The sequence below is a fragment of the Juglans microcarpa x Juglans regia genome, chromosome 3D, assembly GCF_004785595.1.
Source record: "Juglans microcarpa x Juglans regia isolate MS1-56 chromosome 3D, Jm3101_v1.0, whole genome shotgun sequence".
Taxonomy (NCBI): Eukaryota; Viridiplantae; Streptophyta; class Magnoliopsida; order Fagales; family Juglandaceae; genus Juglans; species Juglans microcarpa x Juglans regia.
In genome coordinates this window covers 37032261-37148175 of record NC_054598.1, presented here as the reverse complement: position 1 = coordinate 37148175, position 115915 = coordinate 37032261, and the positions used below count along the sequence as shown (strand labels likewise).

Sequence of the window (115915 nt, the reverse complement as noted above, 5' to 3'; positions counted from 1 at the left end):
ATTTTTTTATAGGAATCAAATCGACGAAAATGCCCGAAATTTGTTATATAGAGAATTTCCTGAAAAATTTGTTTGGAATCCAGAATACAAAATTTGGACCCCAAGAAAGAAAAAAATTGTTATAGGTCGAATTATTACAGCTAATCCATTTGAAGGTGAAAGATATTATTTGCGAATGCTATTAAATCATATTAGAGGACCAACATCGTTTGAGAAATTAAGAACAGTTAATGGCATTGTCCTACCAACATATCGCGAAGCAGCTACTTCACATGGTTTATTAGATAAAGATAGCAGTCTAGAAGATTGTTTAGAAGAAGCCTGTCTGTATCAAATACCAAATAGTTTAAGACGTCTTTTCTCAACAATTTTAGCATATTGCAATCCTACAAATCCAAAAGAACTCTGGGAACGATTTGAAAAAGAAATGTCTACAGATTTTATTGCAAGAAACATACCGTTAGGAACAGTTAGAAGAATGGTTTTGCAAAATATTGCTTCCACACTTGAATCTATGGGAAAGAATATAAACATGTATCATTTCGCTCCTACTGATACATTTTACGACATCGAAGAATTTATCAATAGAGAAATTGATGACGAGCGAGCTGTCACTATTCCGGAAGAAGACCTACTTGCATCAAATTCCTTAAATTCGGAACAAAAGAATGCATATAACTTGATACTACAAACCTTACTGTCAAATGAATCTGATGCATTTTTCATTGACGGTCCTGCTGGTACTGGTAAAACTTTTTTATACAAAGCGCTTCTAGCTACAATCAGATCAAAAAATATGATAGCACTTGCAGTTGCATCATCAGGCGTTGCTGCATCAATCTTAGCTGGAGGACGAACAACACACTCAAGATTTAAGATTCCATTAAATGCTGATAAAGATAGTACTTGTAATGTCGTCAAACAAGGAAGTCTTGCTAAATTGTTACGTCTTACAAAGTTGATTATATGGGATGAGGCACCTATGTCTACAAAATATTCCATAGAAGCTATGGATAAAATGTTACGAGACATAAACGATATAGATCTCCCTTTTGGTGGCAAAGTTATTGTTCTCGGTGGAGACTTTCGACAAATACTACCTGTGATTCGTAAGAGTACAAAAGAACAACAAATCGATGCAAGTTTGGCTTCTTCTTACATATGGTCAATCTTAAAAAAAATCAAATTAACCGAAAATATGAGAGCTAGATTAAATCTTGATTTCTCTCAATACCTGATTGAAGTTGGCAATGGTAGTGCTCCAATAACAATTGATGAAAATATCAAGATTCCACAACAAATGATTGTCCCTTATAACAACGAAGTTGAATCTCTAAATTCTTTGCTAAATGTTGTTTATGGGAATATGTCAAACTATTCAAACAATTTAACAGAGATGGCAAATCGGGCTGTGTTAACTCCCAAAAATCGATCAGTTGACGAAATAAATGCTATTCTCATTGACAGATTCCCTGGCGATATAATACGATATTATAGTTTTGACGAGACAATTGATGCATCTGAACAAGGAATTATGGAAGATTTCTTAAATACATTAACACCGAATGGATTACCACCACACGAATTATTACTTAAGAAAAACTGTCATATTATGTTAATTAGAAATATTAATCCTTCAGAGGGTTTATGCAATGGAACACGGTTGACATGTTGTAATTTTAGTCGGAATATGATCGATGCACAAATTTCGTCTGGCCACTACAGTGGTAAAAGAGTTTTTATACCTAGAATTCCATTCTTACCGGAAATAAATGAAACTAATGGCTTCCCATTTAAAAGAACACAATTTCCTATTAGATTGAGTTTTGCAATGACAATAAATAAATCACAAGGACAAACGTTAAATTTTGTTGGAATATATTTACCAGAACCTGTTTTCTCGCATGGACAATTGTATGTTGCACTATCGAGAGCTAGAACTTCTGATTCAGTAAAATTGCTTATAAGACCAACATCAAGTACTATTTGTGAAATAAATTATACAAAAAATATTGTATATAGAAATTTTTTGAAATTAACAAATTCATTGTGATATAATGTAAGTGTTTAGATTCTTTTAATGCCGTTATTATTTATAAACTTGCTAATTTAATTTATTAATATTATAGATTTTATGTAATGTATTAACATTTATCAATTTTCTCTACTTTATTTGCAGCAAACATGCGGACTATCTATAGATCTATTAAAGATATCACTCAAAACACCAGAAATTGGAAAATAAAAATGATTGTTGCAGAGAAGTCACCAAAACGTATGGCTCAAAATTCACCTACGAAGTATCAGAATTTGGTACTCATGGATGTTGAGGTATGAAAAAAATCTATTTCATTACTTATCGTTGTTTTATTTGTGATTTAAGATTAAACAAATAAATTTTTTTTTATATTTTTATAGGGAAATCGTGTGCAAGCAGTCATTTTTGGGAAAGACATTGACCTACGTGATGACACGTTCAATGTATATCAATCCTACTACATTGCTAATGCTTTTGTCAAACCATTAGATGCAAGACATAGAAGGGAGGCATATGAGTTTCAGTGGATAATTAATTCTCGAACCATTGTCGAAAATATTGAATACGACGAATCGCCGCTTAAACCGCCAGATTATAATATTATTCCTTTCAATCAACTTGATATCTACAAAAATACAGATGCAGAAGTAGGTACGTATTATATAAAGATGTCAATATGTTTATATGTTTTTCTTGTTACAAAATAATAATAATAAATTTATAAATTAGATATTCTGGCAATAGCAATGAGCACGAATGCACCAAGACAGGTTGTGAGTCGCCTTGTGGATGTGCTGACTACGGGCGATGTATGTGGAAGACTAAAGTCGAGCTTAACTTCAGTGTGTCTTCTAGCTTGAAGACGGGAGCGGTGAGCTGCAGAGATAATAGGACTTGGTTGGAAACAGTGGCTAGCATGTAGAGACCTAGTCTCCAAGTGGGAGATTGTTGGGATGTATGTGGAGCTGAAAAGTATTTGCTGAAAGTTGGCTCGACAGTTGGCTGGAGTCAAGTTTCGCTCAACACACCGCTCAAGTCAGAGAAGTTCGCTCAAGTCCTGCTCGACACTCCTGAGCGAGACAGAAACCCTAGTGTTCGCTCGACACTCCGCTTGAGCCAATGTTCATTTGGCTGTTCGCTCGAGTCGCGCTCGACATTCCGCTCGAGCGAAATACGCAGTTTTTGTCAAATTAGGGTTTCCAGCGCCACTAACTATAAATACATCATATTAGACTTGTGTTGGACGGCCTCAAGCATATTTTTGAGAGAGAACTCTCGTCTAGTGGGTGCATATTGTGTGAGAGAGCAAAAAGCCCTAGAGAGTGTGAGTTGAGATTGAGTGATTGTAATCTCATCTGGTTAATAAGATTTCTGCAGCTCTGTGGATATAGACAATTTGCCGAACCATGTATATTGTGTGTCGTGTTCTTGATTGTGATTGTTTTTACTTTATTTGCCATCGTTAGTGTGTGTGTTTTGCATAACATTTCACAACAGGAGTTTCCAAACTACTACCTGATAAAGAATCTTTGGCTTCTTGTGACATAGCAGTGTTTGTTCATGATTGGTAAATCTTTGGTTTGATAACTTGTATTGTTTTTTTTTTTTTTTTTTTTTTTTTTTTTTTTTTTTTTATTTCTTGAATTTATTAGGAAATTTCCCTTATTGATGATGCCGCACATTTGCACACGGGGTAGGTTTAACCAATGGATTTTTAACTTGTCTGCATGATAGACAAAGCGTGTGTATGGGTTTTGACTGTCTTTTCTTTTCTTTTTTTTCCTCGGGAGTTTTAACTATCTAGTATCTACTTTGGAAGCCACTAACTATATTAAAAGGTGAACTTACTTTTTCTCTAGAATACTATTTTTTTTATAGGTTCAATCTTCTTTTTAACTAATCGAAGTGACAAGAATACTATATTATTTGACTTGGTATGACTTGTGTGGAGATTAGGTTTCTCAAGATAGTTTATTGAAGAGTGTTGGTGGCGGACCTTTTTACTTCTATTTGATGACACTTACTCGTGGGATGTTGGTTTATCTGTGAGACACCTATTGGGAGGTGGGAATTCTTCGTTTTTTATTTGTTCTATTCCATGCCTTTGAGACGGGGCGGTAAGATAGGCTTCGTTGGGTCCCCCTAAACAAGTGGAGTTTGAAGTAAGATCGTTTTATGAAGTTTTATATCCGTTTATCCTCTCTTTGGAAACATATATGGCAAAACAAGGCTCCCTTGAGAGTGTTTTTTTTTTTTTTTTTTGATTGACTATTCTTGGAAAGATTCTCACCTTCTACACACTAAGGAAGAGGCACATGACAGTGATTCATTGGTCCTGCACTTATGAGTTGGTTTGTTGCTGATATTAATTGTTGTTCTCAAAGAAATGGTTTGTTAGTTTTATGCATTAAATGGTTCAAGTATTAAAGCAACATACATTTACATAGCTTTTAGTTAGTTAGATTAATGTTCAGTTAGCATTTTATTTTTAATTTGTTCGTACAGTTATAAATACCAATATTTTATATGATTTTTTCAAGCTGTTAATTAATGTTATGTTTAGTTATTTGAAGTTTGAATTGTTGGTACATGTATAAACCACATAATGGTCGTGCATTATGTGTATGTGTTTGTCAAATCAGATATGGGTGTGCAGAGATTTGATGCTTTCAACATACAAAAAGGAAGATTGAGCGCGCATTATGTGTATATGTGTTTGTGAAATTAGCTAACTTGGTGTTTCTGTGACTTGTGTTTGTTTTTTTTAAGTAATTTCAGCATTCGGTTTGTAAAGGGGATAAACGAGAATGGATGTGCAATATTTTCTTCAAGTGCAATACATTCAAGTGTAATATGATATGTAAAGGGGTTAATATTTTCTTAAAGTGTAAAGGGGGTAAACCATATATGTAATATGATATGTAAAGTGTAATATGATATGTAAAAAGCCAACGCATTCAGAATTTAAACTTGTGGGTTTTATAACATGAGGAGTTGATCATTTTATTAACATAGATGAATAATCCATCTAATTACAACATGCACCATAATTGCATTAAACACAGAGAGATAAAATTTGTTTGTAGTTTAAAAACTAAATGAAGAGAGAACAATTTATATTGATTAAAATAAGTAATGCAAGTTAAAAAAGAGGGTCACCTTTTTTAATATCTTGGGTAAGCTGTCATTATTATAGTCATAGACCATATAGCATACAGTAACAGTCCACACAATCTACAGCCAATTTAAAACTAACTCGTTACAACTATAGTCCAAACCAACCAAAACTATTACAATCGATACAATCCAATACAATAGATACCAACCAAAACTCTGGTAGAACAAAAGGGATACAAAACAACAGATGATCTTATTTCTATCCATCCCAAGCAACTAGACAAGGCATCTACTTATGAACTTCGAATCCATATTTCTCTTCCACCATGCTTTAGAGCTTGACGAAATCTGTAAAAATAGACAAAACTGAAGTGTAGACAACCAAAACAGAGGAAGTTGAACAAAAGCAACGAACCAGAGAAAATATAAAAATATTTCAGTTCAAGTAAAGATCCTAGCTCCAAATAAACAAAAACCAGAAGTGTGTGCATTGCTTGCAAAAAAGATACCAATGCACCTCTAGGACTTTAAGGTTTCAAACCTCCAAATAGATTTTTTTTTTGCATGTTACTAGGAAATAATTCACGAGTCATAAAGAAAAAACCCAAGTACATGTTTGTGCATATACTGATATAGAAGTCAAACATCTAATAAATCAAAATATCAGCCAATTCAATACTCAATGTATTTGTTCTCATTGATAATTGGGGATCAAGGCTCAACAATAGAAAAACACATGGTGGGAAAACACCCTAGTATAAGCAATAAGCATCATTTTTCTATTATTAGATGTTTATAAACAATAAGCATCCAAGAAGAGTCACAAATGGAGATACATTGACACATCATTTTTCTCTAATTAGAAGACAAAGATAGGGCGAGTCAACATTAACTGCATATTTTCTATTATTTTTGGCGTCCAAAGCAATAGTTCAAGATATATATGAAGTATGTGGAAAATGATAGATATTTACCTCATTAAGGTAATTGGCAAATGCATGCAGTTTATAAGGTATTATATCTGTAACGACCCGGCACAATAATTCTATATTTTTTATTGAGCCTAAATTTTTATTTATTTATTTGTTTTATTGGGTCAAAAAGCCCAAACCGTGAGATACAAGTTGTATCAGACTCTACGTTTCGCACGATAAGCTTTTCGTTCCCACTGCATGCACGCATCTTTCTCTTTTTCCCTAGGGTTTTTTCCCATCACTTATTTATACATGTATAATGCACGTAGAAATTATCCCCTATATTTCTCTCAAGCACAAACATTCTGCCGCCTTCATGACTCGGAAACTGCCATGCACCAAGCAAGCTACGCAGCAAGGATCACGACAAATCCACCATAGCACCAGCGTAGCTCCTCCCCTTGCAGTAACTCCACGCTGACGCCACCACCACTTTTAGATCACGCCGATGCCAGCTCATGGACTGCCACTGCCTAAGAAACTAACTCAACCACGCTGCAGCCTCTTTGACAAGCACCTTGACGCAGCCAGTCCAAGTGGTTTCGCCAACCACCTTAAGGACATCGCAGCACCTCCTCGGACAACATAGTAAACCCCTCCGTGAGCCACAGTCATGCACAAAACGCAGCTCTATTTTGAACTCACTGAAACAGAGCACCATCAGCAACAACTGAAAAGGGGTCGCGATTCGACGATGGAACCACCGTAGTGATTCCACTGCCCAGACCATGCATGACCGTGAAGACCTCCAAGCACTGTCACACGTACGCCACACGGTGGCTTCTTGCCGAGCACCTCGACGCTGCCAATCCAGGTTGTTCCGCCACCACCCTTCGCCGGGGATAGCTTAGGCGTCACAGAAACCGCCGGCCGATTATTTACCCTCGAACTCACATCTTCCCGGTCAGCCCACGACCGCCTCCAGCCTCCTCTCTCTCTCTCTCTCTCGGTTGTTTTCGGCTTAACAGAACTCTCCCTCTCTAACTCTCGCTTCCTCTCTAGGCGTCGCACCTCCCTGCTCTGAGGACCACCCAGTCGCGCCGCTTGACCCCTGCCAGCCACCTAGAGCCGTCGCATGTCAGCTTTTTCTTTCAGTGAGTCCTCTGCCTCACACGCCTCTAGCCGTTGCTTTGCGTTTCTCTTCATGATATTAGCTGCTTTAGGTTTTGTTTTAGTTTGTTTCATACACCTGTTGTGAGTTTTTACACAAATACCCTTTAGGCTTTAATACCTTGCCTTGTAGCTTTTCTATGCATTTCACTGAAGATTATTTTTAGTGATGTTACGTTGCTGCCCTTTGGTTATAAGCCATGCCAGATTACTTGGACTTTATTTTATCATACTTATATTTTGAGTTAAATTTACTTTGAAAGGATACTGACTATATTAATTTGAGCTTAGTTTACGTTTGTTTAGCCATAAACTCTATGTTACGGAAATCTTACTTTCCTATAGAAAACAATTAAGAAATTTTAAACTATATTATTTATTATTAATTTTACAATTAAATATCAGTAGTAAATAGTAAGTGTTTAAATATTTTATTTTAAATACTTTAAATCTATGGTATGAAATGAATCTTTAATGTTATTATAATAGATTTTGATATAGTTATGCTATTAGAGTTGTAAATTTAAGACAAAACATATGTTAAGAATATTTAAACAATATTAATATTTATTAGGCTTCTTATAAGATTTAATAATTTTGTTAAGAAACGAAACTTATTTTAAGAATTGAGATTTTTATTACTTATTTTAATAGAATTGATTATATCTCAAAGTATTATACTAAGTTATATTTTGAAAATAAGATTATGCTATTAGTATTGTAAATAATTTAAGATATTAGTATTCATTGATTTTTGTGATAAATATAATATTTATTTGATTATGTTCTACGATGTGAATTTAATTAAGTAGGATGTTAGTACATGTTATTCCTAGACAAATTTAGTGATAGTTAATATTGTGTATATGTGACGAGTTACGAAGTGAGATTCAAGAAGAAGCGCAGCGAGATAAGTAATTTGATCACAAATTAAGATCATCATAGTTCAGCTTATATATAAGTATTATTCAAGTCAGTTCATTTCCAGCCATTATTTATGCACCACTCATACCATATGCAAACATGTCATCCAGCATAGCATACGATTATGTCATTCTGCATCATGTTCAAATTTAAAAATTATAATTATGTATGTAATATGTCATACATATCGTGTATAAGACATATAAATTATCTTAAGTTCAAGTACAAGATAAGATAAGATTAGTTAATTAGATAGCTATTCAGATGTATGGTATCATTGCAGTTCAGTTTCAGGATGAATGTGCAAACTACAGGCTCAAGCGTGGTCTATCATAGTATACTAGAATACTATCAGTGACTCCTCTCGTGACCGCAAGATATAGGACCAGTGCACAACCTCACATCTAGAATTAAGTATGTTAACCAGTCAAATAAATCAATTAAATCAAATAAATCAATCAATTAATTCAGTTACGCACGAAACCGTGACGTGCAAAACCGTGACGTCGCTTTCAAATCAGATTTCTCATGTGAGGTGTGTGTCGTGCGATTTGAAAACCAGAGGCTGAGTAGAGTTTTTCTTCTTTTTTTCCCTTCGTTGAATCGAGGACGACAACCACCAAGTCTTCCAAGGGACCACTCATTCGAAGTTTGAAGGCTGAAGGTAAGTCAAAGTTTTAAAATTGCATCGAATTTTCATCGGTGCAAGGCACGAGGCAGATGTCGGCAATCCCGACGTTGGCGTCTTCTACTCCATATTTTCGAGGCAAAATGACCTCCTTAGAAAGTCAAACGCTTCCCACTCCAATCCATTTATTTCACCTGACACCTCGATGATCTATATCTTCCTATCATGATTCACTTCTGCAGTTCTGCATATCTCTACCACCACCCACTTTCTTGATCCCCAAATGAAACCCAAAAACCTCTTTCCCACCATTTTTCCTCTGTTGAATCTATGCATATTCCTCATCCTCTCTTCTCCTCTACCAGGAAAATCCCAAGGTGTAGTCGACCCTTACTTCCAAGTCTGCAGTGCTGAGCCTGAAAACTGTGGTGATGGGCAACCCATCAAGTACCCATTCCACATCCAAGGCAAGCAAAACAGGTCTTGTGGGTATCCTGGATTCGAGCTCTCTTGCAATAACAATGGCCAACCCACCATCGACTTCCAAAGTAACGACTATATCATCCACAACATTTCCTATGAAACCGAAATCCTTCGCGTCTCAAACTCTGACTTTTGGAATTCAACCACCGGCTGTATTCCTTTAACTCAAAACATATCCCTTCCTGGTGCCCCGTTCGGGCTAGCACCGTTCCAAACCCATGTGAATCTGCTTTATGGTTGCTACGCTTCGACACTTGAGAGTGCGTTAAGGTTTTCATATCCTGGTTGTGATCATGGGGAAAACAAAAACAGTTCGGTTCTGGTCCTGCCCGAAAACGACCCAAAGCTAAGGAACGTATCGGAGGCGTGCACAACTCTGGTGGTAGCACCCGTTCAACCTTATGAGCTTGAGAATGGTGATGGAATTGAAGGGGGCCTGAGAAATGGATTTTGGGTGAAATGGAAGGCCAGCGAGTGCAGCATTTGCCAGGAAAGCGGAGGGCGGTGTGGATTCAATTACAGTGAGTGGCATTTCAAGTGCCTCTGCCCTGATCGACCTCATGCTTGGCACTGCATTTCTGGTCAGTTTTCTCTCTCTAAAAGACTTCTTCTTCTCTTCGACTGTTTAGAAAGTAAGTATCACTCAGCATTCATTCATCTGACAATCGTATCAGTAATTATAAATTTTTTTAATGTTTTTCAATATTTTACATTTTCATTAAATGAAAACAACTTGTTATTGATGTGAAGAAAAATAAAAAATATTTTTTTTGTTGATGGTTGTCAAATATAATTTTCAAATGGGATGTTAAATAAAAAATCCAGTCTTAACATTCTTTAGGGCATTGGCTAGGTAATTGTCAAGTCTAAATTTAACTAGAATCTTAATTTTTAATTATAATATTAATTTTTAACTAAATAAATTTATATTAGACTAGTTATCTTAAAGTTAAAATAATAATATAATATTTTATTTTTTATTTTTTTTATAAATACAATTTATATATTTCTTAAATCTTCATACTTTGTAAAAATAATGTATCCACTCTATCAATATTTGCAATCGATAAAATAAATAAAAAATTTTATCAGTGCATGCCATGCATGTTTTACCATTCAAAGAGAGAGAAGTGATGAAATAATGAAATATTGCTTTCCATTCTGAATAGTAGCTAGCTATATTTGAAAAAGACTTAGGTTTTGTTTGGATGATTAATTCATCTCAATTCCTTTCAATTTATCATTACAATTTTTTCAAATTTTAACATAAAATATAATAAACAATTCAACTTTTTCAAATCTCAAAATAATAATAATATTAAAAAATAATATTCTAATAATATTTTATTATCTCAATTCAACTCAACATCTAAACGCAACCTCAAAATTTATTATAGCTCAAGTCTTAAATTTTAGACCATTGGCTAGTCCAATGTGGAGGTTTTTTCTTACATCTAAATAAAGTTTAGACTTGTATTGATATTTGACTAGTCTATTGCCAATACTCTTAGAAAAACAACTATCAAAGTCTACCCTTGTACATATTAACCAGACAGAAAGATTTTATTCATAAATCTATCATGTATTGACATACAAAATACGTTGTTAATGTTAAATCATCACATCAATTAGTATTGTAAAAAATCATGTTTACAAGTCGGTGTCAAGAAAATAGGAGAAATTTTATTTACAATTTCTACTTGAAAATTATATGTGCAGACCTTTTATTAAATGAGAAAAAATATCATTTTAGATGAGATATTTTTGTAATTTTAAAAAATTTTAAAGATAAAATTTTTTAGGTTTGCATAGCAGTTCTCAAATAGGAACTGTACGTAGTATTGCTCCAGAAATATTATATGAGTAATTCTACATATAATCGTGAAATGTGTCAATGCAGCGTAATGGTTTTGAAAAAGAGTGAAGTTCACTATTAAAAAATTAATTTGTTTCATATGAATTCTATGTTTTATTATTTTTTTTAAAGTGATTACGTGATGGTTATATAATTCACGATTCTAAATATCATTTCTCATATTATATTGTCATCACCTGATCTAATTTATTTAATTAAGAATTTTGTGATTTTTTTAAAAATAATTACCAGGATGAGTCCCTTGTTCCCACGACACACGACTTGTAAAGATCAGAACACAAGAAAAACTACAGTAACCTTTGAATTGAAAGATTGATGTATAAGTTTCATGGAAAGTCATTATTTGGTGACGATACACTTACAACACTTTTACTATCACTTTAAATCACTTTATTTATTTTTTTAAATATTTTTTTAATATCTTTAATCATTAAAAAAAATTAAAAAATATACAATTTTATTAATAGTCACTTTCATAACTATTAAATAAAAGAAAATTTTAAAAAAAATTAAAAAATTAAAAAGAATAGTAGAAGAGTAATAAGACTATCATTATTCTTTCACGAATATTTGAATAGAGAAAATGATTTACATACAATATTTTTTACAATACTTTATACAATTATACTTTAAATGAGGAATATTTATATAAAACATCTTATAAAAATAATGTCATTTTATAAAATATTCTTATTTTATAACATTGTTATGCAATATGTTATACAATATATTGTGTGTATTTCATTAATCTTTGAAAAGGAATCACAATCCCCTAATGCACACGCCAAATCATGAAGTGGAAATGACTTCACCGATGAGTTTTTTGCCTGGATACACGCGTTCTCCATGTTTCGGCTGGTCAATACGCTCTCGTATCCCACTTTCCATCTGTGTGTGGTCCACATGATAGATAATAACACTTTATTTTATGAATCTGAAAATCACAGTTTAAAAAAGTTGGTTAATGACAATTTATCATAGCAATCAAACAAAGAAATCAATATACAGCAGAACACTTTCTAAACTATTGTCTCCATTGCAATTTTCCCTTTGCGTAAACATAGCAAACCGACACTTTACGCAACAATCAGTTGATTGGCAAGGAAACGAAAAACCATATGAAAGGGGTGTTTTTTTTATATGCAATAAGCAGTACTGATAGGCTTGGAGAGCTCAGTGACCACGACAATATCCACCACTTTTTCTTCGCCCTTTCTTATCTCTAGGTTAACACCCTGAGCTTTCGCTCTCACTACCAACACGCAACTCAGCTTGGCACTACCCACATGCAGGGGTGGGGAGGACGGGGGCAGGGCCCCGCTGCCCGCCCCTAGTTGAAATTGGCATTTCACGGTTTCGACTCAAAAATTAGTTTAACCCACATTTATCGGCCGGGTCAAATCATTTAGACGGACTGGGCTGGAATTTTTCTACATAAGCCTACCACATGATCATAAAGCTGAATACCGATCAGCATAGAAAGTTAAAACTGCGTGCATTATATATAGGCATTAAAACTGTGTGCATGACTAACATACAAATGCTTAATTTTTTTCTTTTTCTTTTTTTCTTTCTTTCTTTCTTTCCATAATTTAGCAGCCAAAGTCTCAAAAGTTGTCTCAAAGGACAAAGGATTTACCTTAGGAGACACTTTATTCAAAATTCTGTATTTTTACACATCAAGCAAAGAAGGCATTCCTCTGACCTTGGCATTGCTTTTTAACTTATACTAAGCTAATGCCTAAATTTTCATAATAGACTGGAACGGACGAAAGAATTCTCTTAGCCCACAATGGTGATTAGGGTTTCGATTCGGTATTTTTCACGTTCATCCATAAAATAAAAATAAATAAACAAATAGAAATAAATAAATAAAGACAGAGATTTACATGGTTAACTATGTGTTTGGGTGAGGTGAGTGTAGCGGGAGGATGCCTCGACTGTGTAACTCTGGCAATGCGAGTGTAGCGAGCCTGTGGAGAGTCCCCTCCTTTGTAGAGATCTCTTCATTTTATAGAGATTTATTTTCTTCATTGGATCAGTGATTGAGTCCAACTTATCTTGTAAAATCCTTTTATTTTAGGATTCAGTGCTAACTGCTTTTAGTTTATCTCTTCTTTGCCTTTTCTCTTCCTTATCTTATCTCTTGGCTTTATCTATTTTCTTATTATTAGTGATAAATTTTCAATAGGTTGGACCTAGTCAATTTAGTTTATAACAAAGGCTATATTTGATAAGTAAAGTAGTGAAAATGATTTTTGAATAGTAATAAATAAATAATAAATAATAGTGAACTAATTTGAGAATAGTTGTATTCTTAAACAGACCCAAATCCATCTCAGGTCAACCAAAGTGTTAAATTAAGAACATAAATATTATATCTCAGCATGCTTTTGAAATTTTCAAATAACATGAACTGGGTAAGAGAGAAATATCCAAACCCCCTGTTATGATTTTAGAGTAATCTCGGGTCTTAATTTTCTTCTTTTGTTGGCTGTTGCTGGTAGATTGGGAATTTTGGGATGGCTTTCGTCTCCAAGTTTGTTTTATTTCTCCTCTCGTACCTTGTGCTGCTTTGCTCGCTCAAGAATACAAAGGATGTATAAATGAGTTTGATTGTGGAAGATTGGGCAAGCTCGGCTTCCCATTATTCTCCAATACCCAAAACCCAGATTGCCGCTTAAAGGCCTAGCCAAAGACTACCAATCTTGACCCAAGACACTAACCGGATCAGATTGGACCGATAGTCTTATTAGTTGATTTTGAGATGTGATTTTTTTGGATTGGACTGGACTGAGACAGACAGAATGTGTATATATATATATATATATGTTAAATATTTTTTTATATGTAATATATTATTTTATATAATAGTTGTGCAAGTTAATTATGTAATTTTCTTCTAAGGGATCATCATTAACCATATATATAATAAAATAATTTAATATTCGTTAACCATATATAAAATGTTAAAAAAATTATTTTATTTTGAGTTTGCTTCTAATTGGTTCGTGTATGATCATATGAAAAACTATTCTAACGATTGTTGGATGAAGAAATTATATTTTCATATGCAAAAATAGAAAGCCTAGGATAATTTTTTACAATTTGTATTGTTTTTTCATTTAAATTTATTTTATATTCATGTGCCCTTACTATTTCGGTTACTTCAATGCCCTCACCCACTCCTTTACAAGAACTAGCTTGTGATAATTCTGATAAGTTGAAGGTTAAGTTAGGGAAATAGTTGTGACGACATTTAGATATTAAAAAAATTTCGAAATTAAGCATGCCATTAATTTTGCCTCTCATTTATCTTCGTTTTGTAAACTAACACCACCACCTTGTTGTATATTTTATCGCAGGGGAAAATAAACAAAAATGGGTGATACCATTAGGTAACATGCCTTCTCAATCACGTGATTTCTTTTTCATGCGGAAATCAAATTATGCATCACATGATAATTAGCACGTACTCTTTATTCTTTGAATGCAGTAGTTTTATCTATTGGAATTGGGGCTGTGATTGTGGTTATTATAATCTACTGCTTGAGGAGAAAGTTCCCTTATTTATGGAAGAAGGAAAGTGTATCACACCAAAATATGGAGGACTTTCTAAGGAGAGTTGGACCTCTTGTTATAAGAAGATATATTTATTCAGATATCAAGAAAATGACCAACATTTTCAAAGAAAAATTAGGGCAAGGAGGCTATGGTAGTGTTTACAAGGGTAAGCTACAAGATGGTTGTCTTGTGGCGGTGAAGGTTTTGAAAGAATCAAGAGAAAATGGAGAGGGATTCATTAATGAGGTTGCAAGCATTAGTAAGACTTCTCATGTCAACATTGTCACTCTTATGGGCTTTTGTTTTGAGGGTTCTAAACGAGCACTCGTTTATGAGTTTATGCCTAATGGATCACTTGAGAAGTTTATATATAAAGAATATCCTTCAAAGGCTGATCATCAGTTGGAGTGGAAAACATTATACAAGATTTCAGTTGGGATAGCTCGAGGACTAGAGTACTTGCATAAAGGTTGCAATGCGCGAATCTTGCATTTTGATATAAAGCCTCACAATATTCTTTTAGACATGAACTATCATCCAAAGATTTCTGATTTTGGCCTTGCAAAGATATGTTCAAGAGACGAGAGTATTATATCAATGTTGGGCACCAGAGGGACTGTAGGATATATAGCTCCAGAAGTATTTAGTAGAAATTTTGGAGGGATCTCTCACAAGTCTGATGTTTATAGTTACGGAATGATGGTTTTAGAAATTGTTGGGGTAGAAAGAATATAGATATCGAGGGTGATCGTACTAGTGAAACATACTTTCCTCATTGGATTTACAAGCGCCTTGAACTAGATGAAGAACTAAGCCTGCAGAGCCTCATGATGAATGAAGATGATCGTGAAAGTGCAAAGAAGATGATAATTGTGGGTTTGTGGTGCATACAAATCGACCCTTCAAACCGGCCAACAATGGGCAGAGTTGTGGATATGTTGGAAGGGAGTTCGGAGTACTTGGAAATCCCACCAAAGCCTTTCTTGTCCTTCCCGTCAAGATCACCTTAAATAAAATTGCCATTTGATTCTTCCACAACAATGGATGTCTTACGGTCTGAATCTATAGGATGTTCCTAGAGAATAATACTTTCCTTGAAATTGAATTCTCAATTTAGGGCAGTCGTCCATTCCATGATGAGATTTTGAATGTTTTCTACTTACATGATCATAATCCTTGGATCCTTTTCACAGCTTATAGAATGATGTTGGTAATCTACTAGCAATTAACATATCATTTCTTTGTTTCTTTCGAGTGTAAAATTAAGCTAAGACAATAAAAACCACGAAACATTTGCATATAGTCCATCACAGTTCCCTTTTTACCTCTATACATATTAACGAGGCACCTCTATCAAGATTGCCTCATTCAAGATCGCCAGTTGATTCTTCGACTATAATGAGTCTCATATAGACTGAATCTATAAGATATTCGTAGAGAAGGATAATACTTTACTTAAAAATGAAATCTTAATGTAGGACAATCATCATATCCTTGCATGGATCCTTTTCACAGCTTATAGAATGATATGTTGGTAGTCTACGAATACGAAATTAGCAATTAACATAACATTTCTTTGTTTCTTCCGAGTGTAAAATCAAGCAAGACAAAAGACCATGAAACATTATCTGTGGATAGATCCACTAACAATGGCAATTAAGTAAACTAAATACTTTTCATCTGTCTAGAGTAAAGGTGAATAGAAGAGTCGACCAGAGTTGACTCGTTTATTAGAAAAAAACATATATAAGTGGTAGGGCATATGTGCCAGAATATTGTTCTAAGTGTCAATGGGAAGCCAGGTATAATTTTCTGTTAAGTAGCATATATAATCCTCAACACTCTTTAGTAAAATAACTTACAATGTCTACCTCTATACATATTAACAAGAAGTGTAGAAAGATTTTATTCGTAAATCTATTTATTGACATGAATAATGTCACATACAGTCGTGGAGTGTACAAACGTTGTGCAATCATTTTGAAAAAAATTAATTTTTTTATGTGAATCTCGTATTTACTCAATTTTTTCAAAAGCATTGCATGACGCTTGCATATTCCACGACTGTATATAACATTACTCTATTGACATACTAAAGATGCTATTAGTATTAAATTTTTCACATTAATTAGTAAAGTAAAAAATCATGTTTACAAGTTGGTATCAAGAATACATATTCTACGCCACTGACATCACATGATCTAATTCATTTAAGAATTTTGTGATTTTTAAAAAAAATAATTATCACGATGAGTCCCTTGTTCCCACCACACACATGACTAACTCGTAAAGACCAGAACCCAAGCAAACTACAGTAACCTTTGAATTGAAAGATAAAAAGACGACAATGAATGATGTATAAGTTTCCTGAGAAGTCATTATTTCACGAATATTTGAATAGGAATCACAATCCCCTAATGGATGCGTGAAGGGTAGACGATAGACCTTAATTTAAAGCCAATTGCTGGATGCCAATAGATTACCTTCCATCATCAAATTTCATTTACTCTGTTACTCTTTTATTGGTATACATTAACAGCTCCAACCCACTGAGAATTAATCCCCCCCGACGGATACGCCAAATCATGTGGAAATGGCCAGTACGTTCTCCATGCACGTTTTAACTGGTCAATTGCTGGAGTCTTTGGCTGTGGTGTTATGAATGGATTTTCCACTGCACAGACCATGTTTCACATACTTGGGAACCCATTCATCCTTGCTTTAAATCTCGGCCTGCTTTTATTAGTGTTCTTCTTCCATTTCCAATTTCAATGTCAACCACCGTGTTAAACTGAGAATTTAGCAGTATATATGTAGGGAAGGTTGAAGAAAAGTATCCAAACCCATTGTTATGATTTTAGAGCAATCTCGATCGGCTCTTTCTTTTTACCTGCTGTTGCTGGCGAATTGGGAATTTTGGGGATGGCTTCTGTCTCCTGTCTGTTTTCTTTATTCTCTCGTACCAAAGTCATACCAAAACTTTATCTGGCTTCTACTCCCTTTTTTTTAACCCGCAATCCCCCATGAACTTTTCTAAAGCTTGTGGACCATATGATGTATCACGTTGTTTGTTTCATTATGAGAAAGACGCGTTATACAATTATTGCTGCTATGCTGTGATCTTCTTCTTCTCCCACCCTTACTAGACGTTTACACGAAAAGTAGAGAGCCAATTAAGACGTGGCTCGTGAGATTTCTTTAATTTGGTTGGTTTTCATCAATAGCATGAGTGGAAGATTGAAACTAGCCGCAAAGACTCGCACAAAAGCGGGTCAATGGGGGAAGATGTATAGGAAATTCTAGCACCTCCGTGGAGTCTTTGGATGAGGACCTGTGGTGGTATGAATGAATTTTCCAATGCACAGACCATGTTTGGGGTACCCATGCATGTATCCTTGCTTTAAATCTCGGCCTGCTTTTACTAGTGTTCTTCTTCCATTTCCAATTTGAAGGTTAACCACCGTGCTAAAGCAATTTTGGGAATTTTGGGATGGCTTCTGTCTCCAAGTCGTCTGTTTTCTTTCTGCTCTCGTACCTCGTGCTGCTTTGCTCGGCTAAAGATGACAATAAAGAATGTACGAAGGAGTTTGATTGTGGAAGACTGGGCAAGCTCCACTTCCCATTATTCTCCAATACCTCAAACCCAGATTGCGGCTTATTCATAAAAGATTGCGACACAAATACTCCGAAGATCCAACTTGGAGTTGGGGGCAGTGAAAGATCATATGAATTTGTACGCTTCTCGCCGCCAAATGTCATATTTAAACTGCTTCCCGGCAAATGCGATTCCCTAACCAATTTGAGTCTTCCCAGCTTTCCATCCTTCCCTCTTGAGATCCCCACACAAAATCGGACCCTGTATAAATGCAAACAAAACCACAATATTTCTCGCCTACCAGAAAGTTTTAAAAGTCTTGGCTGCAATAATAATGAGTAGGAAATCTGGCATAGTCCTTCACGGGAGAGGCTTCCGGATGCTTCTAAATGTTCAATTATTCAGCTCCCAATAGGCGATGAAGGCTTGTTAAAACCCTTTGAGTTCGTACTTCAAGTGCGTTGGTCTAAGGATTGTTTGGAGTGCCATAGAGGAGGTGGTCATTGTTGGCCTCGCAACGGTACTGTTCATTGTGACAAAGGTCCTACTGTGAAAGGTACGACTGTCGAAGTAATAAAGAGAAACTATTTGGGATACACACAACACAAGTATGGAAAATGAATGTAGATTTCTTTAATTTTTGGAAGTTTTAGTTATACCAAATTCATGTACAGCAAGATTAATTTGCTGTATCTTATTTCAAGTTTAGGTTAAGGAGGAATGAATAGCTGTAATTTTGTTCCTATGAAACGATTTACATGAGATACACGAGCTGCTTCTGACATTGCTTTGTAAAAAGAATTTCAAAGGATGCCAATTCAATTCTGCGTCAGTACGTTTATTTTCATTTTGTAAACTAACATAATGACTGCTTTGTTGTTGTATCTTCTTTGCAGAGAAGAAAAGGAAATGGGTGATACCATTAATAGGTAAGATGCCTCTTCAATCTTATTTCTTTTATAAATTTAGAGCACTAACTTTATTATTTTTCACGCAACAGCAAATAAATAATGGCCCCTGCTTTTCTCCAAGGCATGCTGTCTGCTATAATCCCAGAAAGATGGACATATATGAACACGATGCATAAGAAACTTTAGTAATAAAGAGAAACTAATTGGGATGCACACAACACAAGTGTGGAAAATTTGAGGTTATTACCTTTTTGAGTTATTTAAGTTTTAGTGGTCGTCGTTTTTTAAAAAAATTATTTATGTAGATAAGAAATTTCTCTTTCTATTTTTTCATTTTTCTATTTCTAATTCTTGTCAGTTTCTTAAATACTTTTCAAAACTCTTTTACATTCTTGTCATTTTCTTTCTAATTTTAAGAAACATAGTTGATTTGTTTAAATATTGTTTTGTCATTTAAAGTTATTTTATTTTCTTGTGCCTTTACTATTTCGGTTAATTCCATGCCATCACCCACTCTTTTATAATAAGAGAAATGATTTGTACGAATTCTAAATACACAAATTTCTTGCAAGCCTATGTAAAAAAGTGAATCCCATGTTAAGAAATTATAAAAAAAAAAAAAATTATTTTTTATTAGTGAGACCCATTTTTTTTTTTTATAAAGAGCTTGCATAGAACTTAAACTTGTGTTCTTTATTATTAGGCCGTAACATGCCTTCTAAATCACTTAATTTCTTTTTTCATGCGGAAATCAAATTATGCATCACACGATAAGCTTGTGTTCTTTATTATTTGAATGCAGCCATTTTATCTATTGGAATTGGGGTTCTGACCATGGTTATAATCTACTGCTTGAGGAGAAAGTTTCCTTATTTTTGGAAGAAGGAAAGTGTGTCTCATCAAAATATCGAGGACTTTCTAAGGAGCTTTGGACCTCTTGCTATAAGAAGATATAGTTATTCAGATACAAGAAAATAACCAACTTTTTCAAAGAAAAATTAGGCCAAGGAGGCTATGGCGGTGTCTACAAGGGTAAGCTACAAGATGGTTGTCTTGTGGCAGTGAAGGTTTTGAAAGAATCAAGAGAAAATGGAGAGGAATTCATTAATGAGGTTGCAAGCATTAGTAGGACCTCCCATGTCAACATTGTCACTCTTATGGGCTTTTGTTTTGAGGGTTCCAAACGAGCACTCATTTATGAGTTTATGCCTAATGGATCACTTGAAAAGTTTATATACAAGAAATATCCTTCAAAGGTTGATCATCAATTGGAGTGGAAAACATTATACAAGATTGCAGTTGGGATAGCTCGAGGACTAGAGTACTTGCATAAAGGTTGCAATGCACGAATCTTGCATTTTGATATAAAGCCTCACAACATTCTTTTAGACAAGAACTACCATCCAAAAATATCTAACTTTGGTCTTGCAAAGATATGTTCAAGAGACGAGAGTATTATATCTATGTTGGGCACCAGAGGGACTGTAGGATATATTGCTCCAGAAGTATTTAGTAGAAATTTTGGAGGGATCTCTCACAAGTCTGATGTTTATAGTTATGGAATGATGGTTTTAGAAATGGTTGGGGGTAGAAAGAATATAGATATCGAGGGTGATCGTACTAGTGAAATATACTTTCCTCATTGGGTTTACAAGCGTCTTGAACTAGATGAAGAACTAAGCCTGCAGAACCTCGTGATGAATGAAGAGGATCGTGAAAGTGCAAAGAAGATGATAATTGTGGGTTTGTGGTGCATACAAATCGACCCTTCAAACCGGCCAACAATGGGCAGAGTTGTGGATATGTTGGAAGGGAGTTCTGAGTACTTGCAAATCCCACCCAAGCCTTTCTTGTCCTCCCCATCAAGATCACCTCAGACAGAATCGTCATTTGATTCTTCCACGACAATGGATTTCTTACAGGTTGAATCTATAGGATGTTCCTAGAGAATGATATTTTCTTTGAAACTGAAATCTCAATGTAGGTCAATCATCCATTACATAATGAGATTTTGAATGTCTTGACTTACATGATCATAATCCTTGGATCCTTTTCACAGCTTATAAAATGATGTGTTGGTAGTCTACTGATACGAAACTGATTTGGTTTTGATTTTTATTATGACGAAGATATTTATGTTATTATCTTATCTATATGCAATTTTATTTTATATAAATAGAAACTAATGCTTTGTATTTAATCAGACTTGAGAATAACAAAAATGTAACTCCCATGCATTAGGCTCGTTTTGCTGGGCAACTCCAATGAGTTTGTTTCCTGTAGATGCGAGCCAAATCACACCAAATCAACGTGTTTATGGGCAACGCAATGTCAATATAACACCCCTTACCACACTATCCATGGTTTGGTTTGGTTTGGTTTTTGTCATTTTCAAGAGTGGAAGACTGGAACCGTCCTCAAATACGACTGCATCAATAAATAAATGTGGAAGTTCGGAGTCAAGGACTGAAAGTCTTTCTCGTGCATGCTAGTAAATGGCGAAGATGATGCATAGGAAACTCTCTCTTTATCTCCGTAGAGTCTTTGGCATTGGTAGTATGAAGCGATTTTCCAATGCACAAATCATGTTTCAGAAACCATGAGAGGGAAACTCTCTTGGCCTGCTTTTACAGGTCTTCCACATCCAAGTTCTGGGTCATCTACCGTATTAAAATGGAAATGGTGAAGGCAAAAAAGAAAAGTAATCAAACACGTCGTCACGATTTTAATTGAAGTATTTTTTTGGTGAATTGAGAATTTTTGGATGGCTTCTGTCTCCCTATCTCCTCTTTCTTCTCTCATACCTCGTGTTGATTTACTCAACTATAGAAGACAGTAAAAGATGTTTGAATATGTTTTCTTGTGGCAAACAGGGCCCATTTGGCTTTCTAGTTTTCTCCAGTAGCCCAAACCTACAATTTGTGGGCAGTGAAAAATTATACGAAGATGTGAATATCTCTGTGGCTCGTGACGTCATACGTATAGAGGTCCAATTAAACTGATTCCGAACAAATGCGAATCCTTAACCAATATGAGTATTCCCAGCTATCCATTCATCTCTCTTGAAATCCTCACGCCCAATCGGAATCGGACACTGTTTAAAATGCAACCAAACTCTCGATATTTCTCTCCCAAAATGGTTTTAAAAATCTTTGATGTAGTAATGAATATGAAAATTATGATGGTCCTCCACACTATAATATTTTTAAAAAAGTGGTATGTGAAAATGGGCTTTGAGACCAACATCAAGGAGAGTAGCCCCTAAAGCCCAAAAAGCCCCTCTTTCCTCTCTCATTCGATTTTCCTCATGTTGCCTTGTCGTTTAACTTGACAGTCGGATTGCTCATAAAAGGAAAGAAAATAACATCAAACAAAAGCAATGATACATGAGAGAGACTTCTTCGACTTCCTTCTTCCATTATTGGAATATAGAAATGATAGTTGCAGTCGTGAGTATGCAAGTACCGTGCAATTACTTTGAAAAAAAATGAATAAATACGAGATCCACATAAAAAAATTTAATTTTTTAATAGTGAACCTTACTTTTTTTCAAAATAACTACACGATACTTACACATTTCATAATTATACGTAACATTACTCTATTGAATATTCTCCTTCAAATTCTGCCAATGTAATAATCAATGCATAACCACATAAATCCATGTATTATTTACAATTTTTAGCCCGTATTATTTACTTACTTTTAATGTCTTACATTTTAGTCATCATCAACTGACTACTCAGTATAATACACTGACTTATTCGATCATTATCTCCGACTATAATCGAGAACCATCGTCCGTAATGACATGGCCAACAAATTAATCAATATATCGAAAAAATGCTCTAAGATGGACTCTATCCTTTATAAAAATGTGAGCATATGATTCAAGTGTGATTGGTGTTTTAGATGAAGGGATTTTTTATACATCAATTACTATTTATTTTCATATCATATATTTGTAATTTTCTTCTAAAATATAAAAGTGATAAATTATATGAAAGCCAATAATTCTAACGCCAAAGTAGTACGAAAATATATGACCCCTACTCCCCAAATATGTACATCTCCAAAATAAAGCTAAAGAAGCGAAAGCTATAACTGATTTGGAACCTCGAGAAACGAACACAGAAAGACGCACTTTATTCCTGCACCTTCACCAATGACCATCACACTCCTTTTGCTTCCTAATTACCAATAACCCCCCATTCCCACTTTCCCCAACTTTCTCTACACGGACCCACCACCGCGGCAATTTAGTCAATTTACTTTCATCTAATCCAAAGCAAATTATACTGTTTAAGAGAAGAGACGACCAGACTTTGAGTCGTTTTATATTTGGCAAAACAAAAAAAATGACATGGTAGGGCACGCGTGTCAGGACATCGTTCTATGTGTACGGAACCAATCTTCTACCATCAGACAAATCAGCCCTTTGTCGTGACGGAGGAGCGCTTTTGTCTTCATTCTCCACTCATTAAAATTTCACTTCCAACCCCACTGATTGATGGTCAACATATTGGACAGTCCTGATTTAATTGTTCTAGTAGAAAACAGTTGATCTAACAGCTCCTAACTCAGGGGCATCATGGTCATTCAGCTTACATCACCAGTTAACAGTAAATATGGGATAGTACCACACGTTACCTGTCTTTCCAGTTCCTCCGTTCGATCAATCTCGGTCAGTCAACAGTATTATAGCAACCTCTTTTATTAACATTAAGGCCCTCAACTTCCCATTAATTACTCATTTAACACTCGAGCTCCCTCGCTCCGCTTACAACTTTCTATCCCCACTCGTTCTCTCACTCTCACCCCAGCTAGCCAACCTTTCGCAGCAGTTCATACCTCTGTCTCTGTCTCTCGAGTTGCGGACGACAATGGCGAAACCCGCCCTCTTTGTTCTACATTTCACTGCCTACCTCCTCATCCTTCTTTTCTTTCACTCGCAAGCTTACATGGATTCAGATAGGAAAGCTCTAATGGCATTCAAAGGCGCCTCTGACACTGCCAACAAGCTCGCCACCTGGAACTCCACCTCTAGCCTATGCGACTGGTACGGCGTTTCCTGCCTACACGACCGTGTCTCGAGGCTTGTTCTCGAGAACCTAGATCTCCGTGGTTCCTTTCATCCCCTAACCGCCCTAACTCGGCTCCGGGTTCTAAGCCTCAAGCGAAACCGCCTGTCGGGTCCCATTCCCGACCTCTCCAACATCACGGGTCTCAAGCTTCTCTTCCTTTCCTACAATAACTTTTCCGGCGGCTTCCCGCAGTCCGTTCCGTCGCTTTTCCGGCTTTACCGCCTCGATCTATCGTACAATAACTTGTCCGGCGACGTTCCGTTGGAGGTCAACGGTTTGACCCACCTTCTCACTCTCCGGCTCGAGGAGAACCAGTTTTCAGGTTCCATTTCCCGTCTGAGCCTCCCTAATCTACAGGACTTAAACGTCTCAGGTAATCACCTCTCCGGTGAAATACCGAAATCCTTCTCGGGTTTCCCAGAATCAGCTTTTTCTCGAAACCACGCTCTCTGTGGGTCACCATTGCTAAACTGCAAGAGCGTCACTACCAACCCGAAGATACCCGGATCCAACGGAGCCATAGCCTCGCCTTTAATGCCGGGTACTAAACCCACCACTGTAGTGGCATCATCGCCGAGTTCACTCCCTTCAAGCGCCACACCGACCAGATCGGTTAGCATTCACCACTCTGGAACCTCCAAATTAAGCACGGTGGCTCTAATCGCCATAATCCTCGGCGATGTGTTTGTCCTGGCTGTGGTCTCTCTCATCCTCTACTGCTACTTTTGGCGAAGCTACGCGACCAAAATGCGGGAGGGCAAGAGGTCGAAGCTCCTGCAGAGCGAGAAGATCGTTTACTCATCGAGCCCGTACCCGGTACAGAACGGGTTCGACAGGGGTCGAATGGTGTTCTTCGAGGGTGTGAAGCGGTTCGAGCTGGAGGACCTTCTTCGTGCCTCGGCGGAGATGTTGGGGAAAGGTGGGTTCGGGACAGCGTACAAGGCGGTGCTGGATGATGGAAATGTGGTGGCGGTGAAGAGGCTGAAGGATGCAAGCGTGGGAGGGAAGAGAGAGTTTGAGCAGCACATGGAGGTGCTGGGACGGCTGAGGCATCCCAATATTGTTAGTCTGAGGGCTTACTACTTTGCTAGAGAGGAGAAGTTGCTGGTCTATGATTACATGCCTAATGGGAGCTTGTTTTGGCTTCTTCATGGTATGTTTTACTATTTCGCAATGTCATTATTTTTGCTTTGATTTGTATTTATTTGTTAGTTCTGTTTGGTTGCCAAGAAAAAGTGAGGAAAATGATAATGGTTCAGAGCATTGTATCTCCCTAAAACAAAAAAAATTGGATAGTTGAGCATTGGTTCGATAGAGTTGAGGTATATGATGTGCCTATTCGGTTCGAGCATTTTTGCTCGACATCAGTTTTCCTGCGGTTCTGGGCAACCAAGCATCAGGCTAATTTAGTATACTGTCCATCAATAACATCTGATTTCATAGCAAGCATTAATTTGTCTAATCGTTGGTGATGGCGTGGTGGGTGAAGTTAGTTCGGGACCAGCAGATAATGCACATGTGGGGTGGCATGGGAATCAAGGAGATCGTAATTGTTGGTCCCGTCTGTGTTTTAAATGGCTCTAATGGTAGAAATGCAAGGTTGGTTTGTGTGTGTTAGCTTGGTTTGGTCTCAAATGTGGGATCCACTCACTCTTTTCACAAAGGGAAAGTTATGCACCACCGCAAAAATTACAAAAGCTTAATTGCGATTTGGGAATTGGGATTACTGTACCAGCACATTCCGTGCTCTGCTCCCTGCCCTTGAATGGTCGTGTCTATATTTCACTTTTCTCGGCACTCGTGTCTTTATCTGCTTTTGCTTTTTGTTCTTATCTTGCCTGGGTTCTGTCATATTTATATGATAAAAGTGGTGTTATTATATATTTTTGCATCTAAATTATTGGCGACAGGTAACAGAGGACCTGGGCGAACCCCACTGGACTGGACCACGAGGCTAAAGATCGCAGCCGGAGCGGCTCGAGGCCTAGCCTTTATTCACAACTCATGCAAGTCCCTTAGGCTCACCCACGGCAACGTTAAGTCCACCAACATCCTCCTCGACAGAACCGGCAACGCGCGAGTTTCCGACTTCGGGCTCTCTGTCTTCGCCGCCCCCACCGTGGCGACCCCACGTTCCAACGGCTACCGCGCTCCGGAATCGTTGGATGTTCGGAAACTCACCCAGAAATCCGACGTGTACTCTTTCGGTGTTCTTCTCCTGGAACTGCTCACCGGGAAGTGCCCTTCCGTGGTGGACAACGGTGGGCCAGGAGGAGGCTACGGAGGTGGGGTCGTTGACCTTCCGAGGTGGGTCCAGTCTGTGGTCAGAGAGGAATGGACGGCTGAGGTTTTCGATTTGGAGCTGATGAGGTACAAGGACATCGAGGAGGAGATGGTGGGGCTGTTGCAAATTGCCATGTCGTGTACCGCTGCTTCCCCCGATCAACGGCCCAAAATGAGCCAAGTCGTCAAGATGATCGAGGAGATACGTGGGGTCGAGATGTCGCCGTGCGACGACAACTTGGACTCTGTTTCGGAGTCCCCTTCAGTGTCCGAGGATGCCTGCGGAGCTAATCATGACTGAGTTTTTCTTTTCTTATAGAGGGAGAGTAATATGCTATAAATCTACTATTTTACAGTGATGGTACGTACCATTGAAGAGACTGTAAATCATGGGTTTCGTTTTGATTTATTTTTTTAAAGCTTCTAATTAAAGGAATTGGTAATGATTTCATACTGAGTTTGCGAGTGCTTCGGCTGCATGAAATAGCTCTTTCATCGTCACTGCTTGATTATTGAAGCTGACGTTGTGTTTGGGAAAGTTGTCAACTGCAATTTGTTTAATCATATGATAATGATATGTCTGGAATTCATGATTTGGCCCCAATTAGGAATTGTATGACTAGCTTAATTCTTGAATTATTGGACGCTATTATGGCTGGGGCACTAATACAGTTACGGCATTGCTTGCTGGCCGGCGAATCTTCCCAGCTGCATTAGTTGTCGAAATTGATTCTTAGTTGTCGGATTGTCAAGTGTGTTGGATTGTTACTACGGTGTTCTGTTTCTAAGAAAATCAGGATACCATCCTCTTGTTAACGAAAAAACTGTCTAATTGGTATGGGGTTTAGAGGAGGTGACAAAGGTAGGAGGTGGAGTACAGCGGCACGCGAATTTCTTAGTTGAGTGGTCATAAGTGGTATGTGTGGGCACGGGAACTATCATTTGGGGTTGATTTTCTTGCTACTGTATATATTGGTAAATGAGTTTTCAACTGATGAGGTCAAAAAAGTGAGACAATGCTTGAAAGACGGATTCAAGACAAACCATGGTTGAAAGGCAATGATGAATCCTTTGATAAAGTTGTCATCAAAGAAGGAAATAAAATAACTAGACGATATTTCACGAATTTTTTTTCAGGTGAATTTCATATTTACTCTTTTTTTTTTTAGTGTGGTGCTTGTATACTCAATAACTTCAAATATCATTTCTCAAATCTATTACATAGGACTCTAATTTATGGAAGAATTTTAGTAGGTAGAGAAAATCTATATACATGACACATAATTCCTAAACAAAGAAATTATAATAACGGATCATAAGAGATGTTCAAATCTTATTGTTCTTTGAAATTTACAATAATTTTTGTAACTGGCTTTTGGAAAGCGTGAGAATCCATCATCATTTTTCTTTTTAATGTACAAGTCATGAATTATGACTATGTAAATGGTGTTCCACCCAAATTGCTCCAAAAAAAAAAAAAAAGTTATTCCAGCCAAAATGCTTATAGCCCCCCCTGTGGGGAAGATGAGAGGGCTTAGAGAAAATCATTACAGTTGAAGAAAGAATGGCTTCGTAATTTCTAAACCTATTTGTTGAAGTGCATGAGCTTTGGAGCAAACCTCAAGAGCCTGTCGAGAGTACCAGGCAAAAATTTCCTGGCAAATAGAAAGCAAATATTCGTGGTGTTTCCTCTATACTCGCACTTGCTTCCGCTCCTCAGCATCTTCAAACGCTCCACTGTCACATCTGTTCTATAAAACTTAGCTGGATGGGGGCCACCCTTTGACCAGTCTACCCAAGTCAAACTCCTGTTTGAATTCCTCTCCCGAAACTTGATGCTCACAAAAGTTGGCAAGTAATGTTCATCTGCATAACATGAACCGCGGCAAAGCTTCTGAAAAATTGAGAAATATTTTTGGTCTGAGACAACTTCAGTGGCTAGGTCTCGGTCCATCTCGAACCATTGCGACCCTTTTCTCCATTGCTGAAGTGTGATCTCGGGACTCATACGAGGAATGTAGCGTCCTCGACCAACGATGCTGGGATCATCATAAGCCATGACATAGTTTTGGGTTGAGTTGAGAAGGTAGGAGTAAACGGTGGAGAAGTTGAAGAGAGGAATGCATGACTCCGAGAGAAGTATGAAACGCTGGTTTGAGATATCTAGAAGGGCGTTGGCTAGTAGCCGGCGCTCAGCCTCTATCATGTTCACCTTTCCCCATTGAACTTCCTGCAACGTCATACAAATTAAGCGGATGAATGAGTTCATCATGTCATATGATCATTTATTCCAACTTATTAAAAAGTCCACACTATCTACAAACAATATTTATTATTGTAAATATAAGATAAAAGAGTATCAAATTAATATGGTGTAAACATTTTATAAAAAAGTGAATATCACCTTTTATTCTTGAATATTATTAAATATTATTAAATTATTTTATTATTATTCACAAATTACTTCACTATTATTTATAAATTATTTTATTACTATTTTTACATATTCTTAATATCCAAATAATTTTCAAGATTAATTTACTTATTGTTTTAAAGAAGGACGATTGGATTAACTAATAAGGAAAAGATAGTCTGCCGCTCCACTTTTACCATTCTAATTAACCGTTTGTATATATTTTTTTTTTTAATAATTAAAGAAGATATTTTAAATATATTAATGTATTTTTTTATTTTTTAAAAATATTTAAATGTATTAAAAAAATATAAAAAAAAAAAAAAGAAAAAAAAGAAAGCTGGGCTTAAGAGTGGGGGCATGGTAGCCTCACTCTAAGCAATAGCTGAGGCCACTGGGTTTTTTTTATGAACAGTTCAATTCCATGTTGACAGACATCATGTTTAATGCGCACGTGCGTTTCGCCAGGCAAATGATAATGTACCACAGCTGAATAAAAAAAGGTAACCCCTGTTCTGGTCATCATTAAAGAAATGGATCAAAATGAGCAACTTTGGCCCACAAAGTACTCGACAGTTTCAAAACCCTTCCCTCTAGCTCTTTTTCTGTAGGGGGCGGCTATTATGCCGCCCCATTTTGACCGCTGGCATTCTGCTCAGCTTAATTTTTTTTTTTTTTTATATTTTTTTAATATATTTAAATATATTTAAAAAATAAAAAAAATATATTAATACATTTAAAATCACTTCTTTAACTATTAAGTAAAATAAAAATAAAATAAAAAAATAAATTTTGACTAGGTATCAAATAGAGGTGTCAAATTAAGGAGGTAAAGTAGACTTTCTCTTTTCTGTATCGCATTCTAGTAAATATCCAAACCAAATCTTAAAATCGAAAGAAACCATTTGATTTTAGGCTGTGGCTACTATACTGCCTATGTTGATCACTGGACGTATTGTTTAGTGTAAATTTTTTTTTTTATATTTTTTAATATATTTAAATATTTTTAAAAAATAAAAAAAATATTAATATATTTAAAATCACTTCTTTAATTATTAAATAAAAAAAAATTTTTTTAAACTAACGGTCAAATAGAATGGACAAAATAAAAAGGCAAAATAGATTTTTGCCTTGATTTTATTTTTCTATAAGCAACTGCATCGTCGCTTGCCTTAAAATCTGGTGCATGCTTTATCTGTGCGAGATCTTCTGTTTTGTTGGCAGTGCCATTGGTTATTCATTAGCTAGCAGCCTAGCTAGGAACTCTAACCAAATAAGCATTCTATAATTAATTAACACCACACTTCCATTTCTGTCCCTATCATATTTTGTTAATTTGACATCATCTATCAATTCTCAATTTTGTTTATTTTTTTAAATATAAATAATATTAACAAATAATATCATAATTATTAGTTCAACATGACAAAAATAAAATGAGAGTATAATATATATCATTGGAACTAAAGAAATTCTACCGACTACATCCTCATCTTATTCATATCATATTATGATGAGGCAGTATAAGCCATCAACTTTCGAAATGGTGAAAGTAGGATAGAAATATTATGGATTGTAGGATTACATTTTAATTGAGTTTTGTTATGCATTAACTACTATTCATATCCACATTTTACATATGACAATATTTTTTTTCATAAGGTGTGAGGTAGTGAATAGTGGCTGATGAGAAAAATTTTCACTAAACACTGAATGGTTTACTAGGTCAAAGTTGTATTGTTGTACTCTATTACACTTATTTTATAATTAATCAATGTAATTAGGATATTTTATTAAAAATAATTTCAGTTTTACATAACTATCTTCTATTTGAAATAGAATTAATTGCATAATCATCCAATTTTAAAGTTGCAAGTTAATTTCTTACTAAGTAATGCATGCATGTGTTCCATTCATAAACATGATCAATTATATGGAAATGTTTTTATATATCAAGGCTTTTGAGAAATACTAAATAGCACCTCCACCAGTTAATTTCAACTTTAAAATCATACATTTTTTTTATATTTTATTTTCAGCGTCCTATGGTAAAAAAAAAAGATTCAAAGAAAAACTGTTGAATTTCGTTTCCATTATATTCACAGCCGATATGCTTAAAATCTGAGAGAGATAGGAAATTGATCAGAGATAGATATAAAATAGGAAACAAATAATGATAAAAGTAAGAAAATAATTACCTTGCTAGGAATTCTTCGGCCATGAAACACGGGACTTTCAGGATATGATCCGTTATAAGGCGGATTTGAGTGCACGTAAATTGTGTAGAACCCTTCATGCCCCTTGAAGAATTTCTCCCACAGAGGACCCAAAATAACTGGTCCCCTCGTCAAGAACATGAACGCAACCTTTGGAACTCTATCAAATGGATATTCTCGAATCTGAGGAACCATTGAAGCTCTCCAAAGCAGTTCCTTATCATCCATGTCGTGCATAACACTAGGCGGCTCCAGATACTCTCTCAGTCCTATGCGACCCGTCGATGTTCCTGCTGTCAAACTCGGCTCCACCAATTGCGATGATGGTAATGATGGCGGTAAATTTGCTGGAAACGACAACTGGACGAATTGTAGACTAAATGAAACGCTTTTGAGGTAGAAACTGAGTATGACCCCAAAGGTTAAACCACAACCAAAGAGGACGAAATAGGAGAGTATATACTGGGGATGTAACTGGGAATTTAAGAGCTTGGAAACTGAGTTTATTGGGTTCTGGTTTTGACCCTTCATCTCTGGATCGAGAGACAGTGTATTGTAGTTGTGAGATCAATTCCTTTTCTGATACAAAGTGTTTTTAGATGCCAAACAAAAAATGAAAGTCTACGATTGATGGTAATTAATAACTTCTAAGATCAGATACTATAAATGATGAATATATATATATATATATATATATATATATATATATATATATATATATATGCAGAAGGGATCTCAACAAATATCAGCAGAAGAAGAAGGAAGAACCCCAAGAATATGGTAGACACACCGCGCGCTGAACTTGTTGCGCAAGAAGGAATTAAGATAACGTACGTCGTAAGATCAATCACTAGTGATTCAAATTAGATTGATCAGATCAAATGGAAGAGAGTGAGAAGGAGAGAGGGAGATCAGAGAGATATTGGCCCAGATAGGATGTGTGTAGGCGCCTTAAATCAATGCATGCTGCTGATGGCTTTGTGGTCGGGACAATGGATTAAGACTTTTTTTTTGTTATCTAGCAATGCCCATTTATGAGTTGAGAATGCCAGTTTTGACGCTCTTTAATTTGCCGCGTTCCTAAATTATTATTTATGTAAAATAATATATACCCAAAGTACTCATATGGCACTTATAAGTTGACTAATATATATATATATATATATATATATATAAAGACAAATACTTTAGTCATGAAAATAAATTTACAAACTGATGTAATTTAATATAATGTGTTAGATTATAAAATTATTTTTATTAAAAATAAATCTAACAAATTTTATAAAATTATATTAATTTATAAATTTATTTTTATATATATAGCAATTCTAATATATAAAAGAAAGAAGAAGGATGTTGGAATAACTAGGTAGAATTTAATTAATAGTTGTGGAAAAATAAAAATAAAACCAAACCGCTCGAATTTATGTTCCTGTTTTGAAGGGACCTGAAACGGCATAGCCGACGTCCGTTTCGTTTTCTGTGGACTTTGAAATGTATAAGATCCAGCAAAGTTGGTGAGTTAATAAGAGCTGGCCGCCGCCTAAAAGTATTCCTCATAATGCTTTTGTTTCCGTGTCAACTTGTATCATTCAAAATAATTGCAAATGCCCACGTGGATATGCGAATCGAAAAAACCTCCCCCACCTCGATCGGCTTCGGAGAAAAGTCCTACGCCATACAACGCAGAGACTGCGTGAATATCTATCTGAAACTGCATGGATGGATTTTTCGGAGCATTTTCTAAAATTCTTTTTTGTTTATAATTTTTATTTTCTTTTTCTAAACTTCAATATATTCAAACATGATAACTCAATTGATTGGAAAAATGAAAGAAATTTCCACGTGATGTTCATCAATCTTAAACCTGTCTCTTTTCCTGTATGTTTGTCCATGTTCTTTTTTCTTGGAGTACGTACCCTGGGACTTTCTTCCTTTTGCTTCTTTCACGTTAAACAAAGAAAAAATCGTAATCATTGATACTTACTTTTTGGTTCAAATTTTCCACGTCGACAATAATTGGAGATGAACAGAAGGAAGATGACGTGCATGGTACTCTCAACATTAGAAAAAGTAGGTTATCATTCGTGCGGTCAAAGGGCATCCTCTAGAAGTAATTTATACGTGCCATTTAGTTCTAACTGAATTATAAGTACATTTCGTTTAGAAAATTAATTTATTAAGTTCATTGAAAATAAACATAAGAAAATAGACAAGAAAACGTAAGAAAATAATAAAAAAATATTTTAATCACAAAAAAATTACATAAAAATAAACCTACAAACTGATATAATTTTATATTATGAATTTACTTTTATAAAATTTATTTATGTTTGTAACACTTCTCGAAAAGAGAATATTTATGACTTATCAACCAAGTATGTCTCATGAGTGGATTAAAATAATAATATCAAACTAATTAATAAAAAAAAAAACAAGAGATATAATAGGTTCCAAGCTTAATCTTGTATATAGTCTCCTTTGATGGCTTATTCATCTCTTTTATATAAAGTTAATCAGGCTTCCCGTGTTCGTATAATGTTGACCTGCATCTTAACTCAGTAGTCAGTATGTTACAAAGTAAAAAGGTGGCTCTATCTGTTTCTGGAAGACTTTTCTTAATTTTCTGCAAGCAGCTAGCCACGTCGGCCTGCATGTTGAGATTTCTTCGTCTGTAGGCCAATATCCCAACCTGTTCCTAATTACGGACCCATGCCGAACAGTACTTATCAATATAACAGTAGATAGAAGAAGGCTAATTATATTCTCAAGTTGATGTGTATATATAATACATCATCTACATCATAAATGATAAAACTTGATTTCTAAAATCTAAATTTTAAATTTTTTATTCCAAATCAAATTATGTCATATTGTCATGTAAGCACTTTATTAAGGCTTCATTTAGATACATAAATAGTTTCATCTCATCTCATTTAATCATTATAACTTTATTAAAATTTCACACAAAATATAATAAACAATTCAATTTTTTTCAAATCCCAAAACAATAATTTGTCATGTATGTCATTCTATATTAATGCTTAAATGTGTATTTAAATAGAAGAGTATTTCTACATCCACAAACAAATTATGCAAAAGTAATCCCACAAACTGATGTGGTTTCATCTGATCCGTTAGATCTACATTACAATAAAAGTAATTTTATAATCTGACAAACCACATCAATTTGTGCGATTGTTTTTGTGTAATCCATTTGTGGTTAGAGTATTTCCCTTTAACTTAACAACTTGAGATTTTGTTTTTTTTTTTTTTTAAATACCGAGGTGGGTATTGTAAGTGAGAAAAGCTCGCAACATGCGTGACTGGTATATTGACATATATATAGGATTTACAGAGACTCATGGACATCTATGGTGCTAGCTATATGAGAAATATTCATGGAATGTGCAACTACTAGTTGATATATAACAGATATGTATAATTATAAAAAGTAAGAATAATGGGAAAATAGAGATGGAGACATAGGGCTTGATTCATGGAGATTGTGGAGTGATTCATGGAGATTGTCTCTTCATTCCCCTTCAAGCTTGAGGTAGGATAGGATTGATGTGGAGTTTGCTTCGATTGGGTTTGAATTTTGGGCTGCAAAGTGGCTTGGTGAAGATGTCGGCCACTTGATTTTGGCCAAAAACATGTGCTAAATTAATTAAACCTTGAGCGACTTGTTCTTGTACAAAATGGACATCGATCTCAATGTACTTGGTGCGGTGATGAAAAATCAAATTCTTGGCCATGCTCAAGGCACTGATGTTATCAGAGTGTAATGTAGGAGAGGAAAGTATATATCCAATGCTCTTAAGCAAATTCTTTTAACATGAAGAAGATGTGGAGTTCGAGGGTTTTGCACAAACTGACATGCAAAGTTTACTTTATCTGATGTCAGGCCTCGTCAAGGTTAGGTATTGTAGTGTGCCCACCATCTATCGGTAGTGAGTGGGATCGGACAAGAGGAGGCCTTCATGAGCTAAAAGTTAAACTCCTGAAGCAAGGGGAGTTGACATTGGCTTGGCACCTTCACCTTCAAAATCAAATCTATGTAGCAAAGATAACAAATATCGTGTCTGAGAAAGACTTAAAGAACTGGAATCTCATTCAACCTGTACTCCAAGGAAATAATGTAACTCGCCGAGATCCTTGATATGAAAAATTGTTGACAAATGAGAGATGAGTTTTTCAATGGAGGAAGATGAATTTCCTGTGAGAATTATATCATCCACATAAATGAGCAATATAAGAATGTTAGATCCTTGGCAGAAAAAAAATAATGAGGTATCATAAGGACATGGTTGAAATCCTAGTAGATGAAGATAAGCACTAAACTTGAGATACCATGCACGAGGAGCCTCTTTTAAACCATACATGATGAGCTTGATCCTCAAAACTTGGAAGGGTTAAGAAAACCTTTTCTTGCAAATTCCCATGCAAGAAAGCGTTATGGATATCGAGTTGTTTCAAAGGCCATCTATGAGAGAGAGCCAAAGCGAGAATCAATCGAATTGTTCCAGGTTTGACGACGGGACTAAATGTTTCATCGTAATGTAGCCCTTGAAGTTGAGTAAAACTTCGGGCAAAAAGTCAGGTCTTGTAATGTTTAATAGAACTGTCGGCATGATTTTTGACTTTAAAAACTCATTTACTTGTGACAAGATTCATGTTGGGTGAAGGAAGTACAAGGGTCCAAGGCCAATTTGCAAGAAGTGCATTGATCTCGGATTGCATGACCTGCTGCCATTTGTGATCTTTTTGGGCCTACTTGTATGTCTTGGGCTCGGTTGGAGTGGCAACCAAATTTGCAATAAAACAAGTAGGAGAATGATGATGTGTAGAAAAGAAACTTTGGGGCCACTTGGTACCATCATGTGAGTGGATCACCATTGGGTGAGTCCGAAGTGGCCAGGGCCATGTGGAGAAAAGGAAGCATGACCATCCAAGACCAGAGTTGAATCATGGGGCTGGGCCGCTGATGCTAAAGTCAAGACATTTTGTTCCACAGGGACAGGGGTTAGGCCCATTCTAGGTAAACATGTACAGTTGGAGATGAATTTGTCAAAAAAACACCCTCAGACATGGATTGAAAAGGAACATGTTGAAGGCCCTTTGGAAGAGGACGAGTTTTGAACCACTGAAAGTTATCTGGAGGATGCCCCTACTGAGAAGAAAAAGGAAATATTTCTTCATTAAAAACATGTTTGGATATATAAATTCATTCGGTGTCCAAAGCCATGCATCTATAGCCTTTGTGGTGTGGAGAATAACTAATGAAGACACATGGGGTGGATTTAAAATCAAGCTTGGACTAACCAAATTGAGTGAGATATAGGTAACATGTACACCCAAACACTTAAAAAAAAGTTTAAGAAGGAGGGTGAAAAACCTGTTAAAATGGGGATCGGCCATTGAGGGTGGGAGAGGGCAAACGATTTATAAGAAACACTATAGTTTGAAAAGTGGCATACCAAGATATATTTTTAAGTGAGGAATGTGTCATTAAGGTAAGAGTAGTGTCAACAATGTGACAATGATGCCTCTCAACAAAACCATTTTGTTTTGGAGTTCCAAGACAAGACAATTGGTGAACAAAACCTTGGGAAATAAAATAATTTTTGAGAGTTTGATTTACAAATTCGCCGCCACCATCACTTTGAACAATTTTGACCTGAATATGAAATTGATTTTCCATCAATATAAGAATTGGGAAATTTTTGAATGACATCTGATTTTCTAGCCAAAGGATAGAACCACATATAGTACGGGTACTCATCAATAATTACTAGAGGCACAACAATTATCCGTTTTATGGTTCAGACCATCGCACCGAAAATAGGTAATGCGGGAAACTCGACCACCATGAATAGGGCTACAACCATTGCTACCACAATTTTGAGGTTGCTAACCACGTCCATCAAAGGTCCTACCCTGAGACTCTGCACCCCATGGCTTCCTTTGAAACGAGAAGAAGGTCGAGAACCACGAGTGCGATATTGTTGTTTGCCTTGTGCTTTTAGACGCAGAGGCATGATTTGTATGAAGGTTGACAATGGAGTGTCAGTCACGAGTTGAGAAATTCGAAGATCAAAATCTCTCAATTTGCTGGTAACATTTTCAAGACATGGAAATGTGTCTATGGCATTTATGGCAGCAACGATTGGGTCAAATTCGGAACCTAAACCTCATAGCAAGCATATTATAAGATCTTCATCCTCCATCGGTTTCCTAGCACCACTGAGGGAAAGGGCCAAAGCTTTAGTCTTGTGCAGATATTCTTTCATTGAAGACGCACCTTTGTTGAGTGTCTGCAACTCACTACATCTTCTGAACACAATCTCTTGTACGTCGACCATATAGAGTTTCGAGAGCCTCCCATGCCTCACGAGCCGTTTCACAATTAATCAGTTGAGAGAGTTGAATATCAAAAAGAGAACTATTGATCCATCCAAGAATCAATTGATCAAGACGCATCCACCTTGTTGTCGCCGGGTTCAGGCTTAGAACACCATTGTCACCAAGAATGATGGAGATCGGGCAGGGCACTTCATTTGTAATATAGTCGAGGAGACCATGTCCTCAAAGAATCAGAACCACTTGAGCTTTCCAAAGAAGGTAGCTTGTGGAAGCTAATTTCATAGAAATACCGAGCAGGTTAGTCCTTGTTGAAAACCTATCAAAGGAAGAGATTTCATCCACAGGAGGAATCACAGAGGTAGAAGAAGACGCCATTTAGTTTGAAACCTCGTGTGGTTCTTGATACCATGTAAGTGAGAAAAGCCTGCAATGTGCATGGCTGGTACATTGACATATATATAGGACTTACAGAGACTCATGAAGAACTGTGGTGCTAGTTGTCTGAGAAATATACATGAAATGTACAGCCAATAGTTGATATATAACAAATATGTATAATTACAAAAAGCAATCCGAACTGGAAAACCCGACCACACCGGACCGAAATTCACAATGGTCAGTTTCGGTCCTAGGGTTTGGGATATTTCAAGAATCGGTCCGGTCTCAGGGTGGGATTTTTTACCCCGGATTGGACCAACCAAATTACAAATATATATTTTTAAATATTTTTTATAATTATATATTTTATTTTATATAGTAACTTTATAAGTGAATTATGTAATTTTCATCTACCTATAACTATTGACAATATAAAATATAAAATATATAATTATTAATTAACTAATATATAATTATAAATTTTGATATTTTGAACAACTTTTTTTAGGCTATTTTTAAGTAAAAAAATGTGAAAATAAAGTTAAATAGTTGTATTACAACGAGAAGATAATGGATGATTAAAGTTTTTTTTTAAACCTTGTTGTTATCGGCGGGCATCATTGATTGTAATAGACATTTTGTTCATGATTTTCTTCTTAACCTAGTTGGTACTTATCATCTATACTTTCATTACACTTGGACTATGTCATCACCATTTTATGAATGAAACTTCTTTATTATCTACAAAAAGATGTAAACTAAAATCCATTACAAATAGGATTAAAAACAAGCTCTCAATTTTTCTCTAGTTCTCAACACCCACTCTTGTAGAGGTGGCAAAGGAGGATGAAGAGAAGCTCCCGAGTTCCCTTTGTTGCCTCTCCCCTCTATTCAAATTATTTGCCTTACTCAAAGTTGAGACGTGAAATTCTCATAGACATATTATTGGTTATGTCTCTTGCATGAGAGAGACTCCTCTTGTCCTCCATTAGTCTCAAATTGTTAAGTCTCATCCTATCATCAATAAACCAAATGTAACACTTAGCTCAGCACCGAGCTCGCGTTCTATAAGTTTTTTTTTTCTTTTTTCTTTTTATTTATAGAAGTTAATATGTAGCTTTACAAAAAATTTTGAATAGCTCACACGCAAAGTTTTAAATACCGTTTCAAAATAGTTTATATATAGATAAATTAATTATATATGTATAAATTATATTTCAAAATAAAATATATGCAAGTTTTAAAAAGTTAAAACACATATTTATTAAACTCGATAATACTTCTAAGTTCTCAATACAATTATTACAAAAATAATCACTCATCTTCATCACAAAAAGGAGAGTAGGAATTTGATTTTCAGTTCTCGAGCAAAGGGGATTAAACAAAGTTAAGAAAATAGTCTTCAAATGTTAAAATTAGAGTGAGAAAAGTGAAAATACATTAAAAATATAAAATTTCGGCCGGCACACTGAAAACCGGCCAGTATTGAGTTAAACGCACCGGTACGATCGGTATTTGACCATGTACAAAATACATACATTCCTTGTACCGGTCACTACCCCAGCATGGTAAATATTGGCCAGTACGACACAGTATTTAAAACTCTGCTCATGGGCCCAAAATTTATTTTGGTAGGATATATTTTTTTTAGTAGAAATTTCATTTAATGAGCCAATATTTCGGAAAACCTTATTTGAAATTTATGGGATAATTTAGTGTTAAAACTTTTGGTTAACTGGGATTTTTAAATTAGACCCTAGAGTCAAAAAATTTATTTTAAGGCCTGTTAGGATTTCAAGAATGATTTTAGGCTCAATAAATGAGTAAAGCTCATTTTTATAATTTATAGATCAAGTGAGCCCTTCTTAAATTTAGTGGTGGCCCAAGAATTTATTCAAAAAGCCCAAGCCCATCTACTTAGAACGTCTCTTCTCCCTTTCCTTCTTTAGGGTTTCGACTACCTATATATATATATATATATATATATATATATATATATACACACAATTATATCTCTCTCTGTGTGTGTACCCTCATGTACGTAGAAATCTCCCTCAACTAGGGTTGCCGCTTCCCTTTATATCTCGTCCACGTATGTTGAAGACCCAAGCATGTCCTTCACATTTTATCAAGTCGTAACACCCTCCCGCATCAAACCAGATCAACCAACGACCACCACCCATTCAACCTTCTCAGATCCTTCTCCCACTGCCCAACAACCATCACAAAACCTCCTGTCAAGCCCCACGTGCTACCATCCCCACCAAAGCCCACCATGGTCGTTGTACATCTCACCGTAGTCAGCCTTAATTTTCCCAAGCCGCCAGCCTAGAGCAATTAAAAGGAACAACACCTCCACGTGCGTCGCCAACCACCACCCTCAGTTTGTGCATCCCCTCCCCACACCTCCACACACAACCATCGCAGCCTCTATTCTAAGTAGGGAAAAATAGAGCACAGTTCTCTTCTTCAAAGCGCGGCAACCCAGCGACGAAAACACCCTTCAACTGTCCAGCATAGAAGAATGCGCACCACCTTACGTTGGAACCGTTGTGGTAAGCCTCCACCACCATAACACGGTTGCTCTTTCCCCTCATGAAATTGCAACGTTAAGGGATTGTTGCTGAAGCCGTTGCAAGTAATGCGGACCAACGCCAACCGCCAACCTGCACCACCATGAGCCACCAGTGCACCTCATCTCCTATGTTTCCAGCACCAAAAAACATAGCACTGAAGTGTAACCCCATACTAAACCCTTCCATCCTCGATCACCGCTCAGCAGCACTAAGACCATTGTTGCGCTGCCACGGTTTCCTCTCTTCACTATACCACTGTACCATTGTACCACGCAGTGGCCACCAAGAAGCGCCACAAACCCAAGCTGCAAATTACATATTTCTTCCCCACACCACATCAATTTTCTCTTGGCCACACTCAGCTCTCTCTCCACTTTATCTCTCTGTCTCTCTCTCTCTCTCACGGTTGTCTCCCTTATCTCACCATGACTCTCTCTCAAGTTCTTGGTTTATCTCCTTCTCTCTACCTCGGTAAGCCTCTCTCTCTCTCTCTCTCTCTATCATGCTCTGCCATCTGTAACGGCCACCGTTGCTCACCCATGCTAGAGGTTCATGTCGAACCCTCAACTCACATCGCATGTATTCTCTACCCATAAGCCTCTCTCGTCTACTAGTTGTTAAAACTTCAAGCCCCTTAGAAAGTAAGTTACATAAATACTTCTGCCAATTAAGTGTTGATGTAGGATTGATATTATATGACATGATTGTGACAAAATAAAGAGAATTTAAATGTTTGGAGGTGGAAAATAATTTGGATTTAACGAGTAGTATCGATTTATGAAATGTTAGATTATTTTAGGAAAATTGAAGGAACTTTGAGAAGTTAAAGTCGAACACATGAACACTAGATTTATGACTTTAATTTCAATATCATGGAGTTAATATGATTTTAGGAATTAATTGTGAAATTCTTTGGAGAAATTACATGAAGATCAAAGTATTTTGAGAAGGAACTATAAGTTAGGGTTTTGAGGTTTTTTTTTTTAGACATTAAGGAAATATAGATTTTTATACAACAGGTTTTAATTATGAAGTATGTGCTCAATTGAAAATTAACACAAATTAAGTGACTATTTTATAGATGGTGATTGATATTCTCTTAGCACTGTTGTGAGAAAATTCAGATAAGTTAAAAAGTCCATGTAAGCGGGATTCTTATGCTAAACTCTGTATAAACTGAATGGATTGAGGTTGACTTTATGAAAAATGTGCATGATATGTTTTGAAATGAAATGTGAAAACAACCTCAGTCATGTGTTCTGTCATGACTGGTGTAGACATGAACTTATTTTTTACATTCAGTTTCTAAACTATAAAAAAAAAAAAAAAAAAAGCGAATATGTGATGTGAAAATTTTTGTATTGATTAAGTGAAAATGCTTTGAATCTATTTTTAATTATGTGAAAATGATATGAATATGTTCAGTACTCTGTTTTGATATGATATGACATCTGAAAAAAACTTTGGCATGACTTTCTAATTCTGTATCTAATTATATTTTTCTTTTGTTCAGTTAAGGCCTCGTCACAAGTGATAATAGTGGTATACAGCCCCGCCACGAGTGATAATAATGGCATACAACCCTGCCACAAATAATAATAGTGGTATCCAACCCTGCAATGGGTAACAGTAGTGGTATACGCCCTGCCACAAGTGATAATATTGATATACGGTCCTGTCACAAGTTATAATAGTGATCTTTGTTTAATTGCATACCATTTTGGTGACAAAATGATTTATGTTATGCTTGGCTATCCGCAGATGCACAACCCTACTATAAGAGTTAAACATGGTCTCTATTCTGATATGATGCTCAGTAATGCTTTGCCAAATTATACTTTTGAACAAGAATATTTTTAAACTTTCACTCTGACATTTTTAATAACATGTTTTGATTTCCACATTCTAGAAGTAAAATGTTTTTTTTCTACATTCTAAACTCTATAAATACTCAAGTTTATATACTAGTATATATCTTTGTTTACTGAGTTGTTGATAACTCACCCTTATCTCAACAATATTTTTCAGATAATTTGAATATTTTAACAAAAGATCAAGATTATGGAGCATGAGTAAGATGATTGAAGTATGGTGAATTAAGCATAGATGGTTTCTATGATTATTGGATAATTTTATTCAGTAATTTTGTCATGTTTTGATGACATAGAATTTTGGGAGGTTGATTATATATTAGGTAGTTGGTTTGAAATAATAATTTTTATATGTTATTAGAAATTTGGAAACTATAAATATATTGTTGGAATGTGAGTTTAAGTAACATAGAGTAACTCTCCGACCCATCCAAGACCGGGGTGTTACACCAAATCTAGTCCTCAGGTAATGCATCCAAACAAGAAAAATAGAACAAAAATTAAAAAATTAAAAAAAGAAAACCCCCTTAAAAGGGACGTGACATTCTCATGCACATATTCATTGGTTTGCCAATTACAGAATGCGTGTCATAACTAAGACTCTCGCACCAGGAAGACCAATTACACTAAGAATTTCAATTCTTATGTAGATCCACAGACATACTTTTGGGATAAGCTTAAGGACACACTCCATAGTTTACACCGTTCCACCAACTTCTAACAATTTATCCTCTCAATCAGCTCAATACTAAATAAAAGGAAAATGACTAATCACTTGTAGATACTTAACTTACCTTACGTAAGAAATTATCATGGAGTTCCAAATTGTCTGACCTTCTTCTGGTCTCATTTGGAATTAAATTTATTAACCGAGTACAACACAGCAAATATAGCAACGATACCAGAAATAAGTAATGTCCATGTCCTTAACTTCTGATAATTTAGCCGGAAACCATACCTAATATATTCCCAAACCCATCCGCAAAGGAACCACGGCCAAGTTTTGTGGAACTTCTTGACAGAAAATGCCTACATGGAGCAATGCAGCAGGCTTATTGGCACTATTAGAAATTAACCACCACTACCACAAACAATTATTTGATCAAAGAAAACAAAATGTACATGGATCTACAATGTTCTAAACTAACATTGAAGTATTATTTTCTGGGGTCCATATAGTTGCATATTAATTTGTCTTCCATTTTGACAAGGAATATAAAAAGCTTTATAAATCAAGCGGAATGGTCCAAACCTAACATAAGGTAGTTGATGAGTGGGCCATAAGAAGCCATCCTCACTTGGGTTCCAATTTACCCACGTTCTCCGCAAATGAAGACAAACTTCCATTAAAAGTTTCTAAAGAGAAGCCCTGCACACTCTCAAATGAATTGTGGAAATTCATTCAAATAGAGAACGTCACTGAAATATATGCATGCTTGCAGGTGTAATCATTTCGAACATTCATTGTGAAAATCCAAAGGGCACTTCAATCAAACTATTCCACCATATGGCTTTTATTATCTAAAAATTGCCTAAGAGACATGGTACAATTGCAACTGAATGGATCAGGGAAGAAATTGGAGAACAATCAACAATGAAGCTAATGCAAAGATGCAGGCCAGAAAATAAGTTTTTTGTTTTTTCAATTTAAGTAGACTAAGAGGTAGATTAACGAATTCTGTGCTATTCCCAGATTGCCCAATCAAAAAGTTGGCACGTCTACCATATTGTAATAATTGTATTTGTTCTTTTGCATAAAACCAAACAAAATGAAGGAAAGAAAGCAAATGAATGTTATCCATTCGACGTGTAATCTAAGAAAACTAACCAACTGAAACATGTCTGTGCAAGCTAATATGTTGAGATAAAGCCATGGAATATGTTACCTCTGGTAACTTATCTTGCTGGGCCAGATGATCCACATGAAGCCTCACATTTGATCCAGCAGCAATCCATGCACCGCGATCAACATCAGAGTATACATCTGAAACTATGTCGAACAATGTTTCTGCTCCATTTTCTATCGCTTTCAAGATGGAAGTTTCTCTCCTTCTGCGGTTCCTGAATATTGGAAAAATTCATTTTCAGATTTGGTAGACACCGGTGCTACATTGAGCGTGGTTCCGGTATCCAAGGAGACCAAAGGTGCAGAAAGACCAATTCGTGTGGCCACCCCAATGATACAATTGCCCCGAGGGGGGGGGGGGGGGCGCAGCAGGAAACGTTGAAGAATTCATTTTCTGATATACCATAATAGGTGAAGTTTGTAGACAATTTAGCTTAAAGTAGGAGACAGAAAAATAAAGAAAGTTATTTTTTATTCATACTTGAGATATCCACAAAGCATGTGCTTTGGCCAAAGGTTAACCCTCCCATGCATAGGAATCAAAGCATGAGGGGAAAGCTCCAAAAATTTGTAAGTTGTCTGGAAGTATTGCTGCATAACAAAGAAATTTCAGCATAAATTGCAATAACCTGAATAGTAACACCACGAAATTGATTTACTAACCATGGAATTTGCAATTATATATCCACTTCACGAGTTTAAGAACAAATAGGAAGGTTGGGCTTCACCACTTATCACAAGCCTTGTGCCAGTGTCAATAATGAGAAGCAAGGGCTGCACTAAAGTGCTCCTGCTTGACGCAGTGTAATTGAAACATATAGAATCTCACCCATGCTAATTATAATTATGGGCATCACATAACCAACATGAATGCCAGCTTCCAGAATAGTACAAAGAAATTAAAAGCAGAGTTTAAAATATCTCCATAAGGAAACATCTAATAAACTCTTCCTTCAATACTAACATAATCAAACTTGGTAATTGGTTTTTATTCATCATGGCATAATATTTAAATTTGATTGCAAAACATGCAATTTTAGCCAAATTCACACCTAGGTAGGCAAGCCACCTCCGGTTGCCCCCTACTACCCTGTTTATCTAGCAAACAAAAAAAAGAAACACTGAAAGGCAGTATATGCAGCAAGCATATTAGTAAATATTAGTATTCCATGATTGAGAGAAAAAAGTAATTATATACCATCATTAGAAATTTCACATAAACTTACACTCATATTTCCACCAGAAAAAAAGTCCAAGAGAGAACTTCCTTGACTGAAAGAAAGCAAAAATCAATTAACAGAGCAGTTTTTAGTTTTTATAAAAGAAGACCAAAAACAAAACCGAAATCAATGAGTAATGATTGAGTTCAGGAGAGGAAGCTACAACCAAGGCTTCAAGTTTGCTGCCAACTTCATTCACAATCCCAACAAACTAAAAACTAAAAAAGAAGAATAAAAAGAACAAAAATGTTGTCTATATCCAACAAGCTCCTATCAACAGTTTCCTAGTAAACGTCATACGGTATTGGGGCCTTTGAATTGACATGCAGTTCAACTTTACTAATTTGAAAATTTGTCTCAGGATGTAAGAAAACAAAAAAGCAAGCATATTTTCTTTGGGATGTAACAGACTAACAAATAAAGCATATTTTCTTCACACGCAAGTACATATTCCTATATCAAAACAGCATTGCATGCATTCGAATGTTCTAAAACCATGTCACAATAGTTCACATTGTACTAAACCAAACAGAATTGCAAATTGGTGGAAAAATCACACATCAGGCACGTGCCAAGATGAATTTAATGGAATTAGCTTAAAAACTATCTGCATTACATGACACGTAATACCCCACATTTGATTCTGAGTCAGAATGCAATCTCGAAAAATAACAATCATGTTAATCCATGAGCCAAACAACCCCCTCCCCCCCCCCCCCCCCCCCCCCCCCACCCCAAAAAAAAAAACAAAAAACGTAGTAATTACAGATCTTAGCATTTTGGTAAATACAAAACCATGTTTACTCAGTCTGGCGGATTGTTTTTGAAAAGTATTTAGGAAACCTGGATGATAGTATAAACTAGCTCTTTCATAAAAATATGCCAATCAAATTACATGTAAAGATGCTAGTTCTTACCCAACGCAATGATCACCGACAATCAATGAGTTAGTACTCACATGAAGCAGCGCCATGTGGCCATCTGTATGTCCCTGTAATAAGAAGAATTTTTCCTTTTCAGATACAATATAGAATGCTTATTGGATATGGTGAATGAAATTTCTAAATTTTATATAAACAAACAAGATGGGGGTATAGATTCGCAAAAGAAAAATATTGAAAACTTTTTATATCATTCTCTAAATCATTCATGAGTGAATCATGACCATTCAATGATGATCAATTTCACATGAAATCAATATTTTATTCACAACAATTGATTCCAAAACTCACATAACTCAATTAATCTATTCTCAGAAAAGTACAGCTCCAATCAGGGGTTCTTAGAATTGGAACCTCAACCACAATTATGATTGACACCACAATTAAAAGATTTCACTATTTGTTGGATTATCACAACGATAAAACTTTCAAGCTTTCTCATGCTAGGAGTAAGTCTGAAAATTTCAATTTTGTTTATTGTGAAAGCACATGATGGAATCAAAATTTTTCCATGCAAGGGAAAATTACAAAAATATATCCATTGATCAGCAGAGAGCTTGAAAGAACATATGGAGCAAGAACTAGCCAGTTTGTAAACAGTTGACACCAAAACAGACCGTTATCAAGTAAAAAATTTTGCATATGAGAAATACCGGCGCAAAAATGACACTTAATCGCTGACCACCAATGCAAATGTCTTCTGCTCCAGAAACTGAGGTATAACCAAGGGACCAGTCACCTGTCATCATAAAGTATTGGTTAAAGTTTCATAGACTATTTTTTTTTTTTTTTATAAGTGTATATATATATATATATATATATATATATAAATATCAATAAGAGTAACCAAGTAAACTAGATGTATACAAAAAAATCCCTAATCCATACTAGAGAGCTCCTACTGCCCCAAAAAGCCCACGAAAAACTACCCAAAATACATCAAGCCTAAGTTAGAATAAAACACACCTCCCCAACCCCAACCCAATGTTTCTCATAGCCCAACCTCCACCTGAAACACCCTTTATGAGAAAGACGCTCTATGGAATAAAACACCCTTTATGCCCTCGACTTGAGGTACCGCCCTCAGCATCATAGTTGATTGCACAAGAAAGACGCTTCAACTCCTTGCTTTTCTTAAAGCTTGATTTGGTATCACACGAGTGGCTCACCTCAATCGCAATAAGTAGTGTTTTAAATTGGTCTTCACATCCTCCAAACGGCACCAACGATAAACCCTTATTCAAATCCTGTGCCTCCTCAACAACTCCATTGGTACTCTCCATTGGAGATTCTGGGTTGGCAGCAAGTCCCTTCACCTCTGGCAACCTTGTTTGTGCAACTTCGACGGAACCTACTTTAGACCTCGGTGTTACACCATGATCACGTGACGAAACTGTGGACGACCTAGCAACCAAAGCCAAGGGTCCCATCATTGTTATCTGTGTCTTCCCACAGTGCTCCAAGCCTTCCACAGACTCTGCCAAGTCCTCATCCGATGAATCTACCCACTCCTCTCCTACCATGGACCTCTCAGATACCCAACCTATCGCCTTCTCCGCCATAATGATTGGGGCAGGTCAAATAGTGCAAGTGACTGGGTCTGTGGCCCCCTGAGGTCAGAAACCTCCCCCAAGTGTCCCATAGAAACACGCGAAAGTTTCTGCGCAGGGCTCGCAAACACCAGTGTCGTCGCCTTTAACTCCATGATGACTAGGGATAGCCCAGATATTGTCGTCTGTGGCCCCCCGAGGATAGAAGAATCCCTCAAGTGTTCCGTAAAAGCTTGCGTGCATTTCTGCCCAGGAGCTGTTGTCACCGACGAAGGAATGCCGGCGTAAGGTCACCAGGAACGATGACGGAGGTTATCGGCACTGAGATAAGGGTCTCCTCTGGCCAGTGTAACGGAAGTGGGTCCATGGGCCCAAGACTTCCGTTGGACCGTGAAACTTGCCTAGAAGTGAAGCCCTACTCAAACACAGGCCCATGGAGCTTCAGCCTCCATTTTGGGTTTGGGAGGCGAAATGGGCTTATGCGGGCCAGCCCAAGTTTGGCCTTCCCTTTGTCTGGCCTCAAACTATTACACCCAGCAGACTTCCTTTTTCCTATTTTTAGGGGCCGCATACTTTGGCCCAAGCCTAGGCCCAAACCTTTGATTATCTTAAAAATCCAAGACTTTATCTCCTTTCTAAACATTTTCAAATCCCTTCACGCCTGATACCTGCTTTTTCAAACTATGCAAATACCTCTGCAACTCGCTTTCTCTTGGATAGCCATGGGATAGAGTCCAACTATCCATTTTAGGTAATTCACGTCTTGCCCCTTCCCTCTTCAGACCAAATCCCACCAAAAGTTCCCCTGCCATGCCTCCCTTTTTGTGTTTTTGTTCAAACACCAAAGGATGACTTGGAACTCCATGCGCTGCCGCCCTCTTCCTTGCACAACCCACCGCCACCGCCACCTCTGCTTATGACTTGGACTGCCTCACAATCTCCTTCCTTTCTCTACCCCTCTGTCCATTTGTGGTGCAAGGACTGGAGCCTTCTTAGCCAAACTTTGTTTTAACTCCATTGAAAAGCTCTTCCAACACTTTCCTTCCACTCCTTCAAGGATCGTTAAAAGACCACGACCTCCCTACCACCACCATAGTCGGTTACTTCCAAAAAATGATCATAAGTGTTAGATCTCCTATGAACAAACAAAGCTTTGATTCCATCCCTATGTCTTGAAGAAGTCTTTCCTTCCCTCCGATAAAACACATTCTTCCACTGTACTGGCCAGCCAACAAGCACTGGCATGATTGAGCACCATCTCCTTGGTTACCTTCCTACCCCTTTCTATGATACGACAATAATTTCTACCCTCCATAGACAATATAAACACCTTTGATTCAAAGGTGTTCAAAAATGCCCATGATTATCCCAAAGCTGTAGAAACAATCAATAAGACTGTATGATTCCGGTGAAAGGTCACGGGAACAAACTTCCCATTGTGGCAGTGTAGGGAGAGAAAACTCAGGGAGTATACAAAGTGAGACCTGGGGAAAAAAAAAAAAACAAGATCTACGCGGCGAAACTGAGAAACTACTCAAAAAACTCGGTCGCCGGAGAGGTACCGACGTCGGAAGGCCCTTACTGGAAGCTGGTTGTCTTGTCTGTGGAGGTGGAGGTGACGGAAGCACAAATCAGACGCCAGAGGGATGACTGATAACAAAAACACAGATCCTAGAATCGGATCTTGCAAAGAAACTGGGTCGCCAGAGAGATGACCAACGCCGGATGACCCTTGGCGAAGTCGCCAGGGCCCGTCAATCTTGTATGTGCCGGCGGTGAGGAGTCACTCACCGGACTAGGGTGGGTGGGTGAGGGTGGTGGCGTTGTCACGGGTTTTCTCTCTCACGGATCACCTCTCGTATTTTATTTCAGTAGAATAAACAAAAGTTCAGAATAATTATAAGTTTCATAGACTTGGCAAAATCAATCTCTAATGATTGATGGGTGAATCAGTTAAAGGTCTTAACGCCGAAGACTTTTCAAGAAGTAAAAATCTAGTAGATGGGTGGCACTTCTCCTCTAGGTAGGGATGTAAGTCCTTAACCCCAACAAACATGTATTAGTGGAACTAGGGATATCTTCTATCATTTCAGAAAGAGAATTGAGTTTTCAAATGGACCTTAACATGAAGGAAACGGAGACTCCAGCATACATTTTCTTACTTAATAGAATGACAACTCATATTTGAAGTTCTGAAGATTAATAGAAACATCAAAATTTTTTAGTCGGTATAAACTGCATCCAGGTTGTAATGCAAAAGAGCAAAAGAACAAGAAGATAAGTTGGTTAAATACAGCATTTTCAAGCTAGTCACATACAGTCATAAAATACAAGGATTACCAAGAGCTATGAAATAAAGTCAAAAGCACTACCTTAGATTTGTTTCTTTTGGTTAGACAAGCTTCAGCTCCCTGGAGATAATGGATACAAAAATTTTAACTAGACGATCTAGCAGAACCACTTTCTTAAAGTTCATTCTTCATGGGCAATGTGAGGAGCTTTACATGATTGAAGCTCCAAAGAGTGTTCTTGATCATAGTTTACTGACCAACTAACCTAAAAATAACTAGGTCCCTGGAGATAATGGATACAAAAATTTTAACTAGACGATCTAGCAGAACCACTTTCTTAAAGTTCATTCTTCATGGGCAATGTGAGGAGCTTTACATGATTGAAGCTCCAAAGAGTGTTCTTGATCATAGTTTACTGACCAACTAACCTAAAAATAACTAGGGGTAGTTAGAGCTTTTAAGGTATTATAAGCAATGGATGAGACAAAGCCCAGGGACCCAATAGTTACTCAATGCAAGTTGATCTGAAAGGGTATTATGGAGAAATTGGAATACTGATTGGCTAGATATGCTGATTGGTTGAAAGTATTCTCACAAACTTGCCCACTTAATTTATGTCCCTATTCCCCCCACCCTATGGGTGTTGCTAATCGTGTTGAGAAGCTACAAAGGGAGGAGCTGAGATTCCCCCTAGTGAATTGATCCAAGGTATGCACTCCAATCTCTGAAGATAGCCTAGTTATTAGAAGATTGGTTACATGGCTTTGTTGATGAAGTGGCACTGGCACTATGACAATTAGAGAGGAAGGAGGTGATTGAACAGAAGAATGGGGGCGGGTGGAGTTCAAACAAGGTGAAATGGAGTTATAGGGTCTGCTTATGGAAGAACATTCCAAGAGATTGGGAGAATTTATGGGTACATCAAATATGAGGTGGGGAATGGAACCAAAGATAAAATTCCAGGGCTTTCCAAAACCCTAGAATTTAGGGAGAGCCTTTTAGAAGGGCTTTTCCAAACCAATTCAAGATTTTCGGGACAAGAATGCCTCAATGATGGATAATTTATAGCTCTCAAATGGCTCATATTACTGGCAAGTGGAGTTTGCTTGAACAGGCCAAGATTGGGAGGATTAACTTCTTTACCTCCATTTATGCTAGGTTGTATATTCTGCATCAGACTGAACGGGGAAGACGTATGTGCTGGAGCATATAAAAAATAAGGGTGTTTCAAGTCAAACCATTTTATAATGCACTAGTCCCCACAACAGAATTTCTTCACGTGAAACTCCAAACCCTTCGAGAGCCATTTTCTTTGTTTGGGGGCCTGCACTTAAGAAGATATTTACTTGGACAAGTTAAAGGAGTGGTATGTGCAAGAAGGATGGGAAATCCATGCATCATCTTTTATTACATTGCAAGGTAGTTACCACTCTATGGCAAGCTATTTTCAATCTGTTTGGGTCAAGTTAGATGATGCCAAGAAAGGTGGCAGATCTTTTGGCATGTTGGGAAGTGGATCCCCATACGCTTGATGTGTTGCATAAGGAAGGAAGGAAATGATCAAAGTTTTGACAACACCGAAAGAAACACCGAATACCTCAAGGCTTTCTTTTTTAGGGCACTCTACCAATTGGTGACGTCCAACCTCAGGGCTTCCATTGTCCTTGATATGTCTTCAAATTTCGCTCATTACTTTCCCTCCACAAGCACCACATTAAGCAAACCAGGCTCATTTTCCATAATGTTTCCCTTGTGGACTCTCCAACCGCCTTTCCAAGCACACCAACACATCCACTTTCCAAGCCCATATAGGTTAAGCAACACTTTCCACAAAGAGGTGGCTCCCTCGCAATGAAGAGTTGATCCATCGCCATCCCTCTTGCCCATGCAGCACCATTCGACCACCATAATATGTCTCTTTCTCAAATCATCTAGGGTAAGAATCTTAACCAATACAGTCGTCCAAACAAAGAAGGCCGCTCTTCATGGAGCCTTACTTATCCCATCCCAGTAGTCTTCCATGGAAACAGCATGTCATCATGGGAAATTAAAGCATTATAGAATGAATTAGCAAACAACCCTCGCCTGGATATGTTCCACCACAGTTTATCGGCACTGCATTGCTTCTTTTTGAACACATACAACTGAGCATAAAAGGATGAAAAGCAATCCACCTCCCAATCTTGTGCCATGTGTGTAACTCTACTTCCATTGAATAGAGCCATTGAGGAGCTTTAAATAATCTTTCACTAGTGCTTCCTTCACCTCTACCAAGGTTGAATAGGTCCTGGAAAGCCTCTTTGAGGGGCTGAACTTTACACCACACATCATGCTGAAAACTTATACTACTAGTGCTTCCTTCACCTCTACCAAGGTCGAATAGGTCCTGGAAAGCCTCTTTGAGGGGCTGATCTTTGCACCACACATCATGCTGAAACTTTATCCTATATCCATCACCCAAATAAATCTAATAAAGTGAGAGAACTCCCCCCACAATTTTTGGTTGTTCTTCCATAGCCAACCCATAGCTCCCATTCACCTCATTCGAAATCCATCCGCCCCACATACTGGCATATTCTGTCCATCTACATTCTCCATAGACTATCTCGTTCATTAAAATACCGCCATGGCCACTTTCCCACAAGAGTTCTGTTGAAAAGTAATCAATCTTCTGATGCCTAGACCTCCTTTTGAGGTTAGGGAGTAAACCTCATAAGAAATCCTACTTTTACTACACTTTTAGCAAAACTAAATTCTAATAAGGCAAACAGTTCAGATTAGAAAGTAAAAGTCACAACATCGTAAATCAGTGTTCCACAGATAACGAACCAATAGCACAGAATGAACCAAAATAAGAACCATGGGCCACAATAGAGCTGCCCATGTCCAGCAATTCTCAAATTTACAAAATACCTTAACACAAGAAATTTATGAAATTCCAAATATAACAAAACCAGCACATACAATAAGTATAAAAACAGCGCCAAAGTAAAACTTGAAAGTAAGTAGACTATTAAAGACCTCAAATCAGGCCCCACAACAAGTATAGACCATGTAAAGATCCTATACTATAGATTTTTTAGATGTTTTTTTGGTTGTTTTCTTCTTGCGTCACCTAAAACCAAAACTTTAAAAGAACCTTTTTGACATAGTCAGCTCTCTCACTGTGACTTTTTAAGAAGATTTGAGTGAAAAGTCATTTCATCTTTGTTCTTCTTGTAATTGAGATAGGAGCCTTTAGGCCTTCCATTAAGTGAATGCAAAAATTTCTTTCTTATCTGTCAACATTCTTTTGCAGAAATGTCTTTCAATTAGTGTGTCCAAAATGAAAGGAATTTGGAGGAAAAAGTAATGACAGGAAAAGCGCAAGAAAAACCAATCAAGAAAAGTGCAATGGAACATTGCAGTCACAGCAAACACAATTCAGTTGTTCCGTCAAATTCCATTATAGGGATACAAGTAGCATCTACTTCAAGTATTATTTAATTCAAGCTAGTTTGAGTTCGCCTGTGCTTTTGAACATACAACTTGCTAAATACAACAAATATAACCTTGCTCAACGATATTGGGGTTAGCCATCTTTTAATATATGAAGTTCAATAGATGGAATCAGGTATTGAAGCTCAAAGGTGGATACAGCTATCTTTAAGTTGGGAGACTATTTTAGCATCTTTACTGCAAATCCAGACAGCTCAAAAAAGTTTTATATACTTGGACACAATCTTTTCAGGAACCATCATGTTTGGACATGGTAGCCATGCAGTTTAAGATACTATCAAAACTAGTCAAAAACTTAATATGTCTAAATAATGTGTAAAGATAGAAAGCTAAGAAATATTTAACAATTTTATTTTGAGACAATCAGTAGTCTCAACCATAAGAGACAGAATTATTTAACAATTGTAACCTTTTCCAATGCGTCGCATTGTATTTTCATGTGCTAATAGGGTCGCGTCAGGATTGCACTTTTGGATGATTGAAAGACCTGAAACAAACCATATCAGCGAATTACTACTAGTATAGCATCTAGTTTGAACCAAATACACTAATCAAACCCAATAGTAGAACTTCTGAATGCAGGTTTCCAGCAAAAAGCAAACGGGTAATGAATTATAGTCTCAACGAGAGAGCACCAACGAGAGAGAACTTTTGGGGTGTGGAATTGACTGTACCCCCCCCCCCCCCCCCCTTCTTTTCTTTTGACAAGTTAATTTATATTAACCTCCTATTTAGATTTTCTGCTGCCTTTTTTTTCTGTTTCTTCTTTTACAAGAAAAGCAAAGATTTCTTGTTTTTATATGCTTAATTATTTCTGTATCTTCACCTGTCTACCATCCCCTGCCTTTCACCCTCACCCTCACAGACTAGTGAGAATGGGCTTCTAAATTTTATTCTGCATTATTTCTAGCAGAATTCAAGAATTTGATAGTCATTTGCCAATTTCCAATATTAAACATGCCAAACTATTCAGGTCCTTAACATGTGATAAACATGTTGTTATTGTGAATCTTCCCTTTTTGTGAATTCACTATTGTAATTTAATGCGAAAACAAGCATTAAACAAAAGATTACTTTTGCTGCCAGTTATATTCCTTGGAATGTAACTTATAAAAAAATATATATATATATATATATTCCTTGGAATGTAAACTTACCTTCCACATGATCCCGATGGTGATGGGTAACAAAGACAACGATCTTTCGCGGCAAAGCAGCAACTATTTTTTGGAGCTGATCATGTAAATGAATTTTTTATCAAGTTCATTAAAAACTCACGCAAAAAGAATATAACTTTAATTTAAAGTACCATCGGCAGTACAGGTAACTGAATATCATTTCATAGAAGTACAAGGACATATATCTAAGACTAACTGAATATTTTTTTTCTTATACACATTTCTATGAAATGCCATAATTTTAAGCACTTTTTTGGTTTGCTAGTTCAGTGGGTCTCGTGTATACTTCCTGTGTACTAGGGTTACACTCTTTTGTATGAATAAAATTTTAACTTAAAAAATATTCCTAAGACAGGCTGGAACAGTGGTGGTGATATACATTAACAAAACAATGTGCAATTTAACAGCTATCAATATGAAAAGGCTGGAGTGAAGAGCAACATAGAACTGACATTTTTATTATGTTGAACCACTACAAAATGAAAAGTTAAGCATTAGAAAAATCCTTAGAATGCATGGAAAGAACAAAGAAGTTTGTTCCTGGTCACTTGTTACATAGCCCTCACAGCTGAGTTTCTTTCAATAGGATCCTTCCCAGGAGAATCCTACACCTAAGTTTATGACTACAAGCCAAATAAAATGGTGAAGGTCAAACAGCTCCAGGGAAAGCCACATGACCGATTATTGAAAAAGTCAGATACATTCTTTCAAAGACTGACATTGCCAAGACCCCACTGGAGGCTCCAAATATCCCAACAGGAGAGAAAAATCAGATGGCATCCAGTTGATGTGAAGCCCCAAAACAACAGAAAAAGGTCCCTAGGCATCATCAAGAAGTTGTGCTAGAATGTCATTATTTTCAATAAAAACAAATGTCTGCTGATTGAAAGAGAAAATGTAATCTATCATACATCAGAAACAAGGAAAGAATATCATCAATATCAAAAGCCCAGTTATCACATCAAACAAAAGAATGATATCCCTATGGAAATGAATGCTCTATAGATGGGGCTCTATAAAGGAAGGAGCTACTTGGAAGCCCAACACGAGAAGATCTTTACTGGATGAAAAAACAGGAACAATTTCTCAGAGACCCTTGCTTTTCTAAGGTATTCACATGTTTAAGGGAACAAGTCAAAAGTCAAGAAAGAAACTTACCAAAGTTACTCATTTTCTAAAATTTTCCCATTGCAAAAGAGTGCAACATTTCCAACAAAGAAAGAAAGGAGCTTCTTGGAAGCCCAACACGAGAAGAGCTTTACTGGATGAAAAAACAGGAACAATTTCTCAGAGACCCTTGCTTTTCTAAGGTATTCACATGTTTAAGGGAACAAGTCAAAAGTCAAGAAAGAAACTTACCAAAGTTACTCATTTTCTAAAATTTTCCCATTGCAAAAGAGTGCAACATTTCCATGAAAGAAAGAAAAGCTAGCCTCCCAGGGCAGGCAAAATAGTGGAATTCTGCTGAGGAAAGATAAAAAAGAATACAGCTTTCTTGCTTTCAAATATGGGAAACAACAGGTACAAGAGTACCCTAAAGATTTTTTATGCTTTTTATAAGTTAAAAAAGTAACATAAGTTTTACACTCCCTTTCTTATTTTTACAGTCAAGTATACAAGTAGGTACTTAAAATCTAAAAGGTCTAAGGTTGTAATTGATGACAAACCACACAACCAGAAGCAGAGCTGCCATTCAAACTTTAAGAGTTCACTAAAGTAGTAGATGATATGGGAGAGTAATTAATTCAAGCAGATTTAATGCTTGAAATCATCCGTCATAAGGCCGTTGACTAATGTCTAAGCGTAACAAAATGATAATCATACCTCTTTATGGAATTCAGACCGACATCCTGGATCCACTATCAATGCATCCCCACAAGCAACAAAACTATTTTTCTCACGTTCATTTGAAACATTTTCAGGGGCAAATACGATCAAGTTTGTTGTATGAAAAGGCTTTGCTGTCTTACTTCCAATAGGTATAACTTTAACACCAGGAGGGTACTCCTGCAAGGGGGAACAACCACAAACTAATAATAATAACAATAATAATAAAATGATGCATGTCAGCAACTACGCAGAGAAGTCCCCCTGGCGTTTGAAAAGAAGTCTGATTCAAGAAACAATTATATAACTAGTACTCGTACTGAGAATTTGTTTCTTCAGCATCAACTTCAGAGTGAGTGAAGCAACTGTGTTGAAAACTTCAAATAAAGCTTTAGTCAAGAAATCGCAGATTAAACTTTTAATATTTACTTCTACCTTAAAGTCAGTGACACAGTGTACCTTTTTTCTTTTTTCTTTTTTTTTTTTTTGGGTGGGGGGATGATTCTGCTGGAATATAGATGTCTAAGCACTGAAATTTTTTGTCTTCTCCTTTTCTCATCTTCTCCTTCTTAAGGATAGGTAAGGAAAACACAACTTTATAGGCCATTATATTCATTCCAATGACCACTAAAAGTCAAGTTCTTATCACCACTTCCAGATGATCCCTGAACTTATAAGGCCTCACATATTTGAAACCACATCTTCCCTTGCACCTTAATGTGGTACATTTGCTCCATCAAGATTCAATGCTACATGGAAGAAGGCAAACCTGATACCGTAAGATGGGTGCGACTATCTGATCTGCAGGTTGCATTGCATCATTTATCAGACCAACAACTACCAGAGGTCCCACGCGATTGCTACTTGGTTTCACTTCCAGAAGCCAGCTCAGACATATTTCGACTGACATCCACTTGCACAACTCTGCTTGAATAGGATTCAGATATTCACATCAAGGAAGTAGGGCTATAACATCAGAAATTTTGAGGTTATGATCACCAAACTATATGCTAACTTGCCTCTTCTCAAGGTAAGCAATACAAGTCTGTCAGGAAAGTATGATATGATAACATGGAATAGATGATGTCATTTATCATTTGATGTCTTGTCTACACATCAATACTCGGCAACCAGATTTCTTAATTTCCCCAGGAAATGCTCCCAATTAAGACGAAGAGAAAAAGAAAAAAGAAAGAAAGAATCAAAGGCCTACACTGTTGGAAGTCTACAACTAAATGTAATCTTCATGACCATCTTCAAATCATCATGCGTCAATACTAGGGTGATGCATGCATTGTCTTTTTAATAGGCACTATGACCAAAGACGTGTCCGTTAAAATTATGGAGACTTTTGCTCTTTCTACCATGTCTTTTACTTTTTGTAACAGATGAATTCATAGAAGTCATTACATGTAGGAGGAAGACAAAGAGCCCTCTTGATGTGTATACTTTGGCATACTATATTATTAGAATCTCTAGGCACACTCTACACCAATGCACCAACAAGGTGTGAAGTATGTGGGTGCACTTAAAGTAAGTACTCCCTCAGAAGTTTTGATTTTTTACTATTTGATAGGTGATCAAAAACTTTATTGAATAACGCGAAGGCTAAAAACTTTGTATTTTTATCTGCAACATAGCACGGGGCAAATTATTTTATTCACTATAATTTACAATGTTCTATGGCTTTACCAAAGCAAGCCAAAGACCCTTGATTTGCTAGCTCACTAAGAACACAAGCAGAACACAAGCACTTAAAAGAAATAAACAGTTTCTTGACGTGTTTAAAGCAAGACCTAAGAAAAAATCCCCCATCTTCATCAAAGCAACCCCATACAGAATACAAAAAAAATCACCAAAACAACAGAACTTTTTTTATACATAAGCAAAGATGCTTATTTGAAGACGCAAAAGTAGTAGCCCTAGTATACAAGAAATACACAAAGAGTAACATCTAACCAGAAAACCAATACCAATAAAAATATATCAAAGCAGGCATTAGCAAACCTTGTAGATTTTTCCCAGCCACCAATTGTCCTGTAATAAACACATTATGAACCGGCAAACCTGGTCCAAACTCAGGTTCCTCCACATACTTCCAGAATTTCCATTCTCCCCCATCAGTTGCCACAAGCCCCACTTGATCCAATGCCTACAAAACCATGTACTTTCAAACCGGAACTCAGTACTAATATAAATGCAAACAATCCCACATTTTATTACACCATAATTTATTGAGAAAAAGAGAGAGAGAGAGAGAGAAACCGCGTTGTAAAAAAAAATACCCGGTCCAGAGCAGAATCGATATCAAGTTTCCTCAGATTGATCTTCTCCGAACACGATTCGGCGCCTACCACGACAATCTGGGACTCGGATTCTCCCTCCAAAAGGTTCAGCCGCGTGGAGGGGAGGTCCCAGAGCTCGGAATCCACAAAGGAATCGTACTCTTCGTCGCCAAATCTATTCGGGCGCGTCTGTTTGACGAGGAGGAATTCCGCGTCATTTAGCGGGTTCTTGAGGATCACCGCGAGGTTGTGAATTGCCGCCATCGAAAGGGGAAGAATGGGAATGGACGAGGTATGGAAGGTTAGGGGTAGCTGGAGAGGAAAGGGGTTGTAACTTGTAAGTGTCCCTTCTCAACTGTCAGTCTAGAGAAGTTTATATGGGCGCGGCATGGCGGCCCTGAGGGGACCATTAACAATATGGTGCGACTGAAAAGTGAAAACCATAAAATCCTTAACGGCTAATTTTGCTTCAATTAGCATGTTTCTTTTCAGAGTAGATAAATTAAAGCAAACCAGGCAATACGTCTCAACTTCCAACAAATCAAAAATTGTCTGCACTGCAAGAAAAAATATGGCGAATCACCATGATTTTAGAGAAAATCTTGCAAAGTAAAACATGGGATCTTCTTCAACAACAATCGCTGGCCTAGCTGCTGCAACAACTCAAGTGACAAAAGGAAATCTCAATTTTTATGTCGAATAAATGCTTTACCTACTGCATTCATTGTTTCGACCAAACAAGTAGGACATGTACCTAGTAAATTAGTCAGCACGATCCAATATTGTCAAATTTAGGGGAGCCCTCTAGATCTTTTCGGTTGCGCCAAATGCATTGTAATTTAGATGTGTTCGGGAATATAAATAAATAATTTCATCTCCCCTCGCCTAAATTTTCTCATCTTGTTTCTTTTTTTTTTAACATTATTTAAATATAAATATTTTTTAATTTCGAATCTTTAATTTTTTTTATTTAATCATTACAACTTTCTTAAATTTTTAAGATATAAAAAATAAAAATTTTTTTAAATACCAAAACAAAATTATGTTATAACCTTATTTTAATTTTATAATATTTTTATTCTATTTAATCTATCTCATTTTCCAAAACTTAATAAAATATTTTAATTCAAACCATTTTAATATTATTCACAAATTCTTTTATTATTATTCACATAATCGTCGCTCTCATTCATGAAGCATCATTATTGTTTTAGGATGATAAATAGAGAGATTCATCCTCTTTTTTTCTAGATTTTTAGCAAGGAAGTGGATATTAGATAGAGTTTTGTTCTCTTGAAGAATAGAAAGAAAACCGGTCAAAAATAGATTGTATAGTAAGATGAGATGTGATGATTTTAGATGAAAGTTAAAATTAAATAATTTTTGAATGCCCTTTCTGCATGTCCTCTTTTGCCCTGCTTGATTGGGGATCACTACTCTGCTTGCCCTTGAACGGCTACTTGTAAAGCATTGAAGGCTTGCTTCTAGGGGCAATTGGCAATCCTGTGAGATCCCCCACAGATCGTTAGAAAATTATTTTTTAATATTATTATTGTTTTGAGATTTGAAAAAGTTATAATGATAAGATGAGATGAGATAAAATCATTTATGTATCCAAACAGGACTGGGAGGTGGTAGATCAGAATGTGTAGAGATATTGAGTCGACATATGAATGTTTTTTATTTGGGCAACAAAGTGATATGGGGCTAGGGGCGTAAATCGGTCGGTCCAGTCGGGAAGTGATGGACCAAAATTTTCAATCCATCAGTTTTTTTGGACCGGTAGCACCAGTTGGTCCAACCTAATTATTTTTTATTTTTTCTTCTTTTTTTTCAAATAAATTAATAAAAAATATTTAAATTAGTAAATTAAAATTAAGTGAATTATTATTGTGTATTATGTAACTAACTCATTAAAAAAATATTTTATATGGTTAATGATAATAAATTAAATGAAAATTACATCATTAACTTATATAATTATTATATAAAAATAATATATTAAATTATTAAAAATATTTTAAAAATAGATATAGAAGTTCAATCTGGTCTGATCCAAAATTTATAGACCTCGAAATCAGATCAAATTTTCACAATCTATAATTTATGAGATCGAGACTTACCAATCTGAGACCGAACTCCTTACACCCCTAATAGGACATCTTATTGTCAACATATATAGAGAGGCAAAGAATGGAGGACGTGGAAAAAGAGGCTAAAAATTGTAGTTGGTTTTTTATAGTGAAAATGTTTCATCTCATTTTATCATTATAATTTTTTTAAATTTTTACATAAAATATAATAAATAATTTAACTTTTTCAAATTTCAAAAAATTAATCATATTCAAAAAATAATATTTTTATAATAATATTTTATTTAATTTTTAATTTTTATCTAAAACTATATCATTTTTTCTCACAACGCAACGCAACTAAATCATTAAAAGAGTGTCCTACGGTATTAACGTTAAGGAGTAAAGAGAGAGTGAGAATGCCTCTCAACTTCAACCTACTAAAGTAGCAATGGAGAAAGGTTGCATGCAATAAATGCTAACCCACTAAGACATTTGGATTAGGTGGAAATATGTGGTATAAAACTCTTATCCAAGCTGTCATTTGAAGCGTATGCGAAATGTGAATTTTTTTTTTAATGAAAATTTAAACTATTGTTAGATTAGAGCAATGATACACAACCTCTCAACCTTCACATATAATATTTTTTTTTAAATTTTTAAATTTTTAATATTTTTTTTAAATTTTTGTTGAGTTTATTCTTTTTAAACTAATTCAATTCTTCTATTCATTATTCACATATTAAATATTTAATAATAAAATAATAAAAATTAAAAAAAAATGTGGTATGTAAAAGTTGTGTGAATAGTAAGAAGTTACGTAGATCTTTTCGTTAGATTATGTCCACAGTACTGCTCCTAGCAACAACCGCTCTATAAACAATCCTACGAAATGCATGCGATGTCGAATACCAATGCCATAAAAAGACTTGAGCATGTCGAAAAGGAAAGAGTAATTCTATATACAATCGTGAAGTGCGTAAATGCCGTGTAATCACTTTGAAAAAGAGTGGGGTCCCCTATTAAAAAATTAATTTTTTTTATATGGGTCTTATGTTTTATTCAAGTTTTTCAAAGTAATTACGCAGCGATTGCACAATTCACAGTTGCAAATATCTTTTCTAAAAAGGAAAATCTTGTACGACAACAGAAATTCTAATTATACTACAACAAATATCACTTTTTTCTAGAGTGTGTGGTTGAAAAAAGTATAATTTTAGTAGAAAAATTGTTTGCCACCAATTTGGTCTGTTGGAGACTCGTGTCATTTAACTGGTGAAGAAATAGTCTTTTTCTACCAAAAAAATTATTTATGGGAAAAAAATATTTTTACCCACAACAACATTGGTGGATAAAACATCCAAAATTTCGTGACAAATAGATGTAGACATTATTTTCTATCGTGGAACATTATTTCCCATGATCTAAAGTGGTCGAATATAGCTCTACTCATGATCAGTCTCGTGAAAAATGCTTGCAGACTATCGTTTAGCCCATGAACAATAATCGTGACAATTATACTTGTTTCCATGTCCAAATTTTGTGGGAATTAACCAAAAGTCATTAAATAAGTATTTTCCACCAACTTCACTCTTCTTAAAGAGTATTTTTTCCCACAAAACCTGCTTATAAAAATTGCTAGTTTTCCCACAAAGTATTACAATCAAACTACTATAATATCACTATATTGAAGGTATAAAATACCAACTGACCGTCAAAAAAATATCAGATATACAATATTGTTCAACTAAACAACAAAATCTCATTCACTTAATAAAACCAACACCTGAATAACTTTAACAAAAAATTTAGAAATGTAAATTATATATATCAGAATATTTTTACACATTTTTCCACTGGCCAGTCAATCAAGATCTGCTACTTACTGTAATGTTTGCAAATAGGGGAGTACAGGAAGGAATCCAACATGGTCAATAATATTCATAACAAAATTCTTGTGCCTAACTACATGTATACATATTTTCGGTTCTAGATACATTACTTAAAACACAAACTATTGTTGCTCTTGTATGCTCCAATTCATGTAGTGATCCATGAATTGGTTGGTAATAATTTCCATTCATAATTGGTTGCAAAGCCTTTTAGTCCAAAAATATTTGGTGCTCATAATTACCTGAAAAATCTAACAGGCCAGTGGGGACATATGTTTATAGGGCAGTAGGGACATATTCTTAGCAACTCTAATCCTCTCTATGTTTATGTAACTAAGAATATAGAACAAGTTAAGAATATATAAGAGCTTCTGGCCTCTTATGTATCATCACCTGCTTTCTAATTTGAATATGAAAATGAGAATTCACAGAAAAATGTACGTAAGTTGGTTTACACTTCCTATAAAGTAAGTGAGAAATGGTAAAAGGAAGAAATGCTAGAAAACAAAATAGGACTTACCTTCCCTGATATGTGATAGATGATCTTCGATATGCAAGGAAAACATATATTCCAGCAAGTTCCAACGTGCATTTACAAACTGAAAAGGCTTAAGAGGTCAGAGACGAGGAGGAAGAGTCTTGGCAAGACATTTCATCAATCAACTTCCAAGAATACATTGAGATGACCCATTTTTATCAGTACAATTCCAAGATACAAAGACAGCGCATGAACATGAAAACATGGGAAGGAATAGCCATGAACACAAACTTCAAAATATGGGAAGGAATAGCCATTCTAGCCTGTTTATCCAAAGCATAAACATTATAAAAGCTTATACTAATTCTATTCAAAAGAATGAAATATACTTGGATGATTTGGAACAAACAAATGCTATTTTAGCAAACTTGACTTCAATACTAATAACAGCAACCTCAAAAGTTTGATGATAATAATATACTAATAGTAGCAACTACAAGAATTTATAAAGGATTACACATAATATATGAATTCATTATGGCAGAAACTAAAGTTAGTATAAGATTACACATAATATGATGATAATACAACACTAATAGTAGCAACTACAAGAAATTATAAAGGATTTCACACAATATATGAATTTATTATCAATTAAAGAGAAAATAAAGCATCGGTCCACAAATATAGCATCAGTCCTTTACCCTCTATTTGGTTACCAAGAAAACTAAGCAATAATAAATAAAGGCTCCTCTTAACCATAGCCACTTCACTTATGCTATGGTTAAGCTTGGTATCTTATTTTCACATTATGCATGTCATTGCACAGCTCAACAGTATATAAAGCAACACCAAATACTACATAGTATCATCTTAATCGAAGCAATTCTTGAAAATTAAAGATATTAAGCATCACCTTTTCAATGACATCAAGAGCAAGGCACCCTTGCCTTGACACCTCATTTACCGAGGTAGAAATTAAGCTAGTTACATGCTCGATCAAAACCTTTTCGCCCATAGCTCTACGAGTGTCCTCCCAAGATTATGCAACTTCAGTAAAACAAAATGCAAAAGGGAAAGAAACCCTTGGATAAATTTATGGATATAATACTACTGTTAAGTCACATTTTGTAGCCTTTGTTGTTTCTCCTGCCTTAGTGAATGGATCAACCCTGTTAATTTAGCAAGTGTGTTGTTGGTTGAGAGGGAGAAAATGAGAGAGAATAGGCGGAGCTGAGAGGGGTGCTTGTAGTGGTTGCTTGGCGTGGAGTGGTGGCTCGAGAGGAGCATGGCGGCACTGGGGAGAGCTGGTGGTCGTGGGTTGCGAACAAAGCAAGGGAGAAAGGGAGGGCCTTGGGCTGCTAGGCTAGGCGTAGAGGAGCAGGGGGCTCCGACGGAAGACTGGCAATGACTTCGAGGTGTCGGTGGTGGTGCATAGCACCCCTATCAGCGACAATATAGAGAAATCCGAGCGAGAGAGAGAAAGGTGAGGCCAGATTCAGGGAAAAGGAAAGAGATCGGCATGGGGACTATGGGAGAAAAAGGGGTGGCTGTCGAGGTGAGATGGCGGTGGCGTGGGCTGCAGCTGAGGCCGCAACGACAACCGTGGGAAACCTAAGAGAGAAGAAGCTACGGGGAGGAAGAGGGAGGGGGAGATCGGCATCCGCTGGAGGGGAGGAGGAGGAGGTGGCCGACGAGGTGGGGTCGTTGGAGACTGGCTATGCGCGATGGAGGCTGGAGGGAGAAAAGGGATTGGAAAGAGAGGGGGGGATGCCTGGAGGGAAAGGAATAAGAGAGAAACGTAGGTTTTAATTTTATTAACTTTTGCGAAGAGTTATTATTGCCGCAAAAGCTGAAAACGTCGCTGCAAAAACAAATAACCCAGAATAAAAAAAATAATTCAAGTAAATTTATTTGCAGTGAGAAAAAGTTGCCGCAAAAAGATAATAACGTCGTCACTAAAACTAATAAACCACGTGGAATTAATATTTCTTGTAAGACTCTTTGTGACGAGGAAAAGTCGCTGCATAAAACTTTTTTTTTTTGCCGCAAAAATATTTTTTCTCATAAAGTTTTATTTGCTTACGTTATCTTACGATAGAAGGCTAGGTTTTTTTTTTTTTTTCTATAAATAGTTTTTGTATCATCAGCTAATTATTTATCATGAATGTATATCTCCTCTCACATGCCAGTGCGGCAGTGCCTAGGTGAGAGAAGATAAAAATAAAATAAATAGATCCCACCTGGGGTCCAAATAAGATAAAGATGAAATTTTGATCTTTTACGTCAAAATACAAAGAAAGGTTGAAGAAGCTTTCATATCAGCTCCATGACCCACTTAATAAAGAAATATTCATCCCCCATTGGAGATCCCGCCCGACAAGCAAGCCTAATTACTCTATTTTCTCCTCAAGAGGCGACTTGGACTTAAGAGAATCAATTGATAAATTAATTATAATAAAGATGCATGTGATCATGTCCTTATTCGAGAAATTCTACATGCTCCATGCATCAATATCGGAGACTTGACTTGTATCATATTCTATATATCCACGAAAGAAGAAATTAGAGAGATAATAAAAGTAAATTAAAGCATGCCAAGTAACACAAATAATATAGATAATGAAGACGCGATTTGCTCCATGCATGCATCATAGACTTAATTCGTGCCGTATTCATTTATTCAACAAAAGAAGAAAGAAATAAAAATTGAAGTAAATAAAAGCACGTCATGTAACATATTGGATCTGAAATAAATTCATGGTCTTAAAATATTGCAGGAGTTGTTGAGAGAGCAGGTAGCCAAGGTGAACAACATAAATTTATTTAAAATCCAACGTAATACATGACATTATCTTTTCTGTTTTTTCGTTTTTGTTCTCTTATGAAATAAAACAATATATACTAATGATATTCGCCGTCGGTGATTACTCATGTAGCGGTTGTCTGTGGAAAAACAGGAAGGTTGCTCAACGAATAATTGGCACTACAGGCGCGGATCGAGGGCATTAAACTGTTCCTAGCTAGCTATCTGTTGGTATCATTTGATAATTAGGATTGTGCTGATCTGTTGCGTTGTATAAATTTGTTTGCAAATTATTCTTATGATATTGATTCTGTTTCGTATATAATCTTAATGGGCTGGTACTTGGGACTTTGATCATTGCACTTTAATGGAGACTTTAGGCACTAATCTTTTTCTGCAGGATTAACCGGATCCAAGAAGAAAAGAAAATCCTATTCAAAATCCAATGGCCAGGTACGTAAAAAAATTGTGAAATCCATGTTAAACTGTACATTTAGATTAATATATGTGCATTTAAGGTTATCATGTTAATGGGGAAGTGGGGTATATACGTTATGTTGGCAGGTGGATAGCTGCTTCTCAGCAAAACTTCCCACCGGCGACAGCAGGGAAAGGTTTTGGGGAAGATGATGTACTTGGATTTTCTCCATCATTTCGTGATCAGGAGAACCAAGTATTTGGGTGTGAGCATTACAAAAGAAACTGCAAGATCCGTGCTGCTTGCTGCGGCAAATTGTATACATGCAGGTTTTGCCATGACAAAAGCAGCGAACATTCGATGGATAGGTAACTTTGTGGCATGCAAGCACATTCATTGCCGGGTACTTGCATCTGGATCTGTGGATTCTTGCTTTAGCTTTTGTTTATTTGTTTGCAGGAAAGCTACTGCTGAAATGATGTGTATGCGCTGCCTGAAAATTCAGCCTGTCGGACCGGTTTGCTCGACTCCCTCCTGTGGTGGACTCTCAATGGCAAAGTACTATTGCAGTATTTGCAAGTTTTTTGATGATGAAAGGTACATAACTACATTTTTCTGTTTGAGATCCTGCGTTGGTGATATCCCGTACTGAATATTGATTGATGTGTGTAGGTATCTGGGGGAGTGAATTTCTTACTGATGCTAGTCTATTATTATTATTATTGATCTTTCCTCCTATGCTATTTCAGGACAGTTTATCATTGCCCTTTCTGCAATATATGTCGTGTAGGGAAGGGTCTTGGAACAGACTATTTCCACTGCATGACATGCAATTGTTGCCTCTCAATGAAGGTGGTGGATCATTACTGCGTGGAGAATTGTATGAAAACCACCTGTCCTGTCTGTTCTGAATTCATGTTCACATCCTCGACAAGTGTCAGGATTCTTCCTTGTGGCCATTGTATACATGCAGCTTGCTTCAAGGTTTGCATTCTATTCTTTGCTTTGCTTCCTGCTGTTCTTTTAGACTCTTGCCCAAATTTGAGAAATACTTTAATCTCAAATAGATTATAAAAAAATAAATTCACAAACTGACATTATTTGATATAATATTTCAAATTGTAAAATTATTTTTGTTATAAAATAGATCTAACAGATTACGTAAAATTACGTCAGTTTATAGATTTATTTTTATGTAATCTCTTTGTATCTGTAGTAATTCTCCCCAAATTTTGCCTTCAACTTTAGACCAGTTTGTGGATCGAGTACCTAATTCATACCCTATTCTGTTCTTTACCCTTTCTGACAGGAGTACACTCGCAGCCGCAGCACGTGCCCAAGCTGTATCGAACCTTTAGGAGATGTGGGTGTAAGTGATATATATTTCTATTATTTGAAGCTTTCCGGGTGGCATACATAAATATATTATTTTCTTGTAAATTATTATCGCCATATATATTTGTTTTCTTTCTTTGACTAATCCCTTGATATATATGAATAATATATTTATAATATACGATCTGCTTGATTTTGGTTATTGAATTGCATATATTTTCCAGACCAAACCAAAACCTCCAAATAACAGAGAAGGGAACAAACCCATCAGTGATTCCCGATTATGAATTATGATGCTAGCTGTCAGCACTTGTGAGATCTGCAAGAGTCGATTAATAAGAAGAAAGTGATGCAGAAGCAGAAGCAGCAGCAGCAGCTACGACAGAAACAGAAAAACACCTGGAAATCACGTCGTCAACAGTATAAGATCAGTCGTTTTGTTTCAGAAATAAATAACTAAAAAAACCCAGTCTTTTTGACAGGAAAAAAAGTACTGTTTTTATTTTCTGGACATGCAATAATACTTTTACGCATATTATAAGGATACCGGGGGTTTTCATTCCATACCCACCAGATGGGGTTTTTATTGAGTTAATATATCATGTGAAATGCTTATTAATAATTATTAATACTACGTACTCCGATATTCTCTTTTCTTGAATTGATCTTTTAGATCATTATTTATGAATGGTATCATGTTTTCTAGCTGTCTAGAAAATTTGAAAGGATTAGGAAAAATAAAGATCAACAGTTACATCCCCCCACCAAGTTGAAGTGATTGGACTCGATATTCCAAATAAGTTTCTAAACCTTCTTCATTTCACCCCTAATGTGAATGCCCGAGTTTGTTCCGTATATGAGACTTATAAGATCTATTAAAAAGTCACCGAATAAAAATTTATAAATTGATATAGTATGATGTAATACTTTCTTTATAGTAGAAGTATATTTAGTGTAAGTATCACCATGCCAGTTTGTATAACAATTTTCTGTTGTTTAATCCAAACATCACTAGCTAATTTTAGCTGTTTAGAATCTATTATGAAATCATCACTTGTTCTAAAAATTTAAGCTGATAGGAAGATGTAGATTCATATATTATTTATTTTATATCTTAACACTCTCTCTTACGTGTGAGCCAGACTTCTCCTCAATAAGTAGCCCAACACGTGAAATATTTAATTAAATGAGATAGAGTATAAAATCAGAGTTCAAACTCAAGATTTTTGTTCTAATACCATATGAAATCTTCGATTGTTTCAAAAGCTTAATGGACTAGGCTTTTACCCGCTTAAATATTGGAAGGGGAATTGCTAGCTGAGACTACACATTCATTAAAAAGCATTTAGAATTATAAGGCCCTATGGATGGTGCATGGGATGGTCATGAGATCGATGGTTCTAATTTGCACCTTGCAGCCAAATTTTCAAGGCAAAAAGCTACATACACACACACACATTAATTTCCTGTTAAGTTAAATTCACTTGGTCCATGGTTGTACAAAACTATAGCCATTTAGGACAAGACCATTGGCTGCCTTGTTTATCTAATTTTTCATTATTTATCCTTTACACCCACGCGCGCGCGCGCACATGTTAATTTATCAACATATATATTTATAAAGATATATATTCAGTCCTCGATAGATCATATCGATAAAGCAAAGGTGTCAGAGATCAAATGCCGCATGCAATATTCCAGATGCATCAATATGGTTGATCATGATGTGCTTCCCCAATTTGGGGTACTCAGTACTTAGAGTATTAGTATTGAATTAGTTAAATATATTTTTATTTTTAAATTAATAAATATCATCTATATTTATTCTAAATTGAATTAATTAAATTGTTTCATCCAAATTATAAAATATAGTAAATCTATTCTTTTTTTTTAAATATAAAAAAAACTATAACAAGTTTAAAAGTATTTTTTGAGATTATTACATTATAGATATGAGATTTTATTTATATGAGATTTTATCATCTATATACATATGAGATTATTATATTATATATTGTTAGATTGTGAAAATAAAAATAAATATGATTATTAGAGATTATTGAAGATTATTGAAGATTATAAAAATAAAATATAAATTAATTAAAAAAATATAAATAATAAAAAATAATAATATTTTATTATTATAGAGTGTGTGATGATTAATTTAATATAGACTTTAAATTTTGAATAATTAATTAAAAATAAAAAAATTATATATTAATCAAAATTTAAAAAATAAAATATTCAATTCAATACTAATGTCATTAGGCTTGCCTAGCTTTGCTAAAAGTCACTGACCCAACGGCATCTCCCTCAGTCACCAGTAGTGCTCTCTAAAGTGGCATGCATGCTGGCCTTGGCCAAGATGTGCACTATATTATGTCATGTGGTCAACACGTCAACACGACGCGTGTTTCATCTGGAAAATCAACTCTCTTTTCGCCCTCAAAAAACAAGAACATATTCGTTAAGAGTAACGATATATGCCTAATAAATTATATAATATATTATAAAATTATATTATTTTATAAAACTATCTCTTATTTAAAATATTATTATATAATATATTATACAAAATATTATGTATAGATCATTTTCCATCCGCTAATTATCTAAAGAGCCCAGTAGTACTGCTGGCTAGCTAGCTTGACATGACAATACATGCATGCATGCCGGCCTGATCCTGTATATAATTTGAAGAGAAACACTATTATGCCGCCAATCTTACCGTTTGATTTGACTGTTTGATAAATTTTTTTTTAGTGATTAGAAAAATAATTTTAAGTGTATTGATATATTTTTTATTTTTTAAAAATATTTAAATGTATTATAAAAATATGAAAAGAAAAAAAAAATGACTGTCCAGCTGTAAGAGTGGGGCGGAATAGTAACTCTAATTTGAATTGCCTTTATTATTTGGTTTTTAAGGTAAGAAGAATTGATTGATCAAATGCCATGTAAATTTAAAACAAATTTATAAATCAAGACTTAATAAATCGAACATTTTACCTATCACCAAGGGCTAGCTAGTACGCAGTAAAATTGACTGATATTATATATATATATATATATATATATATGCCTGCATGCATGCATAATTAAGAAGAGGGTATATAGACGAGTTTCAGATTTGCAGATCTTTTATATATAATGATTTCAAGAAATTTCAAATGTAATCTTTTGTACTAGTTTTTTAAAATATGTGTCTAAAAGTGACTTACGCTTTCTTAATTAGTTCATTACACATTATTAGAGCCGGACGTCATGCCTTTTTTTATTTCATTTTTTAAAACAAATTAAACACATCCATGTAATGCCTTTGAATTTTTTGTTTTTTTTTATTTTTACATGTCTGGAGGAGGAGAATTCAATCATTAATTCTCTTAATGAGAAACTAAAGCATTGTCAATTGATCCTTATAAGGATCTTGACTAACACCTTGAATCCTGATCCTCTATATATACATACATATATATATATATATAGAAGAAAACAAAATAAACAAGTCCAATTAACACAACTTATCAACCTTAATTATAATTTTTAATTTGTAATTTTGTCTGTTATAAATATTTTATCGAGTCAATAACAAATATTTTGATGGCCAATATTATTCCTTCTCTTCTCATGCATGCATGGTCGCGGGGTGCTGTAATTAATTTTCAATTAACATATATATCCTTAAAACTGAACATTACTAGAGCAGGCTTTTCTGGGGAGACCTAGCTAGCCTGCTGGCTGCATGCAGGCCGGATTGATCGAGCAGGTAAGGAAGGACCGGAATTTGGTCGTTCAATATATTAAATAACAGAGACTAATTATGTATACTTAATTAGCATAAGGAACATGATGCATCATCATCATCATGTTCTGTAATTGTTTTTTATATTGTACGTGCTTGCAGACTTTTCTATTGAAATATATATACTTTTGTTCTTTTTCTTGTGCGTGGTCCTCCAACTCTACTGTGTAATCGGTTATAAGAAATGCACATTTTCCTAGTTCATGAGCCAATGAATTTTCTTCACGGTTTACATGGCAGATCTTCCACTCATCATATTGATCTAATGTTGCTTTTAAATCAGAAATAATCATGCCAAAGTAGCCCTAATTTTGTTGCATATGCTACACCACATTTACAACAGTTTGAGAATCTCCTTCCAAAATAATTCTATACATGCCAAGTTCCAAACCAAATCTTGCTGCTCTATGTGCTGCCAATGCCTCAGCTAGCAAAGGGTCTGGTAATGAATCTTGTTTCTCTTTCAAGGTTGCCAAAAATCTGTCATGTTCATATCTGACAGAAACACCAATCTCTATTTTACAAACTTTCTTATCAATTACCACATCCCAATTAATTTTGCAGAAACCTTGAGGTGGGCATTCCCATAATATTCTTCTTTCGTACTAGCATTGAATCACTATTGTATGGCTCCAAGGCTTTCTTTTCTCCAGCAACCCATGTGGAGTCATATCAACTGCTACTTTCTTATCAGAATCCCAGTAGTTGTTATACGATCGTGTCATCGTGTGCACGTTTATTAGTGTAAGAAATCACAGTAGAAAAATACTTCAAACTCAACTTATAAAATTGCTCCATAAGTTTTTCCAGATTGACAAATCCCTAACGATTCTTCTTAGTGGTGAAGTGTACTACGTAGTAAAAAACTAGATAACACTTAACAAATCTACAACCTAAATATCTTATCAAGAAAGAACAAAAAGAGAGAGAAATTTTTTGTATTTCAGATGGTGCCAAATCCAAATTGAGGGGAACTATTTATAGTCCACTAATACACGGCTGGCCTTGAAGGCCAGCCAATACACTGCAATAGAATTACAGATGTTGCAACCTGCAATGTAATGTATGGCATTTAAGTCATCCGTTACAAGTCAAGTAACGTATGGCATTAAACTCTAAGAATGAAAGGAGGGGGTCAGCCCACGTGAGCGCCCCTCCTGCTAACATCTCTCACTCGCATACAGTGGGCATAACCTCAGGTCTGCATCTCTTTAATGTTCTCAATCTTGTTCATATAAGTAAATAGGTCGTGCGACCACCAAGCACATCTGTAGAAAGGTGAGAGTACATACACCAAATCTCTCCCAAAGAATACCAGCATAGTAACATTCTTAAAGTGTCTGGTCATGTCTTAGACTTATTCGATAGCATCAAGATCAAGCATTTTCAAACTCTCTTGAGTTAAAAAGCTCAGAACAATACTTGCCTACCACCAAATTATTTCAATGTGTTCACAACATTTAGCCGCTATCAAGATGTAGTGTCATAGTTTGACGTTAGCAAACATTATCAAAGATACAATATCAAAGAGTCTTTCTTTTGCACTCATATCACTCAATTTTAGTCAAACTTTTTCCCAGTAATGCCTCTTTAGACCGTATCAATCATGACCATAGACAGCATGCCAAAGTAACAGATATCCAACCTCCATCTCATGACATAGTCAAAAGTAAAGGATATTTGAAAAAAAATGAGACTCACATAATGAGAAAGAGAGAAACTTTTTACTCACTTACTCATATGGTCGTATAAGCACATGTAGTATGAAACACATGCTACTGTGGATTTCTCTTTCTCAAATAGCATATGTCTATATCAACACCGTACAAATCTTAGTTTAGCTGCTCCTTAAGTGTCTAACCCGAATTCTTCTATTTGCACGCCTCCAATGCGTCAAAGAGGAATTCATATCTGGCTAACTACAAGCTACATGGATGGTGGGTAACCCATGCATAGTCCTATTAATGGACCTCATCTTAGCTCCCACTAAGGCGACATAATTTTGTGTCAACCAATTTGTCCCTTTGGATAAGTACCTAAGGACACAATATCTCATATCTACTCGCTACTCAAGCGCTAGAGGCGATCACTCGTGTGAGTGAGTCGATCTAAGCTTGTTGGCATATCTTATGTGTGTGTATTCGCTACCTTGTCTCTGATGTAGTGATATCTAATATCTATGTGTTTGGTTCTTTCATGATACTTTGAGTCCTTAGCATATGCGAGAGCTGCCATGCTATCGCAGATTATCGTCACCGGATCTGAAGTATTCGTGCCAATGTCTAAATGCTAAACCCTGATAGCACAACACATAGGCCGTAGTTCCCTTGAGATATCGCATAATCCTCTTGACTGCTGTCCAGTGAGTCAATCTTGGGTTAGATTGGAATCTACTCACTAAGCCAACTGCATAGCATATGTCAGGCCGAGTACACATCATTACGTACATTAGACTACCCACATCATTACCATAAGGGACATGGACCATCTTTTCTTTAAGTCTTAGGACACAACTCTTTGGATAAGTTCTCGCTTCTTGCAACAAGGGTGTCAATAGGTTTACATCTACTCATTAGGAAACGTTCGAGGACTTTCTTTATGTAAGTCTGTTGGGACAAACACAAAAGTCTCTTTGAGTGATCTCTGTAAATTTTAACTTCAAAAATGTATTCTGCCTCACCCATATCGTTCATCTCAAAATTGAAGGATAATCACTCTTTTGTAGCGACTATCAACCCTTTATCATTTTTAACTAGTAGTATGTCGTCAACATACAATAACAACATAATGAAGCTCTTCTTAGACCTTTTGATATAGACACAATGATCTTCTGTGATCATCGTAAACCCATTCGAGAGAATGGCTCGATGGAATCTAAGGTACCATTGTCTAGATGATTACTTTAAGCCATATATAGATCGTTTGAGGTTGCACACTTTGCGCTCTTAACCTTTGACCACAAAACCCATTGGTTGATCCATATAGATCTCATCATCTAGTTCTCCATTGAGAAATGTTGTCTTAAAGTCCATCTGGTAGAGTTCTAAATCCATGTTTGCTACTATAGTTAGAATCAGGCGAATTGAGGCAAACCTCATCACTGGTGAAAATGTTTCTTCATAGTCTATACCCTCCTGTTGAGTATATCATTTCACCACTAAGCGAGCTTTGTACTTATCTATTGATCCATCCGACTTGCGTTTGACCTTAAAAACCTATTTGTTCCCAATAATCTTATGTCCTGTCAGTAGATCAACCAGGTCCCAGATCTGGTTAGTCTTCATAAACTCAATCTCATCATTAAGAGCTTTCATCCACTCATCTTTAGTAGAAGATAAGAAAGTTTCATGAATTGTCCTAGACTCATCATCATCATGCGGAACTACCATTAAAGCTTCATCTTCAATCTTAAAACGACGACGAGGAATACTTTCACGTGTGCTTCTAAGCGATTAAGATTGTTGTGATTAATTGACAAGTAGTGTGCTCCCACCCAGATTCAAATCCTTTTTATAATTTGTAGGAGTTAGAAGAATTTCTTCCTCATTCTCAACTAAATTCCTTGGAGCACTTTCCTTTTGTTTCACAATCTTATGAAGTTTTAAGCTCCTATCAACCTCACATCTACTTAGAAACTCATCTTCAATTAAATCCACATCTCGTGACTCAATTTCAGTCACACTTCTATCAGATTATTCACCTATTAACACATACCCTTTAGAGTGTTCTGAGTACCTTATAAAGATACAATTCTTCCTTTTAGGGCCTAACTTTCCATACTTATGAGAAATATCGTGAACAAAACCCATTGAATCCCATGGTCGCAAGTTACTCAAATTGGATTTCTCATCGATCTATAGTTCATATGAGATAGAAGTTACTGATTTGGAAGGCACTCGGGTAACAATGTAGGCAGCAGTAAAAAATGCATCCCCCAAAAAGAAATTGGTAGGTTTGCTTGTGCCATCATTGACCTAACCATCTCAAACAACTATAAAAGCTCTGATACCAATGTAAGAAAGCACAGCGGAAAAATACTTCAAGCTTAGTTTATAAAATTGCTCCACAAGTTTCTCCAGATTGACAAATCTCCAACGTTTCCTCTTAATGGTGAAGTGTACTACGTAGTAAAAAATTAGAGTAACACTTTATAAATCCACAACCTAAATATCTTATCAAGAGATAACAAAAAGAGAGAACTTTTTTGTATTTCAGATGGTGCCAAAACCAAACTGAAGGGGACTATTTATAGTCCACCAACATACAGCTGGCCTTGAAGGCCAGCCATTACACTACAATTGAATTGTAGACGTTGCAAGCTGCAATATAACGTATGGCATTTAAATCATCTGTTACAAGTCAAGTAACGTATGGCTTAATGCCATAATTTACTCTAAGAATGAAGGGAGGGGGTCAGCCCACGTGGCGCCCCTCCTGCTAACAATCAGCATGCATGATGGATGACAGCCGGAGAGAGAGGCGCACACACATGTATGCATATATATATATATATATATATATATATAAATGAGTGAGTTAAGACCTCCAAGACATCTTGTTCGTCTAAGATATATTGGATCTTGCAATGTCATATGTCATAGTTTTCCCCATCTAATTTCTCACATTTGTTTAAGTCGGCAACAGCACTCTTGGATGTTATTTCACTACAATACGCAAAGAAGAGATATTACACACACATCTAGGAAATCTGTCGTGTCCATCCAAGCTAGAAAAAGAATAATTTAGACATGTCGCAAGATCGAAAAATCTCTAGGCTTCAGAATTATCTCTTGCGCCACAATATCCAATTATTAAATTTCTAACTTAATTCCTACGCAAATTTAAAACAAATATGGGAGAATTAATCATCATAAATTTCAACCATACTCTCACTATATTAAGTAGTCACCTAGTCTTGGTCACGCGTAAAAACAGATCCTACTAAAATTGCAGTAACCTTTTGGGCCAGTCTATAAGGACAACTACTCCAACCACAACAACCTATTGGGACAGTCTACAAAGATAGCTCATATAAGACCATGACAGTCCATTTTTCTTTTTCCCTCAGTGCATTTATAGTTCTTATTGGGGTCACTGCAATTTTTTCAGCCTATCATTTACACTGACAATTCTAACTAAGACTACTTAGTGAAAATTTTTCTGTTTTATCATTAAAAGAAATGAACACTAATGTCTAAACATTCGAACCTAACATTCGTAGCTGATAAAATAATCACATATCCACATGTTCAATTCACGTATACATGTAATCACATTTAATATAAAATATTAAATAAAAGATCATATGTAATATAATAGTATATCTAAGCATATATTAAATCATGCTATTTTTTTTTTAAATTCTTTTTATAAACAAAACATATGTATAACAAATACATTTAAAACCCCTACCTAAATTAAAGGGAAGTCGCAGCCCAATGGTGCGCCTATTACCTTAATTTCACTAGGTGGTCATGGGTTTGAGTGTCACTTTTATCCCTTTTATTTATTTATTTATTTTTAAACAAGTTTTGGGTCAAAAAAACCCAGCACAACTCTAGATAAAAAAAAAAAAATGAGCTGTGAACTCAGGCCCATGTGAAAGACAGATGACTAAGATCATTTTCTACCTCCAGCTAGGGCACTGTTCACGTGAAGAGTGTCTCTTCTTCACCAACGACTTGCAACGGCTCAAACAACTGCCCATCGTTAGAAGAAAGATGTTCGAAGTCGCCGCTGCACCCTTGTGGTGCTCGCGGGATCCCTGTGGTGCGTGCAACACCGTTGGGTGCGAGTCGAGCGGCACCCCCAAGTTGCGCACAACACCTCCAATGAAGGTTTTTTTTTTTTTTGAACCAGATCAAAAAATAGGGATAAAAATGACACCCAAACAAATCCAGACAAATCTCAAGCATATGCGAGAAAATAAAAAATTATAAACTGAAAGCAACTATAAAAGCTCTGATACTAATGTAAGAAAGTACAGCGGAAAAATACTTCAAGCTTAATTTATAAAATTGCTCCACAAGTTTCTCCAGATTAACAAATCTCAATATTTTCTCTTAGTGGTGAAGTGTACTACGTAGTAAAAAACTAGAGTAACACTTAACAAATCTACAACCTAAATATCTTATCAAGAGAGAACAAAAAGAGAGTGAACTTTTTTGTATTTCAGATGGTCTCAAAACCAAACTGAGGGGGACTATTTATACTCCACCAACACATGGCTGGCCTTCACACTGCAATCGAATTGCAGACATTGCAAGCTGCAATGTAACGTATGACATTTAAGTCATCCGGTATAAGTCAAGTAACGTATGGCTTAATGCCATACTTTACTCTAAGAATGAAGGGAGGGGGCCAGCCCACGTGGCGCCCCTCCTACCCTCCTACTAACAATCAGCACGCAGGATGGATGACAGCCGAAGAGAGAGGCCCACACACATGTATGCATGATATATATATATATATATATATGAGTATGATATACACACAATACATTGTACAACAATGTTATAAAATGAGGATATTTTTGTAAAATTATGTTACTTTTATAAGATGTTTTACAAAAATACCTCTAATTTAAAACATAGTTGTGTAAAGTGTTATAAAAAATATTGTGTAAATAATTTTTTATCATATATATATATATACACTAGTCACCTTTGATAAAAAAAAAATTATTTTGAACATTCGTTAAGGCTGCAAAATTTTCCCTCAAAGCTTCTAAAAAAGACGTATTTATTTTTGAGCAGTGGAAATAAACTTGCTATTGTGACAGCGACAACTATTGAGATTAAGATCTCTGAACATGTTTTTGGCTCTGTTTACGGTGAAGATCGGAGTAACTTGGATCGCATAAAACAGGTATAAATTACCTATAGAAAAAGGCATTAACACTTTTGAACTGTGTACTTATCAAAAAAGTCATTTGCAAACTGTGTTGTACTTATATTCTTGTTTTGTGTTGTATTGTCTTGTGAATAGCTTGGTTTGGTCGATTGGTGGCTATTATTATTTTCTTTTTTCTGGAAAGGCAAGCGAATAATATCATGAATTAGCATACAAAAGAAAGTTGGAACTTAAAATATTTATAATAGGTAGCTTATCCAGATTGATTAAAGAAGGTTTACTGTCTTGTGCTTGTTCCAAATTTAGATGGTTATTTTACATCTAAACTTTAGACTAATGTTTAGTTGTTAATGTTCGGTTGATTTATATTCTTTGTTGCATTCTTAGGTTAACTTCTCATCATGCAATGATTATTAGGTAAATTATGTGGTTTCAATTTTCAACAAGTACTTTAAATGTTTAAGGAAAGATCTTGGGCTCTTGCCTATCTTATGATCAATAAAATCTTATTTACTGACAAAAAAAAAATGTTTAAAGAAAGATCTTATATCTGACCCGTAATCTCAAAAGCAATGGAAGAATTTTTGGAAGTTACGGACCAAAGCTGGAGATAGTTGCTGACGTGACTTCCAAAGACTACCTTATCATCAGAGGTGGTACTGTAAATAAGTCACTAGGATCCGAAGAGGAAATAGAAAAACCGAGCACTCATGCATACAAGCATGAACACGCCTATACATTGTGCTAACTTTGCAATCAGTTAAATCTTTTACCTTCAGTGATTATTCAATTGCTATCCTTTCAGTTTCGTCCTGGAGTTGATCAAAGAAATTCATATGCGATTTAAGCTTTCCTTGAGGCATTACAAATGATTCACAGCTACATCATGAGCTACTGGCCAACGATTGATCCAATATGGATGCATTTTTCAGTATTGGAGACAGGTTAGGATCCACACCTCTGTTTATTTATAGACGCCAGCTAAGTGCTAATTTGTTATGTACCGTATCAATGATTAGATTATATTTATGCACATTCATATTATTGAGAAATAATTTCACATTACCTATAAACAATGTCTTAAACATGTTTATAAAGAATGAGCAATCCTCTCTTAGAGAACCTGTTTTATGAAATGAGTTAGGTCTATAAATTTCTTCAGGATATCAAAGCCTGCCACATGACGAATATCTTAAGTTCATAAATTATTTTATTTAACTTGTGGTTTTAAAATCATCTCCGTTGGATCAATGAGTTATGCTCATAAATTTCTTAAGTTCCATCATTGTGATTGCAAATTGAAACAAACAGATAAACAGTAGAAATATCATGCTTTATTTTATCTTTAGTATGACCGAATTAGTCAGTACTTAATAATAATAATAATAATAATAATAATAATAATAATAATAATAATAATAATAATGGCTTTGTTGATTCATTTTTTACCCTATGAGTAGTGAACAAGTGATGTTTGGATTATGGGAATGTTCGGAAGATTATTGATCACTTTGTGGGATGGGAGGATTCAAAACAGGCATCTCTGAGTTGGATTCTCACTTGCTCCTGTAGCTAGAAAAACGGTCCAAAGATGGAGATGTGTGTGCCTTTTTCAAATCTCTCTCAAGGCAGGAACTTGATTCCATGCATGTGCTCACTTTAACTGAAGAGTTTCTTTTGGCCTGCCCAAGAGAGATAAGATTGTTGCTGAGATGTGCCTTGCAGAGAGCCCGGATTCTTCAATCTGATTTAGTGGCGATCCATGGTCAATGTATCTATCAGGAAGCACCATTGCTCTCAACTACAGAGAGAGCTCCAAAAGGAATCAGGACAACAAAAGAATAAAAAAGACAAGAACAGATGGAAAACTTTCCTCAAAATGGAGCTTGAAGCATCTATATTACCTTGAGGGGTCCATCCAGAATACCAGTTAAGCTTAGGTAGTGTGATACGTGAGATCCGAAACCTCCAATTGAACCCTCTTCCACTGTGATTAGGATTTCATGCTCATGGGCTAAATCGTTTTATGAGTTCTGTATCCAAAGGTTTACAAAATCTTGCATCGGCTACTGTCACAAAGATGTCTCTGCTTTTCAGCTCGCTTGCTGCTTGCAGACATTGCTGAACTATTGAACCATATCCCAAAAGAGCAACTCTGCAGCCTTCCAATAGTATTTTTCCCTTTCCAATCTACCCAATTTTCAGAAAGAGGGCAAGCATTTAATCTATTTGTTTCCGATATATACTTCTAATTGTACATTTTACAACTAGTTAGTTGTGCTAACCTCAAGAGGGATCCCTTTGTTATTTGGAGGAAGAGTTGCTCCAATACCATTGCCCCTTGGAAACCTGAAGCAGCTGGGTCTGTCATCAATGGATGTTGCTGTGGCAACCATGTGCATCAGTTCTTCTTCGTCAGATCGAGCCATGACCACCATGTTAGGCAAGCAGGCCATGTATGTAATATCAAATGCTCCGCAATGGGTGGGTCCATCAGCACCAACCAAACCAGCTCGATCAATTGCAAAACGGACGGGTAATTTTTGGAGATCTACATCATGTATCACCTTCATAACCATTTTAAAGTGTTAGTAGGAAAATCCGAAAACGCAATAAAATCTGGAAAGCAAAACCAATCTTTGCCTGTTTTATCTACTTTTAATGTTCTTATCTTACCTGGTCATACCCGCGTTGCAGGAACGATGAATAGATAGCACAGAATGGCTTGAGTCCCTCCGTGGCTAAGCCAGCCGCAAATGTGACAGCATGCTGCTCAGAGATCCCCACATCAAAGCAGCGCTCTGGAAACTTCTTGTGGAAATGATTGAGACCAGTCCCACCGCCCATTGCTGCGTGTATGGCTACAATCTTTTTGTCTACTTCAGCTTCTTTGATAAGAGATTCAACGAAGTACTGAGTATATGTAAGTGTTGAGGATTTGGTCTTAAATTGTTGGCCTGTTCTGGGATCAAACTTGACAACCCCTGAAACAACAAACTTAATAAGAACCTTCTAAAGAACTCATACAACAAGACCATGAATTATCAAAATTCAATTCACCATGCATTTTATCAGGTGCTGCCTCAGCTGGGGGATAGCCCTTTCCTTTCTCTGTCACGATGTGGATCAAGACTGGCCCTGGAGCAGGCATTGCTTTTACATTTTTGAAAATGGTGACTAAATCTTCAACATTATGCCCATCCACAGGCCCAATGTAGTACAGTCCGAGCTCTTCAAAGAGAGTAGACCCAGAAGCACTAATCATACCCCTTGCATACTCATCAACTTTGGCAGCAACTTGGTGTGTTTGCCCTCCAATTTGCTTTGTGATGCTCTTTTAACAGATATTATCTTAGTCATTATCTTTCAAAATATTATATAGATTTAAGGAATCAAAAACATATTTAAGCTTAGATGTTTACTTTAGCTGCTTCGTGAAGTTTATGGAAGTTAGTGCTTGCTTGGAGCTTCGATAGAGCACTGCTAAGGGCTCCGACCGGAGTTGCAGGGCCATCAAGAGTAGCCGTGGGTAAAGAGACTTGCTTATTGTCATTTAGCACAACTACCAAGTTAGCATCAAGATATCCAGCATTGTTCATGGCCTCATATGCTTGGCCTGCAGTCATGGCTCCATCTCCAATCACACAGATTACATTGTTCTTGTTCCCTAAAAAATCCCTTGCAACAGCCATACCTGCCGTTTTTTTTTTTTTATTATAAAAAAATGAATACTTAAACTTAGTGATTTTCTTGTATATATCTCATATATACATTTATTTATTGTAGAAAATGAAGGGAAAATAACAGGAGAGAACCAAACACACCAAGGCCAGCAGATATGCTTGTCGAACTGTGCCCTGCGCCAAAAGCATCATGGATGCTCTCATCCCTTTTAGGAAACCCTGCAAGTCCAGAAGTTTTCCTAATGGTGTGCATCCTTGACCTTCTTCCTGTAAGAATTTTATGTGGGTATGCCTGCAAAACTTACATTTCAGAAACTGTACCTCTGAACATCGAGAAATGGAAATTTAATATTCTATATAAATCGAATCGACCTTTTCAGCTGTTCACGTTCAGAAAATAAAGTTTGGTCACCTGATGGCCCACATCCCATATGATTTTGTCTTCAGGGGTGTTGAACACATGATGTAGAGCCACTGCTAACTCCACCACTCCTAAGCTTGAACTAAGATGCCCACCTGTCTTTGATACTGAGTATACAATATCTGCTCTAAGCTCTGCAGATAGCTGTTCAAGATCCTGGAAGGATAATTTTAACATTAGAACAAAAAACAAGCTGCTATGGAAAGAAACAAAAGACAAAAACTCTGAGCCGGCTGTGGATGTGTAAAAGGAAACCAGAACCTATTTCATGAACTTTACTGTGTAACCAAAAAGAAAAAACCCCATCAACAAAAAACAAAAAAAACATTATCACTATGATAATGCATTATACAATATGGTTTACCTGTGTGGATAGATTCTTCATGTGAACTGGGTAATTGATGGTGTCCAGCAATGGCGTGACAGGTTGTTCTCCAGAGAAATTGATCTTCCATCCATCTTTTTCTTTCCATATCATCTTCCTTTCCTCACCTGAGTCACTTGCAGAAGCTCTCAAGTAGAACTGTTGTAACACATCATCAACCCAATTGCACCCCAATAATCATGGTTTTGAGATCATAATACCCACAATAAAAAACAACCGAAAAGTGTTATCTTGAAAGGAAAAAGAAAATGAGAACAGAAAAATGAGAACCACTGTTATGTTTATAGAGCATAAAGAAATTAAGCCCATTTGGTAATTAGAATAGCTAACAGAAACGGAAAGAAAAGCATATAGGATTTATTTACACCTGGTTTTTGCAACTATGATTTAATCTTGGAGCGTTTAGGTGGAAATAAAGAAATTGGTTGGTTCTGACAAAAGACCCAGAAACCACCATGGCTTATACAATCTAGTGAGAGGAAGTGGAGTGAGAAAGGCTGAGCATTGTGGAGGAGACAAGAACCAAGTTTTTATAAAGGCATAGGACAGAGCAAGGAACACCTACGGGGTGTAAGTACTTGGACCAAGATCTCAAATCTTTAATGAGTATAAATTCTCTGAGATCGTTTGTATTAAATGCTTTATGGTCTATTGAATTATCTGTTAAAAATTGTACACTATAGGTTGAGATTGTGCTTGAAAATATAGTTTATAACTTTACAAGTTATAACTTATGTAATAAATTCTATTATTAAAAGGCCATTTATTGTTTTGGTAATTATATATTTAAAGTACTTTCAAGTATGTTACATTTATTTAGAAATAAATTTAAAAAGTATTTTATGAGATAGAAATGATGATCATTTGATTTTTTAAAGATTATGATCATATCTTTAAAAGTTTGAAAGTTATAATTATTTAAAAGTTATATGACTATTTTCATCCATTGACAGTCATTTTAAAACGTTTTAGAAAAAGCATCAAATGTACTTTTTAACTTATTTGAAATTAAAAAGTACTTTAATATGTAATATTCAAATAACCTAAAATTTGCTAAATTACTAATTAAAATAACATTAAAATTTAAAATCCTATATAAATAACTATATATTATTACTATAGTCTATAGTATTAGTAATTATTCTAATATAATATCACTATATATTATAATATAATATAATATATCACTATATTATTATATACTATATATATGCTATATATATAATATACTGAAAAAATCATACCGAAACTAGTAAAACCAGAAGTACCGATTTAGATGTGTAATCGGTACAATATTGGTTCTTCAAATTTCAAAACTGATGTATACCAGTTCAGTTCTAAAATATGTCCAAAACTGAGCCCGTTACATCCCTAGGCATTAGTACTCTTATTTAGTATCTTAGTTTGATTCAAGTTTGGAATACTCGTAATCATGCAAATTAAAGCTAGTTTTTGAGGAATGAAAGGTCACAAGTCCTAGTTTAGAGTGTGTTTAAGAAAAACACTTGAAAAGTTTGAGGATTTATTTTTGCAATTAACCCTAGATAGAGATCAATATTTTGATATTTTTACGATATATTAATAAATTAAAATGAAGAGACACATGATACTATTAAGAGGCTTAAATAAGAGTATCAACAAATTAATAAATGAGGACAGCATTTCATAATTTATTCAAGGACCCTGAAGAATACCATAATTACAAGTGAAGACTCTACGTTCGTTGGGAGCCTAGTACCCTTACAATTTCATGCACGTACACATTTTTGTTTTTTTTTTTAAAATCATGCACGTACACTTGATATAGCATTGATTGGAATTATTATTACATGAGGACAAGGTTGCTGAGCCCCACATGCTTCAAATTAATTAACATATATTTATTTTTTCTTTTACAATTAATTTTATCGTTTGAGTAACTTATAATGTTTCATATGAATGCAGGATTTGAACATGTAAAGTATATACCATGTTCATGATTATACATACATCCATCCATACATATATATATATGAGAAATATTTGATCTATACAGAAAGCTTACGTAAATAAATTTATATATTGAGATGGCTTAATGTGACCTATCAAATGGTAAAATGCCTTTTAAAAAAAAAAATGGTAAAAACCACGCCAACGTATAAGACAAAGTTCTTGTTGTCACGATGAAGTATAATTGAAAAAAAGAAAAAGAAAAAAGAGCAGCTCTAGCTAGTAGTGTAGCGAGCATTGATGATCAAAATAAGATCAGCAGCTAGCTTAATGTTAGCGTAAGGTTTACGTAAAACGAAAGTGATGTAGAATATCAATACCGTACAAATATGGTGAATAATTCACTAGTAAAGTTACCTACAGTGATAAACTACTCAAGTAGCTTATAATCGTTTTAAAAAATAATAAAATTTATTATTAAAAAATTAATTTTTTTTTCATAGATCTTGTATTTATTTATTTTCAAATAATTACATAATATTTATATACTTATGACTATAATTATCATTTTTCATAATACACACCCAGAGAGAGAGAGAAAGAGAGAGAGAGGTGTTTTAAGAATTTCCAAAATATTCTTCAACCAAATGAAACATGAACCAATCACGTACCAAGAATTCTGTAGCATGATCTTTACAGTTCGTAACATATATATATATATATATATATATATTGCACGTGTGTCCAGTTACAAAAATATGAAAAATATTTTTAAAAATAAGAATTTCCTGTAAAAATATGTAATAATAAAATAATAGATTAATATATATAATTATGAAATGTAGTAGTTTTATCTATATTTTAAAATTTTTTTATTGATCATAAAAAATATCACATATATTATCTACAAAATATCTTTGACTATAATATAGGAATTTTCACAAACATAGTTATAGCTACACAATTTTCTATTGCAGATCTAAAAGCGATTATTGGAGTTGATGCAAAAATATGAGAAAAATGTTTACATTGATTGTGAAGTCTCTATTTTTTTGCAACTATAACATAACACGTTTTCATTTTTTTTATATTAAGTTGTTTTGTTGTAATATTTACATGTCATGTAATAAAATGGTTGATGTAATAAAATTTAAGCATATGTACAGTTAAAAATTTAAAACATAAACACGAGATTTATCAAAATATTATTCTTCAAAAAGTAAGTGTGACAAAATATGTTAAGTTTTGGATTTTACTCTTTTCTCTAGAGTGGATCTCTTGGATTTTATTCAAGAGTGGGTCTCGGTTTAGGACTCACTGTTTGCAAAATGTTTCGTACAAATAAATGCATTAAATATTATAAAATATAGGCAATAACATCTATTTGTATGAACAATACTAAAACGTACCTGGAGATGGGCAAATAAAATATCAGTGGAAATAGAGCCGATCAACGAACAGAAAGATAAGCATAAAGTGACAAAACCAAAATGTCTGTTGTAAAAAAATATATTATACAAGATGATGTAATCATTTCAATAATATATTATTGTTTATTAAACAAAGTTACACTAACGTATTAGAATATAATCTGATAATATTTTTTTATTCGAATTCTATTATAATAAGTATTCATCTAATTGTCATACAATGTAAACAAAAATAGCTATATAATACGAATAAAATTTGTGAGATTGCAAATAAAAGTCTCGTAATATTCTAATTCTTTTTTGTTTATTTATATATATATTTTTCCTATATTTTTCAACCTGGGCTGTGTTCATATGCGAGAAGAACACTGGGGAGTATAAACGGTGCCGTTTCAAGGGACAAAAAATCCTAAATCCACTGGGCACTATAAATAATGCGCTACAGTCGTAACGCCTCATTTCCCTTGCTTCCAGATCTTTCTTCGCTCTGTTCCTCTCCCTCCCGTCTTTCTCTCTCCGACTCCTCTCATTTCTTCCTTCTCGTCTGCACCATCTCTCTTCTTCCACGTTGTTCTCAACAACAAAGCACAAATCTTTTTGTGTATTCTATTTCTTCGCACTATACTTCAAACTTTGCGAATCTGAGATTTTTCAGATATGTAGAAAATTTCTACTTGCGTCTGATATGTAATGGTTTGGTATTTCCGTAAAGATCCAAACAAACCTTCATCGAAGAGACTTTGTTTAGATTTGCTTTTTTTTTTTTTTTTTGGCTTCTCGATTGATATTTGTTTCATGTTTCTGAAATCGTCTGAAAATATATCTCTTATGAACTTATTTATTATTTTTTAGATGTGTTGTTCGAATTTATTTTTATTTATCTTTATAAACTTTACAGATGTAGACATTCTAGTCTAGATCTGCGAAGTTTTGGCTCAGATTTGTTAGTCTACACGATTACTTTTCACTTATTTTTCACATTTCTTGTTGCTATTGTTTTTATTTCTCTAAAGATCTGAGCAGATCTTGGCACAGTTGAAGAGACCATGTTTAGATCTAGGTTTTTTTTTTTTTTTGTTTATCGAGTGATGTTTATTTATTGTTTCTGGAGTCGTTTGAAAAGATATCTCTTATGAATTTCTGTATTTAATTTTTAGATCTATTGTTTGGTTTTTTTTTTCTCATTTTTAAACTGACAAATTTTGACGTTTTAGTCTAAATTTGTGAAACTTTGCCTCAGATCTGTTAGCGTACACGGTTTGAGCATTTTTTTTTTATTTTTTGTTCTTTGCATGTTTTTTAATATCTGTCGTTGTTTTTCTCTATGTGTTTTTCTTGGATAGCAATTCTCTATTTTGCATTTAGTCTTTGTCGTCCAACAAAAATGATGAATATTGCATACATTGCTTGCCATGCTCTAGATTTTAATTTTTTACCCTCCCCGTGTCTCATTTTTGCCGATTTGAAGAACTGTAGATAGTGAGTATAAATCATTCAATTTTTTTTATTCAAACGTGATGCACTATATATTATATTTGTTTTTCTTTTCTTTATTTTTCAGGTCTTTTTTTTTTTTTTTTTTTTGTTTCTATTACATCTGTGAATTTTTAGTTCAGATTTTTTTTCTTGCTCATCTTTATAAACTCTGAAATATCTGAACATTTTATTCTACATTTCAAGAAGTTTGACTGGTATCTATTAGTATATAAACTCCGATTCTTTTCTATTTCATTTGTTCTACAGAGTTATAATTTTTGTCTCTGATCCCTCAATTTATTTACTTTTGTCTTTTCATGTTTATAAATTTGAAAAGATTTTTACCTCTTACTCTAAATCTGAACACTTCTGATTCAGATCTGTTGGACTACAAATTTGTTTTTGTTTTTTTTTTTGTTTCTTGTCTCATTTTACGTTTTTTGTTGTTGTTGCTTGTGCAGTTCTTCTCCAAGTCTATTGTACTAGATATTTGGTTTTTTTTTCACGTGGATTTTTTTTATTTATATTCTGAACTTGGCAGATGTAGACATTTATTGTACATTTGAGAAATTATGACTAAGATATGTTATTGTACAAAGTTTGATCCTTTTTTATTTTTGTTGTTGTACAGATCTATAGTTTTATTCTTATTTTTAGTATCTGGATTTATCTTTACATTAAATCCCAGATCCGAGAGGTCCTTACCTCAGATGCCCTTGAGTAATTTTTTGTCTTTATCTTTATAAATTTCAACAGATTTATACTTCTAACTCTATATCTGAGTATTTGTAATTCAAATCTGTTAAGTTACAAATTTATTTTTCTAAGTTTGTTTATTTTCTTATCATCTTTTTTTTTTTCTTATTGGTGGAGTAGTTGTCCTTCTCCATTTTCTTCTTCTAGAGGAGGTAAGAGATCTTTGCAAATTACATGTTTGTGATTGTGATTTTTTTTATATGTAATTATTAAGCTTGAAAGTGTGGAGATGTAAAATATATAGCATATTTGTGTAAGTGGGAATTTTATTTTACAGCTTTTAACGATGTGCATATATAGTTTTATTCTTTGAGTTTATAGTTTGTAGTTTCTTAACTTGCATATATGTTTAGATAAGAAGCTTATTTTACAGCTTTTTATGGATGATCATATGTAGTTTATTTTAAGCATCCTTAGTCTTCTAGTTTGCAGTGAGTAGTTTTCTAACATGCATGTGTAGCAACTATCTGATAAACACTTTGTGGCTTGGATTTTAGCATATCTGTTTAGATGAGAACTTTATTTTATACCTTTTAGGTAGTTTGTAGTTTGTAATTTTTTAATTTAGATGTGTATGAACCATGTGATAAAAACAAAAATGAACAGAGGCATATCAGTTTCAATATAATTTAAAATCAATGAAAAATTAACTGACAACAAAAGCCAAACAATTATATACGATGTTAATTTTGAAAATAAGAAAAAAGATATCCATCATAGCTGTTCAGATGGGAATTTTATTCTTTCAGCCTAGTCTCTAATTTTTGAACTTTCATGTGCACCAAACATGTGATAAATAGCCTGCAGTTTGCAACTTTTTTTAATTTACGTGTATGAACATGCCATAAGAGCAGATATGGTATATGGCATAATTGAAAACAAAAACAGATGCATATCAGTTTCTTTATTATACTTTAAAACAAACGGAAAATTAACTGAAGAAAAGAAAAAGAACTCCATACCTAGTTAATTTTGAAAGTTCAAAGTGAGGAATAGATCTAACAACCCTCCATTGAATGTTTGTGCGATGTGAATGAGAGGATCTTGATTTTAAAGGTGAGAGAATTAAGAGGTAGAAGAACGTAGGAGCAAATAGAGGAGAGAGTCAAGTTGAGGACAATCACTCTTATATGAAGCGTGAATCGGTGGAAGCGGCAGAAGTGAAGGTAAAGAAAAAATAATCCGGTTTCTGCAATTCTGATAATATCAAACTTCAAACGGTCGAAGCGGTGCGAGAGTAACAAGTGCCAAACCATCCAAGCGGGGAGGAAAAATAAAATTTATCCAATTTCTGCAATTCCAAGAATAACAAAGGGCAAACAGTCTATAATTAAAAAAGCGTGGGCAAAAATGGAAAATAAAAATAGAGGACTGCAGAAGTGATGGATGGAAGCAGAAAACAAATAGAAATAGAAAAGTAAGGGGAAAATGGAAAAAATAAAACGGAGGACGTCAAACATAGGCTAAATGAATTGAAATACAGGGGCAAAATGGGAAAAAAATAATGGACGAAGGCCTGCTGATCGGCACTTATTATGTGTAAGATACTAACTAGAAATAATGAGTTTAATTTTACATGGTAAGGACAACGTTCAGTTTAATTTTACATAATTTTTTATTTTTTTAAAAAAGTAGAAATAATGATTACAGTAAAAAAATTTATCTCATCATCTCCTATATTATATTGGAGAAGATGAATAGTATTTAAAAAAAAAAAAGTCATTATAAATTTAATATCTTTATCCTAAATCTAGGCGATGATTTTTAAATAGAGTCAAGGATTATAAAATCTTTTAAATATTTTACTAAAATCATTTTAAATGAGGTATTTGTAGTGTAATTGAACAAAGACTAATTTTCAAAGAAATGTTTTTATATTTTGGAGTTTCGAAAATAATATAGTTTGAAAAATAATTTATTTAAATGATTTTATTATTTTAAGAATATTATTTAATATTTATTAATTTATTTTATGTTATGAACTCTCGTTATTTAGATGACTTTATTCTCTTAAGAGATATTTATTAAAATTCATCATTTTATTTTATAAAAAATAAAATTAAAGTTATATTAAGAATAAAAAATTTGATTTTAAAATTTAGTATTTTTTTTCCTTATCTATTTCTTTCTCTCTTATTTTTTTTATGTATTATTTTCACCTTCCTTTCCCCCCAACCCACCCAAGTTTTCTCATTTTCACTACCATACAAAAATAGCTCAATGAATTTTGCTCTTGGTGTTTGTCGTCCCTATTCATACCAAGTCTCAACAGATTCGTTGAATGAATAGCTATGTAGCCATATCATATACCTTGAAATATACTTTACATCTAAAATTAACAAAGAGATTATTATTTGTTAATATTCACATTTACAATTTTATTACGATTTATTTTTTTATAATAAGGTGTTAATTTTAAACTTAGAAAGTACATTATTAAGTGTTAAATAATTTAATCATATAATTATAATATAAATTTTCATCAGTTATAACTACAAAAAAATTAGAAAAAATTGTAATACATTGCAAATTTTAAAAGTTAAATTTGGATTAGTTATTAAAGTACGAGTTAAAAGGAAAAAAATATTGGAAAGAAATAAAATTTATTGTTTTAAGATTTTATTTTGTTATTACAATTTTATGGGCAATTGGTATATTAATTTAAGAAAACATTTATCAAACTATTGGGTAATAGTTAGGTTGGAAATTACTTTTTAACACTTATGTATTTTTTTTCATATCTAACACCGTTTGAAGCAAGAAAAGACCCTAGTCTTTCCATGGCCTTCCCCGTGTCGCTCGGTTCCTCCCATTTTGTTGTGTGCTGTCTCCTCGCTGCCGCGGCACGCGTCCACCGAGTGGGGTAGCTTTGATCTCAGACGGATGATCGTTTCTGAGTTCAGCACGTGTTTTTGGTCTTGGTTGTAAATTATTGGGGCCAGTAGTAAATTCCTCATAAAATAAGGGACAAAATTAGAAAAAAAAAATGTTAGACGAAAATACTATTCATCCAACGCTTATATATATAGTAGATAGATAAATGCTCGATCCTGAAGGTTGTCCCAAGTAATTACCCATTCAATCAAAAAACACCATATATGCTATATATACTGTAAGATTTAAGTACTAAATTAGGCCATTTCTCGATGGATCTTCGCCTTCTTCATGCTTCGGTACTCCCTACTACCAGTTTCAGTACAGGTGTACTTGTCCCATCTAAAATGCCCATGATCTCCTACCATCTTGTAACATCCAGAACTAGTGGCAGTGTCCCTCGGGCTATCAAATATTGCAAGGCCGCGAGCACCGAAAAGATCTCAAGCCAATCCGATATTAATGTTGTTAGGCGATCAGCTAATTACCATCCTCCCATTTGGCACCATGACTATATCCAGTCTCTGAGAAGTGAATATGTGGTACATTTTTGTGTTTGCAGTGTTTTAATTTACTTGTGTCTCACTCATGATTAGCTCTGTAAAGAGGTAAGAATTACCGTGATTTTCAATGAATAATTTTCCCACACTTCCATTGATAGAGGTTCAAAAATATATACAAAGTATTGGAAAGCTAATTTAGGAAACATGTAAACCGTAAGGCTAAAACTAAGCTACTGTTACAATATACAATCCTAGAAATCAGCCTTAGAATCATTCTCCAGATATAGAATTAGTGACAGAATATTGAGCATGATTTTCGGCTATATATGCTCTGTTTTGGTTTGAATGGAATCCACACATGCTTCCCTTATACGCCCCCGCAAGATTGAGCTTCCATCGGCAAGACCAATCTTGGTGCGTAGCAATTCTGTGCGCTGTTTTGACAGTGGCTTGGTTAACAGATCAGCCAATTGATCCTGAGTATGCACATGTTTAACTTGGAGGCTTCCTTTTTGCACTAAGTCACGCACAAAATGAAGGTCGATCTGAATATGCTTCATACGCGAATGATTGACTGGGTTAAAGCTGAGATGAGTGGCTCCGAGATTATCACAAAGCAGCTGGGGAGATTCTTGGACTGAAAAAGCTAGCTCCTTGAAGAGAGTGGACAGCCACATTGTCTCGGAAGCTGCATTAGCTAGAGCCCGGTATTCAGCCTCTGTTGAGGAGCGTGCAACAGCCCTTTGCTTCTTTGAGCTCCAAGAGATGGGATTAGGGCCCAAAAAACTAATATATGCAGAGGTTGATGTACGGTCATCCATATTGCCAGCCCAGTCGGCATCAGAGTAGGTCCTTAAGACAGGAGAACCAGTTTTGTGGATCTGAATACCATAGAAAATGGTTTGTTTTAAGTAGCGGAGAAGTCTTTTTGTTGCTGTCCAGTGATTTGTAGTTGGCTTGTGCATAAATTGAGAAAGTTTGTTGACTGCAAATGAGATGTCTGGACGTGTCAAGGAAAGATATTGAAGGCTGCCAATGACTCTACGAAACTCAGAGCTGTTCACAGCAGCTGTACCATCAATTAATTGAAGAGATTGGGTTGTAGAAAGAGGTGTTGAAACATCTTTTGCACTGCTCATACTGGTGTTGTCTAACAGTTCACGAACATATTTATGTTGTGAGAGAAATAACCCAGCCCGAGTGGGAATTACCTCAATCCCCAAGAAAAAATTAAGAGAACCCATATCCTTGAGAGAGAACATATCACCAAGTTGCTTTATAATATTGGCCACAAGAATTGAGTTATTTCCAGTAATAACAAGATCATCAACATAGACTAGGAAATAACATAGGTTGGAGCCGTGGCTGTAAATAAAGAGAGAAGAGTCAGCCTTGGAATTGTGAAAACCCAGTTGAAGAATGGCATTTTTGAGTGCTGTGTACCAAGCCCGTGGGGCTTGTTTAAGCCCATAAATTGCCTTTTTCAGTCTACAAACATGGTGAGGTTTGGACAAATCCTTGAACCCCGGGGGTTGGGCCATGAAAACCGTTTCAGTCAATTCACCATTCAGAAATGCGTTGTTGACATCCATTTGTCTTAAATCCCATCCATTCATGACTGCAATAGATAAAACAGCTCTAATAGTTGCTGGTTTAACCACAGGACTGAAGGTTTCTTTGTAATCAATACCAGGACGTTGATTATAACCCTTAGCAACTAGACGGGCTTTGAATCTGTCCACTGACCCATCAGCTTTCCTTTTTACTCGGAAAACCCACTTACAGCCCACGGGTTGACAGTTTGAAGGTGGTAAAACTAGGTTCCAAGTCCCATGTTTCATTAGAGCAGTAAGCTCAGTGGACATGGCTTCACGCCAGTGAGGTTGAGAAATGGCTTGGCTCACACTCGTTGGTTCTATGGTCGGGGGAAGAGGATATTTGGACACTGTATGGAGTTGTTTTGGTTTGAAAATTTGATTCATTGAACGTGTGGTCATGTTGTGAGTACGTGGGGAGGGATTATTTGTTTGGGGAGGGTTTGTGAAATTCGAATTGGGGGGATTAGAATCTGAACCTAGGTTTGTATCCATAGATAAAATAGGAGAAGATGTGGGTAGATTTAATGGAGAAATATTCCTATTTTCATCTAAAGATGGATTCGGATTAGAATGATTGGGATCTACAGCATGAAAAGAATCATGAGGGAAAGCAACAGGGGATCCGAAATTACCTGAGGAGACCGTGACAATAGCAGGTGAACCTTCCGGAAGGTGCGAGGATGCTGCTGCGCCGGACACTAGTGATGAGGGGACTGCAACCTGCTGGGCACCGAATTGAAGAGGGAGAAAAGTGTGAGGTTCTGGACTGTTCGGGATGGAGACGGAAGGTACGGGTTGAAAGGGAATGGAAGGTTGTTGACTTTCATCAAACAACACGTGTCGGGAAAAGAAGATTTTTTTTTGTTTGAGGTTCAAGGCACTTGTATGCATTTTGAGTGGGTGAATATCCGAGAAAGAGACAGGCTTTCGATTTGGGCTGCATTTTATTTGAATTATAGGGCCGTGTGAGAGGATAACAAAGACAACCAAATTTTTTTAATTTTAAATAATTTGGTTTTTGACCAAAAAGAACTTCAAAAGGTGATTTTTCTTGAAGAAGAGGTGTGGGCTGTCTATTTATGAGATAAGAGGCTGTTTGAAAGGCATGAGGCCAATAAGAAAAATCAAGATTGGCATCATGAAGAAGTGTAAGGCCCGTTTCGACGAGGTGACGATGACGACGTTCAGAGACACCATTTTGTTGTGGGGTATGAGGGGCTGTGGTGTAGTGAGTTATTCCATGAAGTGAGAGATATGATTTCAAAGCAATAAACTCACCACCATTGTCTGAATATAATGTTTTGATTGATTTTTGAAAACGAGTTTCAACAAACTTTTTGAAATGCGGAAAAATATTAGAAACACCGGATTTAGTGATCATTGGATAAAACCATATATATTTTGTATAATGATCAACAAAAATAAGGTAATATCGTGATCCATCAATTCCAATATAACTAGCGGGACCCCACACATCCGTGTAAATAAGTTCAAGGGGCTCATGACTTTGGAGACTATTTGCACGAAAAGGTTGTTGATGGGCTTTATTAATAGAACATGAATGACATAGTGAAGACAAATTTTTATTTGATGAAATAGGAAGAGAAAATTTCTTAACAAGATGATGAACAATTTTAAGAGAGGGGTGCCCAAGACGCTTGTGCCATCCATCAATAGAAGTCCGTTCATGCACATTAGCAACTTTTTTTGATGTCACCATTGAGTCCGGGAAGGTATAGATGCCATTGTCACATGCTCCTTTTAGTAGAATCGCCCCCGTTATCTTGTCCTTCACAAGAAAATAAAAAGGGTGAAATTCAACAATGACATTATTTTGTTTGGTAAGGTGATGAACAGAAATTAGATTTTTGCAAAGGTTTGGAACACAAAGAGTATCACGCAATGTAAAAGTTCGGTGAGGAGAGTGCAAAGACAAAGAACCAATGTGTGAGACTGCCAAACCTGAACCATCACCAAGAATTACTTCATCAGTTCCATCATATTCGGAATGAATAGATAAATTGGAAAGATCACCCGTGATATTATGGGAAGCGGCTGAATCAAGTAACCAAGTTTTATCCTGTCCATTGGAAGATGTGGCACAATTGATAGAAACATTCTGGGAATGAATTTTCGGACAGGACTTTGCAATATGGCCCAGCTGATCACAGAGTTGGCATTTGGGCTGGTAGCGCCGAGTGGAATTATTGGGTCTGCCAAAGTTGTTGTTGGAGCGACGCCCATCACGTTGGGCTCCATTGTTATTTCGGCCTGGGCTAAAATTGTGATTTCCACGTGCAGCGTCATTTTTCCTGAAGGACCACGAGCTGTTGCCCCCGTGTGGAGACTGCTTCGTCTTGGTGAAATTTGCAGAAGCAACCAGCTGCTGCGTTGCAGCTTCCAAGCGCCGAAGATAAGCTTCATGTCCAACCAGAAGATCGTGCAGCTCCTCAAAGGCCAGTGAGGATTCTCGGGCTCGAATAGGCGCTGCTATCTCTCGAAAATCTGGACCTAAACCATTCAACACATAAAGAGTTAGGTCATCATCCGAAATTGAATGATCAATGATGGCTATTTCATCAGCCAAGGCCTTCACATCATGAAGATATTCGGTGATAGACCGATTGCCACGCTGGATTAGAGTGAGTTCTTCCTTTAATTGCATAGCACGAGTTCGGGATCGGCTAGCATATAAATTTTTAAGCTTTTTCCAAGCTTCATGGGAGGTCTTTGCCGTAGCAATGAGGGGGGTGATTGAAGGGGATGTGGAAGCTAAAATAGCACTCAGGATTAATTTATCCTGTCGAACCCAGTGGGTTTTGTGCAGCTCATCTGCGTCGTTACCAGCAGAAGAGGGACACCGAAGGGTGCCTTCGACAAAGTCGAGTAAATCGTAACCAATAAGAAGTGCTTCAAATTGAGCACGCCATTGAGGAAAGGTGGAGGGAGTTAACTTTTCATTGATTTGGGTAGTGATGTTGAGAACAATGAGCGGTTTATCGGCTGCGGAAGGAGGTTGGGTGTTGAGAGAAAAAGTTGGGTTTTGATCGGATGGGGTAGACATGGGGGAAACTTGGATCGATGACTCGGTAGAGATCGGCTCTTCTGATACCATGTAAAGAGGTAAGAATTACCGTGATTTTCAATGAATAATTTTCCCACACTTCCATTGATAGAGGTTCAAAAATATATACAAAGTATTGGAAAGCTAATTTAGGAAACATGTAAACCGTAAGGCTAAAACTAAGCTACTGTTACAATATACAATCCTAGAAATCAGCCTTAGAATCATTCTCCAGATATAGAATTAGTGACAGAATATTGAGCATGATTTTCGGCTATATATGCTCTGTTTTGGTTTGAATGGAATCCACACATGCTTCCCTTATAAGCTCCAACTGGCTACTGACAAACTCGAATTAATAGGGGGAATCATGCACGGGTCGAATTGAGAAGTTGAAGGGAGAAGTGAGGACGATGCTTCACAAAGTGGTTGACCCTTTACAACAACTTGAGCTGATTGATATCATACAAAGGCTTGGAATATCTTATCACTTTGATAGTGATATTAGGACAATACTAGAATTTAGTATATACAATACTAATTATCAAGGTGGCTATATGTGCAAGAAAGATGATTTATACGCCACTGCTCTTGCATTTAGACTATTGAGACAACATGGATATAGCTTCCCACAAGGTAATAAGCAACTTACTGCAGCTAGCCAGTATATGCTTTGAAACAACTAAAATTACATGCATATTTACTCATCAGCTGATGACTTGTTGTGATCTTTGTCCATTGCAGAGATTTTCAATCGCTTCAAGAATAATGAGTTAGGATGTTTCGAGCAAAGTCTTTGTGATGACATCAAGGGAATTCTATGCTTGTATGAAGCCTCATTCCTTTTAATAGAAGGTGAAAGTGTCTTGGAAGAAGCAAGAGATTTCGCAACAAAAACACTCAAGGAGTTCATCATGAAACTAAACACGGATCAAAATCTTTCTGCTATGGTTAGCCATGCCTTGGAGCTTCCACTGCATTGGAGGATACAAAGGTTGGAAGCAAGGTGGTTCATTGATGCATATAGGAGCAGAGAAAATATGAACCCTATATTGCTTGAGTTTGCAGAATTGGATTTCAACACGGTACAAGCAGTCCACCAAGAAGATCTAAAACAAATGTCTAGGTAACTAATTAACAATGTTGATTATCCTCATTTAGTATATCTTAGCCTGCATCTTGATTCGCAAGGCATTAGTGAAAATGCATTGCTAAGATTGTAAAAATGATACAATTTTCTTTGGTTCATATAAATCAGGTGGTGGAGTAACACAAGCTTTGGAGAAACTTTGAGCTTTGCAAGGGATAGGTTGATGGAAAATTTCCTATGGACAGTGGGAATATCATTTCAGCCTGGGTTTGGATATAATAGGAGAATGATAACAAAAGTCTTTTCACTAGTAACAACAATAGATGATGTGTACGATGTATATGGCACTTTGGATGAACTTGAGCTCTTCACGGATGCTGTTGAGAGGTTTGTATTAATGGAAATATCACACCTTTGCTGTTTCATATACGTACGTACGTACATATATACATATGTATATGCATGTATGGCTTACAATTGAAGTAAAGACTTGGGTGTAATGTTTGTGGTTGCAGATGGGATGTCAATGCAATAGAACAACTTCCTTATTACATGCAAATATGTTTCCTTTCTCTTCATAATTCAGTCAATGAAATGGCTTTTGACACTCAAGGAAAAAGGGTTGAACAACATTCGATACCTTAAAAAAGCGGTGAGACCTTGATTACTAAATTAATAATATTTTTTCTCTAACATTTATTTTTTTCTAAGTATTATATATACTTCCTCTAGTTCATTGCTCTATTATGAATATTTCAGTGGGCAGATTTATGTAAATCTTATTTGTTGGAGGCGAAGTGGTATTACAGCGGAAATACACCAAGCTTTCAAGAATATATTGAAAATGCATGGATTTCAGTATCAGGACCAATTATATTGGTGCATGTTTATTTTGCTATCACAAATCCGATAACAGAGGAAGCCTTGGGTTGCTTGGAAGAGTATTCGAATATAATGCATTGCTCATCAATGATTTTCCGACTTGCCGATGATCTTGGAACATCTAAGGTACTATGTAAACCATACTATCATAAAAGTCTCGCCAAGAATTTTTAGACTACTCGACATGAACATTGGTTAACATCTTATATAAATATATATATATGTATATATACACACACACAGAGACGCAAACATTTATATCCATGTTATTGAACTCAGGCTGAGGTAGAGAGAGGTGATGTTCCTAAATCGATCCAATGCTATATGAATGATACTGGTGCCAGTGAAGAAGATGCTCGTGACTTCATAAGATCTTTGATTGGTACAACGTGGAAAAAGTTTAATGAAGAACGCACAGCCAATAGTTCTCCCTTTTCGGAAACATTTGTTGAGATTGCAATGAATCTTGCAAGGATGGCTCAATGCATGTACCAGCACGGAGATGGGCATGGTGTTGAATACCGTGAAACTAAAGACCGCGTGTTAGCATTACTGATTCATCCCATTTCCGTACACCAATGAAGTCTAGTGCTGAACCCAAATTTTCCTGTTTGGATCCAAAGAAATAAACAATATATATATGTACTTTTTTTCTATACTTTTTAAAATAAGTTCTTTGTTTAGAAAACAAAAAATTATGTAAAATTAAACTGGACACACGTGGAGGGCACGTTATCCTTTCCTAGTATATAAATAATACTTGGCTTGTTCCTTCAAAACTACCATTAAGATTTTATATTTTTTCTTAATAATTGAAGTGGTTGTAACATACTTATATTTTTCTAGCTCCTTACAAAAATACATGATGAACAAGTTAGATCGTAATTTGGTTGTTTTACCGAAATCTTGATATTACGAGCAAAACAAATTGATCTCTCAATTAATATTATTTGAGATAAATTCATTGAACCTTGCTAATATATCGAGATGAGGCCACAACAAGAAAATAGGCAATTTCTAATAATTTTAAGATCGTCGTAAAAAAATTTCTGTAGATAGTCTTTATTTGCGGCGATTTTCATTTTGTCATTGAATTTCAACAAAAAATTAAAAAATGCTGAGAGAGAATTCACTCTTAACTTTTTTTGTTGAGAAAGAAAATGTAAAATAAGTTATTGTTTATTATTATTTATCTTACTGTTCATTGAACGAACGATAGATATTTTAAGTATAAGAAGATATATATGCTATTTGTTTTTCCTCCAAGCACTCCCAGAAAAAGTAAACCGGAAAATGAAGAAATTAAAGTATTGAACTATAGAAAATTTTTACTTATTCCGGAGAATTATGAATGATAAGAATTATTTTTACACGTGTATTGTAAAGATAATTTGATATATATATATATATATATATATTTATATAGTCATAAAACATACACCCAACCAGCCTGTAAATCAAGCCCACGATATTGGACATTTCCGAGTTGATTGACGGCGAGACTCGACCATCGATCTTTTCAATGTTTGTTATATGCCTCCTACCTTGGCTTGTCTGTCAACCACCACGGCGATCGATGAGCAAAATAAACATGATGATGTGAAGCTGACATTATTGGCCAGTGACTCATCCACCACAATACATCATCATGATGTGGTCTTTTTCATTGGATATATACAAATATAAAATGCAACAATTTGCACAATATGACACGTGCCGTTTTTCTAGTAACATGAGTACCATCGATTTCAATATTGGTCATAGACCCCAAACATATCATGATCATCATGACCCATTTACAAATGAATATAAAGATCATCAATAGTTCCATTAAAAAAAAAAGAAAAAAGAAAAAGATCATCAATAGTTAATTAATAACTACTGCATAATAAGGAAAGACGCACGTGCTTATAAATTGGAATCCTTTCGTGAATGATAAAATACGTAAAGAACTTATATATATATATATAGCATAACCCTAATTAAACCATATTACTCTATTTTTATTTTTCTTTACCTTAGATCGATATTTTTCAACCCAATAGTTCACAGCAACGTTTATGACTTTATGTGTATGCAATTGATCTATTCTAGTGTTTTTACGTGCTTTTAATTCTGTCGAACTCCATGTATAATAGGACAGTTTGTGGGTAATGAATGACCGAACCCCTAAATTTGGACAAACCCATCTGTCAAGGTCACACATTCCAATGAGCTTTTCGTGGTCCCGCGGGCGGGGCTAGCTAGCTGGAGAATATATAATGCTACACACAGGCAATTAAAAGGTGGTGGCTTTAACTACGTGCGGCATTTTGGAATATCATTTCTCGATGATCTAAAGCCGAATAATACAGATCATACGAGTACGTACATACTTGTGATGCCACGAGCACCTCGCATGCCGCCCAACGTTCGCCTCGCCCCTTGCACGTCCGTTTCATGATGTGCTTTTTTCACGCCCTTAATTCCCCATTTTACAACACTATATATATATATATATTATTACTTAATGAATTTGACCATGTGATTAAATAATATATATATATATATATGAAAATTGTAATATTCCAGTAGAAAAATATTAAATATATTTAAAAAAAACTTATAAAAAATTTACTTTTCTACATATCGATTATTGATATGCTAAAAATCATGAAATTTAAAATTTAAAATTTATTTCAAAAGAAAACTAACAAAATAAATATTGTAAATAAAAATGTAAGTAAAACTGTAAATACATGTAGCACCATTCTATTCCAATACTCTCTAGCTTGTAATTAAATAATTATTACTTTTAATTATATATAGTTATTATATATTATTCCCATTCCAATTCCATCACTCACGGTACTCATGCTTGTTCATCAACCATTAGATTATCTTTATTTTTTTAAAATAATAAGATGGATATATAATGTCGTATCAACACGTACGATAGTTATCATCGTTTTATATATTTTAAATTATTAAAAATTTATTTATTATTTATTTCTATTTATTTGATGTCGTTAGAGGATGATAAAATGATGCATAATCAAAGGGGTAATTAGTAAAAAAAATTTCCATTTCTTATATTGTGATTGAAAAAATAAATAAATAATAAGAGTTGATCCAAAAGTTTTTTTTTTTTTTTTTTTATAAAGGGATCACATTTCATTCATAAAGAACATATAACTTTGACTTAAAAAAGTCAGTTATAAACGTTAATAGCTCCTCAACATATTTTTGTAGTTGACATGGTCTAGTCCAGATGACAGATCTCTAAAAACCAGGTCTAAAAGATCAGTCATGCACAAATTCTGTCCCCGACAGAAAAAAATAACTAAACGACAAAATCCATACCCCGACTATACAGAATAGGGTGCACCAACCTCATACACCGTTTAAGTGGAGAGGGGACATCACACCGTTTAGACCAAGGTCCGAAGGGATAATATTTTTGAATTTTTTATTTTTCAAAAAAAAAAAAAGGACACAAAAATAAAATATAATAAAAAAAATTACTATAACAAACAAAAAAAACAATGCTTCACGCTGCCCTTAAATTACAATAACACAGTAGTATTTCTCGTCATTATTCTTGGCACTTAATGCCACCGCGCGCGCGCGCGTGTTCTGTAATGACATGTCCAAAGTGAGCAAAGCTGCAAAGGGCTGATCTCCTGATGACCGCATCACTTTCGTACGTTGTAGTCTGAATGAAGTACACGTCATCAGCTTGAATCAATCCATCGGCGCTCGGTAGATGCTTGCGTGGACAAAGCGACAACCCGAAGCTCCCAGGACGTTCGTGGGGGCGACTAAATTCATGTGCCACACGCACACGTGTCACGCTCTTGCTGCCACTCCGACGTTTCTTGGATAACTCACGGCACTGTCACGGTGTCACCTAATCGCGAGCCTCCGCCTTAAAGTTGAATGTATTTATAATAAAAATAATTTTATAATTTATAATTATATATTTTTTTATAAAATTTATTTGTAAAGAATATAAATTTTATATAATTATATATTATATAAAATAAATGGACAAAATGATAACCGGAATGATTAAGAAATAAATAATAATAAAATTTTATAATTATAAAGAAATTTTATACAAAAAAAAATTTATAAATTGATATAATTTTTTATAATAAATTAAATTTATTTTATAATAAAATAATTTTATAGTCTAATATATACATCAAAATTTATAATCTCATTATCTTAAAAAATAATAAATAAAGAATGAGCAAATCAATAATTAAAAGAAAAGAAATGTTTAGTTTAATAATAATAAAAAAAAACTATGGGCATTTTCTTTTGTTAACTGGTACACCGTGGCCCACTGCTGCCACGTGGGTCAACAACAGTTTCAACGTCTATATCTACCCTATTGAGCCTTCTCGGGTTTCTTTGCGTCCTCTCCGTTTTCGTTGAAGAGCAGACAATGCATCTTACAAAGACATACAGAGAGAGAGAGCGACAGACAGAGAGAGAGAGAGAGAGATTAGGAACCTAGCACAATCGGAAAGAGACTTTTGGGTTTCCAGAGTCTGAATCCGAAACCCGAACATAACAAAAATGGCGACGCCATTTCCAGGTCTCCAGCACAGAGACGGAGGTGGAGGTGTGGCTGTAATGGCGGGCACAGTGAACCCGATCGACCCCTCGCCATCGCAGACTTGCGTGGAGAACAACCCGGACCTCAAGCCACCGATTTTAATCTTCTTGTTCTTCCACAAGGCCATCCGCTCCGACCTCGAGGGGCTCCATCGTGCCGCCATGGCTTTCGCTACCGGCGGGGGCGATATCAAGCCCTTGTTGGTGCGCTACCACTTTCTACGAGCCATTTACAAGCACCACTGCAATGCGGAGGACGAGGTGTGTATGTAATTACTTTTTCAGATTGGAAGTCTTTCTGAGATACGATTCGCCTCTGTGTTTGTTTATTTTCGTTTTCGTTTGCTCAATTTTGATGGTTTAGGCGTTCCAAATATTCCATTTTCTTATCATTTGTGATTTTTATCGTGTATGATTTATTGGATAACGTAGAAATTCGAGGAGTACTAGGGCTATGTGATTCAAATTTTACTTCTTTTATAATTACAATCATTCTCCAATCGAACGCTTTGAGTGATGTGAGCTGCCTATAAAAGGGTAAAGAGTGTTATACGTTGCTCACGCGTCTTCATTCATATCTCTCCTTATACTTAAAAGAGCCTATCTCCTCATGAACAGTAGTTTTGTTTGACACTTTTTTCTTCCACTTATGTCCCTCTATACATCAATTTTATTCCTTGCAAAATACCAATCATCACAAAATCACCACACAACAGAGCAAGAGAACTGCGTCGTGGCTGCTAGAGGCGGCATACGGCGGCGTCGTGGTGGTCCTATGGTGGTGGATTTGGAATCCTGTGAAGAGAGAGGGCTTGAGACGAGCTGGAGCTTCGGCTGGAGGAAAGGAGGAAGGGGAGGGGTCGTTGGCGAAGGAGGAGACTACTGGTGATGGTGCGGTGGCATGGGGGTGGCTAACGGTGGCACTACGGAGAGAAACTCGTGCGTGTAGAGGGGCTGTGTGCGTGGGGCTAGGGAGGAGCTATAGGTGGTGGGTTTCATGGAAGTGGTCCACGACATGAGGGGAACTCGGTGGTGGTGCTTGGTGGAGCTAGGGCTAAGCCGCGGTGGCGCAAGGGTGGAGAACCCGTGTGTCGAGACCTATTTCGGGTTGCTCACGTGTGGCTGAGGGAGGAGTTGCCAAGGGGATTCGACGGTGGGGTTTGGTCGCTAGCATGAGAGGAAGCCGGTGAGGTGGTCGGTGACGCCGCAGGGTGGTGCACGGCGGCGTTGGGCTGCTTGAGGGAGGAAATCGGGTGAGAGAGAGGGAAGACGTGCGGTTGCTGAAGGGGAAAGAGAGAGAGGGAGAAAGAGAAAGTGAGGGGAAAAGGCTAGGTTTAGGGTTTTAAATCCCAACCCTTCATCTTGAATCCCCAGATTTTATCTAACGATGGAGGCTTAAATACTGATTTAAACTAACTTAAAATAGATAATTAAAATATAAATATTATATCATACACTTAAAATCAACTATAATTTATAAAATACTAATATTTCATCATTAAATAAATGATGAAGTTTTGCTAAACATTTTTAAGAGAATAAAACCATCTAATTAATTAGAATTTTCAACATAATTTAAATCCCATAATAAATTATGAACATGAATGAACAGTAATTTTGTTTGACACTTCATTCTTCCACTTATGTCCCTTTGTACACATAATTAAATGATGAAGTTTTGCTAAATATTTTTAAGAAAGTAAAATCATATAAATAATTAGAGTTATTAACATAATTTAAATCTCATAATAATCTTAATTAACTAAAAAACAAAGGGAGAGCAAGAACAGGGAGGGTGGATTTGCTTCATACGAGCTCACTACATCTTCTGTTTGGTTGGGTAACATGACATGCATGCATAGATCTCTACCATCAAATATGGTTAATTTGTAGAGCTGAAACTTCCATGCAGAGCTTTAACCCGTGATCATAATTGATTTTTCACATACAGATGATCAACTCAAAGGAAATGTTTGGAGATACTGCGATTTGAACAAACTCTTCTTATTAAAGTAGAGAAAGATGGAAATTCATAAATGCTCGCTTATTTTAGGTTTTATGCTCTTATGCATTAGACTATTTACTAATCAATCTTATGTACTCTTTCAATCTTGATGATTGTGAACTAACAACTAATTGAATTATTCAATATTTTGTGCTGCATGTAAGGAGTCACACTTTATTTGCTGTTTGGACACATTATATTCAAGAATTTTATTTTTTTTCTTTCAATTAGGCAAATGTGGCAAATGTGCTTTGCACGTTAAACCACTGCTACTTGAATTAAATATGTGGATCTAGTTTTCTTCCTAAGAAGCGAGAGGTCTTTAGACGATAATAGTGATTTGCGTCAATTGATTATTTGGATGCTTTGGAACATATTTTACAGTATGAAAACCACTGTGGCAATACCACCTCGTGGTTACAATCTTGCAGAAACACTTCATGCTTCATTTCAGTCTTTGATTTATATTTGGTTCCCACAAGTTACAACTAACCATGCGAAATCTTATCATGTTTGGCCTGGGGGTGTACTTATAAAGACAATCCTGTAAGGCGTACACCAACCACATGTAGCTGAGTTTAGGGTTTATTTGGCCCATTAACATATTATTTCGAACATATGTTTGGATTCATTTCCTCATTGGGCATTTGATCATGGTGGTGTGATAAAGGTGTTGCCTTTGAGCATTTGATATAATATTTATAGAAATAAATAAATATGTTAGCTTGATATGTCTTTTGAACTGATAAAAAAATGTCTTTTGGAATCTTCCGTTGTTGCTATATATGTGGTTAACTCCGTCTGTAGCCTGTCTGGACCTGAGATCACATGTTTCTTCCGTGTAGTTGGTTCCACAAAGGTTTAAGAGTACCAGTGTTCAATTGTAACAATACATGCAAGCCTTTTTTCTCATTTTATGCAGAGTTTATTTGACTCGGGAACGACGTTGTTTTGCAAGATGGGTATACTGATGAGGTTTGATTCTTTGCCTAGGATTCAATATGAGGCAGATAGGCTTAGTTGGTTCACTATTTTGGGTCAATGGTTGACATTGAAAAGCTCATTCGAGTCACCTTTGCACGATGATTGTGTATTTTGTACATATGCACCCATGAACAATTCAAATTCAAATATCCCAATAATTGACAAAAAATTACTGAAGTACTGAAGTAATATTCGATTCTGCATGATAATATGGGGTAAATTATGAAGCCAAGGAGCTCTTAGCTTAAGTACCGCTTTCTCCCCTTTTAAGAATAATGTGGAGTATGAGGTTGTGGGTTCAAAACTAACTAATTGTTTAACTTATCAATAATAAAAATGGTAGCAAGTACTGAACTAAAAACGATTTATGCAGAAAAGAAATGAGAAGATGATAACATCAACTAGAAATTATTTTTCTGGTAAGGAATTGTAATTTTGTTTTGCCTCAAGTATCATTTTCTAGAGTTTAATCATTAATATTTTTTTGTAAGAATGTTTACTTATCAATTTTTTTTGTAAGTATGTTGCTTTCTTGCCATTTCAGGCAATTCAGAGTCATAATCATTCAAAAGCCAATAGGAGCTTGTGCGACCTAAAATGCTGTTCTTAGGTCTTAGGGGTTCAGCAACAAAATACCACTTGCCACATATATAGTTCAGTTTGTATGAGGCTAACTGCTGCATTACTTATCCTCTATGCATTTCTTACCCTTTGTATATTGTCTATCAATGTCAAGTCCCTCAACTTTGCTAACAGAGGTATGGCATTTGACCATATACCATGATAGGAAGATTGAACAAATTCACCAAGTTTCAAACATATGACTCATAAGTATCTTTATATTAAACCTAAAATCCATCTTTTTTATAAGCATATAGAGTCGACGGCCAGAACCAATGGAGCAGTTAAGGAGGTACGGGATTTGAATGCAGGAGATGGTTTTTTTGGGGGGGGGGGAATATGGGTTTGTCGTTGGTGCCCTGGTGTACAGTTGGGAGCTGTGTCTAGGGAAGATGTTGTTCCCCCTATTATCCCTTCCTCCGATAAACAATATAGCTGGATCATTATTGGATTGGGTTTTTGCAAAAGGTTAATGAGATACAGTAGTGTGGGGATTACATGTGGAGGGTTTCACGACCAATTCACAGTACTACTCACTATAATTGGGGTGGGTCACTCACATGAAACAAAATCAAGATTTAAGAAGAGCAGGGAGTTAAAGCGTCTTACTTGGGCAATCAACTACAACGCAAAGGGAGGTATTACAAGTTGAGGGAGGAGTAGAGGGCATAGTGCCTTCCGTCCTCGTAGGATCATTCAGGTGGAGTATTAGTCTTGTGGAAAACAAGGGGTTGGGGTAGTTATAATGACTTGCTTTGCTTTGCTTTGGGGAGGCATGTTTTGTCCTAGGGCTTGGTGTATATTGGATAGGTTTCTAATTTCTCCCTCTTGGGCGATGTTCATTAGGGGCTCTCTATTATGGGCTAGGTGTTTTCTCTTGTATACACCTAGTGTACTTGGTTACGCCTATTCATATTAATACATTTTTTTACTTATCAAAAAAAAAAATATATATATATATATATATATAAGCGAAATCAGCAAAGTAGAATATTTAATTTTTCTGAAAATAATGCTCACATGAGCATGTATATGCAAGTGTTTAGACACATTGCATTTACTAGCCCTTCAAATCAAGCATAGTGGCTATGGAAATGCTCCTTTCTCATCCATTTGTTTGTTCCTAGTGGTGGGTCCACCTATTTCTGTTTTTTTACCTGTTTTATCTTCCTCATCTTTTCCTACTCTCTTTTCACATGGATTTACATCTGAAGATATTTTCTCTAACTCTGTGAAAATGCTATAAAAGAATTCCGTGAAAGTGTTATTTTACCAATTGTATGAGGGATTTTGAGAGCCAGTTCAAGTACGTTGGCATTAAAACCTAGTCTTGACATTCCATAGTGATTTGAAAAACAGCTTCTGGTCTTAATTTATCTTCATCGGTTCTTATTTTATTTCCATGATTGTTTCTATAGGCATCCATAGTCTAGATTTTCCGCACTTTGTTCTAACTGTTGACCATGTGATGAATTTACATGATTCTAGAATTGCAGTTGCTTTAATCTATTATTTTGTCACATTTTTAAGGCTTCATAATTGGATTACCCATATAGTTGTATAGATTCGCAATTTACATATGGTCATTTTGTGCATCTGTTGTTTCACTTTTGCATTGATGTCCTTTTGCCCATCTTACCTTTGTTAAGATTGTTATGTCATGTGTACTTTGGAATTGTAGGTCATCTTTCCAGCTCTTGATATACGTGTGAAGAATATTGCTCAAACTTATTCCCTGGAACACGAGGGAGAAAGTATTCTTTTTGATCAGTTGTTTGAGCTGCTAATGTCGAATTTGCAAAATGAAGAAAGCTATAGAAGAGAGTTAGCCTGTTGTACTGGAGCCCTTCAAACATCAATTAGCCAGCATATGTCCAAGGAAGAGGAACAGGTATTTACTCTCATTTTTATGATGATTGCTTTGCTTCACCGTTATTCTAGTCTTGTATGTACTCAATTTTTTATAAGTTATAAAACTCCAATAAACTATGAAATATTCAATTGGATTGGATCTGATGAATTTCAACTATATAGATTTCCTTTTTTTTTTTTTTTTTTTTTTAATTTTTTTATAAGTATAAGAAATTATAAATCTGGGTATCCACAATGAATCACACATTCTGGATTTATCACATTTATCAAGAGGGAGTCTTCTTCTTCACTTGTTTTAACTGTTCCCTTTTATTTCCCGATAATGTAAAAAAGAAAAGGTAAAAATCAGAGATTTTTCTGAACAATAATATAAATATCCTGAACAAGTCTATAATGTATAAGAGGAATCTGTGGTTTTCCAAGTGTGGATTCCAAGCGCAATCTTTCTTTTACAAAATGTGAATGATTCTAGGACCTAACCATGAGCTATTAAACTGTTGTCTGTGTTTTCCTTAAGGCTTCTTGCCCAAGGTTGAATATGCATGCTAAGACTCAAAATTTGGAACTCGGTTTGGTTAAAAGGAAAGTCATGGTAGGAAGGAGTGTGGTAGGAGGGAGGATGGCTAACTACCCCCGTCTCCTTGTGTTTGCTTGATCATGGGAGAAAGTAGAGTAGACTTTCCCTTCCTTCTTCTTCCTGCTTCATTCCTAACAAAACAAGGTTTAAGTCGTAGGAAACACAAAATTGGTGGTGGAGTAACTCCTTCCAAATTCTCTGCATGTGAAGAATAGTTATAGCTCTATTTTCTGATTCTCGCAACCATTTTTAAGTTGTGTTATGTTACCTATAAAAAAATAATAGATTTTGCTCTAGCTGGGCGTGACAGTTGATAATGGCTCTCTATTCCCAGATGGCTTAGAAGTTTGGACCTCACTTTTTTGTTTTTATTTGGCAGGTTTTCCCCTTGCTCATTGAGAAGTTTTCATTTGAAGAGCAGGCCACTTTGGTATGGCAGTTTCTTTGCAGCATTCCTGTCAACATGATGGCTGAATTTCTTCCATGGCTTTCTTCCTCTATATCCTTTGATGAACGTCAGGATATGCACAAATGTTTGTGCAAGATAATCCCAGAAGAGAAACTTCTCCAACAGGTGAGGACTCCTTTTTGAGGTGTATCATTCCAGATGGTTTTTGTGAAATAGAGTAGGCTAACTTTTATTTTGTCTGAGGTGAAGGTTGTATTTGCCTGGATTGAAGGTGAAATTCATAAAAGTTACAAAAGTAATCTCAAGGTTGGATGTCAAGATTCTGAAGCTAGCACCTTTATTAGTCAAAATGAGCAGGGGCAGTGTGCATGTAAATCTTCCAAAACCATTAAAAGAAAGCATATGGAGCCAGATTTTGACCATACCAAATCCAGTGTGCCTTGTCCTATAGATGAAATATTGCTTTGGCATAATGCTATAAAAAGAGAGTTGAACGATATAGCTGAGGCAGCTAGGAAGATCCAAATTTCTGGAGATTTTTCTGATCTCCTTGCATTCAACAAGAGCCTGCAATTCATTGCGGAAGTCTGCATCTTTCACAGGTGCAGTTCAATTGTGTTTCCTATTTTGATTTCCTTTAGCGGCAAATGTGAGTGTCTCTGAATGTAATTTTCCATTGTGGTGTATCTAATACAATTTGCCTTCTGGACAAGGACCAGTAATCACAGGATAGCACTCCATGGCACCATTTAGGAAGAATTGTAGACTTATCAGTAGCATTCCCTTGAAGCGCATGGTTTAGTATTCAGGGGTTTTTAATTTTATGGGGTTTTCCCCTTTCAGATTTCTGCCTTCATGGGGGTTTGTTTTGGAATTTATTTTTTCTTCTAACCTTGGACCTAGAGAGCATTACCTGTTAGTAAGCGCTGGTCGTATAGTAATTACATGCTATTTTTTATTGAATATCTTATGATTTACTTCATTTCATGGATCGAGCTTCTCTTCCCTCTCTATCTGCAGCATCGCTGAGGACAAAATTATATTCCCTGCTGTAGATGCAGAACTCTCTTTTGCTCAGGAGCATGCAGAAGAAAAAATTCAATTTGACAAGCTTAGGTGCCTGATAGAAAGCATCCAAAGTGCTGAAGCCAATTCAACTTCTGCTGAATTTTTTACGAAGTTGTGCTCACATGCTGATCAAATAATGAACTCCATACAGAAGCACTTCCATGATGAGGAAGTTCAGGTGAATATTGTTCCAAGAATGACAATGAGCTGAACCTACCTGTGGGCACAGGATATTCAATTAAACCATATTCTGCAATTTTTATATCACATTCTGCCTGCAATTTTGGTAAACAGTTTTTATCAGCATTTAGATCTTAAAAGACATGATCAAGCATCCTAGTTGTCCTTAAAAGCCATCTAACAAGTACTTTGCAGGTTCTTCCACTTGCTCGAAAGCATTTTAGCCACAAAAGACAGCGGGAACTTCTATATCAGAGCTTATGTGTGATGCCCTTGAAATTGATTGAGTGCGTCTTACCATGGCTGGTAGGATCAGTCAGTGATCAAGAAGCTAGGTCTCTTCTCCGTAATATATATTTGGCAGGTTAAATATCAGTTCTCAAATTTTACTTCTTAAATTTTGTTGATGGTTTGTCAACAAATTATGTGGTCTCCTTGCTGTCGGTTCCTAACTCATCGAGTTATCCAATGCAGCTCCAACATCAGATTCCGCACTAGTCACACTTTTTTCAGGCTGGGCATGCAAAGGTCGTTCAAGGAATGTTTGCTTGTCTTTGAGTGCAATGAGTTGCTGCTCTGCTAGAGTACTGACTGGAACCAAAGAATATGTTAGCCAACCACTTTGTGCATGTGCCTCTTTATCTTCTGCCAAGGAAAAGCCTCCAATCACTCAAGAAGAAGATGACAACAGAAGGCCAATCAAACGTGGAATCACAAAACCAGGGGAGGACAGTGGTGCTTGCTACTCAACAGGAGCTCTAAACGTTAAATTATCTTGCAGCAATCAGTCTTGCTGTGTCCCTGGGTTAGGAGTGAATGGCAATAATCTAGGAGCCAGCTCTTTAGCGGCAGCAAAGTCTCTGCGCTCCCTTTCTTTTAGTCCTTCTGCTCCTTCCCTCAACTCCAGTCTTTTTAACAGGGAAATGGATACAGCCTTTGCAAATACTGGATCTGCAACACGACCCATTGATAACATATTTAAATTTCATAAAGCCATTCGCAAAGACTTGGAGTATTTGGATGGTGAATCTGGAAAGCTTAATGATTGCAATGAGACCTTTATTAGGCAGTTTACTGGCAGATTCCGTTTGTTGTGGGGTTTATATAGAGCTCATAGTAATGCAGAGGATGATGTAGTATTTCCAGCATTGGAATCGAAAGAGACTCTTCATAATGTGAGCCACTCATATACTCTGGACCACAAACAGGAAGAGAAACTGTTTGAGGATATTTCTTCTGCACTTTCTGAGCTCACACAACTGCATGAATGCTTGAACAGTAAAAATTTTGCCGATCTTTTAACTGTAAGAAACTTTGACCCTTCTGGCCACGATGATACCATGAGAAAGTATGATGAGCTCTCAACTAAGCTTCAGGGCATGTGCAAATCCATTAGAGTGACATTGGATCATCATGTTTTCCGGGAAGAACTTGAATTGTGGCCATTATTTGACAGACATTTTTCAGTGGAAGAACAGGACAAAATTGTAGGTAGAATAATTGGTACTACAGGTGCAGAGGTCCTTCAATCAATGTTGCCATGGGTAACTTCTGCCCTTACTCAGGAGGAGCAAAATAAAATGATGGACACGTGGAAGCATGCAACTAAAAATACAATGTTTAGTGAGTGGCTTAATGAATGGTGGGAAGGTGCTGCTGCATCTCCACATACTACATCTGGAAGTAGCATTTCAGTAGGTTTGTCCAGTGCTTTTGTTTGTTCTGCCTTTGCTCATATTCTTTGCAATTTCATTTTATGGTCTTATATCATCTCTAAATGCGCCATTCACTTTGCTAGATTTCTTTCTTATGAGTTCCAAATTTACAATATTAGGCACTGATGTTTATGAAAGCTTGGACCACAGTGATCTCAATTTCAAGCCTGGATGGAAAGATATCTTTAGGATGAATCAAAATGAGCTTGAATCTGAAATAAGAAGAGTTTCTCAGGACTCAACTCTTGATCCAAGAAGAAAAGCATATCTTATTCAAAATCTTATGACCAGGTCAGTTTATGTTGTGACCCAAACTTATGTCCAAATATTTAGATTAAGATGATTTTTACCTCTTCTGATATGTAAATGGGTTATGCTAGTCGGTGGATAGCGTATCAGCAGAAGTTACTTCAGGAAACAGCAGGTGAAAGTTCAAATTGTGAAGATTTACTTGATTGTTCTGCGTCCTATCGTGATTCAGAGAAAAAAATTTTCGGGTGTGAGCATTACAGAAGAAATTGCAAACTCCTTGCTTCTTGCTGTAGCAAGTTATTTACGTGCAGATTCTGCCATGATAAAGTCAGTGACCATTCAATGGATCGGTAAGTCTGCTAAGTCTGCACCTTGTATTATCTGCTCAGGGTTAACTAGGATCCCATATATAGTTTTTTTTATTTTGTAATTGAACTCATTTGCAGGAAGACCACAACTGAAATGATGTGTATGGAGTGCTTGAAAATTCAACCTGTTGGACCAGTTTGCTCAACTCCTTCCTGTGAAGGATTCTCTATGGCAAAGTACTATTGCAGTATTTGCAAATTTTTTGATGATGAAAGGTACATACGTAATTTGGTTGCAACTTTTTCATCCCTAGTTATTACTGATGAAGCTATGATTTCTTTTTTCAGAATTTATAGAATTCAAAATTATGGAATATTATTTGACAGTATACTAGATTATTGGAGTGGAATTAAGGTCTTTGAGGATATGTTTTTTGGGGGCCACCACTGTGACCTTTTGTTTGTAATTATCATGTACAGTACATTTATACTGCATATAGATAATTTAATTTCCTGCTTGTTAAATGATTATATTTTTTTTAATTCTGATTGATTGCAGATTTAAGTTTTTTTTTTTTTTTTTTTGAAAAAAAAAAAGTGTAAATGCGTAGTAGGTGAAGTCGGTTTTGTGGTAGGTGCTCAATATACCTATTCAAGTAGAAGGAAGTGATACTTGTTCTTCATTGTTGTCCCCCTTCAATTATTGTCTTGAGAATTTTTATTTTATATTTGATTGACATGGTAACAGACTCGTACTGGTTGCAAATTAGCCATGTAAATTTATAGTCGATACAGTTTAGCGCTTAGATTTAGTTCCTTTTGTGGTTAAGATTTGCTGCAGTGGATTTCTTATTTTTCCCTATAATGTTATTTCAGGACAGTTTATCATTGTCCTTTCTGCAATTTGTGTCGTCTTGGTAAGGGACTTGGTATCGATTTCTTTCATTGCATGACGTGCAATTGTTGCTTGGGAATAAAATTAGAAGATCACAAGTGCCGGGAGAAAGGTTTGGAAACAAACTGTCCCATTTGCTGTGATTTTTTGTTTACTTCAAGTGCAACTGTCCGAGCGCTTCCATGCGGCCATTTTATGCATTCGGCTTGCTTCCAGGTCCGTATATTATACCCTTATCTGATGTGGTTCCTGTACTTAAGTTCTGCTCCAACTTTTGGCTTCTATACAAGGAAAGTGAGTTTATCAGTGTTTAATGTTAGTTTCCACTCCTTCATTTATTATCTCAGGCATACACTTGCAGCCACTATGTTTGCCCCATCTGTAGCAAATCTTTGGGAGATATGGCGGTGAGTGAACAGAATTTTGACATTAGTTCATCTATTGTTACCCTTGTTCATCTGCAGATGGAATATCAGAAAGAATAGATATAGGAAAATTATTTGCAATGATTTTAATTTACTTGTGCGCGTATGGTTGTTTATGATTTCATTATTCACCTTGCTTTTGTAATCAGGTTTACTTCGGCATGCTTGACGCGCTATTGGCTTCAGAGGAACTCCCAGAAGAATTCAGGGATCGCTGCCAGGTTAAAACATTCAGACTTCTTTTTCCCTTAAAATTTGTGGTAACCTTATCAACTGTTACTGAATATTAAAGGCAACAAATTTTGGTATTCCAGGAGATACTATGTAATGACTGTGATAAGAAGGGGACCGCACCCTTCCACTGGCTATACCACAAGTGTGGGTCTTGCAGATCCTATAATACCAGGGTAATCAAGGTTGATTCCAGTTCTTACTGTTCATCATCAAACTAATGAGGGCATCGGCTTTTCCACGGTTTTATTTGGGCGTGTAAATACCTTTGGCCGCAGCATCACTTACAGATGGTTTTTGTAAAGAAGCATGCTTAAAATAGTGAATTTTACTTGTTATAGCGCAAAATTGGTGATCATCCCCAACATTACGAGGTTGGTGGATTTTTTGTTCCTTATAAGGCGGATTTTCAGCTTTCCTTTTTAGTAATATAGAAACTGAAAATATAGTCTTGAGATAATTTGATATTAATTAACCTGTCCTTCCTCTTTCTGAGATTTCTTGCTAATTTGTCTTAGATGACTTGGTTTTCTTTGTCGACTTCGATATTAGATGGAGTTTGGAGCATTAACATATCTTTTGGACTCTAGTTATCTTCAGTGACCCTGATTAGCTATCTTGATGGGTTTCGTACCTAAATCTAATATTTATTTCATATTTCAATGTGAAATCAGTGGCGAAATGATGCCATTAATCCTAAAGTAAGGAAGTAGTCTCTTGGACGATAGGATAGATTTAGGTCAAAATGCAATTTTCTCTCTTAACCCATGAAGTGCTTTTTTACTTTGCAACTTGAATTATCAATGATTCAAAATTGACAGCATTGTGTCCTTAAACTATCTAGATTAGTGTTAGCTTGTACAAGTTTTACGCATTCCCTTTGAGTTTTCATCATTAAAGTGAGGTTTTTAACGTGTCTTTTAATTTGATAACTAGTACTCATTTAGTTCTGACGGTAAATATGAATAACAAATATAGG

General features: G+C 35.7%; 8 protein-coding genes, 1 long non-coding RNA gene and 1 pseudogene across 11 annotated transcripts; 6 read left to right on the top strand and 4 right to left on the bottom strand.

Moving 5' to 3' along the window:
* The first annotated feature begins 8836 nt into the window (after positions 1 to 8836).
* On the top strand, positions 8837 to 15837 carry LOC121256565 (LEAF RUST 10 DISEASE-RESISTANCE LOCUS RECEPTOR-LIKE PROTEIN KINASE-like 2.5). The gene is given in 4 exon segments (XM_041157409.1): positions 8837 to 9855; positions 14516 to 14548; positions 14647 to 15432; positions 15435 to 15837. Coding segments are annotated over 4 exon segments (1890 nt in total). The 5' UTR covers positions 8837 to 9074; the 3' UTR covers positions 15725 to 15837.
* A 1906-nt stretch (positions 15838 to 17743) lies between these two features.
* LOC121256566 (PR5-like receptor kinase) lies at positions 17744 to 21303 on the top strand. Its single transcript, XM_041157410.1, is given in 3 exon segments — positions 17744 to 19238; positions 20023 to 20184; positions 20187 to 21303. Coding segments are annotated over 2 exon segments (1110 nt in total). The 5' UTR covers positions 17744 to 19238; positions 20023 to 20054; the 3' UTR covers positions 21167 to 21303.
* Positions 21304 to 23958: 2655 nt separating this feature from the next.
* LOC121255754 (probable leucine-rich repeat receptor-like protein kinase At1g68400) lies at positions 23959 to 27177 on the top strand. The gene is made up of 2 exons (XM_041156249.1): positions 23959 to 25457; positions 26215 to 27177. The coding sequence occupies exons 1-2, from the start codon at positions 24104 to 24106 to the stop codon at positions 26886 to 26888; spliced, it is 2028 nt and encodes a 675-aa protein (XP_041012183.1). The 5' UTR covers positions 23959 to 24103; the 3' UTR covers positions 26889 to 27177.
* An 804-nt stretch (positions 27178 to 27981) lies between these two features.
* LOC121254033 (glycosyltransferase BC10-like) lies at positions 27982 to 31893 on the bottom strand. Its single transcript, XM_041153996.1, has 3 exons — positions 31199 to 31893; positions 28122 to 28817; positions 27982 to 28055 (listed from the first exon to the last, which is right to left on the bottom strand). The coding sequence occupies exons 1-2, from the start codon at positions 31745 to 31747 to the stop codon at positions 28173 to 28175; spliced, it is 1194 nt and encodes a 397-aa protein (XP_041009930.1). The 5' UTR covers positions 31748 to 31893; the 3' UTR covers positions 27982 to 28055; positions 28122 to 28172.
* An 11327-nt stretch (positions 31894 to 43220) lies between these two features.
* On the bottom strand, positions 43221 to 59519 carry LOC121254983. 2 transcript variants are annotated; one of them, XM_041155249.1, is made up of 13 exons: positions 59044 to 59457; positions 58766 to 58910; positions 57528 to 57682; positions 56756 to 56938; positions 54911 to 54986; positions 54163 to 54240; positions 47068 to 47153; positions 46391 to 46464; positions 45480 to 45525; positions 44735 to 44844; positions 44294 to 44468; positions 43660 to 43776; positions 43221 to 43436 (listed from the first exon to the last, which is right to left on the bottom strand). In XM_041155249.1, the coding sequence occupies exons 1-12, from the start codon at positions 59305 to 59307 to the stop codon at positions 43702 to 43704; spliced, it is 1467 nt and encodes a 488-aa protein (XP_041011183.1). In that variant the 5' UTR covers positions 59308 to 59457; the 3' UTR covers positions 43221 to 43436; positions 43660 to 43701. The 2 variants fall into 2 exon arrangements, with proteins under 2 accessions (XP_041011183.1, XP_041011181.1); XM_041155247.1 differs by lacking the exon at positions 43660 to 43776 and having other exon boundaries at positions 59044 to 59519.
* Positions 59520 to 66383: 6864 nt separating this feature from the next.
* Positions 66384 to 68688, top strand: LOC121254086 (zinc finger protein BRUTUS-like). 2 transcript variants are annotated; one of them, XM_041154048.1, is made up of 7 exons: positions 66384 to 66522; positions 66692 to 66744; positions 66856 to 67077; positions 67169 to 67306; positions 67459 to 67693; positions 68019 to 68078; positions 68269 to 68688. In XM_041154048.1, exons 2-7 carry the CDS (start codon positions 66737 to 66739, stop codon positions 68329 to 68331), a joined length of 726 nt encoding a protein of 241 aa, XP_041009982.1. In that variant the 5' UTR covers positions 66384 to 66522; positions 66692 to 66736; the 3' UTR covers positions 68332 to 68688. The 2 variants fall into 2 exon arrangements, with proteins under 2 accessions (XP_041009982.1, XP_041009984.1); XM_041154050.1 differs by having other exon boundaries at positions 66385 to 66518.
* An 11404-nt stretch (positions 68689 to 80092) lies between these two features.
* On the bottom strand, positions 80093 to 83839 carry LOC121254103 (probable 1-deoxy-D-xylulose-5-phosphate synthase 2, chloroplastic). Its single transcript, XM_041154065.1, is given in 11 exon segments — positions 80093 to 80499; positions 80603 to 80719; positions 80721 to 80888; positions 80984 to 81265; positions 81375 to 81682; positions 81759 to 82032; positions 82121 to 82392; positions 82523 to 82673; positions 82794 to 82958; positions 83167 to 83325; positions 83555 to 83839. Coding segments are annotated over 11 exon segments (2133 nt in total). The 5' UTR covers positions 83645 to 83839; the 3' UTR covers positions 80093 to 80352.
* Positions 83840 to 88095: 4256 nt separating this feature from the next.
* LOC121255982 lies at positions 88096 to 91158 on the bottom strand. The gene is made up of 3 exons (XR_005938896.1): positions 91147 to 91158; positions 89150 to 89151; positions 88096 to 88306 (listed from the first exon to the last, which is right to left on the bottom strand). It is a non-coding gene; the product is annotated as an uncharacterized LOC121255982 (long non-coding RNA).
* Positions 91159 to 91908: 750 nt separating this feature from the next.
* LOC121255962 lies at positions 91909 to 99406 on the top strand (annotated as a pseudogene).
* A 3779-nt stretch (positions 99407 to 103185) lies between these two features.
* Positions 103186 to 115426, top strand: LOC121254912 (zinc finger protein BRUTUS-like). The gene is made up of 14 exons (XM_041155142.1): positions 103186 to 103655; positions 108686 to 108895; positions 109833 to 110027; positions 110112 to 110464; positions 110883 to 111108; positions 111306 to 111474; positions 111585 to 112808; positions 112945 to 113116; positions 113206 to 113427; positions 113524 to 113661; positions 114262 to 114496; positions 114628 to 114687; positions 114855 to 114926; positions 115020 to 115426. The coding sequence occupies exons 1-14, from the start codon at positions 103356 to 103358 to the stop codon at positions 115155 to 115157; spliced, it is 3714 nt and encodes a 1237-aa protein (XP_041011076.1). The 5' UTR covers positions 103186 to 103355; the 3' UTR covers positions 115158 to 115426.
* Positions 115427 to 115915: the final 489 nt, after the last annotated feature.

What these genes read in the sequence shown, in the direction of transcription:
- LOC121255754 (XM_041156249.1), top strand. Translation starts at nt 24,104, where the DNA reads ATGGCGAAACCCGCCCTCTTTGTTCTACATTTCACTGCCTACCTCCTC. An exon ending in CTTGTTTTGGCTTCTTCATG is followed by an intron (nt 25,458 to 26,214) that starts GTATGTTTTACT and finishes TATTGGCGACAG; the next exon opens with GTAACAGAGGACCTGGGCGA.
- LOC121254086 (XM_041154048.1), top strand. An exon ending in AGCGAACATTCGATGGATAG is followed by an intron (nt 67,078 to 67,168) that starts GTAACTTTGTGG and finishes ATTTGTTTGCAG; the next exon opens with GAAAGCTACTGCTGAAATGA. An exon ending in AAGTTTTTTGATGATGAAAG is followed by an intron (nt 67,307 to 67,458) that starts GTACATAACTAC and finishes ATGCTATTTCAG; the next exon opens with GACAGTTTATCATTGCCCTT.
- LOC121254033 (XM_041153996.1), bottom strand. Translation starts at nt 31,747, where the DNA reads ATGAAGGGTCAAAACCAGAACCCAATAAACTCAGTTTCCAAGCTCTTA. An exon ending in GCCGAAGAATTCCTAGCAAG is followed by an intron (nt 28,818 to 31,198) that starts GTAATTATTTTC and finishes ATGACGTTGCAG; the next exon opens with GAAGTTCAATGGGGAAAGGT.
- LOC121254912 (XM_041155142.1), top strand. Translation starts at nt 103,356, where the DNA reads ATGGCGACGCCATTTCCAGGTCTCCAGCACAGAGACGGAGGTGGAGGT. An exon ending in GAAGTCTGCATCTTTCACAG is followed by an intron (nt 110,465 to 110,882) that starts GTGCAGTTCAAT and finishes CTCTATCTGCAG; the next exon opens with CATCGCTGAGGACAAAATTA. An exon ending in AGTGACCATTCAATGGATCG is followed by an intron (nt 113,428 to 113,523) that starts GTAAGTCTGCTA and finishes ACTCATTTGCAG; the next exon opens with GAAGACCACAACTGAAATGA.
- LOC121254983 (XM_041155247.1), bottom strand. Translation starts at nt 59,307, where the DNA reads ATGGCGGCAATTCACAACCTCGCGGTGATCCTCAAGAACCCGCTAAAT. An exon ending in TCGATTCTGCTCTGGACCGG is followed by an intron (nt 58,911 to 59,043) that starts GTATTTTTTTTT and finishes ATGGTTTTGTAG; the next exon opens with GCATTGGATCAAGTGGGGCT. An exon ending in CCATCGGGATCATGTGGAAG is followed by an intron (nt 54,241 to 54,910) that starts GTAAGTTTACAT and finishes GGTTTGTTTCAG; the next exon opens with GTCTTTCAATCATCCAAAAG.